Raw genomic sequence first — 142,253 nt, forward strand, 5'->3', positions numbered from 1 at the left:
ACAAATACTCTCTGTATAGTTGTGTTTCAGTTCAGTAAGTGGGTTTACTCTCTCACAGTCATTATATACACTCAGAGCTCCAGTCAAGAGATTGATGGGCTTTGTTATTTCTTCTCCATTAAAACCACTTAATCGTTAGAAATTTAGCCCAACACGATTCATCACGACGTCTGGCTGCAGAGGGCGCTGCTGCTCATTGAAGGTCACAAAGTGTTGCTTTAATTCAGTGTTGTTTGAAAGTGAAGACAAAGTTTAATCCAGCACAGGAATGGATGAGTAACCCAGTTAGTGATGAAAGCCTGTGTAAACACAATGAAGGACAATATCAGGGGTTGGATTTGCTGAAGGTCTTACAGAAAGTTGTGTTACATACAAACACCACCGCATCCTAACAAAAGTGGATGCAAAAAACAACAACAGTAAAGGACGTGGAATTTTGGAATGATTCTCCAGGGTCTGATCCTCTAACCTTTGATGCTCACTTGTCTGAATGATGCTGAAAATACTAATCAATCAAAAAAATATGTTTTCATTTAAGTCACAGGTTTATTAACATTTGTCTGTTTCACTCATTTTGACCAGGTTCCATACTTTATTGCTCCAGACCCCAGAAGTCTCCCTTCCATCCCTGAAAATGTGAGTTTGTCAGATTAAAAAAAATCCTTCGTAAAGCAAAGGGGGTTTTGTGCAAAATACTTTGCCCATTTAAACTGGTGCGTGTGTGTGTGTGTGTTTATCAGAGGAACTTAACAGAGCTGATTGTGGCAGTAGATGTGGGGAACCTGCTCCAGCTCTACGCCAGCATGCTGTTTGAGAGACGCATTCTGATCTTTGCCAGCAAACTCAGCACTGTAAGAATCACATTAGTCATTCTACTATTTTTATCATGTTGTGTTTGCCCCTGTGTTCACTCTCTGGAAACGCACTACTCCTTTCTTGAAACAATACTTGACATAATGTCCAACCGTAACTGTTCACCCTTCAGCACATTACTAACCTCCAGTGAAGACAGAAACAACCCGAGCTTCTGATGAATGCTGAAATATTGCAATAAGAACTAGAATGGCATCTAGAGTACATACCTTCACCAAGGCCCAACAGTCCTCTTAGATCAAATTCAATTCAAGAACTCATAGATCTCAGTCCACTTATAACGAAATAAGTCATCATTTTAGGCCACATGTCATTTTGGAGAGGAAATAGCAGAAATAGTAAGCCTGTCGCCTGCAGTGAAACTGGGAAAGCGTCTTTTAAAGTTATGCTTTAGTATAAGTTTCAAATATTACAAAATATTCCATCTTTTGGCTTATCAGCTCCATACCATCATAAATATAAAGACTTTGAACAGATTGAGCAAGAAACTGTGTCTATTCTAAAAAAAGAACCATGCGGACTTGGAGGAAGTGGCCTCTTTTGTGGAGGAAGAGAAGTTTGATAGTGGTCGACTTCATAGTTGCAGTTTGTTACATCTGAATGATACTCAAACGGGTTTCATAGTTTCTATTGAAACTGGGAGCCAAAATGAGCGAAACTCCATCAGGTACTGGTTATTTCTTTATTTGGGAATTTATGCCCTTTTTGTCATTAAATTATGAATTTATTATCTGAATAGTGGGACTTAAATCCTGTTCTTCTGAAAATGAAAAATGGCCCTAATACTCATCATAAAAACAAACCATCAAACAGACAAATGGACATAAACTCCGTCATTGTGCTGCCTTGAAATCACAAACCGGCCAGCATGACTGGACCACACGGACATGTTTGTGTGTCCTGTGCGTTGTTGTTGTCTAAACCTGCCTTCCATTTTTTATTTTTGTAGCTGACGTCTTGTGTGCACGCATTCAGCACTATGTTATTCCCCATGTACTGGCAACACATCTTCATACCTATCCTGCCGCCTCACCTACTGGACTACTGCTGGTAAGAATCTGTCCATCCCGTCAGCCTCCTGTGCACTGACTTTGGATTAATACAAGTTTTTCATTTGGTTGCAGTGCTCCTATGCCTTACCTAATAGGGGTCCACACCAGTCTAGCTGAGGTAAACTGATGAAAACTGCTTCAGTCAAATACCAAACCTTTCAAATCTACCAGCAGGTTTGTGATGTAAATGATTATAAGATGTGTCTGTGTGTGTCTGACAGAAGGTGAGGAGTCGAGGGTTGGAAGAAGTTGTCATTCTAAATGTGGACACAAACACTCTAGAGACGCCCTTTGACGACCTTAAAAGGATACCTTCAGATGTGGTAATACATTCTCTTTGTGGAGGATTGTGTGCTTTTTTTGTGATTATTTATGAGTCTCGCTTTTGTTTTGTTTGTATCATAGTGAATTTTGACTGGAAAGTTATTTAGATGCTATATTTAGATAATGGTCTGTAGCACAGAACCAGGCGATGAGTGTTAACCACAGGAACTGAACTTGAAAGTAAAGGTCTATTTTAGACATGCCTTTGCATTTTCTCCATATGTGAAGAACCAAGGTGAGGTAATTAGAACCAGTAAAGACACTGTAGTTATTTTGGATATATTCAAACATTGCAGCAGCTGTAGGTTTGGGTGTTCGGTAATCTGCCCCAAAACATTCGAACAAAAGCCATATAGTAAAATCACCTTGGCACGTACATTTTGGGACGTGTAAATCTGGCTCTGGTGACAATACAAAAGTGACTGAAATGATCCCTTGGCCCCAGGGAAAGCTACTGGGATGGAAGAACTACCGCAGTGACAAAAGACAAAAGACCAAACGTTTCCTCCCTCTTTCAACTTATACACTCCTTCCACATCTTCACTTGATGGAAAGTTGCTGTTTTGATTGTGATTAGTTTACAACAGTAGCACTGTAGGTTCATCCAAGATTAATGTCAGAGCTGTGTCGGTGAAACTGTTTTCAGATGTCTGGGCTGAAGCTGTGTTTGAAGCGTCAGGCCGTGTCTCCAGGCTGCGGAGTCTCTCTGGCCTTCCTGAAAGCTCAGGCTCTGCTGTTCGGAGGCTACAGGGACGCACTGCAGACTCAAAAGGTCAGTCACTCACTCATCGGGTAATTAATTGATGGCAATTTAAAGGAGACATATTCTGCTTCTCTCAGGTTTTCTCTCCTGAAGTCTGTCAAATAGGTTTCTTGTGTACGTGATGGGTCTGGAAAGTTACAGTACTGGCCAATCAGTGTAGACTTGACCTTATCAGGATTCATCCACATTTATCCATTTTCATTTGAAAGCACACCAACTCTGCTAGAGGCACATGTGGTGTCCATACTACTCCGGAGCTTTAGAGCCACTGAAACAGAGATGTTTGGAAACACTGTTGGCCCTGTTTTAGTTTGAAAACTCCAGTGTTGTCTGGATGAAAACGATGATGTAGACACTCAGAACCACTTGGTGATTGGGTCTTGTTGTTGGTCATGACGTTGAATTCGCTTATTCCTCATTCTCAGCTGAATAGGTACATTTACAACTCTGCTTTATCAGGTCAGAGCAGAAGGCCTGTGTTTATCTATTTTGTCTCTTTATCTCTCTCTCTCTGTTCTTCTTTGCAGGAAGGGGAAATATGTTTCAGTGAGAAGATGTTTTTAGATCACAAATCTCCCAGTATGAGGCAGTTTCTACAGAGTGCTGTTCACCTACAGCTCTTCAAACAGGTAAACCCTGCACTGCCCTCTGCTGGACAAATACTGCAGTTAAACAGTGAGGAGGTCGCAGGGCAGAGAACAGAAGTGAAAGGTTGAAGCTGGTTATAATTAATGTTTCAAGCATCCTTTGATTTTAACCTAAACCGTTTGGTTATATTATATCAGACTTGAGATGTCCACGTGGTTAAAGCCAAAGAATTGACTCTAAAATACAGTTTGTTGAAATTATCCTGTCCAGTGAATAATAAATAATATTTGTCTTGTTTTAGTTCATAGATGGCCGACTGGATATTCTCAACAAGGGAAAGGAACCAGATGACCTCTTCGAGGAAGAGATCCTAAAGCGTGAAGCAGCAGCTGGTGTGTGTATCTGAATATTAGTTTGTCTCAAATGTTCTATTACTCACTTATCACTTATCCCGTGTATATCTGTTGATCTGCAGGAACAAGCAAATCGTATCAGCAGTTAGTTGGTAATTTAAAGGTAAGTTATTTTTACCTTTAGTGATACACCTTTGTATTTGGGCATTTTTTTTCCCGACTTGTTCAAAAGTGCAACACTGCTGCGTTTCCATTCTTGACAGAAAGGAGGAGGAGCTCTAATCCTCAACATGAGGTCCAAAGCTCACATGAGGGTGAGTAGAGGTGTTTGTGTTGGGAGGGGTGCAGCAGGTGAATGTTGTGTGCAGCGCCAACACAATTCTACTCATCATCTGTTTTATTCCCTCCCAGGCCAAAGGTCTCACCAAGTCTGGTCTGAAAAACCTGCTGTTGCACAAGGTGGGCTCGTGTTTATGTGGGCATCCGCTTTGTTTGGTACAAACTCTGCCGAAGTTTGCCGTGTCACTTCTTCCCTCCTTCCTGTTTGTGTGTGTGCATTGCAGGACCACAATGAAGACCACACCCTGCAGAGAGGAGGATCAGTGGCACATCGCCGTGGACAATCTGACTGCCTGCAGGATCGCCTGCCGATCACACAGCACTTTGGGAAGGTCAGACCTCTCTCAAAACAACCACACGTCCATTTGCACACAACAGCCTCATTCATTTTGAGATTCTTATTCAATTGGAGATCCCGACCACGTATATTAATGACCCCCTCATGCCTGTTCCACTGTCTCCCACTGCTCGTGTTGCCCTGTTTCTTTTGCTTCATTGTGATCCACCCCAACATTTGTCATGTTGTTTGAGGGGATGTTGCTTTGTGTCTTTGTCGCCTCTTATCAGCCACGTCCCCGTCGGCCCTTGCACAAATTCAGGTCCCCCAGAGACCAGGACAACTTGAAGGACACAGGAGATACATGGGATGGGTGAGCAGGGTTGCCAAGTAACAAATTACACTGACCTAAATACTGTACTTTAATGTAGTTTGAGGCATGTACTTTACTGGAGTGTTTGGATTTTTTGCAGGTTTAGTCCAATTAATTTCAGAGGGACTTATTACGTGTTTTACCTGTATTCATTTATCTCACAGCTGTAGTTACAAACTATTCTTTCAAAGTAAGAGCTTGCACACAAACAAATGGCGAGTTTACAAAATAAGATGTATTTTAACAGATTGAGCCGTCCAGAATTCAAACAAACCAACAAACTGGATATATTGTATTCAGGAAAAAGAAAAGAAGTGCTCATTGCTGAATGTGGTTTTTTTCTACCTTTATTGAATGAGCAAACACATTTATCTCTGCGGCTGAACATTTACTAAAAGCTGGCAAAAGAATAAGTTAATACTGAGAATAAACCAGACAATCAATAGAAGTTCTAAGAAACTCCTATTCGACCCAACAGTAAAACCAGCTCCATATGAAGGTAACTAAGATGTACTAAACTGTCAATGGGTTATTGGATACATTTTCATACATTTTATATTATATTGTATTAAATTATATTTGGATGTACCTAAAGCAAGTGAGTTAAGAGACAGAGAAACAGGGAAACCCAGGTAAAACATGATGATATCCTGTTTATGTGATCATTTGTTCTGCTCTTAGAGCTGTGTCTGAGCCGGTGGTTGAGCCTGACTCTAAGCTCCAGAAGGATGAAGACGAGGGGGAAGATACGCTGCTGTGTGACCCGGAGGAGATGGATCTGCTCGGGGAGATTTTTGACACCCTCAGCTCCCGCAGCTACAATGACCGCGGCGTGCTGTACGGCACCCGGAGCCTGGATCTGTTCGGGCCAGACACTCATGATTATATCACAAAGGTAAGAAGAAACGGAACTCATACACACACACACACATAAATACTATAGTCTAACATGGGCTGTTTCTGTGATTCCAGTTTGGTCGAGTCAACCCCAGCCAGGAGAGCTTGTGTCTTTCCATCAGCGGCAGTGGCAGCCTGCACAGCTGGAATCTGGACACCACAGACGAGCTGTCAGACATGACGGGGGACTCTGATTGGCCGTACCTAGACATTAGGGTACCGGAGGATGAGGAGTCAGAGAGTCTTCTGGCGAGATGTGAAAAAGGGGAAAATAATAGACAGAGGGAGGATGGAGAGAAGCAGGAAGAGGTAAAGGTAGTGATAAATGGGAAGCCAGGAGGAGAAAAAGAAAACACAAATACATTTAATGAAGTGGAGTTGGAGGAGAAGAGAAAGAAAGAAGGTGAGGAAATGAGAGAGAGCCTAGGAGAGGAACCAGCGAAAGACAAGCGAGAGGATGAAGGGTTAACAGAAAAGAGGGAGGATGAGAGAAATCAGAGTGACGAGGTAACTGAAGGACACAGAGAAACAGATGAAATACAAACAGATGTAGCAATAGAAGATAAAAGTGAGAACCAGGTCGACAAAGAAAAAGAGGTAAAAGGATCTTTAAACACACTTATAAAACTGAATCCCCAAGATCGCAACACGGTAGAAGAGCAGCGAGGACAACAGGAGAGAGCCAATCCAGAGAGCACAGCTTCTCCTGGGCCTCAGAGCCTCGCCGCTGACCCTCAACCTCCAGCTGGCCAGGAAAAAAGTTGTGAAGAAGCAGTGAATAAATCAGAGAGAGAGTTAAGACAAATCCCCTCTACGCCGAGAGTGCTGTCTGCTGTAGAACGCTTCCAGTGTCAAGGATCCAGCCAGAGCATTCTGGTGAGGTCCAGCACCAAGGGCTCGGCTGAACCTGGGAGACCGGGCAACGTGCTGTGGAGCAAGGAGAACACACAAACTCAAGATGTCCTGCCACGTCACTCCGGTCCATCAGAGGAGAACGACTGCCCGGAGGTGCATAAAGAGGAAGACTCCCCACTCAACAAAGTGTCTGAACTTAAGAAGAGATTTGAAGCTTAAAGAGGACGATGCTGTTTGTTGTTAGTGGTGACAAGTCATGTGGTTTCCCTGGTTGTTGCTAATGAAGATGTTATTCAGAATTGCCACACTGCGGTTGTTCGCTTCCAACCACCAGAGCCGTTTCAGTCTACATTACTATATATTTTTTCCAGACTCATGAGGTGAAAATTTGAAGAAATTCCCTAAAGGCAGACTTGAGACATCATGTTCATGTTTTGTGAGGCCAGTCACCTTTGACCTTAAGGGTCTTTCAAAAAACATACATTCCAAGAACAGTCGAGCACTTCTTTAGCTAAAACAAAACAAGAGTAAAGAGTTCATTTATTGATGTCAACTTTCAACTGCAGTTACATTATGTGTGGTCGAGTCTATATGAACTACAGCACCGTGTGGCTCAGGTCGACAAACCCCTTCTTCAGGACACAAACTTTTGCCAAGTGATAAATAGTGAGAATATTTTTTTGTTTATTTGAATCTTGTTTACTTGATGGACGGACTGGAAGCATGGCTGAAAACAAGAACTAAATGAATGTGTTAACAGTGACGACACTGATTGGTTTACGGATCAGCTACAGCTACTATGAGGGATCATTTGTCAGATACGCGAGTATGTGAGTATTCTGCAACCACGTGTGTGTGTGTGAGAGAAAGTCTCTATGAGCTAATGCCCAGAGAAACGGAATAATGCTGAGGATAATTACCGCATGTTTGGTTACTTGTACAGAATAAAGTTTACATTTTGAACAATCGAGCCTCCCCCGGCCTTCCATGCTCCAAGATAATGAAGAGAAAGAGCTGCAGCACTGGGTGTGCACATCGTTGGTTTATTTACAGAACACTATGAACATGGATTTTGACATTTTTAATATGAAATTGAGCTTCAAAGAGTTGAGTGCATCACAGTCATTTTCTTTTAATCAATATCCTTAATCTAGAAAAGTTTTATACATATAAATATACACTTACAGTGATCTCGGTACAAATACAAAATATACTTAAGCTCATATCCCTCATGTGGCAGAACACAGGGAATACCTAGTTAAGAAAAGGGAATATTAACTCATGACATATTCCGTCTTCTAATGCAGTGAAACAGGTTCTGGACTGGACAGTCCATTTAGTCTGTGTGTCGTCACCGGGGAGGAAAAAGTGCAGCACAAAGTGTCCTGTGAGGATTCATGGTGCAGAATGCAAACGTAGATAATCTCTGGTGATTAGCAGCAGCGCTTCAATAGAAACCAGCAGGAATTGATCCAGGGGTTTACACAGTGACAGAGGAAAGAAGGCACGCAAGGCCGCGTCCATCATATGAGTCGTTCCTCTTTGGGCAGCGGCAGAGGCAGAGGCAGGCCGGGTTTCTCAGATCCCGCCGCTCCTGTCTGTTTCCTCTCCTCCGCACTGGGCCTGTATGTTCCCTCCATCCTCCGCTTTTTCCTGATGACACACAGCAGCAGCAGCAGCGTCAAGCTGAGCAGGGAGAGCGCGGCGGAGACAAGCGCCGACACCGCAGGGGGCATCAACACCTGCGTCGCCATAGTGATGGAGAGCTGGGGAGGGAAGCGCACACAGGTCAGGATGTCAGAGGGGTCAGTTTTTCGGGAATTTGATCACTTGCAGGTTGTCAGTCTCTGCAATAAGGTTTTCATCTGCATTTGTGCATTAGTTAGCAGCATAACATAACAGCTAGTGGAGGGATTATGATGAAACCTGAGTGAGGGTCAGGGAAGAATCCATAAAATGTTTATTGTTTTTATTGTGAGTTGTCCGTGTGTATGAAAAAGAGGAAAATATCATTTTAATGTCACAACACGAGAATGTATGGCGCGCACACACACACGTCTAATTAACAAACAAATTGTTCTTGATAAATCGATTAATAATTTAGTCTGAGAAAATAGGAAAATAGAAAAACAAAAAGGGGCATGTGACACCATCAAAAGTTTATAGTTTGTTCACAAAGTTATTTTAATAGCCAATCATTAATACAGCTGAATATATATAAATATATATATATATATATATTGAGTAACAATTGCAGATAAAAACCCAATGGCATTTAAAAAAAAATCTTGGGTAAATAGTGATTGTCATCTTTCTACATTTAACAACATAAAAAAATGACTTAAATTGAGAAAATAGGAATAATTGCAACGAACAATTCAAATGCATACTTTATTACGCCCTCAGGTATACAATCACTAAAGACTGGGTGTGGGAGCGGGTCTATAAACTGGTCCTGGGATAGGTACACACCGAAACCACGGACTATCACCTGGTGAAAACCCCTAGAGACAAAAGGACAAAACAATCACCTCACCACAAATGTCCTGAGTCACTGACGAGTAGTTCCTTCTTCCCGTGTGAGGGTAATGCTTTTACCTCCGATAACTCTCACACTACACGTTCATTTCCTCTCTAATCCTGGGACAAACCAAATGCCACCGCACGTCTGTGTCGCCACCACAGCGCGGACGCATACCTGCGCACGGCGGAATGCGGCAGGTCCTGCTGCACCTGTCTGACCGCTACCGCCTCCTCCTCCTCCCCCTCCTCCTCCTCCTCCGCTGCCCTGAGCCGACAGGTGGAGGAGGGACGGAGCTGCTGCCCTGAGCCGACAGGTGGAGGAGGGACGGAGCTGCTGCCGCCTTCCCGACGCTCACACACACTTTACGTCCAGCTGTGATCGTGTACTGCGTGTTGTATTTGTTTATCTTTACCTGCGGGGAAACGTCTGATGAAGTCTCGGTTACCTGTCAGGCGTGGAGTGTCCCACCCACGTGCCCCGCAGCGTCGACCTTTTGATTCAAGGGCAAGATGCTTCCGGTTGACCGATGAACCTCATGCTCCAGCGGGCATGGGGTCGCCCTGTCGCGGCATGGCTGAAACTATTTCCCCCTCACCTGCCCTCCTCCACCTGCCTGTGCGTCGGCAACTGAGCCAAGTCACATGCCCTGCCTGCGCCAATCAGAAACTGGTGAATATCTACGTTGGCCGAGAGAGCTCAACGCACTGCAAATTGAAAAAATAACACATGTAAATACAGAAAATATCTTCATCATTCACAAAGAAGTGATGAACCTGGCTGAAGTGCCATCACCTCTGAAGAGTAGCAGACTTAACGTCACAAAGCATTGAACTGCAGCCACGTTCTTCACCCTGGGAACATTTCTGGTGTCCTTTTCGCTATTTGCAGCGTGTTTCTGTATTTGCAGGTGTTGAGACTTTATTAAGCGCATGTGTCATCAAATTGTGGCTTCCTCTCTCCATCATAATCTTTTTGACGCGAGCGTTTTGTATTTTTTCGCCTTTATTTTTGATTTAATTCAAAGAGAATATGTGGCTTGGAGAATGCGAACCAATTCCACCAATCAGACATCATGGAAGCTTGGGATAAATGATCAGAGAGAAGAGGCCTTGTGCTGAGTTCAGTTTGTCAGCTGAGCTATCTGCTCTGTGGTGGGATTGATTCTAATCAAATTACACATTGCGATTCACAATAGGTACATAGATGACCATGATAGAAATCAAAGAACAATAATAATTTGGCAGCCCGAGTAAATTCAGGCAAATTCCTTCTGTAAAAAGTGTTTCTATAACAGAGGCTTAAAATAAGTTAGAGTCTCATTCCAGAGCTTTGGGGACTTAATGGCAATCGCTCTGTCCCCCCTAGTGTTCAGCCTGGATTCAGGAAGTGACTGCAGACCCTTGCCCAAAGATCGCAAGCTGCGCAGAGGGAAATAGGGAATTAAAAGAATTAGCCTGGGGCCAGGTTCATGAAAAGCCTTAAAAATAATCAATACATTTTAGAATCAATCTAAAGAAAACTGGGAGCCAACAGGTGTGATCTGATCATATCTCTTAGTTCTATTTAAAGTCTAGCTTTAGTTGAATTGTAGAAACTACAGTCTTTTCAGGATTTTCAGATGAAGATCACAGGAAAGCACAAAGTAATACGAGCATGCAGATTATTTCTGCTACTCTTATTTTCGGATCAAATTTTTGGCAGTATTACTGAGATGGGAAAAACTCGATTAGATAACTTATGTAATAGTTAACTTATAGTCTAACAATATGCAGTTTTAACAGTTTTGACATGTTATGAGATGTGATCAATAGATTGCAGTATTTCTTCAGTGATCTGTCGTCGCCCAATCCTGTTCTGAGACGAGTTCGGCAACTCTTAGAGGAAATATTTGATTGTTGGATCAAAATCTGTTCAAATAATGTTAATGGCATATAGATGTATGTGTAGGGCTTTCTAGGCTGTGCCCTCATGGAGCTGTGTGGCACTGTGAGTCTGGGACATAGAGAACGCAGCAGGAGATCTGGGTCAGACAGGTAATCTTTTAATGTATTTAACCAAATGCCGAACATTTACCAAGTCCCCCGAGTGCCTGAACATACCCATTCAAAATATAATAATTCAGTATCCGCATAATTGGAACCTGATTGTTTAATTTTAAAACAATGGGATATAGCTTTTAGTGAATACATTCATCAAAACACATTTTCAAGGCCTAATTTAATTTATTGAGCCATGGAATTATGTGAATTCTGTTTTTTTCATGAAGAATTATATAAACGAATACAAAATATTAAAATCACGGACTATAATCCTTTAAAACTGAGTGCAATAGGAAAAATTGCCAGATTACGACATTCCAAAAAAAGCCTTTAACTTTGACCAGCAATTACACAACACTTTTTCACCCCACTGGAGATCTGTGAGTGTGTGTTTGCATGTGTGTGACTTGTGACTGTGTGTGGGTTCTGAATCAGCAATCTCAGAAGAACTTTGAGTGACTTGAAGTTTCTAATCAAAACAAGCTTTTTTTTTATGTCTCAATTAAAAACTGTCCATGGCTAAAGCAGAACAGCTTTTGCGATTAAGTGTTTATTTCTGAGTATATTTTGCATCAGTTGGTCCTGTTGACCAGTATTGATTCTCTTATGTTTATCTTTTTCTTCACAAAGGTGATAACCTTTATCGGAACTGAACAATTTCTCAACTGCTGCTGGGAAATTGTATAGTTGTGTTTGTGTTGACATGTGTTCAGAGAACATTGGAAGGGGGCTGGTGAGTAGAGGAGGGAGGCGAGAATATAAAAAGGAGGGAGCGGCAGTGCAACAGTCGACATTGTCAGCAGAACAGAATCAGCGAGGAGGATGAGTAGGACTCCATTGTGGCTGCTGGCCTGGCTGGCCTTTGCCTCTGTCACCTCACTGGTTGATGGAGCTCCACTGTGAGTAGATCTGTCTTTGTTACGTCTGCTGGGGAGTTTATGTTTTCATCCCTGTCCATTTGTTTTTCAGCAGGCTAACGCAAATGCATACTGAGTGGATTTCCAATTGTACATGTGCAACGAAAGAACCCATTCACTTTTAGAGTCCAGAACACCCCCCCCCCTATTTTTGTTCTCATAGAGAGATATGACATGTTTTACTTATAGTAACAATAACAATAATAATAATATTATTAATAAATCTTATTTGTAAAGCGTTTTGAAAGAACTCGGATAAAAACATAACATCGTCTTACATTGAGGCAGTTCTGAAGAGGTGAGTTTTGAATAGCGGTTTGAAAGTGGACAGGTCGGTGAAGCCTGATAAATTAGGGGAGTTCCACAGGGAGGGGGCAGCTATTTAGGAGGTTCTGTCCCCCCAAGTTTAATGCTTGGTCCTCTGTGGTATGGAGAGGGTTTCAGAAGTGAACAAATTCAGTTGTTACACTGTCCAGTTTAGAGTTTCATAAGTCAAGGTTATGTTGTTTTTTAAATCATGTCAGTAAGGATGGATTTTGTCCTGAGTTTGCAAAGTGATGTGTTAGAAAGGACAAAGCAAACAAAGTCCAGAGACATGATGAAATGTTTAACTTGTAATTTAGATAAATAAAAGCTTTAGCACAGACTCTGAGACAGTAGGTTGGTGCCTGAAAAGCAAACAACAAAACTAGGACAGCACTCAGTAGCGCGCACACTGCTGCCAAGGTCCAAAAGTTCCTGAACAACATTACATTACATTTCATCACATAGCATTTCAATATTAAGGTAAAACACACACTATGGGGCCTTGACTCTTTTACAAATGCAATCAGTAAACTGCTTTTATCCAAAGCAAATTACAATAAGTGCATTCAACCATGAGGAACAACCCCAGAACAGCAAGAACCGCATAAGTACAATTAGCTTAAAAAAAAAGCCAAACTAGAAAGTGCTACATATAAGTGCAACTAAACTTACTTTTTTTATTATATATGTAAATACCAGAGTTGAGGATTGTTATTAGACATTCTCTTCTTAACCAAGGTGTAGTCCGAAGAGATGGGTTAGCCTGCCTTTGTCCTGATGTCAATGGTGAGCTAGTTCCATCATTTAGGAGCCAGGGCAGCAAACAGTCGTGATTTTGTTGGGTGAAGCTCGCAGTGCGGGAGCAGCAAGCTGATTGTCAGATGCAGAGTGGAGTGGACGAGTCGGGTGTAACGTTTAACCATCTCCGTTACGTGCAGTCAGCACATTCATAGACATCAGCCGAGTGTGAGTTGTCAAAGAAATCAGAGCGGAGACTGTTTTAAAACATTTTATTCACTGAACTGAATCATTTACCTCGTTGGACCTTTAGTGTATGAAGCATCTTAGGAAAATTCCTGCAGCTATTAAAATAGCTGCAGGAATTAAAATATAACTAATTCAAAACTTGGGCAATTCAATGCATTTGCAGGAATTTATATGTATAGATATTTGAATCTACTCATTACATAACATATCATTTTAGTCAATCATACAAAACATGCCAAATTTAAATCCTGCTTTCAGTGACGAGTAATAGGTCATTTCGGCCCGTGAGTAAACCCATTTAAGTTTGCTTATTAACTTAAATATCTAATCGGACATAGTCAAATCCAAATAGTACAACAAGCTGTCAAAGATAGCCGAAGTAACTTTACTATGCCTATTTGTCAGACTAAGAAATGAGTCTGCTTCAATGGTGGACCTTTGTCCTTTTTTTATGTTTTCCAAATGTGTCAAGATTTCATGGGTTCTTTTCTGACCCACACCACATCCCTCCACAGAATGTTGTGGTAATTTGTCCAGTAGTTTAGCATAATCCCGCCTACAAACAAACAATCACACAAACACATACAGATGAAAACACAACCTCCTTTAGGTAAAAAGGGAGAATAGTGTCAGTTCAAATGGACGTGGGCAACTGCCGCACTTCTGGCCTTCGTGTGGCCTGGACAAAATGGATATGAGCCCAAAATAGCCCACTGTTAATATAGCAAAATTGGCCCAAATTGCTGTGCTGTAGATAAAAAGTCATCCGGATGTAGAACTTTAGTGGCCCATATGGTAAATGGTGACTATGGCCCAAACAAATCAAAACAAGTTCGGCTCACCTTTGGTTGACTTGCAGTATTGCTGTGGGTTAATTGTGGCCCAGATTGAGCAAACAGGAGCAGATCGCTCAATTGCCATCATTCCATGCTGTAGATGGGCTAGATTACACTGTGGCATTATGACAGTTTGTTTGTTTACTTTGTCTTTTCCTCCTGCTCTGTAGGAAGGTGATGTCTGCCCCCAACTTGCTGCGCGTAGGAACGGCAGAAAATGTCTTTGTGGAGTGTCAAGACTGCACAGGAGGAGACATCAAGGTCGACATCAACGTGATGAACCATCCAACCAAGAACAAAAGGCTGGCAACCACATCTGTGACGCTTACCAGTGCAGGACACTTCCAGGGACTGGGACAAATCAGGGTATGTGAACCACTGTTGCTGTGACTCTGCATCATTTTCTAACATGAAGTCCGAGAGAAATGCTCATCACACATGTTCGTTCTTCTCCTCGTTCACACACTGATTTCTCTACATGCTGCCATCAGATCCCTGCTGGAGACTTTAGCAAGGACCCCAAAGTGAAGCAGTACGTCTACCTGCAAGCTCAGTTCCCCGACCGCCTGTTGGAGAAAGTCGTCATGGTGTCCTTCCAGTCTGGTTACATCTTCATCCAGACTGACAAGACCCTCTACACCCCAAACAGTAAAGGTCAGTTCAATACGACTTCAGCGCTGACAAACTCACCAATATCTCTGCAAGTAGGCCATCAATTTTTCTTACTTAATGAATGGCTGCACTGTAAGATAAACCTCTGTCTCTCTTCCTGTCAGTTCATTTCAGGATGTTTGCAGTGACGCCCGGCATGGAGCCGGTGGAGAGGGACGAGCAAATTCAAAGCGAAGCTTCAATTTCCATTGAGTTTGTGGTATTGCATTTTAACTTCGCATTTTACAAAAAAAAGTTGAAATTATAATCAACTCAATGGCACATCATTACCTAGATTTCACCATCATCTCGAAACAAATTCTTTGATTTTAAAAATAAAAAAAATACCTTCAGTGGACGTTGTTCCTCAGACTAAACATTTCAAGTTTCAAGGGATCTGTTGTAACAGTCGTCCCATCATTGCACAAGTAAAGAAGCATTGTTGAAATAGCCCAGTGTCCGTCATTGAGCTGATAACACGGAGGGATGTCGTTGAAATCTCTTGGTTGTTTGTATTGTTAGACTTCACTATAAGTGTTCAGTGTTAATGGTTGTACAATGATTTTTTAATTTTAAGACTCCTGAAGGCATCGTTTTACCTCTGGATCCAGTCTCTCTGAAATCAGGGATCCACTCTGGAGATTACCAACTCGCTGAAATTGTCAGGTTAGTATTTTGGGCAGCCGTCAGCTTATTAATCTTTATTTACAACCTGACAGCTGTTGTCTATTGGACTGACAGAAATAACAGAACAGGGACAGACTTCATGATTTATTAGAGAGTCAACCTGAGTACTTTAAATGCAGTTTTTCTCATCTTATTCAAATTTCTGCATCTGTGTGTGTATGTGTGTGTGTGTGTGTGTGTGTGTGTGTGTGTGTGTGTGTGTGTGTGTGTGTGTGTGTGTGTGTGTGTGTGTGTGTGTGCGTGCATCCAGCCCTGGACTTTGGAAAGTTGTCGCTAAGTTCCACAGCAACCCACAGGAGAGCTTTTCTGCAGAGTTCGAGGTCAAAGAATATGGTGAGTCCCTTTTACCTCAAGCATTATTTACTGTAAAACCTAAAAAGCATTCATTAATTTTTACTTCCACAAAAACTTACTTGATATAATACATTTTAATTTTTTAGTGCTGCCCAGTTTTGAGGTGAAACTGACGCCTTCGAGCTCCTTCTTCTATGTCGACAGTCCAGATCTCACCATCAACATCAAAGCTACGTATGTGAAGGTTTTTGTTTTGTGTTTCTACAGAGAAGAGTTGTCATTAGTGGAGTGATTGAATTAGAGGATTTGTTAGAGCTTTTGCTGATTTAGTCTGTTGTCATTGTTCAGTGGTGGATCTAGGAGTTTTCTGAAGCAGGGGCCATAAAGGGCCCACAATTTACATGATTGACCAATTAAATATCAAACATCAATGCATTACTCTTGTCCCAGTAAGCTGCACATTTAAGAATTCCTTGTTTGACTCGATAGCTTTAAGCAAAGCCACTTATCATTGTATATATTTTGAAAAGTGTTTCTTGTTCAAAAACATTGTGTTCTTCAAACAGCTGAGAAAGTGAACATCTTAACATTTTAAATTTGTTGTAAGTATAGTGAATAACTGACCTCGTTTTCATATTTATTATAAAAATTTTTTTTTTAAAAAGACCACTTAAAGGACATGGTCCCTTCAGGGCCCAATCAGATTTCAACTGGGGCAAGTGGTGCCCGCTGGTCCTACCCCTGGATCCGCCATTGTTTTGATTAAGTTTTTTATTTACTTTTTATTTGTGTTTAAGAGTTTATTGATATTTTCCTTATTTTTGTAAACCGTCTTTGAGAGCATTGAAAAGCGCTATAAAAATCTGATTATTATTTTCACATTTTGATGATCCAAATTTTAACCGCTCAGTTTTTCTTCTTTGTGGGTTTAAACCTTTGCTTCTGGCTTTTAGTTATCTGTTTGGTGAAGAGGTGAGTGGCACAGCATACGTGGTATTTGGGGTTCAGTATGATGGTCAGAAGATAAGCTTCCCCAGCTCTCTTCAAAGAATATTGGTGAGCACATACTATAATTCTGTCTGCCAATTTGCCAGTTGCATTGCATTTCATTGTACTGTCACATTCCTATCTGCAGATATTCAATATTCATGATGTTCAGAATGAAGCTAGACTGACCAGTACCTCCAACTGTTTGCTTACTGTTCTACTGGGCCACTATACTTTGTTTAATCGTTTTTATGTTTGATGTCAAATTAGATCGAGAATGGTATTGGGGTGGTCCAACTGAAGAGACAGCACATCACACAGACCTTCCAGGATATCAATAAACTGGTGGGGAGTCCGATATATGTAGCCGTCAGTGTGCTGACAGAGAGCGGTAAGAAAGACAAACTGTGAGTTTAGCATGTCTGATTCAGCAGCTCCAAGGACTTATTCAATGTCATTGAGAAATATCCACGCTATGAGCAAAAATATAAACTTCATTTAGGATATGTGCATCAGAAATGACAATTTTTATATTTCAGTTTAGAATGTGAACAAATGTAATGAGGCTGTGGGTGGGTGGTGTGTTTGTGTTTCTGCCCAGGTGGTGAGATGGTGGAGGCAGAGTTGAGAGGTATCCAGATTGTCACATCACCCTACACCATCCACTTCAAGAAAACGCCCAAATTTTTCAAACCGGGAATGACCTTCGATGTTGCGGTAAAGCCCTGACAGATTTATACAATTATATAAAAGGACAGTGACATTCTATATTTCGATGATGCAACATTAACAAATTATATTCCAGAGGGCAAGCAGTAATTCATACATTTCATTTCATGTGTTTATGTATTTGCTGGAGACAGTGCTCCTTATTCCACAGACAAAATACTGTAAACAAGTTAGCTGTTCAAGCTAATTTGATCTATCAGCTTTCACCAGGCAACCTGAAATAAAATAAAATTACCTATGCTGTATAATTAAGAATATTTATGGATAATATATATGCAATCACAAATATTGTCTGAACTGACTGTACAAAAAACCCTGAAAAAAATACTAATCCAATTTCAATGTTTGGTTTTGCTTAAATTATTCATGTTTTTTTGTAATATATCGCAAGGTGTCTTTGGTTGTCAAGGCGCAGTGAAATAAAATGTATAGTTCTTAATATTTTATTATTATTATTATTATTATTATTATTATTTCTGTTTTTGTTGTTGTCTTGAGTTTGTATTTTAAAGGTTAGATAATTCCTACTCAAATCAACAGGTTAACTATTCTAATTCCACATAGCAAAATTGTTTTGGCCTACACTGTCCCACTCTCATCCAGCCCACATACTGCCTGGAATGATGGCACTTGGGCAGAGTCCGCTCCTGCTTGCCAGATCTGAGTGGTCCTAATTAATTTTGTGCTAACATTCACCATTGTTCTGTTCTGTCTATTATTGCACAGTACATACACTGCATACAAAAGTATGTAATAGAGATTGTTGGCCCTTAATAAGATGTGATTAACTGTATGCTTTGATAATACAGGTGAATATTTCTCATTGTTTGGCTGTTTGTTTCCTTGATGACAGATGGAAGTCACAGATCCAGATGGAACTCCGGCACAAGGTGTTGCAGTGGTGGTGAATCCAGGTCAGGTGCAGGGTATTACCGCAGCAAATGGCTATGCAAAGCTTACAGTCAACACAGAGGCCGGAGTTTCAACACTGACGATAAATGTAAGTGTCTGAAGTTTCTTGATTTTAATTTTTGCTCCTTAGATGAAACAGTTCGTTTGGAAACAGGCGCCTATCACATGACCCTATTCCAGAAGAAAAAACAGACGGCATTATCCTTGGCCTCCAGTGTAGAACACATCATGGATAATCAATTACAAGTGTTATTAAATTCTGCATTGTACAATGATACAACCGGTAACATGTGAAGGAAAACCCGCATGTGCATGGCAAGCGTATGTGGTCATTTAATTGTATATGTGTTATTTTTCAATGGGATTTTTTTCCTGAAACGAGCCAAAGCCCTCACATTGACAGAGATCATTTTAGTATAGCATAGTAGTGTGGATAAAGTTTCAGTAGCTGGAATAGGTTCCTCCACCGCAGAGGTCATATTAGCATATTCACCGATCCCAGTCACGGATGTAGGAAGGAAGATGAAGTGTTACAGTTAAGCCATTTTAAAGTGACACAAGGTCTTTTTTTTTAACAAAGAGTTTTAAAGATGTAATAAACTTCTGGAGAAGGATTTTAAAACCTTCGTCTATTCTTGTCAGTGTCATTCAACAATAGGATGAGATCGGACAGGACGGTGCAGAGCTGAGATCTTTTATGCATATTTATTTTTAACCATGTGTGTCTCAAATTGAAGGCCAACACCAATGATCCTCGTATCTCACCTGAGAGGCAAGCAAAAGCCACCATGACAGCTGCGAAGTACAACACTAAAAGCCAAAACTTCATCCACATAGGTAAGTCTAAATAACTTCAGATGATAGGACAAGGCTTTGATGATGAATTACTGTCTGCGCCATAAACTATTCAGTGTCTCACATTCATTGCAAAATATCATTATTGTAGGTGTGGATACAGCAGAGCTGGAATTAGGAAACAATCTGAAAGTCAACCTCAATCTAAAAAAGCAATCAGCTCAAGACAGTGACATCACATACCTGGTGAGTGATGTTTCTCTCTGCCTCACGCCTCGACCTATGTAAAGTATAAACTCTGGTTTTCAAGTACTTATGTGTGAATCTGTGCCCCTAGATCATGAGCAGGGGTCAGTTGATCCAACATGGCCGTTACAAGACAAGAGGCCAAGTGTTGATTGCCCTGATAGTTCCCATCACCAAAGACATGCTGCCATCATTCCGCATCATAGCCTATTATCATCTAACTGACAATGAGGTGGTGTCAGACTCTGTGTGGGTGGATGTCAAGGACACCTGCATGGGCTCGGTAAGACTCACATCACTGTTTAAAAAGAGTAAAACTTATAACGAGAAGAAAAAAGACAAGCAGAAAGTGAAAAAGTTGGTTCTGTATTTTTGGAATACATTTTTATGTGTTTTTCATCAAGAACAAAACTGCTCGTCTCCCTCATTCATCACCCTTCCCTTCATGTTTAGCTAAAGCTGGAATCTACGAGAGCCGCTCCGTCCTACGAGCCGCGCAGGATGTTTGGTCTGAAGGTCACCGGAGATCCAGGCGCCTTGGTGGGACTGGTAGCAGTGGACAAAGGCGTCTACGTTCTCAATAACAAGCACCGCCTCACCCAGAAAAAGGCAATTTCTTTATTATATCATTATCATTTGAAATATTTCTAAAAGTGGTAAATTAAAAAAAATGTGCCCTTTTTAAGTTTTCAGTATAGGTCGTTTCAGACATGAACTCCGAAGTTTGCCTTTCATACTGAATGAATGACGCAGAAAGAGATTCTCTGCTTAGACATGTTCACACAGCACAGCAATCTCTGAAGCGTTCATGTGAGGGGAGGCGCAGGATGTAATGTATTCATCCGGCTGCAGAGATCTCGTTTTTTTGTTTACGGCACATTGACAGTGGCATCGGACCATATCACCAAAATCTCTCTTCACGTTTTCATCGGGGTCTTCTACGTGTGTGGCACCGATTTTTCATCTTGGGATATTTGTATTTTTCCCTTTTGCATCCTTCACGTGTTAGAAGGGTAATGAAAACTCCCATTTGTTTGCCGGTGAACCTTCATTGGATATCCAGCTCCGAGTCTCTTACTCAGACATTTGCTTTCTCTAATACAGCCGCGCTGGAGAAGGTCAGATTATCTCGTAGTCAGTCCATGTGTGAAAGCATCTTATTTTTGAGGGTAACAATTCCTCCGCCAAGGCCCAATATATGTTAGTCTAGAAATTATAGTATGTATACAAATGAAAAAAGAAAGAAAAGAAAAGAAAATTGGTTCACTGGTTTTGCGTAATCTTGCTGACAAAAATATCCACCATCAAACAAACCAGTGGACCAGTGGTTCTCAAACTTTTTCTCTCAAGCCCCACTTTGGAGGTCAAATATTTTCACTTATAATCACTTTGTTACTAAGATGATAAAGCTCAACCAAAACGAACACATGCATGTGACTGGGGTGTAATGTTTCTAAGAGTCTTCTTAATTTGTTGGGTCTTATAGAGATTTCAGACATAAAATACACACAGGACTCTCCTCATCTCCTACCCCATTGACTGTGAACCCAAGAGCAAGACAGGCTTCATCGTACTTTCTTTTCAACTTGTTTTTTGAACACTGTCTCATGTTTGTCCCTGACCTGCTGCTTCACCTAAATGACCTCTGATCTCATGTGTGCATCTATGAGCGAGTGAGCGGGGCGGGGGGCGGAACCAAGGAGATTATGTAAAAACATAACCTCCTTGGTGGAGGTAATAATGTAGATGTATAGTGATGGATATCCAGTATACTCTAGTTATCCATCATGCTGCTGATGCACTTTATAAATACTTCTTTCTTATGGTGATTCAGAACTTGATTTATTTCCTTAATTCCGCAACTTTGTATCCCTATGTGTAAATGACTTCCACACTGTTCAGGTGTGGGACATTGTAGAGAAATACGACACAGGCTGCACACCCGGCGGAGGGAAGGACGGTCTGAGTGTGTTCTACGATGCTGGCCTGTTGTTCGAGTCCAGCACTGCCTCGGGGACTCCCTACAGACAAGGTGACACCGATTTTCTCAAATTTGTTTTCCTTTCTCACATTAAACTGATTTCATCCAACCGTCAAGATCAAAGCCAAACTATATCCTCCGTCAGTGGCTTCGTTTAACACTTAGACTGTGTTGCATTTCCAGAGAGGAAATGTCCGGTCCTCACCAGGAGGAAACGATCTCCCACTATAATGCACGTCACGACCAGCTTGGGTAAGAACCACAACTCTAAACTATCTAGTCCACACATGACTATTTGAATTTTGAATAAAAGTGAACTGCCGTAAGGTGGATGAGACTGACTTGATTAGTTTATGTATCTCTGTTTCTAATTTGCCTTAATTTAAAATGCTTTATTTCAAACAGCTCCCCTTTCATTTTATACTTCATTCCTTCTCACCTCTGTCTCTCCTCAACCCTCTTTCCAGTGAGTCATTATACCGATGAACTGCAGCGTGAGTGTTGTTTGGATGGCATGAGGGAGACCCCCCTGTCATACACTTGTCAGACGCGCAGTGAGTACATCTCGGACGGTGCATCCTGTGCTGAGGCTTTCCTGCACTGCTGCACAGAGGTGGAGAACCTGCGAGGCGAATTGAAGCAGTATCAGCTCGACTTGGCCCGCAGTAAGAGATGGGTGATGAGGGAAGGGGGGAAGAGGGCTGGGTGGGTCATCCAGGGCCAGACAATAGATTGTACATAAAGATGGACGACACGTCTCCGCTTTCTCCCACTATTTAGAAATTCAAATCCAAAATGTCAACATTTTCGTCGGTGTCTTCTATTTGTGTGACACTGAAATGTCGAGTTTAAGAAATGTCATCAACAGCAGCCTCTAGAGGAGGCCAGATGTATCCCGTATACTGCAGCGAGCCACCAGGTGGCAACCAGCAGGCTTCACTTTTGTGTCCATCTCTATTTAAGATCTATGGGTCAGACTTGTGGTTGTGAGACAATCAAAGTGGTAACCTTCCTTGTTAATGACTCTCTAGGTCAGGAGGACGACAACAGTTACATGGACAGCAATGAAATTGTTTCTCGCACCAATTTCCCTGAGAGTTGGCTGTGGTCAGACATCAAACTGCCTCCTTGCCCACAACAAACACCGAACTGGTGAGGCAACTAAAATAGACATTCAAAAATATTGTACTCCGTTCATGACACCACTAATGATGACAACCTCTCTGAGTCCGTGCACTTTCTTTTTTGATTCAGTGACTCCACATCCTTTGTGAAGAGCGTTCCTTTGCAAGACTCAATCACAACCTGGCAGTTCACTGGCATCAGTCTGTCAAGAACCCACGGTGAGGACTCTGTGAATTTCAGTCGTACCACAATCATCTTAAATCTCTCTCATCCACAATTTTCTTTCTTCTCTGTTTCACCTCATCTTATCCTTCTCATCGTTAAGGAATCTGCATTGGCGAACCATTGGAAGTGATTGTCCGGAAGGACTTCTTCATCGATCTCAGACTGCCCTACTCTGCTGTCCGTGGAGAGCAGCTGGAAGTAAAGGCGATCCTCCACAACTACACCCCTGATGTTATCGATGTAAGTCTGAGCACGATGCTTTGTTGTTTCATGATGGAGTCAATGAGAGAATGATAATTTTTCTCACTGATGTCAAAGAAAGCAAAAGTAGATATTTAGGTGGTTGTTGCTCCTGGCTTTCATAGGTTTTTTTGTGGGATCTTGAAAAGTCTAACAAAGTCTAAAATTGGTTGAATTTTAGGCTGTAAAGGGTCCTAAATGTGGTCAAATGCAACACACAAAGTCTAAAATATGTTTAGGTAGGTCATTTAATTCTAAATCAGTTGCACTTTAAGATTACCATTTTTAATATCTGAGAGAAATGTTTTGGCTTCATGCATAGTTTCTTATATCTCTTTGTGTGTAGTTCTTTCTCTCTGATGTAGATATTAGCAAGCCCTTATAAAACTACAAACAAGACCAACATGGGACTGTTGGCTGATTCTACAAACCCCTTGTTCAGAGCTTGTCACAGTACACTGATACTGCCTGTAGTTTGTGAAATAGTTTGTGTTTCCAGGGTTATTCTTTACTCTGCTATTTCATTCTTTATGATTCCAATATTCCTTTGTTTCTGTCGTAATTGACATAAGTCTTCAATTTCATTCATTATGGTCTAAATCTTACTTTTGAAACCCTGAAGAAACCCTGGATATGTGTAGTAGTGGCTGACATGGCTCCTTCGCATTCTCTAGGTCAAAATGTTCTTTGGGACAAAACATCAATTTCAACCATTAAATTGTTGTTAATTTCTTTTATTTACATCGAAGCGTACCTGAAATTGTCAAATATGAGAGGAATCATCTAGGAAGATCCACATCTTCTTGAAGCAGATCTTTGACCGGCTGCACATATACCTCACTCATTGATGTATCTTTGTGTCTTTCTAAAGGTGCGTGTGGATCTGCTTGAGGAGGAGCATGTGTGCAGCGCGGCTTCTAAACGTGCAAGGTATCGTCAGGAGGTCAGAGTCGGGCAGCAAACCACACGATCTGTCCCCTTCGTCATCATTCCCATGAAGGAAGGACAATTCAGCATTGAGGTCAAAGCAGCTGTTAAGGACTCATCACTCAATGATGGAGTCAAGAAGATGCTGCGGGTGGTGGTAAGAGAAACACACTCTGTAATATACCTCTTTTGCACCACATATAGCAGGTATTAGCATGTTTTTAAAGACAGGTAAACCTGCTACAAAGGGGAATGACACCTTTCCCATTGCCTGAAGAGGAGTTAGCCTTCCCCCCCCCTGGTGCATCATGTTCTGCGTCACAAACCTTAATGGGGTCAGTGGGCTCGTCATCAGGGCCACATCATTAGTGACAGAAATGGCGAGCAGTACTGTAAACAAGTTGTGTGACCAGGCTTGGAATTATTTGTATGATGTGTCATATCTTTTTCTGTCTTGATCTTACCATTTGCTAAATGTTGATCTCCTTGAGGGTCTCCCTCATTGTTTATGTTTACCGGAAGTGGCAGAACCTTAGCAAGTATAACGCTCAGCATGCAGCCGGTTGCCTACACGTACTCGACCTGAGGCCTGTTACTGTGTGGCTGCTTTCAGCCCTTTGCAACCAGTGTAACCTGAGTTTTTGTATGTAGCCATTTTAACTTGTAACATATCCTGCTCTCATTAGGTGTGTCAATATCATTCCCAATAACTCCATCGGGTTCTATAAAAGCATTCAACCCCTGCCATCAAATCTGAAGGTTCTGAGCCATGAAGTTCGCAAATGCCCAGCTTGAATCAGATGGTCTGGGAAGGATTTCCTTTTTGTGTCACCAGCTTGTCCTGTTCTTACCATCTCATCATTAGCTACAATGGCTGCGCTCACTGCAGCCCAGCCACTCGTATACCTACCTCGTTGGCTTTGCTGCCCCTTAATTGGGTTACAGCTTTTGTGTCATAAGAAAATGAAATTCTACAATGCAGTCCTCATTTTTATATTTCATCAAATGCAAAAGTTATTGCTGTTCACACATATAGCTGTCAGGGGCCAAATACTCATGACTAGTGATTTAATAAATGGCAACAAACAGCGATCTCCTGTGGTAAAGTAAGTTTGGTGAAGCAGAAATCTTTTAGGGCTTTACTTTGACTTCAAATGCAAACTGTATCAGCCCTTTCAAAATGCAACATCAACTGAGCAGAAGAACCAGACAAATACGGATTGAATATTTTAACAGACACACACCTCTGTATTTTATTGTTAACCAGTATAATATATTACTTAAAAAGTAGATGTGATTTGTAATGTTTGTTTCTCCTGTTTTTTTTCCAGCCAGAAGGTGTTCTGGTTAAACAGCCACAGATTATAACACTAGACCCCTCTAAGAAAGGTGTCGGTGAGTTTATCACATAAACGGCTGCATATGATAGTCATGTAGTAATACTGTGTTTTCATTATTTCTTGAATTCATCCTGTTTCTCTCTTCAGGAGGTAAAGAAGAGATAATTATCAACAGTGGAATCCCAAGGAAAGATTTGGTTCCGAACACACCTACTAGCACACAGATATCTGTGACAGGTGGGATTATGGTACATTTGGACATTGCGTGTATCGCATGCCCGTAAAATGAATTCATGTTTATTTGCATGTTTCCTCCTGTTGATTAAAAGTACACTGGTTTTTCTGTTGGTGTGTGTGCCTGCAGGGATGGAAGACATTGCTCCACTGGTAGAGAACGCAATCAGTGGGCAGTCGATGGGTAGCCTCATCTACCAGCCATCAGGCTGCGGAGAGCAGAACATGATCCACATGACCCTACCACTCATTGCAACCACTTATTTGGACAAAACCAACCAGTGGGAGGCTGTGGGCTTTGAGAAACGAAATACAGCCCTCCAGCATATCAAGACAGGTAAGATCACTCAGATGTATTTACTCGCACATACCTTATTTTACTATGGCTAAACTTCTATCAATACAAACAAGACACAACATGCTACCCCTGCTCCACATATTCGGGCTACAACACTCAAGCTGCTTTCAGACCTGAACTCAAGAGAATATCACACAATTGGGTACTTCTCCCAAGTTTTTCTTCCACATATGAACAACATAGCAGGAGATTCTCCGTCAGACTCATTCACAGCAACACAGAAATTTGTGTCGCTTTGAGTGTTCGGGGGGGGGGGGGGGGCTGGTTCAGCAGACAGAGGCAAGATGTGACATAAATTCTGCTGCGGAGTTGTTTACAGCATATCAACATTGTCTTTTATCACTAAACTCTCTTTTGACATCTTTGCCAGTTTCTTCTACATGTATGGCACGACTTTTTCATCCTGAAATATCGGTTATCTTTTTCTAATTTTGTATCTTTTGCGTGTTAGTCCCACCCACTCGCCTGCAGTGAATCCTGCCGTGTCAAGATCTTATTTTAAGCAGACCCAAAAAGAGTGCAGACCAGGAACACAGCAGATTGATGGCAGAAAAAGGTTTATTTGGAATGTCCAAAAAAAGGCAGACAGCCAGAAACGATGTCAACTGGTATGCCCTGTAGACGGAAAACATGGTCAGTTAATAGTTTATTTGTGAATGGGTTAGGAACAGAAAGTAGATGCAGAAGGCCGGCTGGAGGACGGTGCGATGGCTTGCTCCTCGCACACAAAGAACAGGCATCAACATAAGAACGTGTATCAGCATCCTTTGTGGGCCACCAGAAGTGTCTCTTCAGGAGAGAGAGAGTGCGGCTAATGCCAGGGTGGCAGGCAAACCTTGAGGTGTGAGCCCACTGCATGACCTGGGAATGGACAGAATCTGGGAAGAAAAGAAGGTTAGGTGGGCCTGTACCTTGATCAGGATGATTCTGTTGTGCACGTCTTATCTCTTCTTCAATCTCCCATGGCACTGCTGCCACAACGCAGGAGGGGAGGTAAGATGGTTTCATAACTTGTATTGGACATCTCACACATATGTTGTCGGGAGAGGGCATCCGGCTTGATGTTAAGCTTACCTGGGCTGTAAGTTAATGAAAAATATAAACGACTGAAAAACAAAGCCCACCGAGCCTCTCTGGAATTTAGCTTTTTAGCTGACTGAATGTATTGTAAGTTCTTGTGATCAGTCCAAACTACGAATGGTTGCTCCGCCCCCTCCAACCAATGTCTCCACTCTTCTAAAGCTAACTTGACCGCTAATAACTACCTGTCCCCAACATCGTAATTCCTCTCAGCAGGTGAGAGTTTTGGGCACAAGGGGAGGGCTTGTGACTGGCTGCGTACAAGAAGACTTTTCCTGGCGGCGCTCGTGTAGGTGATTGTCCAACCTGATAGATAGAGAAATCAGGGAGTTGAGACTCTCAGGTTCATCCCTGGAAGCAAGTTCATCTTTGAGCAGTTCATTTAATCCTTTCAAAAAGACCCCTTTTAAGGCAAGCTCATCCCATTGAGCATCATTTACCAAGGTCCAGAATTCCACAGTGTAGTCTGCTGCGCTCCTTAATCCCTGACGGAGACTCAATAAACGTCTAGATGCAGAGCAATGGCAATCCAGATGGTCAAAATCTCCATTAAAGGGCTCGGGGTTGGTAGCCAGGGAATCTAGATTAGCAGTGGGAGCAGGTGGTATTGAGGCTGGGGGAGCAGGATTAGGTGGAGAAGCATCAGCTGGAGATGAAGCACAAAGAGAGGTAAGTAACGAGAGTTAATTCAGAAACTTGTTTTACCAGAGAGCGGTTATTGTCTGTGAGGGCCTGGAGAAGCTGTTCATGCTGTCCAAGAAGAGCTCCTTGACTGGCTAGAGCATGAAGTAGTTGGCCGGAATCCGGTGTTGTGTCTGCTGGGTCCATGTTGGCCAGATCGTTCTGTTAAGATCTTATTTTAAGCGGACCCAAAAAGAGTGCAGACCAGGAACATCCCAGATTGATGGCAGAAAAAAGGTTTATTTGGAATGTCCAAAAAAGGCTGGCAGTCAGGAAGGCAGATAAACCGGCAGGCAGGCAGGCAGGCAGAACTCTGTGGAAGGAGTCGAACCAGGAAGGTGAGCAGCTGAATCATACAGGTGAACGGACGAATCCGGCAAAGATAGGGGAGATGAGCTGAGGTTTTATGGAGTGGAGGTGGAGTTGATGAGATGAGTCTCAGCTGCGAAGGTATCCCACAAGAGGCCCCTCCCAGCTCCAGGTTGAGCCACCTGTGGAAAGAGCACAGTGGGGGAAGGGAAAACAAGAGGTGGAAAGCCTGGTCTTGACATGCCAAGGATATCTTGCTCACAATGGTTAATTTTCACGGCATCCAGAGTAACTACTCAGAGGATGGCAGGAGAAACATACATTCTCACAAACAAAACTGCCATCAGTTATATTCAGTAAAAGCGTATGTGTGTTTTGTTTGTGTTCAGGCTACGACAACGAGCTTGCCTTCCGTAAACCTGATGGCTCTTTTGCTGTGTGGGCCAAACGCCAAAGTAGCTCCTGGTGAGGCATTATAACATCTAGGAACTCATACATAAACATCTTCGAATATGTGGTATAATGTCTCCAAACGTATATTCTACTATACTATGAGAGACATTAGAAAATGTATAGAACTGAACGATTACTCCCTCTCCCCTCGCTAAGGCTGACAGCGTACGTTACCAAGGTGTTTGCCATGGCCGACAGTCTGGTGGCAGTGCAGAGCAACGTGATCTGTGACGCTGTGAAGTTCCTGATTCTCAAAGCGCAACAACCTGACGGCGTGTTCAGAGAAGTCGGAAAGGTGTCCCACGGAGAGATGATTGTGCGTACACTAATTTCATCAACATCAGTCTTCAACTTAATGGACAAGAAGAGCAACATTTCAAATTATATCACCATATACAAATATGATAAAATGTGGGCATATGCGTGTGTGTAGGGTGATGTGCGTGGCTCCGATTCAGATGCCTCCATGACGGCCTTCATCCTCATCGCCATGCAGGAGTCACGGACTATATGTGCTGCCACTGTTAGTGTGAGTACCGGCTATCTTGTATTTCTTAATTTACTCACTTCTCATTAAGAAACCATTGGCTGAGCCCTGCCTCCCTTATTTACACCTGCCCCTCCTGTCAACCTTCCTGTTCTTGCACGGCACATACAGTTACTATAATGCTTGTGGCAGATTTGCTGCTCAAAAATTACATTACATTACATTTAGTAGATTACATTTAGTAGATTCATTTTCAGGTACTTTCACTGTTAGGGTCAGGGTTACCACTAAATATACGTATCAGCAAATATCTGTACTTTCTACTCCTTTCAATGCATTGTGTAACATGTTGTATTATAGTGATTCCCCTCATCTTCTTCTTTCCTCTCCTGACGCCCAGAGTCTTCCAGGCAGTGTAGAGAAAGCGGTGCAGTACCTGGAGAGGCGTTTGGCCAGCCTCACCAACCCATATGCTGTTGCCATGACATCGTACGCCTTGGCCAACGAAGGGAAACTGAACCGAGAAGTCCTCTTCAAGTTCGCTTCTCCAGGTGCTGCCACACAACAATATTAAATGGATGTGTACAAGCAAATATAAAAGACATCCACAATTAATTAGAGCCCAAACAACATTGATATAATGGGAAGATTTAAGTCAATAATATAACACATACCTCTGCCAAAGCCCAACAGTCCTATTCTGAAACCACATTTCAGTTCACTAGAACCAGATTTTTTTTTGCATCTTCACCAAATTATAATGACTCATGACTATTAGTCCCCTAAAAAGTCTGATTGGTTTCAAAAGTCTGATTGGTTTCAAAAGTCTGATTGGTTTCATCAAGATACATGGATTATTCTCTTAGATATCAACAATTATGTCCAAGTAAAACTTTAAACTTTAAAGTAAAATTAAAAAAAACTTGACCAGTCCCCCGATCCAACTGTGCACCAAAATTCACTATTTTAATATTTTCTTTCTTCTGTCATGCCCCGCCTATCCACACAATTTCATGAAAATCAGTTGAATGGTTTTTCATAATCCTGCAAACCATTAAACAAACATTGTTGTCTGTAAAGTATATATATATTTATAGTTTAATATCAAGTCTTATTTCAGAAATATTTAACATAAATGTACATATTAAAAACTAAAGGTCAAATATTTGTATTTGCCTTAATAATAATTTTTATGTAAATAAGCTTGTATTTGCTCACATTTTCAAATTCCTCTTGTTTTTATTTCATTTTTTAAACAAAATTAGATATTCTCAGTGACTGAAGTCTGTCACAAGTTCTTCTTTGTATTAAAAAGTCGCTTTGTCTGTTTTTCCCCCCCTCAGACCTGTCCCACTGGCCTGTAGTTAAGGGACATATTTACACACTGGAGGCAACAGCTTACGCTCTTCTGGCTCTGGTCAAGGTCAAGGTAAGCATGTGCCACTTACAGTATGTGTGTTTGACCAGCCTGTCGAGATACACACAATAACAGTCACAAGCCATGCCTCCTCATTAAAAGGCTGGAGGGATTATCAGACTAGCGCAGTGCCTGTTCTGAAATAACAATTTGGAATGGGCTGTTTGCCTGTGCTAATGCTGGTTGCAATTTTCTTTAACATTGCTAACCACTGATAATCGATTACTTGTATCGGGCGAGCACCAAGTCTCTGCAAGGAAGAATTGCCATGATAGAAAAAACTAATTTACATGGTGGGCTTCTGAAAACCCAACAAAAACAGATGCTCGTTCACAGATACTTCAACCCTTTCTCCCCCTCTGTTGATAAAGGCCTTTGAAGAAGCCCGACATATTGTGAGATGGTTCAACCAACAGAAGAAGGTGGGCGGAGGATTTGGATCAACTCAGGTAACAAAGCATTCTCTCCATATGCACCTCTAGCTAGTTATCACGCATTTGAATTTCCATACATTCATTCAACCTTTACTTTAGCCCGGGAATATATTTAGGTTGATACTTCATTTACAAAATAGCTGAGTACAGAAAATGTACAAAATTACAGTTCATTTAATGTTATTCAAAGCAAATGAATCAATTAAAACAAATGAATCAACTAAAACAAGAAAAGCTGGAGGTAAAATAAGATTAGATTGACAACTTAAATTGCCCCAAGGATTAAATTGAGATGAACTTTATATCTTACTTGATGTTGTGTAAATGAATCTGGTCCCATGAACAATATCTTTGGTTTTTAAAAGTGTTATTTTCTCCCCCTCGCTCTTTCTCTATCTCCAGGCTACCATCATAGTGTACCAGGCAGTAGCAGAGTACTGGGCCAGTGCTAATGAACCAGCGTACGATCTGAATGTGGATATCTTGTTGCCGGGCAGGGCAAAGCCTGACAAGTTTAGCTTCAACCGGGGAAACAGCCATACCACAAGAACATCTAAAGTGAGTACATACATTCACACACAAACTTGCATGTTGCTTTTCTTTTCGTTTCCTCTGCTGATCCAGTGTGTACTTGTGTGTATTTTATATCCTCAGATCAATGATATAAACCAGGATGTGAAAGTGACTGCCACAGGATCAGGAGAAGCAACAGTGACAGTAAGTAAAATGTCTTTTTTGTTCTTCGCGCTATCATCTGCTGTGTATCTGTTGTTATTGATCCCAGATCCGACCAGATACATTTATTACCCAGTGTCAACAAAGTTTGTACGACAAAAGCCAATTTATGTGATATTTTCTGTGTGACAGATGGTGTCACTGTATTATGCTCTACCTAAAGAGAAGGAGAGCGACTGTCAGAAGTTCAACATGTCAGTGCAGCTCATCCCAGGTAAGTTGCCTGTCTCTTCATTTTTATTTGTTGTGATCATTCGTCATTTTCTCTGTTTGTCTCCTTGTATGCGTCTATTTTGTTTGTGCAACTGCAAACTGTGTTCTTCCAGCGCAGTCCCCATCATTGTGCCAGGAGAGGATTTAATGCTTGTGTGTTATCTTGCTTTTCCAGACAAAAAGGATGCAGATGAGATGATATACAAGCTGAAAATAGAGGTTTTGTAAGTACAGTAATGAAACAATACTGACTGAAGTGTTTTTCATATTAGTTTAACCGTCTTGTTTCATTGAATATTGTACATTTCCTACACAGATATAAGGACAAGGAGCAAGATGCAAGCATGTCAATCTTGGATATTGGTTTGCTGACTGGCTTCACCGTCAACACTAATGATTTGGACTTAGTAAGAGCTTTTACAGATACACACATACCCACCTAGAGCCAATGTGAGAAAGGACATATTTAATGGTTTTGAAAGGTGACTGACACGGTTTGTTTGTGTGTGTAGTTGTCTAAAGGACGTGCCCGCACTATTTCAAAATATGAGATGAACACTGTCCTGTCAGAAAGAGGCTCACTGATCATCTACATGGACAAGGTGAGAGGCAAGCCTTTATGCCCCCTTTCCCCTTTTTCTCTAGATCTTGTTCGGTCTCTACATCACATTTGCTTTAAATTTCTCCGCAGGTTTCTCACACACGACCAGAGGAGATCACATTTAGGATTCACCAGACGATGAAAGTGGGCGTCTTACAGCCAGCCACTGTTTCTGTCTATGAATATTATGACCGTAAGCCTCAAACACACTTAGGATGACACTCAGTAGAGTACTTACCTTCCCCAGGGCCTAGCAGTCGCCATAATTCAATCAAGCTGCACCAAATTGCACACACTCCAAAAAATATCCTAGTAAGTGTTTAAAGTTGATTTTCACTGATGTAAGCCACTTATATTTATTTTCCATTGCAGAAAGACATTGTGTGAAATTCTATCATCCAGAGAGGAAAGCTGGACAGCTACTGAAGCTCTGCAGAAACGATGAGTGCACATGTGCCGAAGGTAAACAGGGTGGTGTCTCTTTGAAGATAAAAGCCATTCATACATGCATCCACTGTCTATACCCCTCATCCTTTGAGGGTCACGGGGGATGCTGGAGCAAATCCTTGCTGACGTTGGGCGAAGGCAGGGTACACCTTGGATAAATCAGGGGTCAACATACAGAGACAACAACCGTTCACACTCACATTCACACCTACAATCTCCTGCTTAAATTTCAACTGTAGGAGGAAGCCACAGTAACTGAAGAAATATTACGCAAACACGGTGAGAACATGCAGAGACACGCTCAACACATGACACTAATGTAGTGCATGTAATTCAATTTGGGTGAAGATTAAATGAGTTGGAAGGAGGTGGTCGTGGAAAGTGGCTCACAGTAAAATCTCCAGAAGCTGATTTCTCCGGTCGATGCATCCATACACCAACACATGTTCTCAATTAATCAAATCATCACTGGTGTATTTACTTTGTGCCTATTGTTTATTTCCAGAGAACTGCAGTATGCAGAAGAAAGGAAAGATCAGCAATGATCTGCGCACAGAAAAATCTTGTGAGACTACTCCTACCAGCAAAATAGATTTCGGTAAGATGCACTAACAATGGTCTGCACTTGAGTTGAGATTTATTTATACCTTAACATATTGTTTGTTTGTGTAAGTGAGTGATTGTTAAATAAAAAATATGTGAGGTAACAATCTGCATCTTGTCTGTCCTCAGTGTACAAAGTGAGACTGGAGAAATTCACAGACGGTTTGTCTACTGACATTTACACAATGAGGGTATTGGAAGTGATCAAAGAAGGTAGGTATTTAGCTCCTCTGTGAACCATCGGAAATTTAAATCACCTTTTATTGAATTTTTTTCTAAGGCCGTTTTCATAGAAAACTTTGCACCAAGGTTCAAAACCAGGATCTTGTCTTTTCTACATTGTTTGCATTGATCTGTTGTTTTGGTTTCTGCCTATACTTAATTTTGATTAGATTGTAGACAGACCTGTTGTCAGTTCGGCAGGTGGAGAAGTGAATGAACCAGTGGATTTCTTTCATTTCGTTGCCACAGTAATACTTCTTTGTCTGTCATCTATTCTTTAATGCCGTCTCAACTTTGACAAAAATTTTGGCCTTTGTTTTTTTCGTTGTTCTGCATGTCTGACGTCACAACCAACACATGAGCTGCTCTCTCATCTTGCTGTCTTACCAAATTAGCGCATTCACTAGGCTGTCATGTTTTCATCACTGCTGATAAGAGCCTCGTAAAACCAGTGTCTACTGCTTAGTCATTTGCCCTGGAAGTGAATATAGATTGAATCCATTCTAATTGCAGATAAAAGCCAGACATTAGTGAATTTTAAGGTTATTTTTGGCCAGTTGAAAAGGGCCTCTTTTTTTCTGCATTGTTGTTTCTGTATGCACATGGAGCAATAATTGCCAATTTAAAGAAAGCATTTGAATTTAACTTTGTGCTGAGGGGCAGATGAAAATATTGATTTCTGTTTGCAAAGTTAAAAAAACTATCCCTAGCAGCAGGCTAACTTAAATTGCATCGCTAGGTGAAAAAAGAGTGGGGGTACAACCCAGCAACAGCATGTAAACCCCCGTTAGACCCCCACAATTAATCACTATTCATTCATGCTACACATCTCCTTTAAGCTTGTTGTGTTTTTTCAAGCAGCAGAGTCTTGTCGATGTTGTTGTTGAAGGAAGGAGACCGCGGACCCAGAACTTGCATGTATACAATGTTTATTGCAAGAAGTTTCACAGGTCAGGACGAGCTCTAGAAACTCGGAGACGTCACAAGTCGAATGATGAAAATCTGACTTACCTCTTGCAAGACGATTCTTATAGGGGAGTTCTTTACCTCAAACCTGGAGATAAAATGATGTCACCCATAGAGTCTCTGACTAAATTTGGGAATGTGTCGTTCCTAAGATTTAAGGACCTGTTGAAGAACACTCCCTTCTCTTAGTATTCCATAAGCGGTTCAAAGAATCGTTCAAAAAAGGGAGGAAATTAACAGAACACATCTGGAAAAAGTTTTTAAAGGTCTGAGCATAAGACTCAAGGCGCCTTAGGATATAAACATGTCATTATGGTTTATAACTATGCTAGAGAGATCCATAGGCTGAATATAAGTTTGAGCATAAGGCGTCATAGATATAAATGTCATTATGTTTTATAACCATGTTCAGAAGATCTCTTAGCTGGATATATGACAAGCTCTCAATTCAATCCTAAAGCATCTTCTCTCATTTATTTCAATCGCAGGAAGTTTCGACGTGGGACCTCAGGGGAAACAGCGCACATTCCTGAGTTATCCACACTGCAGGGAGTCTTTAGATCTGGGCGAAGACAAAACGTACCTCATCATGGGCACATCAAAGGATATTCACAGAGACGAACAACGTCAATTGTAAGTGTCTTTGTGTTTAAACAACTGCAGCTCCCATTTACTGTTTCAGCACTTTTTCGACATCATGTTCCATGATATTTTCACATGTGGTATTTCACTCTGCTCTCCACAGGTATCAGTACGTGCTCGGGGAAAGAACCTGGATTGAGTACTGGCCAACAGACGCCGAGTGTCAAGTCCAGGAGCACAGACCAACGTGTGTGGGCTTAGAGGAGATGGTCCAGCAGTACGAGGTCTTTGGATGTCAGCAGTAGCGTAACACAAGAGAAAACGCATTCTTTTTTTAATCATTCTTATTTGCTGCTGTAACATGTGAAGGATTTAAACCTTAATACCTGCATTGTGTTAATTAAAATGTAATGGTCTTAATCTCATTGTCAGTTTCTTTTTTCAATCAAACTCTGTCATCTGCTGTGATGTAGATTTTAAGACAACTCACACACTATGGATCAATTAATATTTGCAGCAATAATAACAGACAGTTTTACTGTAACTCAAATGCTGTGCTTCTACTGGCTAAATTGGTTAAAAAAAGAAAATCTGGTCAAACAAATACTGTGAATAAAAATGCAATGGGAATGTGATGCAGCATCCTCTCATAAAATTTTAATGAACATTAAATCAGCTGATTCAATTGTTGGACAAGTATTAAGGTGACGTGTTGAAGGTGAGTCTGTGTTTATGGCATCCTAAGCATAGATGGTTCCTCTAATCGCCGCTCAAGTGAGTGCGCTGCTACCCAGAGCCGACAGGTGGAGGAGGGACGGAGCTGCTGCCCTGAGCCGACAGGTGGAGGAGGGACGGAAACCTTCTCGACGCTACCACACACTTTACTTCCTACGGAGCCCCCAGGGGACACGCAAAAAAAAAGAAGCTGGGTGAAAAAAAGGACGGAGTTTTGCGAGATCCCGAGAAACTTTTGCGAGATCCCGAGATAGTTTTGCGAGACCGGTCACGGACCTCCTCCGTGACAACAGCAGCGGGTCCCGCAGCGGGGAGGAGAGAAGAAGAGAAATTCCTGCATTAAAATAATGAATCATGACAGTTTGGATGATTTGAAATGGTAATTTATTATACAATTTAATGGTCATTTATTATACCACCCGTTGCTGCTGTCCTCCGTGACAGCAGCAACGGGTCCCTGACCGCCGCTCCGGTACTTCAAACAAAGTATTGTGGACCAGACCGGTGTTTCGTTGATGAAAGAAGAGGAGCAATGGAGGCCGACTTGGAGAGCGGTGGTCACGGACCCTCTGCTGCTGTCACGGAGGAGCAGCGGCTGTCACGGAGGAGCAGCGTGTCCCAGCAGTTCCGGTACCGGGGGCCCCTGCCTCAGCGCTCGTATAATAAATGACCATTTCAAATCATCCAAACTGTCATGATTCATTATTTTAATGCAAGAATTTCTCTTCTTCTCTCCTCCCCGCTACGGGACCCGCTGCTCCTCCGTGACAGCAGCAGCGGGTCCGTGACCGGTCTCGCATAACTATATCAGGATCTCGCAAAACAATCTCGGGATCTCGCAAAACTCCGTCCTTTTTTTTTCGTGTCCCCTGGGGGGCTCCGTAACTTCTGTTTTATTTGTTTATCTCTTCCTGCAGGGAAACGTCTCGGTTTTGTTCAATCAAGTACTTATTAAGAAGCAATGAAAGATATGAAAAGTCCAGAAAAGCAATGGGCACAGCCCCGGCCCTCTTGCAGCACCGGGGTATTCAAGAGTCGCACCTCACGGACGGCGGTCATAATATTTATAAAAGTAGGTAGAACAGGATTGGTCATAACAAGGGTGGGTCGCGGTGGTTTAAACTTGATTCTTCAATGAGGGTGCGCAGGCGTAGTTCCAGCTTCTTGGCACTGGAGTCAGGAAGTGATGAGGAGTTGATGAGGAGCTGATAGTTGCTGGGCAAATCTTTACATAAACAAGCCTTGACTGAGCTGACGCCTTGTGGGTCGGTGTTGTTGTTCATTGGATGAAAGAATATTGTGTTCCTACTTTATCGGCTGTATGTTCTGTTTGTGTAAACATGCGCATCCTCCAAACGAAACAACGTCTTTCTATCTTCCCGTCAGAACCTGGGGCAGCTGCTTAAACACTGTGTGATGTTGACTAAAGCTAAAGGAGTTATGCTTTAAAACAGAAAAGTTAGGTTTGAGAACAATTGAAAGTACAGTGTATCATATGCCACAGATTTACAGTCTCAACAACAGGCAGCTGCTCTTATCAGACCTTATCAAGACAGGTGTGTTACGTTCTGTCATTTTAGTTTGTGGAATTCTGTCTCTTTCTGTTTTCTGTTTTATTTAGTAGTCTCGCTTTCTTGTGTGTTTTTTCAGCTTCTCGTGTGTTCACTTCCTGTCTTGGTGATTGTGTTCCCCAGCCCTCATGTGTTGCACCTGTGTCTAGTTGCCCCTGCCTTCCCTGTGTCTCTATATAAGTCTCTGCGTTCCCCTTTGTCGGTTCATACTCCTGGTCAGTTATGGGTTTTTTGTGTCTTGCTGTCTCGTCCAGCTTTCCCGTACTTGTTCTGTGTACCCTGTGCGCCTTGCCATTCAGCTTCTGCTCCTCTGTAGTAGTTATTGTCTCCAGTGTCACCCTGTAGTGTTTATGTTTTGTTTTTGTCTTGTTTAACGACTCTTTTTATATTAAATACCATTTTTGTTAAAACCTCTGCATCCTGGGTCCATCTCCCTCCACAAACCCTAACAGTGTGAGATTGTACAGCGACGTGACACACACACATTTTAACCAAATCAAGATTAACACCAAGCAGCAACGGTTATTACACTTCATTGTGTGAAGGCCATATATCTGGCCCAAACTGCTCCTGCCCCCACCCTCCTGCATTTGTTTAGGATTCAGTTCTATTGACATCTTCACAGACACACACACACAGACAAACATAGATTTAAAATCCTAACAGTCGCCCAGTCGCGGCATGGCTAAAACTATTTCCCCCCCACCTGCCCTGCTCCACCTACCTGTGCGCTCGCAAATGAACCAAGTCACATGTCCTGCCTGCACCAATCAGAAACTGGTGAATATCTACGTTGGCCGAGAGAGCTCAACGCACTGCAAATATTAAAAATAACACGTGCAAATACGGAAAAAAACCGTTATAATTCACAAAGAAGTGATGAACCTGGCTGAAGAGCCATCACCTCTGAAGAGTAGCAGACTTAACGTCACAAAGCATTGAACTGCAGCCACGTTCTTCACCCTGGAAACATTTCTGGTGTCCTTTTCGCTATTTGCAGCGTGTTTCTGTATTCGCAGGTGTTGAGACTTTATTAAGCACATGTGTCATCAAATTATGGCTTCCTCTCTCCCTCATATTCTTTTTGACATGAGTTTTTTGTGTTTTCTCGTCTTTATTTTTGATTTAATTCACCAATCAGTCATCATGGAAGCTTGGGTTAAATGATCAGAGAGAAGAGGCCTTGTGCTGAGTTCAGTTTGTCAGCTGAGTTGTCTGCTCTGTGGTGTGATTAATACTAATCAAATAACACATTACCTGAGAAATGGTTCAAATTCATAAGAGGTACATAGATGACCATGATAATAATGATAGAAATAAAAGGACAATAATAATTTGGCAGCCCAAGTAAATTCAGGCATATTCCTCTCTTAAAAGCAGAGGGAAATAGGGAACTAAAAGATTCAGCACAGGGCCAGGTTCAAGAAAAGCCTTAAAAAATAATCCATACATTTTAGAATTAATCTAAAAAAAAACTGGGAGCCAACAGGTGTGATCTGATCATATCGCTTAGTTCTATTTAAAAGTATGGCTGCTGAGCTTTAGTTGAATTGTAGAAACTACAGTCTATTCAGGGTTTTCAGATGAAGATCAGAGGAAAGCACAAGGTAATAAAATGTATGATTGTTTCTGCTACTAATGTTTTGGTCACCCAGCCAATGTTCGTGGGTCTGGTGGACCCACTGCATTTTTCGGTCTTTCAATCGATACAGCTACAACAAATATATGTAAAAATACTTAACAGATTTCAACTTTATCCCTATAACAAGCAAAATAAACACCATATATGGTTAATATTTTTCATTTACCCCTGTTAAATGTCATGTCATGTCAGTCTACACACGAGCCCCAATGAACAGATACAGTATCTAGAAATGATTTTTGAAGAAAGAAAATCTTTGGAAGACAATGAAGAGGAAGAGTTTAGAGAATATGAAGATCATGTTTCTGTCAATTCAGTGTCTGACAGTGAGTTTGGGTTAGAAGAGGATGATATTGACCATCAGCCAGCTATGTAAAAAGTTAATCTGCAGCTAGTCTCAAATCCAGGCCAGGCCATCAGCAGCCAACATATCGATGAAAAAAATGATGAAAATTTAATGGTCTTTTTGCACTTTAGCCACCCTGCATGGCGACCAATGTAATAAGGTGCAATCAGGGCCGACACGGATAGCAGTGACTCATGTGCAGGACATCAAGCCTTCTTGCGAACTTTTCATTATGAAAATCATTCTGGATTGGAGGGAATTCCACTCCACTAATTTGGAGGGACAGCATGTTTTCGTAGAAAGCTAGAATGAGATGGACCAAACCCATTTATTTGCATACTTTGGGGATATTATCTGTGCTGGAGTTCTCAAATCTAAAGGGGAATCAACTGAATCCTTGTGGGATGCAGTAACTGGCAGAGAACTTTTACGTAAATGTGCATGAATGTGGGAGCAGAGGTGATTGAAATATACAATTTAACACTTTATGTATTCCTGGGTCCAGTGGACCCGAACATCACATATGTAATATAAATGTGTAGGGGGGTGTAAAGTGTAAAGTCACTGAATATATGTTCCTTTATATGTTCATTCATTCATTCATTCATCGTCATCCGCTTATCCGGGGTCGGGTTGCGGGGGGAGCAGCTCAAGCAGGGGGCCCCAGACTTCCCTTTCCCGGGCCACATTGACCAGCTCTGACGGGGGGATCCCGAGGCGTTCCCAGGCCAGTGTTGAGATATAATCTCTCCACCTAGTCCTGGGTCTTCCCCGAGGTCTCCTCCCAACTGGACGTGCCTGAAAAACCTCCCAAGGGAGGCGCCCAGTGGGCATCCTTACCAGATGCCCGAACCACCTCAGCTGACTCCTTTCTAAGTAAAGGAGCAGCGGCTCTAATCCGAGTTCCTCACGGATGACTGAGCTATCACCCTATCCCTAAGGGAGACGCCAGCCACCCTTCTGAGAAAACTCATCTCGGCCGCTTGTACCCGCAATCTCGTCCTTTCGGTCATCACCCAGCCCTCATGACCATAGGTGAGGATAGGAACGAAGATCGACCGGTAGATCGAGAGCTTTGCCTTGCGGCTCAGCTCTCTTTTCGTTACAACGGTGCGGTAAAGCGAACGCAATGCCGCCCCGCTGCTCCGATTCTCCGGCCAATCTCATGCTCCATAGTACCCTCACTCGCGAACAAGACCCCGAGGTACTTGAACTCCTTCACTTGGGCTAAGGACTCATTTCCTACCCGGAGTAAGCAATCCATCGGTTTCCTGCTAAGAGTCATGACCTCAGATTTAGCGGTGCTGATCCTCATCCCAGCCGCTTCACACTCGGCCGCCAGCCGATCCAGTGAGTGCTGAAGGTCACAAGCCGATGATCCAATGAGGACCACATCATCCGCAAAAAGCAGTGACGAGATCCTCAGACCACCGAACTGCAACCCCTCCCCACCACGACTACGCCTCGATATCCTGTCCATGTATATCACAAACAGGATTGGTGATAAGGCGCAGCCCTGGCGGAGACCAGCACCCACTGAGAACGAAACTGACTGGCTGCCGAGGACCCGAACACAGCTCTCGTTTGGGAGTACAGAGATTGGATGGCCCTGAGGAGAGACCCCCTTACCCCATACTCCCGCAGCACCTCCCACAGTTTCTCCCGGGGTAACCCGGTCATACGCCTTCTCCAGATCCACAAAACACAAGTGGACCGGATGGGCATACTCCCAGGCCCCCTCCAGGATACTTGCGAGAGTGAAGAGTCGGTCCGTAGTTCCACGTCCGGGGCGAAAACCGCATTGTTCCTCTTCAATCTGAGGTTCGACAATCGGCCGAACCCTCCTTTCCAGCACCTTGGAGTAGACTTTACCAGGGAGGCTGAGAAGTGTGATACCCCGGTAATTGGTACACACTCTCTGGTCCCCCTTTTTGAACAGGGGAACCACCACCCCGGTTTGCCACTCCTTTGGCACTGTACCCGACTCCCACGCGATGTTGAATAGGCGTGTCAACCATGACAGCCCCTCAACACCCAGAGCCTTTAGCATTTCTGGCTGGATCTCATCAATCCCTGGGGCTTTGCCACTGCGGAGATGTTTGACTACCTCAGTGACCTCCACCAGGGAAATTGACGACGAAACACCATCAACCTCGAGCTCTGCCTCCAACATAGAGGGCGTGTTATTCGGATTCAGGAGTTCCTCAAAGTGTTCCTTCCAACGTCCGACGACCTCCTCAGTTGAGGTCAACAGAGTCCCATCCTTACTGTACACAGCTTGGATGGTTCCCCGTTTCCCCCTCCTGTGGTGCCGGATAGTCTTCCAGAAACACTTTGGTGCCGACCTTTATATGTTCATCACAGAAAATGAGCCAAGGCCAATGAGTCTCAGGTTGAAAAAAATATTAATCGCATCATTTTTCTTTTAGCAAACATTGAAAACGGGTCCCACAGACCCGAACACCATACAGGGTTAAAACTGAGTGCAATAGAAAAAATTCCCAGATTACGACGTTCCAAAAAAAGCCTTAAACTTTAACCAGCAATTACACAACACTGTTTGCACCCCACTGGATATTTGTGAGTGTGTATTTGCTTGTGTGTGATTTGTGACTGTGTCTGTGTTCTGAGTCAGCAATCTCCGGAGAACTATAAGTGACTTGAAGTTTCTAATAAAAACATTTCATTTAAAAAATTTTCCATGGCTAAAGCAAAATAGCTTCTGCAATTAAATATTTATTTGTGAGTATGTTTTGTTTTGTCAGTTCTGTTGACTTGTAATGATTTATATATTTTACTACTAGATGTTTATCTTTTTCTTCACAAAGGTGATAACCTTTATCGGAACTGAACAATTCCTCAACTGCTGCTGGCAAATTGTGTAGTTGTGTTTGTGTTGACATGTGTTCAGAGAACATTGGGAAGGGGCCTGGTGAGGAGGAGCGAGGCGAGAATATAAAAAGGAGGGAGCGGCAGTGCAACAGTCGACATTGTCAGCAGAACAGAATCAGCGAGGAGGATGAGTAGGACTCCATTGTGGCTGCTGGCCTGGCTGGCCTTTGCCTCTGTCACCTCACTGGTTTATGGAGCTCCACTGTGAGTAGATCTGTCTTTGTTACGTCTGCCGCGGAGTTTATGTTTTCATCCCTGTCCATTTGTTTGTCAGCAGGCTAACGCAAATGCATACTGAGTGGATTTCCAATTGTACATGGGCAACGAAATAACCCATTCACTTTTAGAGGGGACCCATGAAGACACAGGGGCAAATCAAGAGCCCCCCCCTATTTGTTTTTACATAGAGAGATTTGTACTTATAATAATAATAATAATAATACATCTTATTTGTATAGATTTTGTGAAAGAACTCGGATAAATACAAAACATCATTATACATTGAAGGCAGTTCTGAAGAGGTGAGTTTTGAATAGCGGTTTGAAAGTGGACAGGTCGGTGAAGCCTGATAAATTAGGGGAGTTCCCCAGGGAGGGGGCAGCTATTTAGGAGGTTCTGTCCCCCCAAGTCTAATGATTGGCCCTCTGTGGTATGGAGAGGGTTTCAGAAGTGAACAAATTCAGTTCTTACGCTATCCAGTTTAGAGTTTCAGAAGTCGGGGTTATGTTGTTTTTTAAATCATGTCAGTAAGGATGGATTTTGTCCTGAGTTTGTACAGTGATGTGTTAGAAAGGACAAAGCAAACAAAGTCCAGAGACATGATGAAATGTTTAACTTGTTATTTAGATAAATAAAAGCTTTAGCACAGACTTTGAGACAGTAGGTTGGTGCCTGAAAAGCAAACAACAAAACTAGGACAGCACTCAGTAGCGCGCACACTGCTGCCAAGGTCCAAAAGTTCATTAACAACATTACATTACATACATCACATAGCATTTCAATATTAAGGTAAAACACACGCTATGGGGCCTCGACTCTTTAACAAATGCAATCAGTAAACGCTTTTATCCAAAGCAAATTACAATAAGTGCATTCAACCATGAGGAACAAACCCAGAAAAGCAAGAACCGCATAAGTACAATTAGCTTAAAAAATAAGCAAAACTAGAAAGTGCTACATATAAGTGCAGCTAAACTTACTTTTATTATATATATATATATATGTAAATACCAGAGTTGAGGATTATTATTAGTCATTCTCTTCTTAACCAAGGTGTAGTCGGAAGAGATGGGTTAGCCTCCCTAGTTCCAGCTAGTTCCACCATTTAGAAGCCAGGACAACAAACAGTCATGTTTGTTGGGTGAAGCTCGCAGTGCAGGAGCAGCAAGCTGATGCAGAGTGAGGTGGACGGGCCGGGGTGTAAGGTTTAACCATGTCCAGGATGTAAACTGAGCCCGATCCGTTACGGGCAGTCAGAACATTCATATACATCAGCAGGGACTGTTTTAAAACATTTCATTCACTTAGCTTAATCATTTACCTCATCGGATCTATAGTCTATGAAGCATCGTAGGATAATTCTTGCAGCTATTTTAATATTTATATAATCATTATGAATCAAACTATAACTAATTCAAAACTTGGGCATATCAATGGATTTGCACAAATTTAAATGTATAGATATTTTAATCTACTTATTAAATAACATATATTTACTCGATCATACAAGACATGCCAAATTTAAATCCTGCTTTCAGTGTCAAGTAGGGATGAGTATTGATAAGATTTTAAAGATTCTGATTCCTTATCGATTCCTGCTTATCGATTCCTGCTTATCGATTCCTTATCGATTCTTTTTGGGCAAGGTGGGAAAAAAAGAGCACTCACGGGTTTATTTACATTAATTTTCATTTATATAATTTTCTATAATGATGCACACCATATACAGTATGTATACATAAACATTTACATTTTTTAAATAACCAAAAACATTCACGTATTCTTCTTGAACTAAAGATAAATCCTCTCTTCAGTAATTTTATTTTTCCCTGCCATGGTGAAAGGATTGGCCAGAGGTGCACAAGACCTGCTAGCTGCAGCTTCTGACCAAGATCGACTACCAGCCTCTGAACCTGCCTGACTCTGAAAGTCATCATCTGCTAAATTAAATGGATGGGAATGGAGATTATTTACATAGTGAAAGCTGGTTTATACAACGAAACAAATGGCACCAACACAATAGACAGGGTCTGGAGCAGGGACGTGTGGCGCCGAGCGACGCCGCAGTAGCCGCCGAGCTACTCCGGGTTGCCGCCGCAGTAGCCGCCGAGCTATCACGTCGCTACTGCCCATCACTGATAATGGGAGACCAATGCCGGAGCTCGATCGACTACGCACAATAAAGGCAAATTGCTTCACACAAGTTTGAGGAGCTTACCTTGGATAGAAAGAGATGCAGCGCTATCGTTAGCTGCGCTGCTGCAAGCATCAAACACATGACACACCTCCTGTAACTTTATTCCATGCGTGTTCAAATGCTTCATCATATTGGTGGTATTTCCTCCCTTCGACGAAATAGCCCTTTTGCACGCGTTGCAAGTGGCGTTGCTGTCATTTTGTCGTGTGAAATACAACCAGACTTTAGATCGCTTCTGCCTGGTTGACATGTTTGCTGCCGTCTGAATGAAAAAGTTCGCGCATGCGCAACGGCACAGGGAACCATTAGCAGAATCGTTAAAGAATTTCGCTAACGATTCCAAGGAATTGGTTCACTGGGAACCGGTTCTAAACAAGAACCGGTTCTCGATTCCCATCCCTAGTGTCAAGTGATAGGTCATTTTGGCCCGTGAGTAAATACATTTAAGTTTGCTTATTAACTTGAATATCTAATCGGACATAGTCAAATCCAAATAGTACAGCAAGCTGTCAAAGAAAGCCGAAGTAGCTTTACTATGCCTATTTGTCAGACTAAGAAAGGAGTCTGCTTCAATGGTGGACCTTTGTCCTCTTTTTATGTTTTCCAAATGTTTCAAGATTTCATGGGTTCTTTTCTGACCCACACCACATCCCTCCACAAAATGTTGTGGTAATTTTTCCAGAAGTTTAGCATAATCCTGCCTACAAACAAACAGTCACACAAACACATACAGATGAAAACACAATCTCCTATATGTACAAAAAGAGAATAGTGTCAGTTAAAATTGACGTGGGCCACTGCTGCACTTCTGGCCTTCGTGTGGCCTTGACAAAATGGATTATGAGCCTAAAATAGCCCACTGGTAAAATAGCAAAAGTGTCAGTGCTCTAGTTAAAATGTAATCCGGATGTAGACCTTTAGTGGCCCATATGGTAAATGGTGACTATGGCCCAAACACCACAAAACAAGTTCGGCTCACCTTTGCTTAATTGTGGCCCAGATTGAGCAAACAGGAGCAGATCGCTCAATTGCCATCATTCCATGCTGTAGATGGGCTAGATTACACTCTGGCATTATGACAGGGTTTTTTTTTGTCTTTGTCTTTTCCTCCTGCTCTGTAGGAAGGTGATGTCTGCCCCCAACTTGCTGCGCGTAGGAACGGCAGAAAATGTCTTTGTGGAGTGTCAAGACTGTACAGGAGGAGACATCAGTGTCGACATCAACGTGATGAACCATCCAACCAAGAGCAAAAGGCTGGCAACCACATCTGTGATGCTTACCAGTGCAGGACACTTCCAGGGACTGGGACAAATCAGGGTATGTGAACCACTGTTGCTGTGACTCTGCGTCATTTTCTAACATGAAGTCCGAGAGAAATGCTCATCGCACATGTTCGTTCTTCTCCTCGTTCACACACTGATTGCTCTACATGCTGCCATCAGATCCCTGCTAGAGACTTTAGCAAGGACCCCAAAGTGAAGCAGTACGTCTACCTGCAAGCTCAGTTCCCCGACCGCCTGTTGGAGAAAGTCGTCTTGGTGTCCTTCCAGTCTGGCTACATCTTTATCCAGACAGACAAGACCCTCTACACCCCAAACAGTAAAGGTCAGTTCAATACGACTTCAGTGCTGACAAACTCACCAATATCTCTGCAAGTAGGCCATCATTTTTTCTTACTTAATGAATGACTGCACTGTAAGATAAACCTCTGTCTCTCTTCCTGTCAGTTCATTTCAGGATGTTTGCAGTGACGCCCGGCATGGAGCCGGTGGAGAGGGACGAGCAAATTCAAAGCGAAGCTTCAATTTCCATAGAGTTTGTGGTATTGCATTTTAACTTCGCATTTTACAAAAAAAAGCTGAATTATAATTAACTCAATGGCACATCATTACCTAGATTTCACCATGATCTCCAACGCATTCTTAGATGTAATTTTTTTTTAAAAATACCTTCAGTGGACCTTGTTCCTCAGAGTAAAAATGTCAAATTTCCAGGGATCTGTTGTAACAGTCGTCCCATCACTCATTGCACAAGTAAAGAAGCATTGCTTATAGCCATGTGTCCGTCATTGAGCTGATAACACAGAGGGATGTTGTTGAAAACTCTTGGTTGATTGTATTGTTAGACTTCACTATAAGTGGCAGGGTTCAGTGTTAATGGTTGTCCAACGATTTTTATTTTTAGACTCCTGAAGGCATCGTTTTACCTCTGGATCCAGTCTCTCTGAAATCAGGGATCCACTCTGGAGATTTCCAACTTGCTGAAATTGTCAGGTTAGTTTTTAATTAAATTAAATTAAACTATTTTGGTCAGCCATCCGCTTATTAATCTTCAACTTGACGCCTTTAGGCTATTGGACTGACAGAAATAACAGAACAGGGACAGACTTCATGATTTATTAGAGAGTCAACCTTAGTACTTTAAATGCAGTTTTTCTCATCTTCAGATATTTTATTCTAATTTTTGCATGTTTGTGTGTGTGTGTGTGTGTGTGTGTGTGCATGCAGTCCTGGACTTTGGAAAGTTGTCGCTAAGTTCCACAGCAACCCACAGGAGAGCTTTTCTGCAGAGTTCGAGGTCAAAGAATATGGTGAGTCCCTTTTACCTCAAGGGTTATTTACTGTAAAACCTAAAAAGCATTCATTAATTTTTACTTCCACATAAACTTACTTGATATAATACATTTTTCATTTTTTAGTGCTGCCCAGTTTTGAGGTGAAACTGACGCCTTCGAGCTCCTTCTTCTATGTCGACAGTCCAGATCTCACCATCAACATCAAAGCTACGTATGTGAAGGTTTTTGTTTTGTGGTTCTACAGAGAAGAGTTGTCATTAGTGGATTGATTGAATTAGAGGATGTGTTAGAGCTTTTGCTGATTTAGTCTGTTGTCATTGTTCAGTGGTGGATCTAGGAGTTTTCTGAAGCAGGGGCTATAAAGGGCCCACAATTTACATGAGGGACCAATTAAATATCCAACATCAATGCATAACTCTTGATCCAGTAAGGTGCAAATTTAAGCATTCCTTGTTTGGCTCAATAGCTTTAAGCAAAGCCACTTATCATTGAATATATCTTGAAAAGTGTTTCTTGTTCAAACACATTGTGTTCTTCAACAAAGCTTAGAAAATAAAAAGTCTTAACAATTTCAAATGTTTGTAAGTATTGTGAGTAACTGACCTTGTTTTCATTAATATGATACCTTTTTTTTATTTCTTAAAAGAAGGACCATTTACAAGGACATGGTCACTTCAGGGCCCAATCACATTTCAACTCGGGCCAGGGATGCCCGCTGGTCCTACCCCTTGATACGCCATTGTTTTGATTTAGTTTTTATTTTCGTACTCTACTTCATTATTATCATTTTCTTTTTATTTTTTATTCAAGAGTTTATTGATATTTTCCTTATTTTTGTAAAGCGTCTTTGAGAGCATTACAAAGCGCTATAAAAATCTGATGTACTATTATTATTATTGTCACATTTTTATAATCCCAATTTAACTGTCCAGTTTTTCTTCTTTGTGGGGTTAAACCTTTGCTTCTGGCTTTTAGTTATCTGTTTGGTGAAGAGGTGAGTGGCACAGCATACGGGGTATTTGGGGTTCAGCATAATGGTCAGAAGATAAGCTTCCCCAGCTCTCTTCAGAGAATATTGGTGAGCACATACTATAATTCTGTCTGCCAATTTGCCAGTTGCATTGCATTTCATTGCATTGTCACATTCCTATCTGCAGATATTAAATATTCATAATGTTCAAAATGAAGCTAGACTGACCAGTACCTCCAACTTTATGCTTACTGTTCTACTGTGCCACTATACTGTGTTTTATTGTTTTTTATGTGTTATGTCACATTAGATCCAGAATGGTAATGGGGTGGTCCAACTGAAGAGACAGCACATCACACAGACCATCCCGAATATCAATAAACTGGTGGGGAGTCCGATATTTGTAGCCGTCAGTGTGCTGACAGAGAGCGGTAAGAAAGACAAACTGTGAGTTTGTGCCATTTCAGCATATCTGATGCAGCAGCTCCAAGGACTTATTGAATGTCATTGAGATTATCGTATATTCTATGTAGCCGAGAGGTAGATGTTGTTGTAGAAGTTGTTGATGATGAAGGAAGGACTCCGAGGACTTAGTACTTCCAGTATAACAGAATTTATTACACAGAAGTTTCACAGGTCAGGACGGGCATCTAGAAACCCGTAGAAATCACGCAGCCAAATGGTGAAAATCTGAAGTGCGGGGGTCTTACACACAGTTATATAGGGACATTGGTTCCGCCCTTGACTTCAGGTAAATGACGTCCCCTATGGGATGTTTGACTAAATAAGGGCATGTTTTTGTGTCCGAACATGAAGACACATTGGTCAAAAACATTCCATCTGGATCCATCCACCAGCTGGTCGGAGACAACACCCGAAGTCAAAGGTCATCCTCAACATTTAGCGAACAAACCAAGCAAACATCTGGAGGACTCTCTGAGAATGTCTGAGAGTCCAAAAGGCAGGCATCATAAATATAAGCCTATCATTATGTTTTAAGCACATACCAACATGTTTTACTCTAACGAATACACGACAAGATATATCCACACTATGAGCAAAAACATAAACTTCATTTTGGATATATGCATCAGAAAAGCCCATTTTCATATATCAGTTTAGAATGTGAACAAATGTAATGAGGCTGTGGGTGGGTGTGCGTTTGTGTTTCTGCACAGGTGGTGAGATGGTGGAGGCAGAGTTGAGAGGTATCCAGATTGTCACATCACCCTACACCATCCACTTCAAGAAAACACCCAAATTTTTCAAACCGGGAATGACCTTCGATGTTGCGGTAAAGCCCTGACAGATTTATACAATTATATAAAATGACAGTGTCATTCTATATTTCGATGATGCAACATTAAGAAATTATACTCCACCGGGCAAGCAGTAATTCATACATTTCATATCATTTGTTTATTTATTTGCTGTAGACAGTGCTCCTTAATCCACTGACAAAATACTTTAAAAAAGTTAGCTGTATTTGTACATTGTTTTCTACCAGTTTTTACCAGGAAACCTGAAATAAAATAAAATAACCTATGTTATATAATTAAAAATATCAATGGATGATATATATGCAATCACAAATATTGTCTGAACTGACTGTCCAAAGAAAAACATGAACAAAACACTTATCCAATTTCAATGTTTGGTTTTGCTTAAATTATTCATATTTTTAATTGTAATATATCGCAAGGTCTGTTTGGGTGTCTGTCAAGGCGATGTGAAATAAAATGTAAAGTTATTAATATTGTGTTATTATTGTTATTTCTGTTGTTGTTGTGGTCAACTTGAGTTTGTATTTTAAAGGTTAGATAATTCCTACTCAAATCAACAGGTTAACTATTCTAATCCCACATAGCAAAATTATTTTGGCCTACACTGTCCCACTGTCATCCAGCCCACATACTGCGTGGAATGATGGCACTCGGGCAGTCCGCTCCTGTTTGCCAGATCTGAGTGGCCCTAATTAGTTTTGTGCTAACATTCACCATTGTTCTGTTCTGTCTATTATTGCATAGTACATACACTGCATATAACAGTATGTACTAGAGATTGTTTGCCCTTAATAATATGTGATTAACTGTATGCTTTGATAATACAGGTGAATATTTCTCATTGTTTGGCTGTCTGTTTCCTTGATGACAGATTGAAGTCACAAATCCAGATGGAACTCCGGCACAAGATGTTGAAGTGGTGGTGAATCCAGGTCAGGTGCAGGGTATAACCGCAGCAAATGGCTATGCAAAGCTTACAGTCAACACAGTGGCCAGAGATCAAAGACTGACGATAAATGTAAGTGTCTGAAGTTTCATGGTTTTAATTTTTGCTCTTTATATGACACAGTTCGTTTGAAAACAGGTACCTATCACATGAACCTATTTCTGAAGAAAAACAAGACGGCATTAGCCTTGGTATCCAATGTAGAACACATCATGGATAATCAATTACAAGTGTTGTTAAATTCTGCATTGTAAAAATGATATAACCGGTAAAAAGTTAAGGAAACAATCAATTCCTACAGCAATTCCTGTGTACACCGGCATATGCATGACATAATTTGACATGTTATTATAGATGGGATTTTTTTCCTGAAACGAGCCAAAGCACTCATATTGACAGAGATCATTTTAGTATAACATAGTAGTATGGGTAAAGCCTAAGTAGCTGGAAAGGCTCCTCCACCGCTGAGGTCATATTAGCATATTCACCGATCCCAGTCACGGACGTAGGAAGGAAGATGAAGTGTTACATTTAAGCCATTTTAAGGTAATACAAGGATTATTTTTTTAACAATGAGTTTTAAAGATGTAATAAACTCCTGGGATAGGACTTTAAAACCCTCATCAATTCTCGTCATGTCATTCAACAATAGGATGAGAACGGACAGGACGGTGCAGAGCTGAGATCTTTTATGCGTATTTCTTTATAACCATGTGTGTCTCTAATTGAAGGCCACGACCAAAGATGATCGTATCTCACCTGAGAGGCAAGCAAAAGCCACCATGACAGCTGATAAATACAACACTAAAAGCCAAAACTACATCCACATAGGTAAGTCTAAATAACTTCAGGTAGGACAAGGCTGTGATGATAAAGTACTGTTTGCGCCATGAACTGTTCAGTGTCTCGCACTCATTGCAAAATATCATTATTGTAGGGGTGGATGCAGCAGAGCTGGAATTAGGAAACAATCTGAAAGTCAGCCTTTATCTAAAAAAGCAATCAACTCAAGACAGTGACATCACATACCTGGTGAGTGATGTTTCTCTCTGCCTCACGCCTCGACCTATGTAAAGTATAAACTCCTGTTTTAAGTACTTATGTGTGAATCTGTGCCTCTAGATTCTGAGCAGGGGTCAGTTGATCCAATATGGCCGTTACAAGACAAGAGGTGAAATGTTGATTGCCCTGAGAGTTCGCATCACCAAATACATGCTGCCATCATTCCGCATCATAGCCTATTATCATCTAACTGACAATGAGGTGGTGTCAGACTCTGTGTGGGTGGATGTCAAGGACACCTGCATGGGCTCGGTAAGACTCACATCACTGCTTTTACAGAGTTAAACTATTTACAAGAAGAAACAAGACAAGCAGAAAGTGAAAAAGCTGGTTCTGCATTTTTGGAATACATTTTTATGTGTTTTTCATCAAGAACGAAACTGCTCGTCTCCCTCATTCATGGCCCTTCTCTTCATGTTTAGCTGAAGCTGGAATCTACAAGAGCCGCTCCGTCCTACGAGCCGCGCAGGATGTTTGGTCTGAAGGTCACCGGAGATCCAGGCGCCTTGGTGGGACTGGTAGCAGTGGACAAAGGTGTCTACGTTCTCAATAACAAGCACCGCCTCACCCAGAAAAAGGCAATTTCTTTATTATATCATTATCAATTGAAATATTTCTAAATTTAAAAAAAAGTGGCCTAAGTTTGCAATATAGGTCGTTTCAGACACGAACTCCGAAGTTTGCCTTTCATACTGAATGAATGACACAGGAGGAGATTCTTCAGTTAGACGTGTTCACACAGCACAGACATGTCTGAAGCGTTCATGTGAGGGGAGGCGCAGAATGTAACGTATTCATCCGGCTGCAGAGATCTTGTGTTTATGTTTACGGCACATTAACAGTGGCATCGGCCACCAAAAGCTCTCTTCACGTTTTCATCGGGGTCTTCTACGTGTGTGACACAGATTTTTCATCTTGGGATATTTGTTTTTTTCCCTTTTGTGTTAGAAGGGTAAAGAAAATGCCCATTCGTTTGCCGGTGAACTTTCAGAGGATATCCAGCTCCGAGTCTCTTACTTAGACATTTGCCTTCTCACGTACAGCCGCGCTGGAGAAGGTCAGATTATCTTGTGGTCAGTCCATGTGTGAAAGCATCTTATTTTTGAGGGTCACAATTCCTCCGCCAAGGCCCAATATATGATAGTCTAATAAATAGTACAAATACAAATGAAAAGAAATAGTGCTTATTTATTTGTCATTAAAAGAAAACCAAAAAAATTACAGGATGTGCCTTAATCCATATTTGCACCATAGAATAATGATCAGGACCGTTCCTCCAACAAGTTTGGGGGACGTTGGTTCAGTGGTTTTGTTAAATCTTGCTGACAAAAATATCCAACAAACAAACCAGTAGACACAGGTGAAAACATAACCTCCTTGGTGGCGGTATTAATGTACATGTATAGTGATGAATATCCAGTATACTGTAGTTATCTGTCATGCTGCTGATGCATGTTGTGTCTTTCAAGCAGCAGAGTGTTGGACCCAGTACTTACATGAGTACAATGTTTATTACACGGAAGTATAACAGATCAGGACGAGCTCTAGAAACTCAGAGAAATCCCACAAGCCAAATAGTCAAATCTGCCTTGCGCTGCAAGACAAGGATTCTAATAGGGGAGCTGTAGACCCTAAAACTAGAGATAAAATGACGTTACAGGGCCTCTGACTAGATAAGGGCAAGACTCGTCCGAGACTCCCTACATTGGCATGGTGTGACTATGACGTTTATTTCGGTCATAATCCCATTCAACACACTCTAACATTTTTTGGGACGGTAGACATGCCAGATACACAAATTAACGTGTAGAAGCACTACAAAAGTGGATTTTTCATAATATGTCCCTTTAATGTTCTTATTATCCACAAGTTGTATTTGATTGAGTTTTCTGAGGATCTCTTGGTCCTGTTCTTTCTGGTCATGTTTCTTTTTCCTATACAGCACCACTTGAGGGGCTATTTGATCTGTATAAATACCCTTTTCAAGACCAACCACCTCTGCCAGTTTGCTCCTCACTGTTAGGGGCAACCCCTTCTGTATTTTGGCTAGCAAAATTGACTGCTCCATTTGATTCAAATCCAGGTCATTTCCTGTGACATTTCACACTTGATGAGCTCTCGACACATAGGCCCTCAGGTTTTCTTCCTGACCCAGTGGTTCAATAAAAATGCTGTAAGGATATCAATTTGTCGGATATGTCTCTTTCAGCGCTATGCACACTCTATCTCTATTTGCACAAACAGTTCTGAATCATTCACAGCAGTTCCAACATATTGATTAAGTCTAGCTTTCTGTAGAATCTCTCCCATAGCATGAACTCCAAGGAGATTAGCTGAGATGAGTCTCTTAATATCTCCCATGGCAAGTTGTTCTCCCATCATAATCTCTTCCAACTTCGAAATCCAAGAATGTGCTCCATCTTGAAGAGTAGGTAACTTCTCAATTATGCTTGACATAGCTGTGGTCTGTCAAAGCTTATACTCCAAATTCTTCCCTAGGTCGACCACAGAAAACATTTTCTTGAGTGTCAACTATTTTCTTGAGTGTCAACTATTTTCTTGGGTGCAAATTATTTTTCATGCACTATAGTTGGGAGCATTATTTCTGCAGCTCTACCCTCTGTGTCTGCAACTCCTCTACCTGGTTCTTCAGGGTTATTTGTCTTGTATTTTCTACGTCCCTATCTTTCTTATCGTTTGCAGCTTTGATCAATTTCTGTCCCTCATTTTCAAACAACTGAAGAATGCAAAGATCCACTTACCTCTTTTCTTTGCGTTGTTCCCCCATCTTTCCCTTCTTTTGCTCTGCTTTGTATGTAGACACAAGTATTTGCATTATTATAATTACATCTGGGTTCATAGTCCCCTTTACCGGTCATGGTTGGTCAATTTCAGGCCAGCGTTGATGCAATTTTTCTGATATTTTTGCAATGTTTGCGATGTCTTTAACTAAAGGATTGTTCTTCTGAACTACATCAACAGGAGTAAGTACTTTCGGACTTTTAGTGCCCTTTTTCCCATAGTAGCAGCTTCCTTTTTTTCCCTTATTGTAAATTAAAAAGTTATTGCTAAGATTTAAAGCTACTTAAAGCTATTTAGATTACTCCTCCCACCTTTTTATTCAATTAATTAATCAACAATTCAATCAATCCATCAATTACGTAGTAAAACCATTAATTCACCACAGCCAATAAAAAGGAAATTGATTTGCAAACTGCAAAGGAATCAAAAGCTCATTAATGTAATAACAACAACACAAAGGCAGTGGACTAGTGGCAGAAACTTGGACTATGGGCAGAAAAGGTCTCTGATTCGTCTCTGGTTCGACTCCACAGAGAAAAAACAAAAAGACGAACCTGGATTTATCTGTCCAAAAATCCAAGAGGATTCTCCTTACCCTGTCTAGTGCCCCTGAGCAAGAAACCTTACTCCCCAAAAATCTGCTCCCCGTTCGCTGTACATGGCTGCACACTGCTGTGTGTGTCCTTCAACAGATGGGTTAAAAGTATTGCTGTCAATAGATTAAAATATTTAATCGCGATTAATCGCATTTATGTCATAGTTAACTCAAAATTAATCGCGATTAATCGCAAATTTGTATCTATTCTAAATGTCCCTTCATTTTTTTTTCCCCATCATTTTTTTTTTATTTTAATGCTCTATCAACATGGGCAAGTGGATTGGCTTGCTTTATGCAAATGTTTTATTTTATTGAAAAACAACATTGCCAAACAGGGCGCTACAAAATAAAATTATAAAGTGCCTATTTCAGGTAAACAAGGACTCAGCCTATAGTGCACTTAAACCATGGCTTTTCAAGTTTGCTTTGAACATAGCAGTCAGGCCTCTCAAACAGACAAGCAACAAAATAACAAACAAACAAAATACACAGGCAAGTGTCGGCCTACTTTGAAATAAATTAAACACAGAACTGTGTAGGGCTATTTGAGTCCTCCCCATATTTGTGGGAAATGTATGAAAAAAGAAGTACCCTGTTTTTAAATAAACAAAAACATATAGCTGCAGCCTAGTAGCTTAAAAATATATATTTTAGTTGGCGAAATGTTAAAACAAAAAGCGAGAGCAGGTCAGACTGGAGGCGAACACAGATACTGCAGCTCGGTAGAAACCAACTGCAGCTTCTGCACTTATCGAGAAGCTGCGGCGCTGATCTCTGATCAGCTCAGACCAGAGAAACTCTGTGTTTTCACTGTTTCCATAGTTAAGAAGCAGTCAGTCACTGAGAGGCTGCTGCACGTGAACGAGCTCTGATCTCACTGTGTCTCTGAGCGAGTGCGCGAGGCGGGGGGGGCGGAGCCTCGGGACCGGTGCGCTATCTGGGAGGACACACACACACAGACACACACAGACACACAGACACACAGACTCACTCGCCCGCTCCTGATACTTCATGACGGCCTGATACGATGATGTTAAAAAAATTATTGTGACTTAGTCAACCACCAACATTTTCGTCTCGTCTCGTCAACGAAAGTTAAAAATAGATTAAGTCATAGTTTTTATTTTCAAAGATCCGTTTTCGTTATGTCTTCGTCTCGTCTTCGTCATGGAAAAAGGGTCGAAACGGTTAACGAATATATTTCGTCATCGTTTTCGTCAACGAAATTAACACTGGTTTTCAAGGCCCATACTAACAGCTCCTCCCTGAGGGCTAATCTATCCAAATTCAGTGCCTCATGGATCATTTCCTTCCTTCACACACAGGGCCTCTGACTAGATAAGGGCATGTTCCCTAAGACGCCTGTTAAAGTACATTCCTTCTTAACCCATCCATTAGCAGGTCAGAGATCATTCCAAAAAGGGAGAGAACTTAAGGCGCCAATTGTAAACATGTCATTATGTTTTATACCCATGTTAAAAGATCTCTTAGCTGAATATACGACATGCACTATAGGAATACGTCTTTCTTATGTTGATTCAGAACTCGATTTATTTCCTTAAATCCGCAACTTTGTATTCCTATGTGTAAATGACTTCCACACTGTTCAGGTGTGGGACATTGTAGAGAAATACGACACAGGCTGCACACCCGGCGGAGGGGAGGACGGTATGAGTGTGTTCTATGATGCCGGCCTGTTGTTCGAGTCCAGCACTGGCTCCGGGACTCCCTACAGACAAGGTGACACGGATTTTCTCAAATTTGTTTTTCTTTCTCACATTAAACTGATTTCATCCAACTGTCAAGAACACAGCCAAACTATATCCTCCGTCAGTGGCTTCGTTTAACACTTAGACTGTGTTGAATTTCCAGAGAGGAAATGTCCGGTCCTCACCAGGAGAAAACGATCTCCCACTATAATGCACGTCACGACCAGCTTAGGTAAGAACCACAACTCTAAACTATCTAGTCCACACATGACTATTTGAATTTTGAATTAAAGTGAACTGCCGTAAGGTGGATAAGACTGACTTGACTAGTTTATGTATCTCTGTTTCTAATTTGCCTTAATTTTTTTTGCCTTAATTCCAAACAGCTCCCCTTTCATTTTATACTTTATTCCTTCTCACCTCTGTCTCTCCTCAACCCTCTTTCCAGTGAGTCATTATACCGATGAACTGCAGCGTGAGTGTTGTTTGGATGGCATGAGGGAGACCCCCCTGTCATACACTTGTCAGACGCGCAGTGAGTACATCTCGGACGGTGCATCCTGTGCTGAGGCTTTCCTGCACTGCTGCACAGAGGTGGAGAACCTGCGAGGCGAATTGAAGCAGGATCAGCTCGACTTGGCCCGCAGTAAGAGATGGGTGATGAGGGATGGGGGGAATAGGGCTGGGTGGGTCATCCAGGGCCAGACAATAGATTGTACATAAAGGTGGAAGACAATTCTCTGCTTTCTCCCACTATTTAGAAATTCAAATTCAAAATGTACAAATCTTCATTGGTGTCTTCTAGGGATGTCACGAGGACCGATACTTACGATACCTTTCGATACTAAAATAACAAAACACAGACGATGCCCATTTTTTTTAAGCACCATAAGAACCGTGAGCGCTGATGCCAGCTGTTAGCATCGGTGCTGCGCCCTCTTCTGGAGCTGCGGCGCTGATCTCTGAGCAGCTGAGACCAGAGAAACTCTGTGTTTTTCCTGTTTCCACTGATAAGAAGCAGCCGGTCAGTCAGTGAGCGACTGCTTCACGTGAACGAGCTGTGATCTCACTGTGTGCTCCGCTACCCTTCCCGCCCCTCTCACTCCCTCAGAGACACAGTCTCTATCTCGGAGCGCGCATGCACACACACACACGCTCACATCGCTCGCTCCTGGTATTTCATGACGGCCTGATACGATGATGTTTTAAAAAATGAACGTGAACGTGACTTTCACTCACGCATCCAGCCACCAGTGGTTGACCGAGACAGGCCTCACTTTTGTGTCCATCTCTATTTAAGATCTATGGGTCAGACTTGTGGTTGTGAGACAATCAAAGTGGTAACCTTCCTTGTTAATGACTCTTCAGGTGAGGAGGACGACAACAGTTACATGGACAGCAATGAAATTGTTTCTCGCACCAAGTTCCCTGAGAGTTGGCTGTGGTCAGACATCAAACTGCCTCCTTGCCCACAACAAACATCGGACTGGTGAGGCAACTAAAATAGACTTCATTCATGACACCACCAACGTTGAAAACCTCTCTGAGTCCGTGCACTTTTTTTGTTTGATTCAGTGACTCCACATCCTTCGTGAAGAGCGTTCCTTTGCAAGACTCAATCACAACCTGGCAGTTCACTGGCATCAGTCTGTCAAGAACCCGCGGTGAGGACTCTGCGAATTTCAGTCATACCACGATCATCTTAAATCTCTCTCATCCCCCATTTTCTTTCTTCTCTGTTTCACCTCACCTTATCCTTGTCATCGTTAAGGAATCTGCATTGGCGAACCATTGGAAGTGATTGTCCGGAAGGACTTCTTCATCGATCTCAGACTGCCCTACTCTGCTGTCCGTGGAGAGCAGCTGGAAGTAAAGGCGATCCTCCACAACTACAGCCCTGATGTTATCACAGTAGGTCTGAGTGCGATGCTATGTTGTTTTACGATGCAGTTAAGGAGAGGATGATCATTTTTCTCACTGATGTCAAAAAAGGAAAAGTAGATATTTAGGTGGTTGTTGCTCCTGGCTTTCATAGGTTTTTTTGTGGGATCTTAAAAAGTCTAACAAAGTCTAAAATTGGTTGAATTTTAGGCTGTAAAGGGTCCTAAATGTGGTCAAATGCAACATACAAAGTCTAAAATATGTTTAGGTAGGTCATTTAATTCTAAATCAGTTGCACTTTAAGATTATCATTTTTAATATCTGAGAGAAATGTTTTGGCTTCATGCATAGTTTCTAATATCTCTATCTGTGTAGTTCTTTCTCTTTGCTGTAGATATTAGCACGCTCTAATGAAACTACAAACAAGACCAACATGGGACTGTTGGCTGAGTCTACCAACACCTTGTTCAGAGTTTGTCACAGTACACTGATACTGCCTGTAGTTTCTGAGATAGTTTGTGTTTCCAGGGTTATTCTCTTCTCTGCAATTTCACTTTATATTCAATTATGGTGAAGTATAAATAATTCTATGACTCCAATATTCCTTTTATCTGTCATAATTGACATTCTTAAAGTCTTAAATTTCATTAATTGCGGTCAAAAAAGTCTTAAATCTTACGGATGAAACCCTGAAGAAACCCTGGATTTGTGTAGTAGTGGCTGACATGGCTCATTCTCATTCTCAAGGTCAAAATGTTCTTTTGGACCATATTTCAACCATTCAATTGTTGTTAATTTATTTTATATACATCAAAGTGTACCGGAAATTGTCAAATATGAGAGGAATCATCAAAGAAGAATCGACATCTTCTTGAGGCAGATCTTTGACCGACTGCACATATACTTCACTCATTGATGTATCTTTGTGTCTTTCTCAAGGTGCGTGTGGATCTGCTTGAGGAGGAGCATGTGTGCAGCGCGGCTTCTAAACGTGCAAGGTATCGTCAGGAGGTCAGAGTCGGGCAGCAAACCACACGATCTGTCCCCTTCGTCATCATTCCCATGAAGGAAGGACAATTCAGCATTGAGGTCAAAGCAGCTGTTAAAGATTCATCACTCAATGATGGAGTCAAGAAGATGCTGCGGGTGGTGGTAAGAGAAACACACTCTGTAATATACCTCTTTTGCACCACATATAGCAGGTATTAGCATGTTTTTAAAGACAGGTAAACCTGCTACAAAGGGGAATGACACCTTTCCCATTGCCAGAAGAGGAGTTTGCCACATTTCCCCTCTGGTGCAACATGTTCTACGTCACAAACCTTAATGGGGTCAGTGGGCTCGTCATCAGGGCCACGTCATGAGTAACATAAATGGCGAGGAGTACTGTAGACCAGTGGTTCTCAACCTTTTTTCAGTGACGTACCCCCTTTGAAGAAAAAATTCTGCCGAGTACCCCCTGACCAGCGCAAAGCATTTTTGGTTGAAAGAAAGATGTAATGTGATTTATTAATCCTTGTAACTAGACACATTCAAATTTAAAACTCCATCAATTTCCATAACATTGCTCATTTGTAGTGGTCTCTCTTGAACTATTTGGAAATAAAAAGATGTAAAATAACTAAAGACTTTTATTATTATCTCAATATAAATAACGATTTGTGCACATCAAAAATAATTATCAACTTAAAGTGACCTCTTTTGGGATCATAATAAAGATATGTTCTCAAACTGAACTCATGAACTTAATTATAGCTAAACACTTCTTCCCAAAAAATGTATCATTAACTTAGTTTTAAATAAAAGATTATATATTTTTTTATATTTATCATCTTAAAATATCTTCTTTAAGGATCGAAAAGATTACTGACAGGTAGCTTGTTTCCGCTTGCTTCTTGGAGGCTTTTTGCATCGTGTCTTGAGATGACCTGAATTCAGAAAGTTTCCTCTTAAAAAACTCAGGTGGCTTAGCAACATGACTTTCATGTTTTGTCTGGAGATACCGCTGAAGATGTGGTGGCTTAATGCCACTGTTTGCTAATCTCTCCCCACAGAAAAAAACAAAAAGTGTAAATAACCCAATCTATGTTAATGTTAATATTGGTGAAGTGTCTTTCTGTTATTTTATTGTGAAATATTTGTTCGCTTTAAGTTCATACAATTTCATTTCCGCTTTTGTATTACAGGCTTTTATTTTGAAAGGGTACCGGTAGAGACGCGGGCTTCTTGTTATGAATCATTAACTTCACAACGGAAAACTTTTACGTATTAGCGCCCCTTCGAAAAGGCACAAGCTCTCACGGTGTTGTTTAGGGAAGGCTCTCTGCTCTGGTTTCGCCTTCTTTGGCGCTTGTCCCTCCGTGTTTCAGCAGTATTGCTGCTGCACTTCAACTCGACTCCATTGTTGAAGTTTTCAAGGCAGGTGATGACAGGCGATGACAGGTGGCGTGTGCCAGGTTGGGTCAAACCATCGGTATGGGGGCGATTCTGTTTTTTTAGGATAATTAAATTGAAAAGCCTACTGAATATAAAATTTAGTTCATAAACTTACACTTATATTAAATTGAATATTTGTTAAGTAACAATTTTTCAAGGGTTTTTGAATGGATGCTAATTTTAAATATAAAAAAAATTAATCCCAAGTACCCCCTGGAGTAACTTCAAGTACCCCCAGGGGTACGCGTACCCCCATTTGAGAATCACTGCTGTAGACAAGCTGTATGACCAGGCTTGGAATTATTTGTATGATGTGTCGTGTATTTATAAGCAAGTTTAACGCTCACCAGGCAGCCGGTTGCCTACACCAACTCGACCTGAGGTCTGTTACTGTGTGATGTGGAATGTATGTGTGGCTGCTTTCAGCCCTTTGCAACCAGTGATACCTGATTTTTTTATGTAGCCATTTCAATTTCTAACATATCCTGCTCTCATTAGGTGTGTCAATATTATTCCCAATAACTCCATCAGGCTCTATAAAGGCATTCACCCCCTGCCATCAAATCTGAAGGTTCTGAGCCACAAAGTTCTTAAAGGCCCAGCAGAAATCAGATGGTCTGGGAAGGATTTCCTTTTTGTGTCACCAGCTTGTCCCGTTCTTACCATCTCATCGTTAGCTACAATGATTGCGCTTACTAAAGCCCAGCCACTCGTATACCTACCTCGTTGGCTTTGCCTCTGGCACGCAATGAATCCTGGGATAGGTTTGGTTGGAGAAGGATTCACCCATTGGATCCCAAATGTAGCCCCTTAATTGGGACACAGCTTTTGTGTCATTAGAAACTACAATTCTTCAATGTAGTCCTCATTGTCATATTTCATCAAATGCAAAAGTTATGCTGTTCACACATATAGCTGTCAGTGTCTCCTATGGTAAAGTAAGTTTGGCGAAGCAGAAATCTTTTAGGGCTTTACTTTGACTTCAAATGCAAACTGTATCAGCCCTTTCAAAATGCAACATCAACTGAGAAGAAGAATCAGACCAATAAGGATTGAATATTAAATTTTTTAGAAACACACTGTGTTTTATTGTTAACCAGCATAATATATACTTAAAAAGTAGTTGTGATTTGTAATGTGTTTTTCTGCTGTTTGTTTTTTCAGCCAGAAGGTGTTCTGGATAAAAAGCCACAGATTATAACACTAGACCCCTCTAAGAAAGGTGTCGGTGAGTTTACCACATAAACAGTTGCATTCGATATTAATGTAATAATATTGTGTTTTCATTATTTCTTGAATTCATCCTGTTTCTCTCTTCAGGAGGTAAACAAGTGATAACTATCAATAGTGGAATTCCAAGGAAAGATTTGGTTCCGAACACACCTACTAGCACACAGATTTCTGTGACAGGTGGGATAATGGTACATTTGGACATGGCCTGTATCGCATGCCCGTAAAAAGAATTCATGTTTATTTGCACGTTTCCTTCTGTTGATTTAAAGTGTTTGGTTTTTCTGTTCGTGTGTGTGCCTGCAGGGATGGAAAACCTTGGTCCAATGGTAGAGAACGCAATTAGTGGGCAGTCGATGGGTAGTCTCATCTTCCAGCCTTCAGGCTGCGGAGAGCAGAACATGTACCGAATGACCCTACCACTCATTGCAACCACTTATTTGGACAAAACCAACCAGTGGGAGGCTGTGGGCTTTGAGAAACGAAACACAGCCCTCCAGCATATCAAGACAGGTAAGATCACTCAGATGTATTTACTCGCACTTAACTAATTTTACTGTGGCTGAAGTGGTATCAATACAAACAAGACACAACATGCTACCCCTGCTCCTCATATCCGGGCTGCAACGCTCAAGATGTTTTCAGATCTGAACTCACGAGAATATCACACAATTGGTCCGTACTTTCTCCCAAGTTTTTCTTCCACATATAAACAACTCTTGCCTCTAGCAGATATAGGCAAGATGTGACATAAATTTTGCTGCAGAGATCGAGGGTTGTTTATAGCATATCAACACCAGCATAGTCTTTTATCAATAAATTCTCTATTGACATCTTTGCCAGATTCTTCTACATGTATGGCACGGCTTTTTCATCCTGAAATATCGGCACTCTTGCCATTACATTACATGTCATTTACTTGACGCTTTTGTCCAAAGCAACTTACATTTTTAGAAAACACATTTTAGGGATTCAGTAACTTGCCAGGGACACTTAGGCATGCAGATGGGAAAGAGTGGGATTCAAACCGGCAACCTTCTTGTTGCAGAACACCCGCTCTATCCCCTAGGCCAGTGGTTCTCAACCTTTTTTCAGTGACGTACCCCCTTTGAAGAAAAAATTCTGCCGAGTACCCCCTGACCAGCGCAAAGCATTTTTGGTTGAAAGAAAGATGTAATGTGATTTATTAATCCTTGTAACTAGACACATTCAAATTTAAAACTCCATCAATTTCCATAACATTGCTCATTTGTAGTGGTCTCTCTTGAACTATTTGGAAATAAAAAGATGTAAAATAACTAAAGACTTTTATTATTATCTCAATATAAATAACGATTTGTGCACATCAAAAATAATTATCAACTTAAAGTGACCTCTTTTGGGATCATAATAAAGATATGTTCTCAAACTGAACTCATGAACTTAATTATAGCTAAACACTTCTTCCCAAAAAATGTATCATTAACTTAGTTTTAAATAAAAGATTATATATTTTTTTATATTTATCATCTTAAAATATCTTCTTTAAGGATCGAAAAGATTACTGACAGGTAGCTTGTTTCCGCTTGCTTCTTGGAGGCTTTTTGCATCGTGTCTTGAGATGACCTGAATTCAGAAAGTTTCCTCTTAAAAAACTCAGGTGGCTTAGCAACATGACTTTCATGTTTTGTCTGGAGATACCGCTGAAGATGTGGTGGCTTAATGCCACTGTTTGCTAATCTCTCCCCACAGAAAAAAACAAAAAGTGTAAATAACCCAATCTATGTTAATGTTAATATTGGTGAAGTGTCTTTCTGTTATTTTATTGTGAAATATTTGTTCGCTTTAAGTTCATACAATTTCATTTCCGCTTTTGTATTACAGGCTTTTATTTTGAAAGGGTACCGGTAGAGACGCGGACTTCTTGTTATGAATCATTAACTTCACAACGGAAAACTTTTACGTATTAGCGCCCCTTCGAAAAGGCACAAGCTCTCACGGTGTTGTTTAGGGAAGGCTCTCTGCTCTGGTTTCGCCTTCTTTGGCGCTTGTCCCTCCGTGTTTCAGCAGTATTGCTGCTGCACTTCAACTCGACTCCATTGTTGAAGTTTTCAAGGCAGGTGATGACAGGCGATGACAGGTGGCGTGTGCCAGGTTGGGTCAAACCATCGGTATGGGGGCGATTCTGTTTTTTTAGGATAATTAAATTGAAAAGCCTACTGAATATAAAATTTAGTTCATAAACTTACACTTATATTAAATTGAATATTTGTTAAGTAACAATTTTTCAAGGGTTTTTGAATGGATGCTAATTTTAAATATAAAAAAAATTAATCCCAAGTACCCCCTGGAGTAACTTCAAGTACCCCCAGGGGTACGCGTACCCCCATTTGAGAATCACTGCCCTAGGCCATCAACTCACCCCCTCGCTTGCAGAGAATCCTGCCAAGAATCTCTTGCTCACAACGGCTCATTTTAACTTTACCCAGAGTTACTACTCAGAGGCTGGCAGGAGAAACTTTGGAGCCTCTCACTCTGACATTTGCATTTTCACACACAACCCCCCCCCCCCCCCCCAACTAAGGTTTTCACCCGTTTTTTACAAACAAAACTGCCATCAGATATATTCAGTAAAAGCATTGTGATTTGTTTCTGACAGGCTACAACAACGAGCTTGCCTTCCGTAAACCTGATGGCTCTTTTGCTGTGCACGTCGATCACCAAAGTAGCTCTTGGTGAGGCATCATAACATCTATGAACTCATATGTAAACATTCTCTAATATGTAATGTAATGTCTCCTAACGTATATTCTACTATACTATGAGAGGGTGTATATCATTAGCAAATTTATAGAACTAAACAATTACCCCTCTCCCCTCCCTAAGGCTGACAGCATACGTTACCAAGGTGTTCGCCATGGCCAGCCGTCTGGTGGCAGTGCAGAGCTACGTGATCTGTGATGCTGTGAAGTTCCTGATTCTCAACACGCAGCGACCCGACGGCGTGTTAATAGAAGTCGGAAGGGTGTACAGCGGAGGGATGTTGGTGCGTACACAAATTTTCATCAACATTACAACTTATATCACCATATACAAATATAATTTAATTTGGGAATATGCGTGTGTGTAGGGTGATGTGCTTGGCTCCGATTCAGATGCCTCCATGACGGCCTTCATCCTCATCGCCATGCAGGAGTCACGGACTATATGTGCTGCCACTGTTAGTGTGAGTACCGGCCATCTAGTATTTCTTCAATTACTTACTTCTCACTATGAAACCATTGGCTGAGCCCTGCCCCCCTTATTTACACCTGCCCCTCCTGTCAACCTTTCTGTTCTTGCACGGCACATACAGTTACTATAATAATTGTGGCAGATTTGCTGCTCAAAAATTACATTTACTTTGATACTGTATTGAAGTTTATTATTAAGTAGATTCATTTTCAGGTACTTTCACTTTTAGGGTCAGGGTTACCACAAAATATACGTATCAGCAAATACCTGTACTTTCTACTCCTTTCAATGCATTGTGTAACATGTTGTATTATAGTGATTCCCCTCATCCTCTTCTTTCCTCTCCTGACGCCCAGAGTCTTCCAGGCAGTGTAGACAAAGCGGTGCAGTTCCTGGAGGGGCGTTTGGCCAGCATCACCAACCCATATGCTGTTGCCATGACATCGTACGCCTTGGCCAACGAAGGGAAACTGAACCGAGAAGTCCTCTTCAAGTTCGCTTCTCCAGGTGCTGCCACACAACAATATTATATGGATGTGTACAAGCAAATATAAAACACATCCACAATTAATTAGAGCCCGAACAACATTGATATTATGGGAAGATTAAAGTCAATAATATAACACATACCTCTGCCAAAGCCCAACAGTCCCATTCTGAAACCACATTTAAGTTCATTAGATCCAGATTTTTATTTGCATCTTCACCAAATTATAATGACTCATGACTATTAGTCCCCTAAAAAGTCTGATTGGTCTCATCAAGATCCATGGATTATTCTCTGAGATATCAACAAATATGTCCAAGTCAAAAGCACCAAATCACGTTAAAGTAAAGAAAAAAAAATCATCAGTCCCCCGATCCAACTCTGCACAGTTTCCATTATTTTAATACTTTCTTTCTTTTGTCATGCCCCGCCTATCCACACATTTTTATGAAAATCAGTCTAATAGTTTTTGCATTATCCTGCAAACAATTAAACAAACATTGTTGTCTGTAAAGTATATATATTTCATTGTTGAATATCAAGTGTTATTTCAGAAATATTTAACAAAAATGTACATATTAAAAACTAAATTAAAAATATCTGTATTTGCCTTAATAATCCATTATAAATTGGATTTTAATCTAAATAATCTTGTGTTTGCTCACATTTTCCAATTCCTCCTGTTTTTATTTCATTTTTTAAGCAAAAGTAGATATTCTTAGTCACTGAAGTCTGTCACAAGTTCTTCTTTGTAATAAAAAGTTGCTTTGTCTGTTTTTCCCCCTCAGACCGATCCCACTGGCCTGTAGTTAAGGGACATATTTACACACTGGAGGCCACAGCTTACGCTCTTCTGGCTCTGGTCAAGGTCGGGGTAAGCGTGTCCCACTTACAATATGTGTGTTTGACCAGCATGTCGAGCTACACACAATAACAGTCACAAGCCATGCCTTCTCATTAAAAGGATTGAGGGTTTATTAGATTAGTGCAGTGCCTATTCTGAAATTACAATTTGGATTGGGCTGTTTGCTTGGCATGTGCTAATGCTGGTTGCAATTTTCTTGTACAGTAAAACATTGCTTACCATTGATAGTCGATTACTTGTATCAGGCGAGTGCCAAGTCTCTGCAAGAAAAAACAAATTTACATGGTGGGCTTCTGAAAACCCAACCAAAACTATGCTCGTTCACAGAGACTTCAACCCTTTTCTCCCCCTCTGTTGATAAAGGCCTTCGAAGAAGCCCGACCTATTGTGAGATGGTTCAACAAACAAAAGAAGGTGGGCGGAGGATTTGGATCAACTCAGGTACCAAAGCATTCTCTCCATATGCACCTCTAGCTAGTTATCACGCATTTGAATTGACATTCATTCATTCAACCTTTACTGTAACCCGGGAATACGTTTAAGTTGATACCACATTTACAAAATAGCTGAGTACAGAAAATGTACAAAATTACAGTTCATTTAATGTTATTCTTTTCTTTTTCTTTTTTTTCTTTTTGAACAATGTTTTTTATTAATTTCCAATAAGAACCTACAAAACACATTGACTGAAACCACACAAGTTGCACAGTGAAATGCAGGTGAACTGCACTGCATACACATACATACAAAAAAATATATAATAATAATAAATAAAGATAAAAACGCACACAAACATCAATACCTACGTAAAATAATAACAGTAATAAATAAAATAAAATAAAAATGTCACACTCGATATCCCTACAGATAGATATAATCTACCGTTGCCTGAGAAAGTCCATTAAGGGTGCCCACACCTCTTCAAATTCCTGTGCCTTACCCCTGATTAAATAGGTTAGCTTTTCTAATGTAACATACATTGCCATCTCTCTAATCCAAAATTGTGTAGACGACACTTCAGTCTCTCTCCAAGATAAAGCAACCATCCTCCTGGCCTACAGGAGGCCAAAGTTGATCAGAGTCTTACACCTAGAGTTGACAGAAAAGCAATCTGGGTATATCCCTAAAATGCAAAGTTTTGCTACGCAGGGTATCTGAATACCTGTGATTTTACTTAGAGTTTGAACAACCATCTTCCAAAAAGCTACCAGTTTAGGACATTCCCATATACAATGGATCAAAGTACCTTTCTCAGTCGAACATTTCACACAAGTATCTGGAGTGCCAGGGGACCATTTATTAAGGGGTTATGTATGTCCTCATAATTTAGAAGTTTCATGCAGGTATTAATGGTTTGTGTTTGAACTTTTATACAAGCTGTCGCCCACTCAGCTTCTTCAATATCTTCCTTAATATCTAAACTCCATGCCCTCATTTTGTCATGACTAGATTCCTCATCATGTGAGACAAGTACTGTATATAAGTATATATATATGACTGTTTATATTGTTTTGTTTTGTTTTGTTATGTTTGTTTTTGTGATGTGTATTCTGTGTAAGCACCTGAGAGCCACTTTACCAAGTCAAATTCCCTGTTTGTGAAAACTTACTTGGCCAATAAACCTGATTCAGATTCTGATATAATATAGAGATTTAGCGTTTCCCATTCATGTGTTTAACACAATATCCTCAAGGCAGGACAGCGGCGGTTCTTGTGTGTTCTGATGACACTTTGATGAAATGAAGTGCTTCAATTGTAAAAAAAGTGTTTTTTTTGGAATTTAATATTTCAAACAGAGGTCGTTAAATGTTAGTAAAGTGCCCTGAACATATAAGTCTCCAATTTTTTGCACCCCCTGTCGGCCCAAGCCTGAAAACCACCATCTGCCTGGCCAGGAGTGAACTGCGCATTACTCCAAATAGGTGAAAATTGAGAGATGGGAGGTGTATCACCAACATGTCCATGAGCTTTGAACCGTATATCAATAGAGTTTTTAAGGAAGGGATTTGTAGTTTTTTTCTTTAAAGTTTTAAAATCTGCTGAATATAAAAATAGGCTTAGTGTTAGCTTAGATATTGATGCTTGCTCAATATGAACCCATGCTGGAGGGGAATGTGTGACAAAATAAAACATAACACTGCGCAGCTGAGCGGCCCAGTAATACCACTGTAAACTGGGCATCTGTAATCCACCCCTATCATATGGCAAATACAGTAATCTGAGTCTTATTCTAGGTCTTCGGTTGTTCCAGATGAACCTACAGAATGCATTATTAATTTCTTTAAAAAGGATTTTGGCAGTGGCATTGGAAGTGATTGAAACAAATATAAGAATTTCGGCAAGATAGTCATCTTAATTATGTTGATCCGGCCAATCAATGATATTGGTATTGTTGTCCATTTTTCAAGTGAATCTTGTACCTCTCTCATCAACGGGTCATAGTTTGCTTGAACAACTATTCATTTGGGGGGTAATCTTAATTCCAAGATAGGTAAAGCCTTCCCTTGCATTAGAAAAAGGTGTTGTTATAACTGGATTAGTTATTTCATCCTTATTCAGGAAAAGTATAGAAGATTTTGCATTATTGATGCTGTATCCAGAGAACTGACCGAATCTATTAATTAGATGTAATAATGTCTGGACCCTTTGATAAGTTTGACAGAAAGAGAATCACATCATCTGCATATAACAATATCCTATGTTCATGATCACCGATTGTTATTCCTGATAAATTGGCTTCAGCTCTAATGGACAAGGCTTAAGGCTCAATGGCCAAAATGAACAATAGTGGGAGAGAGGACACCCCTGACGAGTTGACCTCTCTAGCATTAACAGGTTTGATAAATTGTTATTCGTCATTACTCGTGCTGTAGGGTTGGTATATGATAATTCTATCCATTTCAAAAACTTTCCCCCAAGTCCATATCTTGGTAACAAATTGAACAAATAATGCCACTCAATTCTATCAAACGCTTGTCTAGCATCTAGAGATAACAGCGCTGTATCCCTGGTATTATTTTTAGAGTGGATTATGTTGAGAACCCTTCTTATGTTATGAAATCCCTGATGAGTCTGTACGAACCCATTCTGATCACTGTGCCCCAAAAAAGGGATATGTGGATCTAGCCTTTTAGCCAGAACTTTACACAATGTTTTGATGTCTACTCCCATAAGGGTAATAGGTCTGTATGAGGAACAATCAGTCGGTATTTTCCCAGGTTTCAAAATAAGGATTATTGTAGTGAGTCTTAAAGTTGGTGGTAATATACCATTATTAAATGACTCGTTAAACATATCCAAAAGTGGGGTCAACAACTGCTTCTGGAAGATTGTTTTTTGTGGGGATCACTTTTTGTAGAGCGGTCTACCGACGGGTTCAAAGTAAAATTGAAATCCCCACCAATAATGTTCAGGCCATACAATGAAGACAGGGTTAAGAAGAAATTATCAAAAAATCCAAATAACCCTAACCTCATTAGGACCATATATGCTGACCAAATTCAATAAGAGAGACATGATCCTACCCTGGGCGATTACAAACCTCCCTTGGGGGTCCTGGATTGTATTAGTAAGTTGAAAAGGAATCGTTTTGTGGGTAAGAATTAGTACCCCCCTAGCGCAGTTGTTATATGCGGCATGTATAACTTGACCAGGCCACCTACGTTGTACTTGTTTAATTTCAATAACTGTTATATGAATTTCCTGAAGAAAAATGATTTTAGAATATAGGTTTTTAATTCTGTTCATTACCTGTTTCAGTTTAGTTAGCTTATTGAGTCCCCTGACGTTCCAGCTTGTAAACCTTAAATCAGACAGTTTTGAACTTTCCATGTTGTTAAAACTAGTGCAGTGAGATACATGACCGTGTTGAGTGTGACAAAAAATAAAAGAATAGAATAAATGAAAACAATAACAACTGAACAAGACATATAAAAACACTTAACCTTTGAAATCCCGCCCCCCCTCCCCTTACTTAAACTAAACGATGTAAGGGCAAGAACCATTCCACACTAATGAGGAGTGGTTTAACTGTAGGCACTTCCCTCAGACAGCTCACATACTCCCCCCCCCCCCAGCTCTGCATCCCAAACATTCAAACACTTACTGTCCTGAATGATAAATATGAAGCATAATTTTATAAACGCCTCTTGGTTTGACTGCCTCAGCAGTCTGAGTCAAATAAACGAGCACATCAGCCTATAGTAGGTGCATAAAATAAAGTGTCCACCAAATATGGTAGTAGTAGCTCTGCAAATAATTAAAATAAATTAGAAAGTACAAAATGTATATAAAAATAACTTACCGGAACCTGTAGTAAGCTACAGTGCACTTATATAGTCCAAATCAGACCTTTTGTAGTTACCTATAATCCTTGGCGTTTAGAAGTTTAGGAGTTTGGGGAAAAGTTCTCAGCTTCTTCTGGTGTGGAGAAATGGATGATTTTTCCATTATGTAGAGCCCTCATCTTGCAAGGGCGTAGGGTGAATCCCCGAAAAGTTCCAGCTTCAATGAACTTTTTTCTCGCTGCATTAAATGGGCTCCGTGCTTTCATGGTTTCTGCTGATACGTCTTGAGCAAAGAAGATTTTGTGACCATCGTGAACGAGCGAGCGTTGTTTGGATGTGTTGAAGACAAACTCACGGTCTTGAAATCGTAGGAAACGAATGATTACAGCTCTATTCTGATCCAGTCTTGTTTTTTTCCAGCGCGCGGTGCGCTCTCTCCAAGGTGAGCGATTTGGCGCCGTCGAGTCCCAACCAGACCGGCAGCATGTGCTGGATGTAATCGATCATAGGCTGGAACTTTTCGGGGTTTTCGGGGAGGCCTACCAGCCTTAAGTTATTCCTCCGGGCACGATTTTCCAGATCTTCAGTCCTTGACTCCAAATAGGCGATGCATTTAACAGCGTCAGTCATCTCCGTTTTCAGACTCTGCAGGCCGTCTATGCGCCCTTCGGCCTCCGCGAGCTGCTTAGCATTGGTGGTGATATCTTGTTGGAGGTCTGCAAAGCTGTTCTGCACAGCATCGACATAACTATTCATCACAGCTATGAGTCTCTCCACGCTATCGAGTTTTGCCTTGAAGCCATCAAAGGTATTTATCTTGCTGTTAATCGAGGTGACAGTGGTGCGGAGTGACTGTAGCTCTTTTAGCACCTCAGCTGGATCACTCCGTGGGCTGCTCGGCTAGTCAGCAACATCGGATGCTGGAGTAGTTTTGAGTTTCTGAGAGCCACGGGATCTGGAGTTGCTCTCACAGTCTTTAAGCGTCGATTGTTTAGACATATTTTAGAAATACTTAGAAGCGTTAATAACTATGACTTTGCAAACTTTTAGCAGAGCTGTGAGGAGATCCCACTCTAAGCTGCCATCTTGGTTCGCGGCTCCACCTTTAATGTTATTCAAAGCAAATGAATCAATTAAAACAAATGAATCAACTAAAACAAGAAAAGCTGGAGGTAAAATAAGATTAGATTAACCACTAAAATTGCCCCGAGGATTAAATTGAGTTGAACTTTAGATCTTACTTTATGTTGTGTAAATGAATCTGGTCCTATGAACAATATCTTTGGTTTTTAAAAGTGTTATTTTCTCCCCCTCGCTCTTTCTGTATCTCCAGGCTACCATCATAGTGTACCAGGCTGTAGCAGAGTACTGGGCCAATGCTAAAGAACCAGAGTACGATCTGAATGTGGATATCTTGTTGCCGGGCAGGGCAAAGCCTGAAAAGTTTAACTTCAACTGGGAAAACAGCTATACCACAAGAACATCTAAAGTGAGTACACACTCTCACACACAAACTTGCATCTTGCTTTTCTTTTGGTTTCCTCTGCTGATCCAGTGTGTACTTGTGTGTATTTTATATCCTCAGATCAATGATATAAACCAGGACGTGAAAGTGACTGCCACAGGATCAGGAGAAGCAACAGTGACAGTAAGTAAAAAAAAAAAGGTTGTTCTTCGCACTATCATCGGCTGTGTATCTGTTGTTATTGATCCCCGATCCGGCCAGATACATTTATTACCCAGTGTCAACAAAGTTTGTATGACAAAAGCAAATTTATCTTCTGTGTGACAGATGGTGTCACTGTATTATGCTCTACCTAAAGAGAAGGAGAGCGATTGTCAGAAGTTCAACATGTCAGTGCAGCTCATCGAAGGTATTTTGCCCGTGTCTTCATTTTAATTTGATCATTTGTCATTTTTTGTCTCCTTGTATGCGTCTATTTTGTTTGTGTAACTGCAAACTGTGTTTTTCCTGCTGAGTCGCCATCATTCTGCCAAGAGAGGATTTAATGCTTGTGTGTTATCTTGCTTTTCCAGACAAAATGGATGCAGATGAGATGATATTCAAACTGAAAATAGAGGTTTTGTAAGTACAATAATGAAACAATACTGACTGAAGTGTTTTTCATATTAGTTTAACCGTCCCGTTTCATTGAACATTGTACATTTCCTACACAGATATAAGGACAAGGAGCAAGATGCAAGCATGTCAATCTTGGATATTGGTTTGCTGACTGGCTTCACCGTCAACACTAATGATTTGGACTTAGTAAGAGCTTTTACAGATACACACATACCCACCTACAGCCAATGTGAGAAAGGACATGTTTAATGGTTTTGAAAGCTGACACGGTTTGTTTGTGTGTGTGTGTGTGTAGTTGTCTAAAGGACGTGCCCGCACTATTTCAAAATATGAGATGAACACTGTCCTGTCAGAAAGAGGCTCACTGATCATCTACCTGGACAAGGTGAGAGGCAAGCCTTTCTTCTCCCTTTCCCCTTTTTCTCTAGATCTTGTTCGGTCTCTACATCACATTTGCTTTAAATTTCTCCACAGGTTTCTCACACACGACCAGAGGAGATCACATTTAGGGTTACCCAGAAGATGAAAGTGGGCGTCTTACAGCCAGCCACTGTTTCTGTCTATGAATATTATGACCGTAAGCCTCAAACACACTTAGGTTGACACTCAGTAGAGTACTTACCTTCCCCAAGGCCTAACAGTCGCCATAATTCAATCAAGCTGCACCAAATTGCACACACTCCAAAAACTGTCCTATCAAGTGTTTAATGTTGATCTTCACTGATGTAAGCCACTTATATTTATTTTCCATTGCAGAGAGACATTGTGTGAAATTCTATCACCCAGAGAGGAAAGCTGGACAGCTACTGAAGCTCTGCAGAAACGATGAGTGCACATGTGCCGAAGGTAAACAGGGTGGTGTCTCTTTGAAGACAAAAGCCTTTCATACATCCATCCACTATCTGTACCCCTCATCCTTTGAGGGTCACGGCGGGATGCTGCAGCCAATCCCTGCTGACGTTGGGCGAAGGCAGGGTACACCTTGGAAAAATCAGGGGCCAACATATAGAGACAACAACCGTTCACACTCACATTCACACCTACAATCTCCTGCTTAACTTTCGACTGTTGCAGGAAGCCACAGTAACTGAAGAAATCTCACCCAAACACGGGGAGAACATGCAGAGACATGCTCAACACATGACACTAATGTAGTGCTTTCATCATCCTCCATTATCTGTTACCTGCAGCCTTTTAGTATCTCACCTCATTAAATTCGGGTGAGGATTAAATGAGTTGGAAGGAGGTGGTCGTGGAAAGTGGCTCACAGTAAAATCTCCAGAAGCTGATTTCTCTGGTCGATGCATCCATACACCAACACATGTTCTCAATTAATCAAGTCATCACTGGTGTATTTACTTTGTGCCTATTGTTTATTTCCAGAGAACTGCAGTATGCAGAAGAAAGGAAAGATCAGCAATGATCTGCGCACAGAAAAATCTTGTGAGACTACTCCTACCAGCAAAATAGATTTCGGTAAGATGCACTAACAATGGTCTGCACTTGAGTTGAGATTTATTTATACCTTAACATATTGTTTGTTTGTGTAAGTGAGTGATTGTTAAATAAAAAATATGTGAGGTAACAATCTGCATCTTGTCTGTCCTCAGTGTACAAAGTGAGACTGGAGAAATTCACAGACGGTTTGTCTACTGACATTTACACAATGAGGGTATTGGAAGTGATCAAAGAAGGTAGGTATTTAGCTCCTCTGTGAACCATCGGAAATTTAAATCACCTTGTGTTTTATTGAATTTATTTCTAAGGCCGTTTTCACAGGTTTGCACCAAGGTTCAAAACCAGGATATTGTCTTTTCTAGATTGTTTGCATTGATCTGTTGTTTTGGTTTCTGATTTTCTTGTAACGTCCTGTCACCATCACTTATGTGGGCTGTCTGCCTATACTTAATTTTTATTACTTTGTAGACAGACCTGTTGTCAATTCAGCAGGTGCAGAAGTGAATGAACCAGTTGATTTCATTAATTTCGTTGCCACAGGAATATCCTTATGGTATTACTAGCAGCATTACAAACTTCAGGCACGATATTATTGGTACTAAAGACTGCAAGCATTCCTGCAAGCAGCTTGCACTTATTTGTCTGTCCTCTATTCTTTAATGCCGTATTAACTTTGACAAAAATGTGGTCCATTGGTTCAGACCTTGGTCCGATGCCTGCTAAATAAAAAGGGTAGGTGTGAAGAGGTGTAGGTGGCATAGCTACAGCTGCTGTACTGAGTGAACTTGACATCTCAACCAACACCTGAGGTGCTCTCTCATCTTGCTGTCTTACCAAATTAGCGCGTTCACCCTGCTGTCATGTTTTCAACACTGCTGATAAGAGCCTCGTAAAACCAGTGTCTACTGCTCAGTCATTTGCCCTGGAAGTGAATACAGATTGAATCCATTCCCATTGCAGACAAAAGCCAGACATTAGTGAATTTTAAGGTTCTTTTTGACCAGTTGAAAAGGGCTCTTTTTTCTGCATTGGTGTTTCTGTAGGAACACAGAGCAATAATTGCCCATTTAAAGAAAGCATATCTATTTAGATTTGTGCAGAAGGGCACATGAAAAGATTGATTTCCATTTGTAAGTAGAAAACTACCCCTAGCAGCAGCCTTACTTGCATCGCCAGACGAAAAAACTGTGGGGGTACTGCCCAGGACCCGCATGTAGACCGCTAAAATGTCTCACTATTCATTTATGTTACACATCTCCTTGAGCTCTCCATTCAATCCTACTGCATCTTCTCTCATTTATTTAAATCGCAGGAAGTTTCGATGTAGGTCCCCAGGGGAAAGAGCGCTCATTCCTGAGTCATCCACACTGCAGGGAGTCTTTAAATCTGGGCAAGGACAAAACGTACCTCATCATGGGCACGTCAAAAGATATTCACAGAGACGATCAACATCAATTGTAAGTTTCTTTGTGTTTAAAAAACTGCAGCTCCCACGTTATATACTGTTTCTGCACTTTTTCGACATCATGTTGATATTCTCACATGGTATTCCACTCTGCTCTCCACAGATATCAGTACGTGCTCGGGGAAAGAACCTGGATCGAGTACTGGCCCACAAACGCAGAGTGTCAAGTCGAGGAGCATAGACCAACATGTTTGGGCTTAGAGGAGATGGTCCAGCAGTACGAGGTCTTTGGATGTCAGCAGTAGCGTAACACAAGAGAAAACGCATTCTTTTTTAAATCATTCTTATTTGCTGCTGTGAGATGTGAAGGATTTAAACCTTAATACCTGCATTGTGTTGATTAAAATGTAAGGATCTTAATCTCATTGTCAGTGTCTTTTTCAACCAAACTCTGTAATCTGCTGTGATGTGGAATTCAAGACAACTCACACACTATGGATCAATTAATACTTGCAGCAGTAATAACAGACAGTTTTACTGTGACTGAAATGCTGTGCTTCTACTGGCTAAATTGGTTCACAAGAAAGTCTGGTCAAACAAATACTGTGAATAAAAACGCAATGGGAATGTGATGCAGCAGCCTCTCATAACATTTAAATGAACATTAAATAAGTTGATTCAATCATTGGACAATTATTAAGGTGAGGGGGCGCCCAAACCCCCCCCCCCCCCCCCAAAGCCAACCCCGCCTCCCCTTGAAGCTCAAGTTAAATTTTGTTGTTTAGTTATTTATTTTCTTAAGATAGCTCCAGACCACAACACGAGTCATTTAAGGTTACCTTTCCTATAAAACAGGTCTATAGCTTGCTCTTTATTAAACAAACTAAATGGCCTTATGTTATTTACCTTATTTATACGACGGCATGTCATTTCCGTCTCTACATGGTTGCGCGTTCAGATTTTTCCTCTGCCCTCTGTATCGCACAGTGCTGAGTTCCATCCCGATGCGCAAACACATACACGTGTGCGCACACACAGGTGAGCATACTCCACGCAGCGGACAAAGAGCATCCGCCGCCCGCCCCCATGAGCTTTTGAATTGTAGAAACTACAGTCGTTTCCTGATTTTCAGATGAAGATCAGAGGCAAGCACAAGGTAATAAAGCATGTATGTTTTTTTCTGCTATTTCTGGATCAAATTTTTGCCAATATTACTGACATGGTAAAAACCTGATTAAATAACTTATGATATAGGTAACTTATAGTCTAACAATATGCAGTTTTAACAGATTTGACATGTTGTGAGATAAGTTCAATAGATTGCAGTATTTATTCAGTGATCTGTTGTTCCCCAATCCTCGAGTTGAGTTCGGCAACTCTTAGAGGAAATATTTGTTTGTTTGATCAAAAGCTGTTAAATAATGTTAATGGTATGAAGATTTATGTGTAGGGCTTTCTAGGCTGTGCCCCTTTACTTCATCAAGCCGTGTGGCACTATGAGTTGGACAGGAACTGTTTTTAGACAGGAAATCTAGTAAATTAGTTAGACATTTTCAGGAGTTTGGCACATAAAGAACGCAGCAGGAGATCTGGGTCAGACAGGTAATCTTTTAATGTATTTAACCAGATGACGAACATTTACCAAGTCCCCCGAGTGCCTGAACATAACCACTCAAAGATAATAATTCAGTATCCGCATAATTGGAACCTGATTGTACAATTTTAAAACAGTGGGATATTGCTTTTAGTGAATCCATTCATCAAAATACATTTTCATGGCCTAATTGAATTCATTGTGCCATGGAATTATGTGAAATCTGTTTTCTTTTAATAAAGAATTATATAAACAATACAAAATATTACTATAATCCTTTAAAACTGAGTGCAATAGGAAAAATTCCCAGATTAACTTTAACCAGCAATTACACACTACTCTTTTACACCCCACTGGAGGTTTGTGAATGTTAATTTGCGTGTGTATGATTTGTGACTGTGTGTGTGTTCTGAATTAGCAATCTCACAAGAACTATAAGTGACTGGATGTTTCTAATCAAAGAATCTGTCCATGGCTAAAGCGGAATAGATTCTGCAATTGAGTGTTTATTTGTGAGTATGTTTTGCATCAGTCGGTTCTGTTGACCAGTATTGATTATCTTATGTTTATCAAATTGTGTAGTTATAACTCTGGGAAGGGGCTGGTGAGTCGGTGTGGTGGTGAACTAAGTAGAGGAGGGAGGCGAGAATATAAAAAGGAGGGAGTGGCAGTGCAACAGTCGACATTGTCAGCAGAACAGAATCAGCGAGGAGGATGAGTAGGACTCCCCTGTGGCTGTTGGCCTGGCTGGCCTTTACCTCTGTCACCTCACTGGTTGATGGAGCTCCACTGTGAGTAGATCTGTCTTAGTTATGTCTGCCTGGCAGTTTATGTTTTCATCCCTGTCCATTGGTTTTTCAGTAGAAAAATGCAAATGCATACTGAGTGGATTTCCACAAAACTTTGTGGAACATTTGTCCATGGGCAACGAAAGAACCCATTAACTTTTAGAGGGGATCCATGCAGACACGGGCAAACCCAGAACCCCCTTCCCCCTATTTGTTTTTACATAGAGAGATTTTTACTTGTAGTAATAATAATAATATTAATAAATCTTATTTGTATAGCGTTTTGAAAGAACTCGGATAAAAACATAACATCATTATTATACATTGAAGGCAGTTCTGAAGAGGTGAGTTTTGAATAGCGGTTTGAAAGTGGACAGGTCGGTGAAGCCTGATAAATTAGGGGAGTTCCACAGGGAGGGGGCAGCTATTTAGGAGGTTCTCTCCCCCCAAGTCTAATGCTTGGCCCTCTGTGGTATGGAGAGGGTTTCAGAAGTGAATGAATTCAGTTCTTACCCTGTCCAGTTTAGAGTTTCATAAGTCAAGGTTATGTTGTTTTTTAAATCATGTCAGTAAGGCTGGATTTTTACCTGAGTTTGCACAGTGATGTGTTAGAAAGGACAAAGATAACAAAGTCCAGAGACATGATGAAATGTGATGAAATGTTTAACTTGTAATTTAGATAAATAAAAGCTTTAGTTTGTGCCTGAAAAGCAAACAATAAAAACTAGGACAGCACTCAGTAGCGCGCACACTGCTGCCAAGGTCCAAAGGTTCCTGAACAACATTACATTGCATTTCATCACATTTCAATTTTAAGGTAAATTACAGTATGTGCATTCAAATATGAGGAACAAACCCAGAACAGCAAGAACCATGTAAGTACAATTAGCTTAAAAAGGTTGCTACATATAAGTGCAACTAAACTTACTTTTTTTTTAATTATATATATGTAAACACCAGAGTTGAGGATTATTATAAGACATTATCTTCTTAACCAAGGTGTAGTCGGAAGAGATGGGTTAGCCTGCCTTTAGCCTGCCTAGTTCCAGCTAGCTCCACCATTTAGGAGCCAGGACAGCAAACAGTGATTTTGACTGTTTGCCAACAAAATCAGCAAGCTGATTGGCACTGATAGACATCAGCAGAGTGTTAGTTGTCAAAGAAATCAGAGCAGAAACGGTTTTAAAACATTTGTATTCACTTAGCTGAATCATTAACCTCATTAGACCTATACTCTATGAAGCATCTTAGGATATGTCCTGCAGCTGTTTAAATATTTATATAATCATTATGAATTAAAATAGAACTTATTCTAAACTTGGGTATATCAATGCATTTTCAGGAATTTATATGTATAAATATTTTAATCTACTCATTACAACATGCCAAATTTAAATCCTGCTTTCAGTGACAAGTGATAGCTCATCTTGGCCATTGAGTGAACACATTTAAGTTGGCTTATTAACTTCAATATCTAATCGAACATAGTCAAATCCAAATAGTACAGCAAGCTGTCAAAGAAAGCCAAAGTAGCTTTAATATGCCTATTTGTCAGATTAAGAAAGGAATCTGCTTCAATGCTGGACCTTTTGTCCTCTTTTTTTGTTTTCGAAATGTGTCAAGATTTCATGGGTTCTTTTCTGACCCAGACCACATCCCTCCACAAAATGTTGTGGTAATTTGTCCAGTAGTTTAGCATTATCCTACCTACAAACAAACAATCACACAAACACATACACATACAGATGAAATCACAACCTCCTATAGGTAAAAAAAGAGAATAGTGTCAGTTCATGTGAGCACTTCTGGCCTTCGTGTGGCCTGGACAAAAGAGATATGAGCCTAAAATAGCCCACTTGTAAAAGAGCAAAAGTGGCCCAAATATAACAAAACAAATGGGTTCCTTTTTTGGAAACATGCTCTAGATAAAATGTAATCTGGATGTAGACCTATAGTGGCCCACATGGTAAATGCTGACTAACAACACAAAAAACTAGTTCAGGTCACCTTTGGTTAACTTGAAGTATTGCTGTGGCTCAATTGTGGCCCAGATCGAGCAAACAAGAGCAGATCGCTCAATTGCCATTATTCCTTGCTGTAGGTTGGCTAGATTAATCTGTAGCAGTATGACAGTGGTTTTTATTATCGTTTTCTTTTCCTCCTGCTCTGTAGGAAGGTGATGTCTGCCCCCAACTTGCTTCGTGTAGGAACGGCAGAAAATGTCTTTGTGGAGTGTCAAGACTGCACAGGAGGAGACATCAGGGTCGACATCAACGTGATGAACCATCCAACCAAGAACAACAGGCTGGCAACCACATCTGTGACGCTTACCAGTGCAGGACACTTCCAGGCACTTGGACAAATAAGGGTATGTGAACCACTGTTGCTGTGACTTGGCGTCATTTTCTAACATGAACTCCTCCTCGCAGAAATGCTCCTCGCACATGTTCGTCCTGCTCCTCGTCCACACAGTCATTTATATGCTGCCATCAGATCCCTGCTGGAGACTTTAGCAAGGACCCCAAAGTGAAGCAGTACGTCTACCTGCAAGCTCAGTTCCCCGACCGCCTGTTGGAGAAAGTCGTCTTGGTGTCCTTCCAGTCTGGCTACATCTTCATCCAGACTGACAAGACCCTCTACACCCCAAACAGTAAAGGTCAGTTCAATACGACTTCAGCGCTGACAAACTCACCCATATCTCTGCAAGTAGGCCATACTTTTTTCTTTTTTATGAATGACTGCACTGTAAGATAAACCTCTGTCTCTCTTCCTGTCAGTTCATTTCAGGATGTTTGCAGTGACGCCCGGCATGGAGCCGGTGGAGAGGGACGAGCAAATTCAAAGCGAAGTTTCAATTTCCATTGAGTTTGTGGTATTGCATTTTAACTTTGCATTTAACAAAGAAGAGTTGAATTATAATCAGCTCAATGGCACATCATTTCCTAGCTTTCACCATCATTTCCAACGAATTCTTAGATTTAAAAAATGTATAGAACAGTTTCAGTGGACCTTGTTCCCCAGAGTAAAAAATGTCACGTTTCAAGGGATCTGGTGTAAGAGCCGTCCCATCACTCATTGCACAAGTAAAGAAGCATTGCTAATAGCCATGTGTCCGTCATTGAGCTGATAACACGGAGGGATGTCGTTAAAAACTCTTGTTTGTTTGTATTGTTAGACTTCACTATAAGTGGCAGGGTTCAGTGTTAATGGTTGTCCAATGATTTTTATTTTTAGACCCCTGAAGGCATCATTTTACCTCTGGATCCAGTCTCTCTGAAATCAGGGATCCACGCTGGAGATTTCCAACTCGCTGAAATTGTCAGGTTAATATTTTATTAAATTAAATTATCTATTTTGTGCAGCTGTCAGCTTATTCATTTTATTTACAACCTGACGGCTGTAGTCTATTGGACTGACAGAAATAACAGAACAGGAACAGACTTCATGATTTATTAGAGAGTCAACCTGTGTACTTTAAATGCAGTTTTTCTCATCTTCGGACATTTTAATTCAAATTTTTGCATGTGTGTTTGTGTGTGTGGGTGTGTGCATGTGTGTGTGTGTGTGTATGTGTGTGTGTGTGTGTGTGTGTGTGCATGCATTTGTTTGTGTGCATGCATGCAGCCCTGGACTTTGGAAAGTTGTGGCTAAGTTCCACAGCAACCCACAGGAGAGCTTTTCTGCAGAGTTCGAGGTCAAAGAATATGGTGAGTCCCTTTGAACTCGAGCGTTATATACTGTGAAACCTAAAAAACATTCATTAATTTTTACTTCCACAAAAAACTTACTTGGTATAACAAATGTTTCATTTTTAAGTGCTGCCCAGTTTTGAGGTGAAACTGACGCCTTCGAGCTCCTTCTTCTATGTCGACAGTCCGGATCTCACAATCAACATCAAAGCTACGTATGTGAAGGTTTTTGTTTTGTGGTTCTACAGAGAAGAGTTGTCATTAGTGGATTGATTGAATTAGAAGATGTGTTGGAGCCTTTGCTGATTTAGTCTGTTGTCATTGTTTAGTGGTGGATCTAGGATTTTTCTAAAGCAGTGGCCATCATTTACAAGAGGCACCAATTAAATATCCAACATCAATGCATAACTCTTGATCCAGTAAGGGGCACATTTAAGCTTTCCTTGATTTGGCTCGATAGCTTTAAGCTAAGCCACTTATCATTGAATACACTTTTAAAAGTGTGTCTTGTTCAACCACATTGTGTTCTTCAAAAAAGCTTAGAAAATAAAAAGTCTTAACAATTTAAATTTTTGTAAGTATTGTGAGTAACTGACCTTGTTTTCATTATTATAACTTTTTTTATTTCTTAAAAAAAAGAGCGCTTACAGGACATGGTCACTTCAGGGCCCAATTAGATTTCAACTTGGGCCAGTGGTGCCCGCTGGTCCTACCCCTGGATTCGCCATTGTTTTGATTTCGTTTTTTATTTTCTTTTAGTAAACTTCATTATCATTTTCTTTTCATTTGTATTAAAGAGTTTACTGATTGTTTCCTTATTTTTGTAAAGCGTCTTTGAGAGCATTGAAAAGTTCTATAAAAATCTGATGTATTATTATTATTATTATTGTCACATTTTGATGATCCCAATTTTAACTGTCCAGTTTTCTTCTTTGTGGGTTTAAACCTTTGCTTCTGGCTTTTAGTTATCTGTTTGGTAAAGAGGTGAGGGGCACAGCATACGTGGTATTTGGGGTTCAGCATGATGGTCAGAAGATAAGCTTCCCCAGCTCTCTTCAGAGAATATTGGTGAGCACATACTATAATTCTGTCAGCCAATTTGCCAGTTGCATTGCATTTCATTGCATTGTCACATTCCTATCTGCAGATCTTAAATATTCCTGATGTTCAGAATGAAGCTAAACTGACTAGTACCTCCAACTGTTTGCTTACTGTTCTACTGTGCCACTATACTGTGTTTAATTGTTTCCTATGTATTATGTCACATTAGATCCAGAATGGTAATGGGGTGGTCCAACTGAAGAGACAGCACATCACACAGACCATCCAGGATATCAATAAACTGGTGGGGAGTCCGATATTTGTAGCCGTCAGTGTGCTGACAGAGAGCGGTAAGAAAGACAAAATGTGAGATTGTGCCATTTCAGCATATCTGATTCAGCAGCTCCAAGGACTTATTCAATGTCATTGAGAAATATCAAGGCTATGAGTTAAAATATAAACTTCATTTAGGATTTTTGCATCAGAAATTACCATTTTCATATATCAGTTTAAAATGTTAACAAATGTAATGAGGCTGTGTGTGGGTATGCGTTTGTGTTTCTGCACAGGTGGTGAGATGGTGGAGGCAGAGTTGAGAGGTCTCCAGATTGTCACATCACCCTACACCATCCACTTCAAGAAAACGCCCACATTTTTCAAACCGGGAATGACCTTCGATGTTACGGTAAAGCCCTGACAGATTTTTACAATTATATAAAATAACAGTGACGTTCTATATTTCAATGATGCAACATGAATGAATTATATTCCAGAGGGCAAGCAGTAATTCATACATTTCAAATCATGTGTTTATTTATTTGCTGGAGACAGTGCTCCTTATTCCAAAGACAAAATACTGTAAACAAGTTAGCTGTTCAAGCTAATTTGATCTATCAGCTTTCACCAGGCAACCTGAAATAAAATAAAATTACCTATGCTATATAATTAAAAATATCTATGGATAATATATATGCAATCAAAAACATTTTCTGAACTGAATGTCCAAAAAAACATGAACAAAACACTAATCCAATTTCAATGTTTGGTTTTGCTTAAATTATTCATCTTTTTAATTGTAATATATGTAATACAAGGTGTCTTTGGGTGTCTGTCAAGGCGTAGTGAAATAAAATGTATCGTTAATAATATTGTATAATTATTATTATTTCTGTTGTTGTTGAGTCTTGAGTTTGTATTTTAAAGGTTAGATAATTCCTACTCAAATCAACAGGTTAATTATTCTAATTCCACATAGCAAAATTGTTTTGGCCTACACTGTCCCACTCTCATCCAGCCCACATACTGCCTGGAATGATGGCACTTGGGCAGAGTCCGCTCCTGATTGCCAGATCTGAGTGGTTCTAATTAATTTTGTGCTAACATTCACCATTGTTCTGTTCTGTCTATTATTGCACAGTACATACACTGCATACAAAATGATGTAATAGAGATCGTTTGCCCTTAATATGTGATTAACTGTATGCTTTGATAAAACAGGTGAATATTTCTCATTGTTTGTTTCCTTGATGACAGATTGAAGTCACAGATCCAGATGGAACTCCAGCACAAGGTGTTGCAGTGGTGGTGAATCCAGGTCAGGTGCAGGGTATAACCGCAGCAAATGGCTATGCAAAGCTTACAGTCAACACAGTGGCCGGAGTTTCAACACTGACGATCAATGTAAGTGTTAGAAGTTTCTTGATTTTAATTTTTCCTCCTTACATGAAACAGTTCGTTTGGAAACAGGCGCCTATCACATGACCCTATTCCAGAAGAAAAAACAGACGGCATAAGCCTTGGCCTCCAGTGTAGAACACATCATGGATAATCAATTACAAGTGTTGTTAAATTCTGCATTGTACAATGATACAACCGGTAACATGTGAAGGGAAAAATCGATTCCTAGAGCAATTCATGTGTACACCGGCATGTGCATGACATCATTTTACATGTGTTATTATAAATGGGATTTTTTCCTGAAACGAGCCAAAGCACTCACATTGACAGAGATCATTTTAGTATAACATAGTAGTATGGATAAAGCCTCAGTAGCTGGAAAAGGCAACTCCGCCGCAGAGGTCATATTAGCATATTCACAGATGGCAGTCACAGATGTAGGAAGGAAGATGAAGTGTTACATTTAAGCCATTTTAAGGTGATACAAGGATTATTTTTTAAGAAAAGAGTTCTAAAGGTGTAATAAACTTCTGGAGGAGGACTTTAAAACCCTCATCAATTCTCGTCATGTCATTCAACAATAGGATGAGATCGGGCGGGACTGTGCAGAGCTGAGATCTTTTATATGTATTTCTTTATAAACATATGTGTCTCTAATTGAAGGCCAAGACCAAAGATCCTCGTATCTCACCTGAGAGACAAGCAGAAGCCACCATGACAGCTGACAAATACAACACTAAAAGCCCAAACTACATCCACATAGGTAAGTCTAAATAACTTCAGATGATAGGACAAGGCTGTGATGATAAAGTACTGTATGCGCCATAAACTATTCAGTGTCTCGCATTCATTGCAAAATATCATTATTGTAGGTGTGGATACAGAAGGACTGGAATTAGGAAATAATCTGAAAGTCAACCTCAATCTAAAAAAGCAGTCAAATCAAGACAGTGACATCACATACCTGGTGAGAGATGTTTTTCTCTGCCTCGTGGCTCGACCTACGTTGAGTATAAACTCCGGTTTTAGGTACTTATGTGTGAATCTGTGCCCCTAGATTCTGAGCAGGGGTCAGTTGATCCAACATGGCCGTTACCATACAAGAGGCCAAGTGTTGATTGCCCTGATAGTTCCCATCACCAAAGACATGCTGCCATCATTCCGCATCATAGCCTATTATCATCTAACTGACAATGAGGTGGTGTCAGACTCTGTGTGGGTGGATGTCAAGGACACCTGCATGGGCTCGGTAAGACTCACATCACTGTTTAAAAAGAGTAAAACTAATAACAAGAAGAAAAAAGACAAGCAGAAAGTGAAAAAGTTGGTTCTATATTTTTTCGCCCATCCCTTCATATTTAGCTGAAGCTGGAATCTACGAGAGCCGCTCCGTCCTACGGGCCTAACAGGATGTTTGAACTGAAGGTCACCGGAGATCCAGAGGCCTTGGTGGGACTGGTAGCAGTGGACAAAGGCGTCTACGTTCTCAATAACAAGCACCGCCTCACCCAGAAAAAGGCAATTTCTTTATTCTATCATTATCAATTGTAATATTTCCAAAAGTGGTTAATTAAAAAAAAGTGCCCTAAGTTTTCAATATAGGTCGTTTCAGACATGAACTCCGAAGTTTGCCTTTCTGAATGAATGATGCAGGAGGAGATTCTCTGCTTAGACGTGTTCACAACAGCACAGAAATCTCTGAAGCGTTCATGTGAGGGGAGGCGCAGGATGTAACGTGTTCGTCTGGCTGCAGAGATCTTGTGGTTTTTGTTTACAGCACATTCACAGTGGCATCGGCCCATATCACCAAAAGCTCTCTTCACACTTTCATCAGGGTCTCCTACGTGGTTGGCATCACTTTTTCATCCTGGGATATTAGTTTTTTTCACTTTTGCATCCGTTACGTGTTAGAAGGGTAATGAACACGCCCATTCTATGCCGGTGAACCTTCAGAGGATCTCCAGCTCCGAGAAGGTCAGATTATCTCGTGGTCAGTCCATGTGTGAAAGCATCTTATTTTGGAAGGTCACAATTCCTCCGATTCCTCTTCCTTCCTTCCTCCAAGGCCCAATATATGATAGTCAAAAAATTATAGTATAGATACAAATGAAATAAGATAATGCTTATTTATTTATCATTAAAAGAATAGCTAAAACATTACCGGATGTGCCTTTATCCATATTTGGACATAAGACTAAAAATCAGGACCGTTTCTCCACCAAGCTTGGGGGAAATTGGTTCAGTGGTTTTGTTTAATCTTGCTGACAAAAATATCCACCAACAGACAAACCAGTAGACACAGGTGAAAACACAACCTCCATGGTGGAGGTAATAATGTACATATATATTTAAGTGATGAATATCCAGTATACTCTAGTTATCTGTCATGCTGCTGATGCACTTTATAAATACGTCTTTCTTATTGTGATTCAGAACTTGATTTATTTCCTTTGTATCCCTTTGTATCCCTATGTGTAAATGACTTCCACACTGTTCAGGTGTGGGACATTGTCGAGAAATACGACACAGGCTGCACACCCGGCGGAGGGAAGGACGGTATGAGTGTGTTCTACGATGCCGGCCTGTTGTTCGAGTCCAGCACTGCCTCAGGGACTCCCTACAGACAAGGTGACACAGATTTTCTCTCATTTGTTTTACTTTCTAACATTAAATTGATTTCATCCAACCATCAAGACCAAAGTCAAACTATATCCTCTGTCAGTGGCTCTGTTTAACACTTAGCCTGTGTTGCATTTCCAGAGAGGAAATGTCCGGTCCTCACCAGGAGGAAACCATCTCCCACTATAATGCATGTCACCAGCTTGGGTAAGAACCACAACTCTAAACTATCTAGTCTACACATGACTATTTGAATTTTGAATAAAAGTGAACTGCTGTAAGGTGGATAAGATTGACTTGACTAGTTTATGTATCTCTGTTTCTAATTTGCATTAATTTAAAATGCTTTATTCCAAACAGCTCCCCTTTCATTTTGTACTTCATTCCTTCTCACCTCTGTCTCTCCTCAACCCTCTTTCCAGTGAGTCATTATACCGATGAACTGCAGCGTGAGTGTTGCTTGGATGGCATGAGGGACACCCCCCTGTCATACACTTGTCAGACGCGCAGTGAGTACATCTCGGACGGTGCATCCTGTGCTGAGGCTTTCCTGCACTGCTGCACAGAGGTGGAGAACCTGCAAGGCAAATTGAAGCAGGATCAGCTCGTCTTGGCCCGCAGTAAGAGATGGGTGATGAGGGAAGGGGGGAAGAGGGCTGGGTTGGTCATCCAGGGCCAGCCACCAGGTGGCAAAATGAGACAGCCTTCACTTTTGTGTCCATCTCTATTTAGGATCTATGTGTCAGACTGGTGGTTGTGAGACAATCAAAATGGTAACCTTCCTTGTTAATGACTCTCTAGGTCAGGAGGACGACAACAGTTACATGGACAGCGATGACATTGTTTCTCGCACCAAGTTCCCTGAGAGTTGGCTGTGGTCAGACATCAAACTGCCTCCTTGCCCGCAACAAACACCGAACTGGTGAGCCAACTAAAAGAGACATTCAAAAATACTATACTTCGTTCATTACACCACCAATGTTGAAAACCTCTCTTAATCTGTGCACTTTTTTTGTTTGATTCAGTGACTCCACATCCTTTGTGAAGAGCGTTCCTTTGCAAGACTCAATCACAACCTGGCAGTTCACTGGCATCAGTCTGTCAAGAACCCGCGGTGAGGACTCTGTGAATTTTAGTCATACCACGATCATCTTAAATCTCTCTCATCCCCCATTTTCTTCAGCTTTGTTTCAATACTTCTTATCCTTCTCATCGTTAAGGAATCTGCATTGGCGAACCATTGGAAGTGATTGTCCGGAAGGACTTCTTCATCGATCTCAGACTGCCCTACTCTGCTGTCCGTGGAGAGCAGCTGGAAGTAAAGGCGATCCTCCACAACTACAGCCCTGATGTTATCACAGTAAGTCTGAGCGTGATGCATTGTTGTTTCACGATGGAGTCAATGAGAGGATGATAATTTTTCTCACTGATGTCTAAGAAAGCAAAAGTAGATATTTAAGTGGTTGTTGCTCCTGGCTTTCATAAGTTTTTTTATGGGATCTTAATAAGTCTAACAAAGTCTAAAATTGGTGGAATTTTAGGCTGTTAAGGGTCTTAAATGTGGTATGATGCAACATACTAAGTCTTAAATATGTTTAGGTTGGTCATTTAATTCAAAATCAGCTGCACTTTAAGATTACCATTATTCTGAGAGAAATGTTTTGGCTTCATGCATAGTTTCTAATATCTCTGTATGTGTAGTTCTTTCTCTTTGATAAAACTACAAACAAGAACAACATGGGACGGATAGTTGAGTCTACCAACACTTTGTTCAGAGTTTGTTTCGGTACACTGATACTGCCTGTAGTTTGTGAGATAGTTTGTGTTTCCAGGGTTATTCTCTACTCTGCTACTTCACTTTATATTCAATTATGACTCCAATATTCCTTTGTATCCGTCGTAATTGACATAAGTCTTAAATTTCAATCATTATGGTCTAAAAATTCTTAAATCTTACTTGTGAAAACCTGAAGAAACCCTGGATATGTAGTGGCTGACATGCCTCCTTCTTATTCTCAAGGTCAAAACAACAATTTCAACCATAAAATTGTTGTTAATTTATTTTTTATGTAAATCAAAGTATACCTGAAATTTTCAAATATCAGAGGAATTTTTGAAGAAGAATCCTGTAATGGAAAAATTAACTAAGTATGTGTGAAACCTATGTTGTAGTTGGAAAGTAAGTTTTTGTAGCTCTTTCTAAAGGCTTTTATGACCTTTCTACATACATATACAAACTGTTCCAATAGTTTATTACCTGAACTGTTTTAATGGTCTGAACTGTGTATGACCTGAAAACTGTTAGACCCTTTAGACCAGGGGTGGGCAATTCATTTTCCCAAGGGGCCACATGAGAAACATGGACTGTTGTGGAGGGCCGTACCAGTAAGCTGAGCTTAATTCTACTCATATTAATTTGATAAGCTTCTACAGGTAAGAGTAAATGTTATGGTAAGGCAATGAAAAAGTTAGGCAGGCAAAGTAATAACAACAACAATATATCACACTTTAATCAATATTTACAAGAACAGTTTTAGCAGTATTTCAAAGATCAGCTTAAAATTAACTTTATACAAAGTTTTATTACTATTTGTATATAGTTTAATCACCCCATTTACTGTTTTTTCTGTTTTTTTTTCTTGTTCAGTGAGAGAAATCTAGTCTGTTTTGGGCTTGAACAAGTGCACTGAAGTCAGGTTGAATATCTGAGGGGGATATGCAAAGGACAGCTGACAGGTGATCATCAGAGAGAAGATCTGTATCTGGATTTGATAAACTTCATCACAGAAAATGTTTGTTCACATATGTAAGTAGATCCAAAGAGAACCAACATCTTCCGAGCATGCCTCTTCATGTATGGAAAGTTCTCCTCTTTGAGAGAAGAATAAAACTCCAGCAGTGATACTGACTTAAAGTGCTCTGCCAGTAGTGTATCAGACTGCAGGTCAATGAGTTCGAGCTGAACATCACTGGTGCATTATCCACACTGCACGTGAAGGGAGAAGAAATCATGTGCATTTCACTTTCAACTGTTTTGAAGTCTTGAAATCTTCTTGAAAACTCACCATGCAGTTCCCCTAACATGTATGAGTACCTGCGGATGTGATAAACTGATGGTGTGGATTCTTTCAGGGTTGGCATGTGGTTTAGAATGTTATCCTCCAACTGGCTTGAAAGAAACTGCAACTTTCTAATGAAAGCCTTCACCAGGCTGTACATTTCATATGCAACTGCCCTTGCCTTGCAGTTTGGTATTTAGCTCAGTCATTAATGCAGTGACATCCACAGCAAATGCAAGATCTGCCATCCAGTCTGCATCTGAGAACTCTTGGATGTCCTTGCCTTTCATTTCACAGAACTCTTGAATCTCTGCTCTCAGGTCCCATACTGTTTTAAGCACTTTGCCCAGACTGAGCCATCTGACAGCTGTGAGGTAGCCTATGTCATCATGTTCAGTCTCATGCTCCTTCAAAAGTGGAACAAACTGTCTGTGATTCAATGCTCTTGCCCTGATAAAGTTAACTAATTTAGTTACAACATCAGTAACATGATTTATTTTTTGCACTGACTTACACAACACCTCCTGATTTATAGTACAATGCAAAAATAGCTATTTAATTTCTGGGTTAATTTCCCTCACTTTATCTTGCATCTGCTTCAAAAGTCAAAATGTTTTCCCTGTCAGATTTGGACAGCCATCGGTTATAACACCTGACAGTTTGTCCCATTTGAGTCCGAGCTTGTCCAAGCATGCAGTTACCTCCGTGAACAAATCACTCCCAGTTGTCATCCCTTTTATTGACCGTGTTGCTGCCAGCTCCGCCTTAATCGCAAAGTCTTTCCTCATCCCACATCCAAAGATGAGTAACTGGGCTGTGTCGCGGACATCACAGCTCTCATCTAGAGCCAAGGAGAAAATGTCAAAATCAACCCCTTTCTTTTGCAGCTGAAGCTCAAGATTTCCCGCGATGTCCTCGATCCTACGGTTCGTCTGGAGAGGGACATATTCTCAAATGCCTCTTTCTTCATGTGCATATTAGTGCAGCAGACTCCACCGAACACTCCTTGATAAAATCCCCATCAGAGAATGGCTTATACCTTTTTGCGATTTTGTGGGATATCACAAAGCTGGTCTTGACAGCTCCATCCCTGGATGTGGAAAGTTTGGCAAAAAAAAACTTGTTGCTTCTGCAGCTTAGCTAGCAAAGCTTCCGATGGCCGTGCACGTTTTTCATCGGTCAAGTTTCTATAAGTCTCTCCGTGCTTTGTCTCGTAATGGCGATTCAAATTTTAATCCTTTATAACAGCATCCTTTGGGGGTCTAAAGTTTAGACCCCCAAAGAAACTGAATGTATGTGTGCATATCTCCAAAGGAAACACATGTAAATCAGTTTTCTGTGTTTAGATAGCTCTCTCCCTGCGCCTACAGAACCAGTCTGGATTGGCTGAGAGAGATAGCCTTAGTCCTCCTATATAAGATCATTGAGTTTGACTGTCCTGCCTCTTGACTCTGAGATCCTTGTTGTTTCCCTGTGTTGATGCTTTCTGCAGAAAGCCCCTTATTAAATACTCGTAGATAACTTTGGTGTTTCCAGCCTCTTGTATTTGCAGATTTCCACCATAATCCACATCTTCTTGAGGCAGATCTTTGACCGACTGCCCATATACATCACTCATTGTTGTATCTTTGTGTCTATCCCAAGGTGCGTGTGGATTTGCTTGAGGAGGAGCATATGTGCAGTGCGGCTTCTAAACACGCAAGGTATCGTCAGGAGGTCAGAGTCGGGCAGCAAACAACACGATCTGTCCCCTTCGTCATCATTCCCATGAAGGAAGGACAATTCAGAATTTGGGTCAAAGCAGCTGTTAAGGACTCATCACTCAATGATGGAGTCATGAAGATGCTGCGGGTGGTGGTAAGAGAAACACACTCTGTAATTTACCTCTTTTGTACCACATTTCGCAGGTGTAAGCAGGTATTTAAAGGCAGGTAAACCTGCTACAAAGGTGAATGACACCTTTCCCAATGCCAGAAGTGGAGTTTGCCTTTTTTTTTTCCTGGTGCATCATGTTCTACGTCACAAACCTTAATGGGTTCAGTGGGCGTGTCATCAGGGCCACATCATTAGTGAGTATTGTAGACAAGCTGCGTGACCAGGCTAGGAATTATTTGTATAATGTGTGGTAGATTTTTCTGTCTTGATCTTACCATTTGCTAAATGTTGATCTCCTTGAGGGTCTCAATCTTTGTTTATTACCGGAAGTCGCAGAACTTTAGCAAGTATAATGCTCACCATGCAGCCGGTTGCCTACACCAACTCGACCTGAGGCCTGATACTGTGTGATGTGGATATATGTGTAGCTGCTTTCAGCCCTTTGCAACCAGTTTAACCTGAGTTTTTGTATGTAGCCATTTTAATTTGTAACATATTCTGCTCTCATTAGGTGTGTCAATATCATTCCCGATAACTCCATCGGGCTCTATAAAGGCCTTCACCCCCTGCCATCAAATATGATGTTCTGAGCCACGAAGTTCGCAAAGGCCCAGCATGAATAAGATGGTCTGGGAAGGATTTCCTTTTTGTGTCACCAGCTTGTCTCGTTCTTACCATCTCATCGTTAGCTACTAGGGCTGTGCTCACTGCAGCCCTGCCACTCGTATACCTAGCTCGTTGGCTTTGCCTCTGGCACACAATGAATCCTGGGATAGGTTTGGCTGGAGAAGGATTCAACCATTAGATCCCAAATGCAGCCCAATTGGGACACAGCTTTTGTGTCATTAGAAACTACAATTCTACAATGCAGTCCTCATTTTCTTATTTCATAAAATGCAAAAGTTACTGCTGTTCACACATATAGCTGTCAGTGGCCAAATACTGATGATGACTAGTGATTTACTGAATGGGGAACAAACAGCGATCTCCTGTGGTAAAGTAACTTTGGCGAAGCAGAAATCTTTTAGGACTTTACTTTGACTTCAAATGCAAACTGTATCAGCCCTTTCAAAATGCTAAATCAACTGAGAAGAAGAATCAGACCAATAAAGATTGAATATTAACTTTTTTAGAAACACGCTCTGTGTTTTATTGTTAACCAGCATAATAAATACTTAAAAAGTAGTTGTGATTTTTAATGTGTGTTTCTGCTGGGGTTTTTTTCTAGCCAGAAGATGTTCTGGTTAAACAGAAACAGATTATGACACTAGATCCCTCTAAGAAAGGTGTCGGTGAGTTTACCACATAAACAGCTGCATTTGATAGTAATGTAATAATATTGTGTTTTTATTATTCCTTGAATTCATCCTGTTTCTCTCTTCAGGAGGTAAAGAAGAGATAATTATCAACAGTGGAATCCCGAGGAAAGATTTGGTTCCAAACACACCCACTAGCACACAGATTTCTGTGACAGGTGGGATTATGGTACATTTGGACATGACGCGTATCGCATGCCCGTAAAATGAATTCATGTTTATTTGCACGTTTCCTCCTGTTGATTAAAAGTGCTTTGGTTTTTCTGTTGGTGTTTGTGCCTGCAGGGATGGAAAACATTGCTTCACTGGTAGAGAACGCAATTAGTGGGCAGTCGATGGGTAGCCTTATCTACCAGCCTTCAGGCTCCGGAGAGCAGAACATGATCCACATGACCTTACCACTCATTGCAACCACTTATTTGGACAAAACCAACCAGTGGGAGGCTGTGGGCTTTCAGAAACGAAATGCAGCCCTCCAGCATATCACGACAGGTAAGATAACTCAGATGTATTTACTCGGGCATACCTAATTTCACTGTGGCTGAAGTGGTATCAAAACAAAACGAGACACGGACTTCCGGTTGGTGAGTAGAATGGAGTAGTCGTGTTTTTTCAGGCTCCCGCCACACAGTTTCCATTTTGACCATAAGTCAATATAAATGATCTCAACTTAGTGACAACTAAACACCAAACAGCACCCAAACAAGTTTTTTGCCCAACAACATGTCGTCCAGACCAAGCAAGCCGTCGAAAAAGTCAGAACAAGTAGCCCAAGCGCACACTACTATGGACAATGCTACGTTAGCAAACATGCTACCGGAGCTAAGAGCAGACCTGCTAACCAAACTGGACTCACTAGCTGAACGATTTTAAAACAAGCTGGCGGCAAATGTTAGATGGGATACAATCCACGGTAACCAACCATGAACAGCGAATCTCTGATTTGGAATCTGGGCTGAACCAGCTGCAGTTCTTGGAAGCAAAGGTAGCCTCTATTGCTGAAAATAATGCAAAGCTGAAAGCCAAGCTAACTGACCTGGAGGGGAGAAGCAGACGGTGCAACGTACGTCTCATAGGTGTGCCTGAAGCAGTCCAGGGTTCATGGCCAACGTCTTTCTTCTCTAGTTTTCTGATGGAAGTGCTGGGGAAAGATGTGCTTCCTTCGCCCCCAGAGCTCGATAGAGCTCATCGCGCACTCAAACCCAAACCAGCAGCGGGGGAAAAACCTAGAGCCGTGATCATCTGTTTTCACAAGTTTCAGACGTTGTCATTCGCCCTGCCCATAAAAAAAGAGGCTAACTTAAATATGACGGCAAGCCAGTCTATATATATATATGAGGATTACTGCCCTGAAGTGCTGGACCAGCGTTCAGAGTATAAAGAGTTCATGTGCCAGCCCTACGTTCTCAAACTCAAGCCGTCATTGTTGTACCCAGCGAGGCTTTTTATCAAGGCTGAAGATGGGAGCAGACGGCATCTCACGTCAGTGAAAGAAGCACAGCAACTTTTGGATGCATTACCAGAAGCGTTAGAAGACTGATGCAAGTTAAAGCATTTGAGTTGTCAATAGCCTATCCTAAGCACATGTCATTGAATGGAGCAGGTATGCAATTGCGTGTTAACAGAACAAATATGGCTGTTGGTGTGTTAGTGTTAAAAGATGCCAAAATTATTTGTAGTTGCATAGAAAATAAGTGTGGCTCACTGTTTTAATTTCACCCCTTCTGGGTGGAACTGCTACATTGTACTGCTATAGCCTATGTTGTTATCATACCTTTTGAGCCCTTAGGTGCGTGGCACAGTATGAGTTGTCTGACTGAAATGTGGCGACGCCGGCAAGCTAGTTCTGGCAAGCAACTCGAGCTGCGCTGCGCCAATCATGTTACATACATCATGTGACATACATCATGTGACATACCTCAATCTCCACAACCATCTATAATACACACCCACCTATTTAACCATAGAGACTTTTTCCATCAACCCCTCTTGCTCGCACTGCTGCTGCAGTATTGCTACCTGTTGCTTCAGCGTCTCAGCAGTTGACCAAGTGACCGTTGTTCCTCCGTGGGTCGTTGTCTCTCAATCCGAGTGCTTCCTCCTCCGAAGAAGAAGTTAAATTCAGGCTCGGTCCTTCGAGTTTCACTACGTGTGAATCGGACCACAGCGTCTGCGCCATGACTCCCGCAGGCCCCAAGTGCGCACCACATCCTGGAGGAGCTGCGCACGTGAAGCATTTAATTCATCGGGTCTGAGCCACGGGTAAGTTTCAACTACTTCTTGACTAAAGGCGGCTCCGCGAGGCCGAACAAATGCTGGTGGCAGCGTCGCTGACGGTTTCTTCCCGGGGCCTCCCTGCTCCACCAACAACTCCCTCACCTCGGGATGTTGTCCCACGGAGGCAGAGGAAGCACGCCAGGATCCGCGGGGGCTTTCAACCTGTCTCCTCTGCTGAACAAAGTCTGCACTGAACGTTATGAATGAAACAATTCAGTCTCGAATCACACGCCCTCTTCCCTGCACGTGATGTAAACAACACTGGCGCGCCGGCTCTTCGTTTAGTACTTCCTGGTACTTCACTTCAGCAGGATTATGGGAGCTGTAGTCCCATCTCCAGCCATGGGAATTGAATTCTAACAGGTAATCTGTTTTGTTATTCTGGAAACATTCAATTATATGAATATAATATATATATGTGGGTAGAGTGGTCGTCCTCCAACTAAGGTTGGTGGTTCAATCCTCAGTCTTCCCATCTGCATGCCAAAGTGTTGAAGATGTTGAACGCACTGATTGTAAATTACTTACATATATGACTTTCTTATATGACTTCTGGCATGCAATGGTGTCGCAACGGACGAGCCATGTGCTATATTTGCTATATCACTATCAGGTAGACATCTAGAAAATGAGTTTTTATCAGTGGCATATATTCAGTTATTGAAAAATCGAATGTTATTAAAATTATGGTCTGATAGAACTGGATTGCGCGGAAGTACTGTTAAATGTTCAATTCCAACACCGTACGATAATACCAGGTCAAGTGTGTGGTTACAACAATGAGTAGGTTCGTGTACACACTGACTGAAACCAATTGAGTCTGGTATCGAAATAAATGCTACGCTAAGGCTATCTTTATTATTGTCAACATAAATGGTCATGATGGTCTTTGATTGGACTAGGTTTGATTAAAAACTCAGGGAATTCCATTGAAAATTCGGTATAAGCGCCTAGAGCACCGTAAACTACAGCAAATATGATTGGCTGTTGGTGTTTCCTGGATTGGCGTGGAAGACTAAGAACAAGACATTCAAATGAGTTATAGCTGAGTTTAGGTTTGGATTAATTGATAGACCGGAGATAAAAATAGCAGCAACTCCACCTCCTTGCCGAATTCTCTGGGAACGTGGGAATTTATATTCATTTAGATTTACATATTCAACAGGATGCAGCCACGTCTCAGTGAGGGACAATAAATCTGTGTTGTAATCGGAGACGAAAATAGCCTAAGTTGACAGTGATCTAATGTTTAAAAGACCACATTTAAAAGTCTTAGTTTCCTGTGTAGCTTCAGAGGTTGTGTTAATTTGTATGAGATTTTTGTGTGGAGTTCTCGCTCTGTTATTGTTTAATTTCAATAATTAAATCGGATGGTGGACAGACACAATCTCTATGGGGATGTGTGACTGATCCTGAGGGAGCGCAGAGAAGTGTTTAGCACTGCAGCTCTGCTTCCTGGTCCCAACTCTGGGTTGTCATGTTATCCCCTCTCTGCCCTCTTTGGTATCCCACACAACAACATCTTAACGGCTGAGGCAATACATTCTATGGCCTTTTGCACTCTGTTGGCTAGGCGCTGTCACTGTAGTCACTGTAAATTGTAAAATTTGGAAAAACGTGAACATTAAACAGTATCTCTTTTATGGTCGATGCTCAATAAACATACTAGTAAAAGAAAAAAAAAAACGAGACACAACATGCTACATCTCTAGTTTAGCAGACAGAGGCAAGATGTGACATATAAATTCTGCTGCAGACATCAAGGGTTGTTTGCAGCATATCGACACAAGAATTGTCTCTTATAACTAAATTCTCTGTTGACATCATTGTCAGTTTCTTCTACATACATGGCACAGCTTTTCCATCCTGAAATATCAGTACTCTCTTTCTCATTTTGTGTCTCTTGCGTGTAAGAAGCGTCATCAACCCACCCACATGCTTGCAGTGAATCCTGCCGATGATTTCTTGCTCACAATGGCTCATTTTAACTTTATCCAGAGCCTTTATTCAGAGGCTGGTAGGAGAAACTGTGGAGCCTCTCACTCTGACATTTGCATTCTCACATACAGCCCCCCCCCCCCCCCCCCCCCCGAGAACGTCAAGGGATTATCATGAATTAAGTTCATGTCTGAAAGCAGCTTTACTAAATACAACACATAGACACATACACAACTAAGGTTTTCACCCGTTTTTTACAAACAAAACTGCCATCAGATATATTCAGTAAAAGCATTGTGTGTTTTGTTTGTGTCCAGGCTACAACAACGAGCTTGCTTTCCGTAAACCTGATGGCTCTTTTGCTGTGTTCGTCAATCACCAAAGTAGCTCTTGGTGAGGCATCATAACATCTATGATCTCATACGTAAACATCCTCTAATATGTAATGTAATGTCTGCAAATATATATTCTACTATACTATGAGAGGGTGTAATTTCATTGGCAAATTTATAGAACTAAACAATTCCCCCTCTCCCCTCTCTAAGGCTGACAGCGTACGTTACCAAGGTGTTCGCCATGGCCAACAGTCTGGTGGCAGTGCAGAGCTACGTGATCTGTGACGCTGTGAAGTTCCTGATTCTCAACGCGCAGCAACCTGACGGCGTGTTCAGAGAAGTCGGAAGGGTGATCCATGGAGAGATGTTGGTGCGTACACAAATTTTCATCAACATTACAAATTATATCCCCATATACAAATATAATTAAATTTGGGCATATGCGTGTGTGTAGGGTGATGTGCTTGGCTCCGATTCAGATGCCTCCATGACGGCCTTCATCCTCATCGCCATGCAGGAGTCACGGACTATATGTGCTGCCACTGTTAGTGTGAGTACCGGCTATCTTGTATTTTCTTAATTTTCTCACTTCTCATTATGAAACCATTGGCTGAGCCCTTATTTACTACTGCCACTCTTGTCAACCGTCTCTTACTCTTGAACAGCACATACAGTTACAATAATACTTGCAGCAGATTTGCTGCTCAAAAAAGTACATTTACTTTGATACTGTAGTGAAGTTTATTATTAAGTAGATTCATTTTCAGGTACTTTTCACTTTTAGAGTCAGGGTTACCACATAATATACGTATCAGCAATACCTGTACTTTCTACTCCTTTCAATGCAGTGTGTAACATGTTGTATTATAGTGATTCCCCTCATCCTCTTTTTTTTCCTCTCCTTATGCCCAGAATCTTCCAGGCAGTGTAGACAAAGCGGTGCAGTACCTGGAGAGGCGTTTGGCCAGCCTAACCAACCCATATGCTGTTGCCATGACATCGTACGCCTTGGCCAACGAAGAAAAACTGAACCGAGAAGTCCTCTTCAAGTTCGCTTCTCCAGGTGCTGCCACACAACAATATTATATGTATGTGTACAAGCAAATATAAAACACATCCACAATTAATTAGAGCCCCAACAACATTGATATTATGGGAAGATTTAAGCCAATAATATAACACACACGTCTGCCAAATCCCAACAGTCCCATTCTGACTGCATTTAAGTTCATTAGATCCAGATTTGTATTTGCATCTTCACCAAATTATAATGACTGAAGACTATTAGTCCCCTAAAAAGTCTGATTGGTTTCATCAAGATCCATGGATTATTTCCTGAAATATCAACAAATATGTCCAAGTCAAAAAAAAAACCTCAATCCCCCGATCCAACTCTGTATGGAGGACCATACATGACTTAAGTATAAATAAATAAATAAATAAATGTATAAATAAATACAGAAATAAATAAATAAATAAATGAAATAAATGAAATAAATGAAATAAATGAAAATAAATAAATTAATACAGAATTAATAAATAAATACGTTAATAACAACAGAAATGTCTAAATAAATGTCTTAAATATATTTGCACATTTATTTATTTATTCCCTGATTTATTTTTCGATTTCAGTGTGCTTATGCTAATGAGAAAGGCGGGCCTAACCGCAGTCTCATGCAGGATTGGTCACAGGAGTGTAATGATCTGTGTGTAATCTCTGAGCAGACGTGACCAGAGAAACTCTGTGTTTCCACTGTTTCCACTGTTCTAAGTCACTGAGCGGCTGCTTCACGGTACCGAGCTCAAGTCTCACGCCGGGTTCACACCAGACGCGGAAGCGACGCCGATGCGAGGCGTGAGCGCTAATCCCTAGCGCGCCAGCGCTTGCCTGTTCACACCGGGCACGGTGGCGACGCCGAAGCGCCGCTGTTATCAGCCTGCAGTAAAAACGGCATTTAATAATTTTTTCAAGCTTTTTTTTTTTTCATGTCCCCTGGGGGGCTCCGTAATGCCCCGCCCCTTATTTCATTTTTAGGCAAAAGTAGATATTCTTAGTCACTGAAGTTTGTCACAAGTTCTTCTTTGTATTAAAAAGTTGCTTTGTCTGTTTTCCCCCCCTCAGACCGGTCCCACTGGCCTGTAGTTAAGGGACATATTTACACACTGGAGGCCACAGCTTATGCTCTTTTGGCTCTGGTCAAGGTCGGGGTAAGCATGTCCCACTTACAGTATGTGTGTTTGACCAGCCTGTCGAGATACACACAATAACAGTCACAAGCCATGCCTCCTCATTAAAAGGCTGGAGGGATTATTAGACTAGTGCAGTGCCTGTTCTGAAATAACTATTTGAATGGGCTGTTGGCCTGTGCTAATGCTGGTTGCAATTTTCTTATACAGTAAAAAACATTTTTTACCATTGATAATCGATTACTTGTATCAGGCGAGCGCCAAGTCTCTGCAAGGAAGAGTTGCCACGATAAAAAAACTATTTACATGGTGGGCTACTGAAACCCCAACCGAAACTGATGCTCGTTCACAGATACTTCAACCCTTTCTCCCCCTCTGTTGATTAAGGCCTTCGAAGAAGCCCGACCTATTGTGAGATGGTTCAACCAACAGCAGAAGGTGGGCGGAGGATTTGGATCAACTCAGGTAACAAAGCATTCTCTCCATATGCACCTCTAGCTAGTTATCACGCATTTGAATTGTCATTCATTCATTCAACCTTTACTTTAGCCCGGGTACGTTTAGGTTGATACCTCATTTACAAAATAGCTGAGTACAAAAAATTTACAAAATTACAGTTCATGAAACGTTATTCAAAGCAAATGAATCATTTAAAACAAATGAATCATCTAAACCAAGAAAAGCTTGAAGTAAAATAAGATTAGATTGACAACTTAAATTGCCCCAAGGATTAAATTGAGTTGAACTTAAGATCTTTCTTTATGTTGTGTAAATGAATCTGGTCCTATGAACAATATCTTTGGTTTTTAAAAGTGTTATTTTCTCCCCCTTGCTCTTTCTCTATCTCCAGGCTACCATCATAGTGTACCAGGCAGTAGCAGAGTACTGGGCCAGTGCTAATGAACCAGTATACGATCTGAATGTGGATATCTTGTTGCCGGGCAGGGCAAAGCCTGAAAAGTTTAACTTCAACCGGGGAAACAGCTCTACCACAAGAACATTTAAAGTGAGTACATACTCACACACACAAACTTGCATGTTGCTTATCTTTTTGTTTCTTCTGCTGATCCAGTGTGTTCTTGTGTGTATTTTATATCCTCAGATCAATGATATAAACCAGGATGTGAAAGTGACTGCCACAGGATCAGGAGAAGCAACAGTGACAGTAAGTAAAATGCTTGTCTTTTGTTCTTCGCTCTATCATCTGCTGTGTATCTGTTATTTATTGATCCCAGATCCGACCAGATACATTTTTAACCTAGTGTCAACAAAGTTTGTATGACAAAAGCCAATTTATGTGATATTTTCTGTGTGACAGATGGTGTCGCTGTATTATGCTCTACCTAAAGAGAAGGATAGCGACTGTCAGAATTTCAACATGTCAGTGCAGCTCATCCAAGGTAATTAGCCTGTCTCTTCATTTTTATTTGTTGTGATCATTTGTCATTTTCTCTGTTTGTCTCCTTGTATGCGTCTATTTTGTTTGTGTAACTGCAAGCTGTGTTTTTCCTGCTGAGTCGCCATCATTCTGCCAAGAGAGGATTTAATGCTTGTGTGTTATCTTGCTTTTCCAGACAAAATGGATGCAGATGAGATGATATACAAGCTGAAAATAGAGGTTTTGTAAGTACAGTAATGAAACAATACTGACTGAAGTGTTTTTCATATTAGTTTAACCGTCTTGTTTCATTGAACATTGTACATTTCCTACACAGATATAAGGACAAGGAGCAAGATGCAAGCATGTCAATCTTGGATATTGGTTTGCTGACTGGCTTCACCGTCAACACTAATGACTTGGACTTAGTAAGAGCTTTTACAGATACACACATACCCACCTATAGCCAATGTGAGAAAGGACATATTTAATGGTTTTGAAAGGTGTCTGACAAGGTTTGTTTGTGTGTGTAGTTGTCTAAAGGACGTGCCCGCACTATTTCAAAATATGAGATGAACACTGTCCTGTCAGAAAGAGGCTCACTGATCATCTACCTGGACAAGGTGAGACACAAGCCTTTCTTCTCACTTTCCCCTTTTTCTCTAGACCTTGTTCGGTCTCTACCTCACATGTGCTATAATTTCTCCGCAGGTTTCTCACACACGACAAGAGGAGATCACATTTAGGATTCACCAGACGATGAAAGTGGGCGTCTTACAGCCAGCCACTGTTTCTGTCTATGAATATTATGACCGTAAGCCTCAAACACACTTAGGATGACACTCAGTAGAGTACTTACCTTCCCCAAGGCCTAACAGTCGCAATAATTCAATCAAGCTGCACCAAATTGCACACACTCCAAAAACTGTCCTATCAAGTGTTTAATGTTGATCTTCACTGATGTAAGCCACTTCATATTTATTTTCCATTGCAGAAAGACATTGTGTGAAATTCTATCATCCAGAGAGGAAAGCTGGACAGCTACTGAAGCTCTGCAGAAACGATGAGTGCACATGTGCCGAAGGTAAACAGGGTGGTGTCTCTTTGAAGACAAAAGCCATCCATACATCCATCCACTGTCTATACCCCTCATCCTTTGAGGGTCACGGGGGGGAAGCTGGAGCAAATCCTTGCTGACATTGGGCGGAGGCAGGGTACACCTTGGAAAAATCAGGGGCCAACATACAGAGACAACAACCGTTCACACTCATATTCACACCTACAATCTCCTGCTTAACTTTCAACTGTTGCAGGAAGCTACAGCAACTGAAGAAATCTCACCCAAACACGGGGAGAACATGCAGAGACATGCTCAACACATGACACTAATGTAGTGCTTTCATCATCCTCCATTGTCTGTTACCTGCAGCTTTTTAGTATCTCACCTCATTAAATTTAGGTGAAGATTAAATGAGTTGGAAGGAGGTGGTCGTGGAAAGTGGCTCACAGTAAATCTCCAGAAGCTGATGTCTCCGGTCGATGCATCCATACACCAACACATGTTCTCAATTAATCAAGTCATCACTGGTGTATGTACTTTGTGCTTATTGTTTATTTCCAGAGAACTGCAGTATGCAGAAGAAGGGAAAGATCAGCAATGATCTGCGCACAGAAAAATCTTGTGTGACTACTCCTACCAGCAAAATAGATTTCGGTAAGATTGTCTACACTTGAGTTGAGATTTGTTTAAGACTCAACATATTGTGGGTTTGTGTAAGTGATTGATTGTTAAATAATCAAATATGTGAGGTAACAATCTTCATCTTGTCTGTTCTCAGTGTATAAAGTGAGACTGGAGAACTTCACAGACGGTTTGTCTACTGACATTTACACAATGAGGGTATTGAAGGTGATCAAAGAAGGTAGGTATTTAGCTCCTCTGTGAACCATCAGAAACTTTAATCACCTTGTTTTTTATTCAATATATTTCTAAGGCCAATTCACAGAAGGTTGGCACCAAGGTGCAAAACCAGGATATTGTCTTTTCTACATTGTTTGCATTGATCTGTTGTTTTGGTTTCTGATTTTTTTGTAACGTCCTGTCACCATCACCTATGTGGGCTGTCTGCCTATACTTCATTTTGATTAGTTTGTAGACAGACCTGTTGTCAGTTTGGCAGGTGGAGAAGTGAATGAACCAGTTGATTTCATTATTTTCGTTGCCACAGGTATATCCTTATGGTATTACTAGCAGCATTACAAACTTCAGGCACGATATTATTGGTACTAGAGACTGCAAGCATTCCTGCAATCAGCTTGCACTTCTTTGTCTGTCCTCTTTTCTTTAATGTCGTCTCAACTTTGACAAAAACTTTTGCCTTCGTGTTTTTTCCGTGGTCTGCATGTCTGACCTCACAACCAACACATGAGGTGCTCTCTCATCTTGCTGTCTTACCAAATTAGCGCGTTCACCCTGCTGTCATGTTTTCAACACTGCTGAGAAGAGCCTTGTAAAACCAGTGTCTACTGCTTAGTCATTTGCCCTGGAAGTGAATACAGATTGAATCCATTCCCATTGCAGACAAAAGCCAGATATTAGTGAATTTTAAGGTTCTTTTTGACCAGTTGAAAAGGGCTCTTTTTTTCTGCATTGGTGTTTCTGTAGGAACACAGAGCAATAATTGCCCATTTAAAGAAAGCATATTTATTTAGATTTGTGCAGAAGGGCACATGAAAAGATTGATTTCTGTTTGCAAGTAGAAAACTACCCCTAGCAGCAGGCCAACTTAGCTTGCATCGCCAGACGAAAAAACAGTGGGGGTACAGCCCAGGACCCGCATGTAGACCGCCAAAATGCCTCACTATTCATTGATTTTCTACATCTCCTTCTCTCATTTATTTCAATAGCACAAAGTTTCGACGTGGGACCTGAGGGGGAAAAGCGCACATTCCTGAGTTATCCACACTGCAGGCAGTCTTTAAATCTGGGTGAAGACAAAACGTACCTCATCATGGGCACGTCACAAGATATTCACAGAGACGATCAACATCAATTGTAAGTTTCTTTGTGTTTAAACAACTGCAGCTCCCATCTGCTGTTTCAGCACATTTTTCGACATCATGTTCCATGATATTCTCACATGGTATTTCACTCTGCTCTCCACAGGTATCAGTACGTGCTCGGGGAAAGAACCTGGATCGAGTACTGGCCAACAGACGCCGAGTGTCAAGTCCAGGAGCACAGACCAACGTGTTTGGGCTTAGAGGAGATGGTCCAGATGTATAAGCTCTATGGATGTCCGCAGTAGCGTAACACAAGAGAAAACGCTTTCTTTTTTAAATCATTTTTATTTGCTGCTGTGAGATGTGAAGGATTTAAACCTTAATACCTGCATTGTGTTGATTAAAATGTAATGGTCTTAATCTCATTGTCAGTGTCTTTTTCAATCAAACTCTGCTCCTGCTTTGATGTGGAATTTAAGACAACTCACACACTATGGATCAATTAATATTTGCAGCAGTAATAACAGACAGTTTTACTGTAACTGAAATGCTGTACTTCTACTGGCTAAATTGGTAAACAAGAAAATATGGTCAAACAAATACTGTGAATAAAAAAGCAATGGGAATGTGATGCAGCAGCCTCTCACAAAATTTAAATTAACATTAATTTGGTGATTCAATTGTTGGACAAGTATTAAGGTGACCAAGGTGAGTCTGTGTTGATGGCATCCCAAGCATATGTGGTTCCTCTAATCAAAACGTTTTCTGTCCTTACTAACTTACACCATTTAAGGCCTATTTAATTCCCTGGTGAGGAAATAAAACCTCAGACTGAGTGATCAATTTAATGATATCAAAGTATTTATTTAATGGTCAAGAAACAATTTACAGAGAATAGATTTGAACACAAACAGAGTTACTAAGCAAACACTTGGCCAAGCGGGACAGAATCCTCAACACCACTGCAGGTATCAAGGATCTGACAAAGGGCAAAATGAGATGTGCCAGCTTTTATGCACAGCTCAAGGGTTCACGTCTATGGAGGACCATACATGACTTAAGTATAAATAAATGTATAAATGTGGGGGGCGGAGTCGACCAATCCTGCATGAGACTGCGGTTGGTCCGCCTTTCTCATTAAAATAAGGACACGAAATCGAAAAAATAAATAAATCAGGGAATAAATAAATGTGCAGATATATTTAAGACATTTATTTAGACATTTCTGTTGTTATTAACTGATGTATTAATTTATTTCTGTATTAATTAATTCATTTCCTTTTTTATTTATTTCTGTATTTATTATTACATTTTTATTTATTCATACTTAAGTCATGTATGGTCCTCCATACACGTCATCCTTCGATATCATGCAGGCAGGACGTGTCCAGTGGTCAGACTTTGTCAGAGTAGGGGCAAAATGCCCCCCTCCCTCCTGAGTGTATAGATACAGAGCAGACAATCCAATAGTCACATGGACGTTTAGGCTCAAACTAACTAACATTTCCTGATATCAGGCAGAAGCAAGCATTAAGTATAATTTATGTAATGTTTTTTCAGGTAAATCCAACTGAACTTTGAGCCTAGCTGTCAGGACAGGAGGATCTGTTACATTTCAGACGAGGACAGTTAGATTATTCAATAATTTCCATGACACTTGGCAGAGGGGGATTACACAACGATGTTAACTCTATTTGTCTATTAGTTTATGGAGATATTAATACAAATGTGCATATATATGAATATTATCCTAATATATATAGCATTATATACAGTATTTCTTTACATTACACATACACTACAAACTTGCATGGTGAATTTTCACAATAAGACGCATACAAGTGGCATAATAAAAGCAGGATTTGAAGGACATGTGTCATATTATTCCACACAAGCTATCATTACTATAAGCTAACATTTACTATTATTAGTTATTTTTCTTATTATTATTCATTTACTAGTTATTAGTCTAACTGCCTCATGTCTAGCAGTCTGATTTGAGGTTCTGGAGGGATCATAGTGCAGCTAGGGTCGAGGCATGTGGTGCTACATATTGGTTAGTTTCCACGTTTCTCTCTTGATGTGATGCCCTATGCCACAGGAAAAGTCCAGAGTGATGATGAAATGCTGCATTGATCGTGTGTTGGATTTTAATCAAGATAATCAATAGGTAACTCATTGCATTTAAAGTCCATGCGAAAGCGGAGGATCCTCATCTAAGACAATTTTGGGATTTGTTTGTGTTTTTGCTATTTGAGCTAAAATAACAATAATATGAATAAAATGATAAACACTACGAATAACAATATTAATTATAATTATAATTTATAGGAATAATATGAATAATGATATAAAGTTCTCCTGAAGGAGGATATATAGTTGAAACTTGAAAAATAGCTTATTTTTCAATTCCAGTCTTTTAACAGAGTCTGAGGATAATGGAAATATTTTCTGGTTGTGGAAATAAGGTCCTCTGTGACTATCATTCAAATACTTGATAAGACGCGCATGGTTCTGGACAAAAACATACTTTGACCTGTTGTTTAACAAACGAACTGTAGGAGGCAGCAGCACGCAACGACGGAGCGGGTGTGCTCGCGGAAACAAAGACGGCGAAGAAAAGAAGGAGTCAGTGACGTCTTTCCGCCGTCAGTGGAGCTGCCGCGGGTAATGTAGGTGATGTCAAAGAGAGAGAAGAAGAACTAAAGTTTAACTAACGCACCCGAAGACAGACAACGCATCAGCGTGCGAAACTACCCGGGAACGCAGCAATCCGTTCGCGCAGCAGCTTAGCCGTCTAGTTTCCAGCTCCGCCATGGCCAAGGTGCAAGTGCTTAACGTTGCTGTGCTGGACAACCCGAGCCCGTTTGGAAACCCGTTCCAGTTTGAAATAACGTTCGAGTGCATGGAGGATTTGCCAGAAGGTGGGCTATGTGTTCAGTCTGCGTATAATACCAATTTACTGAGAATGAGTGATGCTAGCTGTTGAATACCCGATAGCATTCTGCTAACTTGGGAACGTATGTGCTTTTCCCGCGTGAAGAACTGAGCGGCCTGTCATTTAGATCGGTGATGACGGCATGATTAGCTGTCCTCTTTGCTCGTTTTTTGCGTTTCTTTTGACGAGTTGTTAAAATTTTGGCGCTGGCGGGTTTGTGCTCAGCGGCCCGCCCACTGCTCGCAGAGATTGGCTCAGTGACGTACTTCCGAGTTCTTTCCGTTAAGCTGATAGGTCGAGCGCGTAAAGTTTCTGTAGCAACAAACAAGCTGAACGAGTTGCCGCGAACCGCCGAATGACAACAGGGAAGCAGCCAGTAGAACCAGAGACAAATTGAAGAAGAAGTGTCATCAGCCTGGAGCTACTACACCGATAATTACTAATAAGTGACTTTATTTATATAGTTTTAAAATACACGTTTAAAAAGTGGCCTAAAAAAGAGAGAGAAAGCTGTGGAGCCCTGCCTCCCTCTGTCTCTAGTTGCCTCGGGTACAGAGAGCAACAGCTGCTTAGAAGCACAATGGATGAGAGGGTCTGATGTGGGAAGCGGTGCCATTCAGTGTTTTTAAAAGCTAAAAATAGAAAATCCACAAGGGTAACCAGTGCAATTCTGCCAGAATGGGTGTGATGGGGTCATATTTTCGACTTCTTGAGAGAACACTTGCTCCTGTGTTTTTCCTTGTTGGGCGACAAGCTAAATGTTTCAGTTTATTGCTAGTTTAGATCAGTGTAAATCACAGTGCCAAGAGCTGCACTAGTTACACTTGTCAGTGTGATCTATAAGAGCAGGTGTGAATTTGTTTGTTATATTCTGTTATGGTATTTTGACTAGAATTGGACCTTTTTATTACCAATATTTTGAGATGATTACATTAAATATGAAAAACCTTCAGATACAATTTCCCCTTACATATACGATAACAAAACCTGGACTCTGCATATAGGCGGTTACAGAGTACCGAGTCATTACAAGTGCATTAAAAAATATAACAACTAATGTAATGTATTTTAACAGCTAAATGCTGCCAGCCCTGTGTGGAAGTGGTTATTGCTATGGTTGTTCTATGGCCTGGCTCAGGTTAAACCACCTGAAAAACAAATGCATACAGAGAATGAATGCCATGGAACTTATTGTCTAGTTTGACATTTCAGATACTGGAATTGTCATCAGAAATCTCTCTGCTCAATACGACAATCAAATTCCCAATAAGTAGTCTGAGAGAACAAATTAAGAAATAGAATACCCACGTCTCCTGTGTGTGATATTCCCTACAAATTGAGCTATTCCTTCTCACTGTTGTCCTTTATGGCTGTCAGACCTGGAGTGGAAAATCATCTATGTTGGTTCAGCTGAGAGCGAAGAATATGACCAGGTCCTAGACTCTGTTCTTGTTGGCCCGGTACCGGCTGGCAGACACATGTTTGTCTTTCAGGTGAGTAAGCTGTGGTGTTTGTAAATGCACTAATAGTTGGGTAACTTTAGAACTTGATCTAATAGTTTGTTTCTCTTTGTCTTCCATGTTGGTCCCCTCAGGCTGACGCCCCAAACACAGGGCTGATTCCAGAGAGTGACGCTGTAGGAGTGACAGTGGCCCTCATAACCTGCACCTACCGTGGACAGGAGTTCATTCGAATTGGTTACTATGTCAACAATGAATACACAGACCCTGAACTAAGAGAAAACCCACCCCTCAAACCAGACTATACTCAGGTAACACACGCACAGATTTCAGTTGCTGTCTATAACGTGAGTGCTTCTGAAATCTCAATCTCGAAATGTGGGATCTCTGTGCACGATTATTAGTTATTTTAAATTTGTCTGCAACACTGTGTTTTTATTGGTGCTACTGCTGCCTCCTCTGGCTAATTTTCCCTTGAAGTGCCTGAGCTGCCGAAAGTATAAACAGTATGTGGGCCATTCTTGTGAAATAGGTCCATCGAGCTGTACAGTGATCTCTGCTTCCCTCTGGTGTTCTCAATTAGGTATTGCAGGCAACTGCACTATTAAAAACAACTATAACAATTTATCTTTCTATTTTTTATTTTCTCTTTATTCTAAAAGAAGTAGCAGGGCAGGTCATATTTAGGTTCATCATTATAGCACTGTTTTGAATATATATATTAATCCATGATAATGATGGCTCCTGGTAACATTAGTTTTTCATTTAATCTTTCCTTTCTTGTCCTAATAACATGATGATTTCATTTAACAGCAATCCACTGATGCCTGTATTTAGATTTTCCTCCTCCAGAAAGTCAGAATCAAATTCATGTATAGACTACACCATCCTAAGTTAGATTTTTAGATTCACATTTGGTTTTATCCAATGGCCGAACCTTACTCTGTTGAATTAGGGTACTGCATTAGCCCTGGACCCATAAGTCAATGAATGAATTGATTGGTTATTTTTCAAATATGTATAACGTCTTTTATACGTTAATGGTTTTAAGAACAATTGCAAGATATTCCCTAGTTGTAGATTCTCAGACATGTGATTAGAAATTTTACCTTAAGGATTTGTAGTGTCACATTGGGCCTCATGATATTTAACTGACTAATCAATTCACCATTAAAACAATAAACAGATAATTGAATTTGAAAACAATTACTTACTACCTTACACTGCTTAACTGTGAGCGTAAATCTTAGAGATGAAACCAAAGTGTCTTTATCGCCCCCTGGTAGCTGGCTGAGACTGACTCGCAATTGGTCTATCGCATGTATCACGTTAATTCTGCGGATCAATATCCCAGATCGCCACTACGCAGCCTCTGGCACAAGATGGCAGCATTTGAAACCAGGATATTTAATTAGGTGTAAAGATGTAATGTGTGAGGATGGTAAAAAAAATCCTCAACAAGTAGGGTCTGAAAGGCCCGATGAAAATGTTGAGTTGTGTAAGATCTATTGTTAAACTAATTTCGATACCTAACCCGAAGCTTTCATCCTTTCAGCTCCAGAGGAATATTTTAGCCTCCAATCCTCGTGTCACCCGCTTCCATATCAACTGGGAGGGCTTGGCGGACAAGATGGAGGACAACGAGAACGTGGACCCATCCCCCAACATCGGCGGCATGCTCCCTCCTTCCTGTATATCAGGAAAGATGCCCCCTCTTGGACTAATGCCAGACAACTCCATGGACTGCATGTAAATATCATCAGTTCGATATAACGGACATGAAGCTCTTATTTTCTGTAACTCACCAACAGCGCAAACGCACATATTTGGACAAGGAGGCCATTGATGTATCTACGTGACGTGTGGACATTATAAGGAAGAACAGACATGTCAGTGGGAACCCTTTTTTATATCACTTACACATTTGCATCTTGGATATTTAACAACAGTTTTCCTTCATAACAAGCAATGCCATATCATTATTTTTTTTTACCATATCTGTCTTGCATCGTGTAATATCTGAGCCAGAGACATTTTGAGTCATCAGGGTGTGGTGATTTTATAACAGGAATGTTGTGTCCTCACAGCCGCAGTGATGTGCAAGTCATACTCCTTCACGGATGTTGACCTGTTTGGTCCCCTTTTACCCATGTTATGTGCAGCCCTGTATACTGTATGTCAGAATAGGTGTAGCTCTGTCTGCTTATAGAAAACAATGCTTTGTTCTGTATGTTTGTGTCATCTCATGTAAATCAATAGGGTCTGGAGAAAACCAATCTTAGTTTTGTAATATGGGCCATTTTCAGGGGTGTGTTGCAATGAGCAGCTTTACTTGCAGTTAGCCCGACAGCTGGTGCAGAGTGCAACCTTTTACTTAAAACTGCTGCTTTGAAAAGCAACTCTTAACATGATACATAAGGGGTCTGTCTGCAGAAAACATGTAGGTAAAGGAGATACAGATACCACATTGCAGTAAAATTGCTTTGAAAATTAAGGCTCACTGTAAATAATGTTTACCAAGTGCTTATTTCGTCTTCAAGATAAGAAGACTTTTTTTTTTGTACTTACCATATAATCTGCCTCAGTATTTGTTATAACAGTGATGGTATTAATAAAAATTGTTTTTTGTGGACCTTGTGCACCTTTTATCTTAATCACCATAGCTTACACTGCTGCTTTCCTTCTTCACTAGTGAAGACGGAATCTCAGCAGCAGCAGAGAGACTCTGTGCTAGTGTGTGTGAGCGTGCATCATCCCATTCTAACCCCCTCCCCTCTGCCACCTTTCTTTTTTCCAGTTTCATTCATAAAATGCAGCAGCAGCATCACTTCACCATTTTCACTCTAGCCTCAAGTTGCTAGGCAACTGCAGAACCATAGGGAGGGAGGGCTGTCTGCTCTCACCTATTTTATCTCCTCTTAGTTGAAGGGACCAACTCCTCCATCCATCCCTCTGTTATCTCTGTATGCTTCTCCCATGTGTGCACTGTTTAATCATACTCTGTGACTGGTTAGACACAACGGCCAGGTAAAAGCACTGCAGTCTGGGGATTGTAAAAAAATGTATTGGGTGACAGAATCCATTAACTCCTGGTTGACTGGAAAGATTGTGGAGACCATTATGGACAAAAAAGGGACTTGTACGTTAGCTTCGGATCAAGTCAAAGACCGGATTTCTGACCAGGCCCATCACCAAAGTCTGCCTACTACTGGAGGCAGCGGATCACTGACTGACGCAAACTGACTTTTGACCCCTTGACTTTGTTCCTGAACACTTGACTTTGATTAATCACTCTTTCCTTGGACAACGTATATCGGATTACAAATAATGAAAGAAAATATATTTACATACTATGTTGATTGTTATGTCAAATTTGTAATTATTATTTGAAACATAATAATAAGGGGCCGGAATAGTAGGGGCCAAAATGCATATTTGGTCTGTTTGTTTATTGTTTATTTTGAAAGGTTAGTCACACTGTTTTGGATCATGTCACTTCCGTTTGATTGACACATGGGTGTGGCTTAATCTATATACCTGGGCAGTCAGATCAGCGGAGGGGGGGGGGGGGGGGAGAAAGGGGGTAAGTGGCGCACCTGATTATATTTTCTGTTTACCGTCGTTGTCGTCGTCGTCTTCATCGTCAAACAACCATGTTTTCATTCATCAATTGTCATTCGGTCTGCAGCAATAAAATGCTCAAACTATATTCATCACCGGACTTGGATTCATTGTACGACGCGTAACAGCCTGGAGCCCACTTAAGCCTCTTAGCGGCCTTTTATAGGAAAACGGACGCTATACCTTCCCTCTCATAACTGCCTGGGGTTGTGCTCAAGCTTCTAACATGAGGATATGCGCTTTGTCTTTGTTTATTAACACTCTAATTCAAACACGTTTTCATTCTGGGCTGCTGGTTTTTTTTACATTTTGCAGACCGTGTGTGACGATTAAAACAAACAATTGACCCAACACAGTCATCACTAGAGCTTTTGAGAATAAACTGAGATTACCAAATATGAGTAATTTGGACGTTTTTTTATGTTAGAAAACAGGTGGTAGTATTATCTGACCATTTCATTTAAAAGATTGAATCCTTATCGGAATTGATATTATGCCTGTGAAATTGTGCATTTTGAGCATGATGACATGGGCCCTTTGGCGTCTGATGCCCTCAACCCTGTAGGTGATGCAAGAGTTGGGAGAGGATGATGCTGCAGGATAAGGATTGTGACTTGAAAAGGATGTTGTCACATACACACACACAAAGTATTAATATAAAATAAGAGAATCCTTTATGAGTCACATAATGAGAATATTTGCAAATGATGTGGATATGGATATATCTTCATCCTGACTCATGACATATGATGATCAATATGCTGATGCTAGATATATATATAGACTAAGGAGGCACTAAGATAAGATTTAATGCACCCTTTTGTACATTGTTTCATTTCAGTTTATGTTAAACGGACATTGACATCACATTTCCCTGAATAAAAACACAAGCCTGCACTTTACCTCTTTAGGGGCATTTTGTATTTGTCAGTAAAAAAATTATGATGCATCAGTATGTGATCCTCTTGCAATAAATCAACTATCACTGTATCATGATATTATCGTTATAACGGACTATTTATTGAGCATCATATCGACTTGCCCTGTGAATCCCAGCCCTACACTGTATACAGGTGTATATAAATATGACTGTGTACGTTTATTTTCTTCATCCATCAAGGATCGTAAATAGCGACTCGTCTTTTATTATTTCCATTGAGTGAATCATTTCACACCGCATCACATCCCTCCGCGCGCGCGTCTATCTGCGATCTGTTTAGAAAACCTGCCACCCAGCCAGACCGCGCCGCGCGTGCGTGCGTTCACAATCTGACCAACATTTCTAAAAATAGCTCGCGGCTGACGTCACTCAGCCAAACGTGTATCAGTCGCTCGGCGGCGGTGATGAGGAGGGGGGGGGGGGACTTTTTTCTTCTTCTTCTTTTTGGGTTAGGGAGGGGGCGCGCATTCCTGTCAGCCAATCACAATCCTTGCCTCCACTGAGGTTCCCACGGTTCGACCGCTTTGAGCCAATACAGAACAGGGACCACGAGAAAGTGGGCGCGCACGTCGTCAGGAGGAAAATAGTCGGTGACGCTCCCCTCGCTCGGTTTTAATAGGGCGGTTGGACCCTGCCGGTTTTTTTCTTTTGCAAACAGCCAATCAGAGTGCACTCTGCCACAGAAGCAGCGAATCAGAGGCCTGGCTTCCCGCTGTCAATCAACCCCCTCCCACCGTAGATGTCAGAGTGGGCGGGACGTGCGCTCGGCTGTAGTTCCGTCATCCCGCCTGTCTGCGAGGCTTCAGGGGCCGATGTTGATCTGGACCAACTCCCGCTGCTGCCGGACCCCGCCGAAGCTTCCTCTTTTATAAGGCTGACGAAAATCGGCAGCTTCTCGGTTGAGAACATCGCGCCCCCGCCCAACGGTGGTTTTTTGGGGGGGCTGGGGGAGAGGTGGGGAGCCGGGGGGTGGGGGGGCTTCGCTCGGCGGGGGCTACAAGGAGGTACAGGAGGAGACTGGATCTTCCGCGTCCAGGCCAACTGCGACGGAGCTCGGCCTGACGGTCCGGCGAAGCCCCAGCACCGGGGGGACCGCAGCGACAGCTCCCCGTGGCTGTTACGCTCGACATCGTTGGCGGTTGCTGGTGACACCGTGGAGGGAGCCGGCCAAGCCCGCAGCGCGTTCGCGTCTCCGCCGTGGTACCGCATCTGCAGCTGTCAGGCTACCACCGACAAGGAGCTCGGAGTTAGCGGCTCGGTACAGCTGGATCTAAGAAAACGCATTTCGGACCTTTGATCGAGATAAGACCGACTTGAGGAGGCGGCGAGGCGGCCGGAAAGCCACGGATCGCCAGTTGTCCAGTTGTCATCATGGGCAACGCGCCCACGGCCAGGAAGGGCAACGAGATGGAAAGCGGTGGGTACCTCCGCCAGCACACATGGCTGCCGGGCAGTACCTGCTCTGCTCCGGCCCCATGACACGAGCAGAGACGGTGTGATCCGACAGGCTGTGGTAGCTTCACACAACAACACACACACACCGTCCGTCACAGGCCCATTCCTGCTCGGCACTCCATGAAGATCCCGCTTGTGCCAGCTCCCAAGAACGTACATCATATATATTTAAATCCACACTCACACATGAATGAATGAATGAATATGTGAGTATGGTTCAGCTGTGGATCTATTTGATCTGATTCATGTGGATGCTGAGGCAGGATGGAGCAGGATGTAGTGGTGTGTCCTCTGTTCAGATTCACTGTATGAGCTGTGGACACAGAAATGCTGTTGTAAATTACCCTGATCTTGTTTGGTGGAGCCATGTATGTCTGCAGGTCGGTCTGAGCTGGTCTCAGTGCGCCTGCTGTGGTCCAGTGGGAGGGTCACAGTTATGGTATGAGAGCATGTCAATGTAAAGGAGTGACCTGCGTTCGTTTCCTTATTGGAGTGAGGCTTATTACTATATATATATATATATTACTTACTGTAAGGTCAGCCTGGGTTGTAGCTGGCTGGCCCGAATACCCATTCACACAGATACATGTTTGAAATATCTTGAAAGACAGCATTAGATGTGGTTTAAGTGCGTAATCCAGTGTCATAGTGTTTGTACATTTTCCTCAGCCATATCTTTTTTTCAGGGACATGAAGCCTTGCCATGTTTGGAGAAAATGATAGGAACCAAGAGCACATACACGGCCAAGGCCCAACTGTCCCCCTATGACACCTCATTTATACTCACTTGATCCAGATTTTTATTTGGATCTGCACAACATTTCACAGACATATATATAGCAATCCTCTTAACATTTCAGGTTTTAAAACTTGAAGATGCACAAACATATACTTTGTGAACTCAACAAAGAAAATAGAGTTTCTTGTTAAGAAAGTACAAATTCCTTTATCATCTTTTTAAGCAAAAAAAGTTAACTTCCCATTATGCATCCTTCCACCAAGTTGTGTGGTAACCGCTCCAGTACCTTGAGTGTAATCTTGCTGACAAACCAACCAGTGTAACGCGGGTTAAAACATAACTTCCTTGCCTGATGTAAACATTTAAAGTCAAGCTTAAATGTTAACAAACACTTTATACCTGTGACCGGTGCATTTGCTTCCTTTAATTTGGTTTCCCTTCGCCATGAAATGATAATCCTCCAATTTTAGTCTTTTAATTGCACAAGGTTTGAGGACAAATAATAGACAGATTGCAGAAGACAATGTTTTAAGAAGAGCAGGATCGTGTTTGACACGATCCTGCTCTTCTTCACTAGATTTCACTAGTGTGTGATCATCTAATTGTACGAATTGTTGTTTTCTTTACCCTAGAATCGCGCTTTATATTTAAATAATCTAGTTACATCAGGAGCGGGTCCTCTCTACAGAGACCAACATGTTTTTTAACAGTAATTCCAAGCTGGACAAACTAAACACCTTTTGAGTTGAATAACAACTGAAGACTGCCACAGTTTATCTTCCAGGGTGAGGGTGAGGTGAGGGCTATTCAGCTGCAGCATGTAACTTCACCCATAGTGGTCACTATAGTCTACACACTGCCGCTTCAAATGAGCACAAGAAAGCTTAATGTAGAGCAATATTTACAGAACAGGACAGTTCTGGTGGCTGAAGGTGAATAATCTGCGTGTTTGGCACCTTCTTGCATTTCATCCTTGGCCCCTTACACCTTTGGTATTCACATCCGTGCTGAGAGATCCGATAACAAGTGGCCAGCTCTAAGTACGTCTGTTCACACCTGGCAATAAAATTCATCCTGATTGGGTCTCCTGTGACTTGTGATCAGATCTCACTTCCTTCCCCATGCAATTTAACACAAATTACATTTTTGTTAGTTAAGACCTAACGATGTTGTTATGAGCCAGTCTGAGTTTCCAGGTAAAACAAAGAAGTACGTTCGATTCGTAGTGAAACTGTACTCAGGGGACGTCAGCTGAGTAGGAGGTCCTTCCTATGTGGCCCAGGACGGATTTGTGTTCACACTGCTAAAGGAATGTGGACGCAAGTGGCCCAGTGCACCTCCGAATGTGATGTGATCTGATCTGAGTTCATGCACACCTTTACTTAGAGCTGTCCGCTTGTGATAGGATCACAAAAAACACATGTTAAAACCAGGTGTCTTGCTCTAATGTTTTGCACTTTCTTTCTGTGTTGTATTTATTGAATCTGGAAAGGATCAAAAAAGAAGAACATGCATTTGAAACATGTATTCTTAAAACGTGTAGACAGCCTTATCTGGACTGTATAAGTACAAATGATTTCAGAAGTTATATATTTTGTATTTGCCGTATCACTCTTTTCACACATCACTAAAGCTTCTGGTTTTGTCCTCCACAGTCAAGGAGTTCCTTGCTAAAGCCAAAGAGGACTTCCTCAAGAAGTGGGAGAGTCCTGCACAGGTTAGTGTTATGATATGACATTTCATCAACGTTACATATATTTGACTCTATTAAAATGACCTTTTTTGATATGTATTGAAAAAAAAGCTGTAGTCTTTCTGTTCTCCTATGTGTCACCAAAGTTATATAGTTTATATGTGGGATGCTCTCCTTATTATTATTTGCATTATATTAATAATAATGCAATAATGCATATTATTCACTCATCATCAGTGGAATTTCACTTGCATTTATATTTATTTAAAATTAAAATTCCTCTCACCTGATACCTGAGAGGAATGTCGCACATCTCTTTGGAACATTTTAAATAATTTGGATGATGACATAATGCAAGTGGTTTGTAAAATATGTGGAATGATGGTTTCTATTTTTATTTTGCCTGTAATTATTTTATCCATCATTTCAGATCAACGATACAGTTAATGTAAATACATTTAGAAATTGATCCTTGATGATAATCAGCCGTGTCATCCAGTTATTAAAAAATAGATGGAGGTTTTTTGTGCTTCCACACATAAACAAACTAAAGATTTTAGACTATTAAAAGGACAGATGATGTGTATCAGTATCCTTCACATTATACAGTATATACTACTTTCTCCTTCTCTCTATCTTTCTTTTACAAAACTATTAAACTATACTTGAATCTAATTGACTTATTAAAGCATTTTTCAGATAAATAAATATACTTTTTCTTTGAACTTTGAGTAGATCTCAGTGATCAGCATTTTACAGTAAGATTTGCACACACCAAAATATGCACAAAATAAACAAACACCCAAAGAAAAGAGAAATTATAGTAATGAGTCAAGTCTATTTATATAGCTCATTTAAAACATCCACATTTGACCAAAGTGCTGAACAGGCTTAAAATATGAAAATATAAAAATATGTATAAAAACAGAGAATTAATAGAAAGTACAACAAGCAATAAAATGTTAAAGCTCCTATATATTTGAGAATTTAAATGACTTCCCACACCACAAACCCCACCATCCTATTTTCACAAAAACCAACTAACGCTTTTTGTTTCGTGCGTTCAGAACACTGCTGGCCTGGAGCAGTTTGAGAGGTTGAAAACCCTGGGCACGGGCTCGTTTGGCCGCGTTATGCTGGTGAAACACAAAGAAACGGGACAGCATTATGCCATGAAGATCCTAAACAAGCAGAAGGTCAGTCTGGGTTGGGGGGTCGTGAGGGTCATGGTGGAGTGCTTATAAATGTGTCTGAAGAGCACTCTCAGTTACTGTTTGCACAGGCCGCTCATAGAAAAAATGATCATGTCATTGATGTGGAAATTCTTACAAAGCCTGAGACATGTATGGAAATCGAGAGAAGGCCTGGACCTCATTGTGCTAGAGGTACAAAAAGACAACGAATTTCAGGTGCATTTCTTAGTTTTTCTCTATGAACCTTTTTACACCTGCTTATGAAAATATGCTTATCACATGCCAAGCATAGTCATTTTAGCTAATTTGGAATAAAACTCTACCTGATCCCTTTAATATTTAGAGATTAGATAAATATTACTAATTGGATAATCCAGTGAATGTATTACCAAAAATATTTTTGATGACATTTGTGACGAAAAGTTATGTAAATCTAAATCTTGCCATAAAGCTGCTGCATAAAGCTACATGTCATTGTGAGCATGAGGTGTTTATGTGTACTTATATTTGCTTGGGTCTTCATCTTCTTTTGGAATCCTATTTTAGAAAACGGTATTGCCACATCAGTTCTTTACATTTATGTTCATACAGAAGCTCTGCACCTCCTGTAGTGGAACAGGATGAGAGCAGCTGATGTCATTGAGCATTTTTGAGACCACCTGCTCAGACTGTGTAGTTTATCTCTTATCTCTCCTTTTACAGCCCCTCTGTAGCCTAATTACACTGACAACACTTGTTTGTCAGATTTCAAAAAGTGGAAAAATAAGTTTGTAAAGCTTCACTTATTTCCTGAGTTTCTGCCTGTGTTAGCAATGTTTTTGTCCAAGGTGAAACGTTTGAAGCAGTAGTGCCAGTTAAAAACTATATCATTTGAATTTTAATGATTTGCCGGCCATGCAATATATATAATGCTATACACTGAAAGTCAATTATTGAGGCTGCTGTGATCTTAAGGAGGAAAACTAAGCTTTCAGCTCTAAGTTTCTATTGGAATATAACAGAGACAAATTGTATTAGCTAGTGTTAACAGGCCCCTTAAATTCTGGACCAGTTCTAAAACTGTTGAAGATGCATATATAATGTTGATTCCCGACTGAATCTGAATCCACATAAACTCAGCTGGACATTAGTGGTAGTAACAAGATATCAGAAGACATCTACGCTTCGAAACATCATTACTTTCTCTCTTTTTTGCAAGATACATATGGTCACTCTCTCTCTTCCTCTCTCTTTCTCCCTCTCTCTTCCTCAGGTGGTGAAGCTCAAACAGATAGAGCATACTCTGAATGAGAAAAGGATTCTTCAGGCTGTCAGCTTTCCTTTTCTGGTGCGGTTAGACCACTCATTCAAGGTATGCTAAATTTTCATTGAAAATAATTAATATAGTAAATGGCACACCAAGTTGTCTCTAAAGGAGTGAGCAGTGTATCATGAGTGTGCAGAAGCAGAGAACCAGTGCCACGTTCAACTGCTGACTCATGATTCAGCCCATGAACTGGCCATCATGATATTATGTCATCGTCTGTGTTGTTGTGAGTTGCCCCAAGTAAGAGATACACAATTTGACAAGGGCTGGACAATAAAACAATATGAATAATTATTGCATAATTTTCATCATTAAAAATATATTGCACATCAGTGTTAATTTTGGCAGCTATTTTTGATTTAATCTTAGTCTTAGTCTTTTGACGAAAATGCATTTTAGTTTTAGTCACGTTTAGTCATTTTTATCCTTCTTAGTTTTAGTTTAGTTTTAGTCGACCAAAATAAATTACATTTTAGTCTAGTTTTAGTCGACGAAAACTAATTACATTTTAGTCTAGTTTTAGTCACATTTAATAGCCACATTAAACTCCTTTTCTATAAAAACATATAGCTGGAGCCTAATAGCTCAAAAAAATATATTTAGTTTTAAATGTGAAAACAAAAAGTGAGAGCAGGTCAGACTGGAGGCGGACAAAGAAACTGCAGCTCGGTAGAAACCAACTGCAGCTTCTGCTCTGATCAAGAAGCTGAGGCGCTGATCTCTGATCAGCAGAGACCAGAGAAACTCTGTGTTTTCACTGTTTCCATAGTTAAGAAGCAGTGAGTCACTGAGAGGCTTCCTTCACGTGTACTAGCTCTGATCTTGTGTCTCTGAGCGAGTGCGCGTGGCGGGGGGCGGAGCCTCGGGACCGGTGCGCTATCTGGGAGGACACACACACACACACACACACACACAGACTCACTCGCCCGCTCCTGATTCTTCATGACGGCCTGATACGATGATGTTAAAAAAATGATTGTGACTTAGTCAACCACCAACATTTTTTTTTTTCTCGTATCGTCTCGTCAACGAAAGTTAAAAATAGATTTAGTCATAGTTTTTATTTTCAAAGATCCGTTTTCGTTACGTCTTCGTCTCGTCTTCGTCATGGAAAAAGGGTCGTTAACGAATATATTTCAACATCGTTTTCGTCAACGAAATTAACACTGTTGCACATTCATTATATATCGATATAATGCCTATACGTTGTCTAAACACAATGAGGAGATTTGAGACTTTGAAAATGTTTTGCTGTTTGTTATTCTTTGCTCATAAAGAAGAGTTTAAAACCTTAACCTTTTACCCAGGAGCAAATATCAACTTGAAACAAATGATAATGTAATATTTATCATGATAATTAAACCATAACACACACACAGGAAAATTAACAGGAAAAAGAATAACAATGCCAAGATTCGTGTCATTTATGTATTCATACACTTCAGTATATAGCGTAATAAATGTACTCTGAGGATGAGGGTGGGAGAATCCTGGTTAGTTTTAGAACCTGATAGGTTTTTTTATTCTTTTATTCTGAAAATTCCCACAGAAGGTAGTCGAGCAGTGAGGATGATTTTGTCCTCTCATGTCTTGAAAAATCCAATACTGTCAGGAACATGGAGAATTTCATCACACCCAAGTCTGTTTCAGGTCGGGAGTGGTCCAGTTTAATACACTGCCAGCACTGAGGCCACAGATAAAGAACAACAAACAACAGATGTGAAAAACGTAGCAAATCAAACCTGTTCCGAAAACTTGAATCAAGGACAAGAGTCTTGATTTTGGTGTGTAAACATGATTGACACAACGTGAGGTACTTATTTTTAAAAGTGCAACAAAAATACAGACATGGTGTGGATAGACCTTAACTCCAATCATCATTGACAATTAAACCTATTAAGAGTAATAAGTGATAAACAAATACAGAGTGAACTGAGCTTAGCTGCAGCACACAGGCGCAGTGAACTAAAGAAAAACAACATTTGTCTTCTTTGGCTTCTTACTCTCATCTTCCTTCTTTGACAGTGGCTGCTTGTGCTTGAACAGACTTACTCTGCTGATGGCCATGCTCCAATGAAGTCCTTATTTGGGTTAAGCTGTTGAGATGCACCATGGACACCTCAAATAAACCTATTAACAGAATATTCCCGTCTACGTGTGGCGTCCAGCACACAGATAGCACAGTCAACAACACACGTCACATGAACTGAGCGCGACAAGTGCGTTAAGAATTAAATCCTCCTTGATGATGCAAAGCTCGGGTTATTGAGCTCCACTTAAAGAAAATATGATTTTTGGAAATTGAACATGCCCTTGGATGGTGCATGGCCTTAATTCAAGCTTTTAAATGGTAATAACTGTAGTAAAGCAGGAGATTCATTTCCACTTACCAAAATGACCAGTTTCTATGTCGTCCGCTTGCTCATCCCTTGTGTGTGTATCTGATTAAATGCATGTGTGTACGTGAGTGAGTGAGCGAGTGTCACTAACAGGTCCTCTGTCTTCCCCCAGGACAACACCAACCTCTACATGGTGATGGAATATGTGCCGGGTGGAGAGATGTTCTCCCATCTACGGAGAATTGGCAGATTTAGGTTAGTGCCTGTACGCAGCGAGTTTTACTGCACCAAAGCATTTTATAGTCACATACAGAAGGAAACATGGTGACCTGTGTACTCTCACGTCAACTGTGTTCTCCTCTACTCTACTCTCTTTTTTTATTCTAACTTTTTCTCTCAATTCAGAGTTGGAATTGGACTTTGTTTTATTTATCACTGTTCTGTACTACACACTCTGCTAAACCACCCTCTGTCTATCTTCCTATGATTTTGTGTGTGTGTCTACACGTACAGTGAACCTCATGCTCGGTTCTACGCTGCTCAGATCGTCCTGACCTTTGAATATCTGCACGCTTTGGACCTGATCTACAGAGACCTGAAACCTGAGAACCTGCTCATAGACCAACAGGGCTACATCCAGGTAAAAAGGTTTATTTCGCTATTTCTATATAAATCCCTGTCGGTAGCAACATGCATACATGTATTAAGGAACTCACAAGGCCTGAACGAACAATTTTATTTCAGTAAGAGTTCGCAGGTTGATGCTAAACAGTGGCAGCCACTTTTCTGACATACCTGTGGCTTTTGAGATTTCAGGCTTGCTCCATACCCCCCTGATATGTCAGTCTACAGCCATTCACCCCCCCCACCTGAATTCTCCACTATTCAATTATCTGCTCATGGTTTCATTCAACCAAACCTTGAGAGAACTTTGACGCTTCATTTGACAGTTGGACGGAGCTTTTAACTTCAGTGCTGCTGCAGTTGAATTTCATGTTTAGTAGTCCTGCCATCACTCTCCACTAAGTCTTTATTTAAGTGTCTTAAAAATCAATAGCCACATCTGCATGCATCTATGGCTGTGTTGTGAATTCACAATCACCTGTGTTTGCTGAATGGTTTGCGGAGTGGGGCTGCCGTCCTGTAGCACAGGTTCTGTTTCCATCTAGTGGTCAACAGTGTAACGACAACTAGTGGAAAGATGCATTCTTGCCACTGTCTGTCTGTCTGTCTGTCTGTCCTTCCTTCACATGGTTAAACTCGGCCAGGCGTCCTGAGAGTATCATTTCTCATATGTTCTTTCTCTTCCTCATTCCCTCCTCCTTGTGGATGCTTTCCTCTCCCAGGTGACAGATTTTGGCTTTGCCAAACGTGTAAAGGGCCGGACCTGGACACTGTGTGGCACCCCAGAATATCTGGCCCCAGAGATTATTCTCAGCAAAGTGAGTTACCACTGTTCCCCTTTAAACTTGGAGTGGGAGTCAATCATCTTTCCTTTCACATTCACTCATTAAGCACTTGAACAAAATGTGACAATTAATTTAAGCAAATTTGAAAGCAAACTGAATAGCTGAATAAATACTGGGATTACTGGGTTGTGCAAATTATTTATTTAATTCGACTTGTTGATTTCACAAAGTATCACTACTCTAATACTGCCTATGATTGGGCATATTAGATTAGATTAGATTCAACTTTATTGTCATTGCACAGTACAAGTACTTAAACAACGAAATGCAGTTTAGCGTACAAAAAAAGGAGTTAAAGTGCAGAGTATTGTGCATATATGAAATGTAAATAAATAAGATATGTACAGTAGCAAATATATATTGAATAATACAGTATTGACTGGTATTGTATGATATAAAAACTATGAGCAGTAATAAAGGAAATAGTACAGTATTAACAGGTATTGTATGATATAATAACTTTAAGCAAGATAAATATATACAAATATATTAATATGAATATACTATAGGCAGGATAATACAGTATCATATCATATCATAGCAAAGCAGCTGAACCTTTCGATGGGATGCAGGTTGGGCTGGATAAATAATATACAGTAAAATAGTAGCTAGACGTGAATCAGGATCAATAAAACTAAAAGATGTTTTAGGAAAATCTTGAAAACGTTTCTCTAACTGTCTTCTCTCCACCAGGGGTATAACAAGGCAGTGGACTGGTGGGCGCTGGGCGTGCTCGTTTATGAGATGGCAGCAGGATACCCCCCCTTCTTTGCTGACCAGCCCATTCAGATCTATGAAAAAATCGTATCAGGGAAGGTGAGTTTGAACACAGTAATGTTGGCCATGCTGCCTTCTCTCCTCTTGTACTCTGCTGATTGCTCTGATGCTATTCTGTCCTGTAACACAAACAAGTATTTTAACAAAATAACACCTTTAAGTCAGTATCAGTTGTATTTTGTTTATCTCAGTCTAGTTTGGCTTCAGTTTGATTTTTATGACAACTGAGGGATCCTCAGGTTCTCTTTCATGTTTGGAAGGGGAGGGTGAGGTGAGGGGTATTTAGCTGCAATATGCAGCTTAACCACTAGATATCACTAGATCCTACACACTGAACAGTTAATTGATTTTTTCTTTTTACAGCACTTTCTTTAAATCATCGTGGTTTGTAAGAATTTATAAAACACAGGAAAATCTGTTCCTTTGTGACTGAGGTTTCTACCTGTCTAATACTCACTGGTGTCACAAAGTGAAAAACATTACAGAGTGTATAAAGCAGGTGTTAGAATATTATTGTGTTTTATCAATTAGGAATTTTTTTTACTAGTATATTTGAAAAGTCACATGATCATCTCACATCTCTAATCTGACACTGTGTCCCTCCTCTCGCTTTCTGTCTCAGGTTCGTTTCCCATCTCACTTCAGTTCAGACCTGAAGGACCTTCTGAGGAATCTACTACAGGTGAAACTTAGATATATAACCTGCCGTCAGACATGCGCTGAACTCCAGAAATCCTCAGGAGTTTCTCCACAGGGGCTGTTTGTTTGAACACAAATATCTGTTGTTGGAGTTTCTGCAGATTTTTTCCATCTGGTCCCTGGTTATAAAGTCCGCAGAAACTCTGGAGGAGCCGATTATAGAACACAGCAGGAGGTCTGAGTAGTTCATGTGTGAAAGAAAACCTCTGGAGAAAGTCCAGACCCAACTCTCTGGAGTTCCTCCTGAATCTATATATATATATACCTCCACCAAGGCCTAATAGTGCCCTTAAATTTAATCAAGCATCAAACCAAACTGTCTTTCACTCCCCTTAATATGCCCAATAATTGTTTATATCAAGATCAATGAATCATTTCCTGGGAATATGGTAAAGCTCTATCTCGCAATCTTAAAAAAGTGACCAGAAAAATCCTGGATCTCCCAAGTACATTTTGTCTGCACCCATGTCAAAATGTACTTGGTTCAAATTGTCTTGTGTCCCATTCTTTCATGGAAATCTTGGCAGTAGTTTTAGTCTAATCTGCTAGAAACCCCACAAAACAAATGGACAGTGACAAAAACATAACCTTGGTGAAGGTAGCAAAGACCTCAGCCAATTTGATGATGAATTTTCTGTTTTCAGAATTAAATCTAATGTAAAAGTGAGGAAAACGTTCTGGTGTTGTCTTTCAGGTTGATCTCACAAAACGTTACGGGAACCTCAAGAACGGGGTCAACGACATCAAGGGACACAAGTGGTTTGCGACCACCGACTGGATTGCCATCTTCCAGAAAAAGGTACCATTATACTTTGCATTTTCTCAGTGTGGATGAGAGCTCGCCTCAGTTATCTTTCCTTTTTAAAGCGGCTGTTTTTGACCTTGTTCAGGTGGAAGCTCCCTTCGTCCCCAAGTTCAAAGGACCAGGTGACACCAGCAACTTCGACGACTACGAGGAGGAGGAGATCCGCGTCTCCTTCACTGAGAAATGTGCCAAGGAGTTTGCTGAGTTCTAGAGTTAAAAGAGCGACAGAGGAAGAGAGAAAGGAAGTAGGGAGAGTCACAGGTAGGCTGGTCAAGTGGGAGACCTGGGGAGAGAGCCCTGTCTCCTGTCCAATCACAAGCACCAGCTACAAAAAAGAGGGGAAAATGGGATAGAGAATGGGAAAAAGAACCAGGAGACTGATAACCAGCAGTGTTGCCTTTTCTGTTGCTGTTTTTGTTGTACTTTATTTATTATTCTGTCTTATTTATGAATCCCTTTATAATGAACGTGTGCTTCAGATTCATGGGTGTCGGGACCCTCACTTAATTAGAGTTGCCTCCACACAAGGCCCCCCCCCCCCCCCCCCCCTCTTTTATCATTTCCTTCATCGTTTGTTCACTTCTGCACCAGAACATAGAGACATCAGTCTGTTCCAACCTCCAGTCTCTAAGTCATGACATAAAGCCAATCAAGTCTTGTACAAGCCGAAGTCTCAGTCTGCACAAAGGTTTCTTCAATTTAAAACCGACTTCTCACCCGCACTTTGCGTTCATAGCGGGACGAGCATGCTAATAAGTCAATTTAAAGGCGTCTCACACACGTATGCACTTTCAGCTTAAATGACTATATGTTTGGAAGTTTAGGTTTAATTTTCCTGTAAGATGTAATCATGGCGCCTCTCAAATCATAGACAACATACTTTTACTGTATGTCTGTGGTATGATGAGCCAATAAAGAAGCAATCAGCAATGGGTCATCAGCTCAAAGTCATTGTAGATGACACCTAAGGGGGAAAAAGTATTGAATTTCAGTGTAACCCCATATTTATTTCTTGTCATTGTTAGCATAGCCCGGCCTTGTGCACATGTACAGCACTCAACTTTTAAATGTTATTAGATTCTAGTGGCTCTAATGATGTCATGTCACGCTAACAAACGAGGGAATAACGAGAAGGGAACATCATGGAAAATATCTCAGTTTTATCTGTGTTTCTGAGGAACACTGTTACATAATGGTATCTCAGGTTTGAACATATCACTCAATAGACATCCTATCAAGGCAAGTCGTCAGGATCAGAAGGTTAAGAAGGCGTGCTTCCGTCGTTCGTTCTCCCCCTTCCAGAAGAATTGCTTTTGCTAACGTTAATGACTCTGTTTGGTCTTGAAGGCAATTGCTGTCTCTGCTCAGAGCTACTAGTCAAGTTGATTGTGCATGTGGAATCAACAATTTGACCCTTTGTCATTTCTAAATGAACGAGACCATGTGAGGCAGACTACCTCAAACTGCTTCTGGTCAACACAACTCTTTGACCAGTCATTGGTGGCGCTGTGGATAGTGTGCTTTGGCTCTATGGTCTTCTATAGAAACTTGTGTTTATTTTCATCTCCCCCAGCTGCCACCCCTCCTCCTTTCGGACTACACTCAATGTGACAGTCTTAACCCCTTTTCCACTGGTCAATAAGTCCACTCACACCTGCTAACATCTGGCTTTTGCCTGCAATGAGGAAACAATCTGCAGTTAATCCCGGATCAAACAACTCTCCGCTCCGGTCAGCAGTGTTGGAAACGTGACACCCAGGTGAACGCGCTAATTTGGCAAGATAGCGATGCGAGAGTGCCTCTGTGTGTTTGGGACGTTAAATATGTGAGAAAATTGAAAGGCAATCTCCTCTACTGGCAATGGGAAAAGAGATAATTGTGTTTTTTGTTAATTTACCCACGTTTCAAAAAACCTGTGTATACCCACTAATTTTGTTGTAAAGACGTATTATATGTTACAGCAACTCTGTGTTGAAAACATGCGTAGGTTTTGCTTTGTTTCATTTTTTCATGTGGTGATGAAGTAAAGAGGACTTGGTAATCCGTTGAACTAGGTTAGGAGAAGGCAGAGCAGCTGCAGCATATCCTAGCTAATGTGCTGAGAATTAACTAAAAATGTTCCTAGTGCACAGTGTGGAACCGGCTATTTAAGTACACGACACATAGCACTTCAGGTGTACAGCATCTCCTTAACTCCTGAACTATGACAGCAGAGGACTTAAGCAGAGCCCCAAAAAGTTGTAATTGTTGGATTCATTCATTCAGAATTTCATCTATGAGAAAGCTGTACTTTAATGTGTGACCATCATCAACACAATTGACAATAATTGATCATTTGGTTCATACAGGCCTTGTTTTACTCACTTTTTATTCACTTTTGTCTTTCCTGTCCAAACTGGTTCAGATATTGGGGGGATATTACAAGCATTTTCTCAAAGTTACACATTTGTAATGTGTAGCTATATGTATGTATCATTTGTCATTTTAATGATTTTCAATTTGCAGCTTGAGCCGAACGATCCATTCCAGATTAAATTTAGGTTTATGTAGCTCAGTTTCCATGGCTGAATTAACCTGATATTTGGGGGATGGGCCCAACTCAAAATACCAATTCTCCCATTATCTGTACATTTTGTACAGTTGTGAAATTTTTGAATATTCTATGGCCCCAGGTTCACTGATTGATTTGAACTGAAACTAATTGGGAATATGTACCATGTAAACACATATCAGCTGAATTAATAAGGGTCTTAAAAGGCCACTCCATTGAGGTCTTACTTCACTTCCATAAAATATTACGTTCGCAGCCTGTAGGCTGACACTTCTTTTTGATGTAGTGGTTAGCAATGCCGCCTTATAGCGAGGCAGTTCCTGGTTTGAATCCCAGGTTTGGCCAGGGATTTTGAGACATAGTAATGGAACGAAGCCTGCAAATCAAATAATGAAGCAAGATCCACCTTAAGACCCCTCATAATGTCAGCTGATGCCCAAGTCTGGCATATTCCCCCAACAGTTCATCAAATTCAACACCATGAGAGCAGTGAACCTGGGGCAACGGAACAAGTCAACGCGACTTGTGACCAATTGGGTCCATTACACTCCCGACGCTGTCCACCACTGTTTCACCACTTTTCATATTCCACCAAGTACAGAGGTGAAGCTGCTGCAAAAAGTATCAACCTGAAGTCAACACCATATCAGCATACACCCCTTCATTTTGTCAGCAGCTCACTTATAGGGTGTTATGGTCTGATTTACAAACCGCTCTTTGATTATTATTATTATTGTTTTTATTATTATTATTATTATTATTGTCATGACATTGTAAACCACTTGTCGAGACGTCACAATTGCTGTATTTCCTCCATGTCCAGTTCAATGTTGACTCTTTCATCATCATGGACAAAACGTTTGAAGTTATAAAACAATATTATTCTCTGTGCCGTCTGTGTTTTTTGCAGTGATACTGACTTCCTCCCTCTCGATGCAGGCACAATGCTGGTTCATACTGTCGCACTTTTTAGGGAAATAAGACCCCCCTCCCAATGTAAACCATGTTATTTCCCCCACCCCTGCCACACACATACATGCACACACGCAGACACACGCAGACACACACTGCAAATGGAAGCGTTTAAAGTCACGGGATCAGTGGCGTAAAAAAAAAACATGAAGTGTAATATTTTGCAACATTAGTATCATTCCAATAAAGTTTTACTGGTGAAATTCTACTGAACTTGTGTGTGTTTCCTGGATGTTTTGGTTTATTTGGCAGCATCAGCAGCCACACAGTCGCAGGAAAGTGAACATTATTTGATGACACCACTTTAATCAAATGTTCTGGATGGTCCAGTGTTTGTTTCCCAGAGGACAGAGGCGCCCGATGCGCAGTGGAAACAGTCATCCACACATCTGTTGGCTCTTATTTCGCCATAAGGCTTAAGAAAACCACCTCACTCGCTGTCTGATTTGTGTGTTTTTCTACATATTATAAACTGCTGCCTGATCAGATCTAGGCTGCGAACAAAGAACACGTCTCCGATGCGCTCAACGCGAACCTATTCCACCTTAAATGCCATTTGCGTCTGCGTCGTAGAACCATAGGCGCCATCTTCGGTCTACCTTAAGCGCACAATGTGGCCAACCAACGCGGGCGTACCAGCCAGGCTTCCGTCCTCATTCTCCTGCCGGGGAACGCACTCCGGCTCCAGCGTCACTTCACAGACAACCGAGGGGGAAGGAGAAGGAGACGCACCCGGGCCAAACCCCCATCCCGCACCCGCCGCAGGAGAAGATGTCCGAGCCCAATAAGTACCGAGAGTGGATCCTGGAAACAATCGACTCCCTCCGCTCCAGGAAAGCGCGTCCGGACCTGGAGAGGATCTGTCGAATGGTCCGGAGACGGCACGGGTCAGACCCGGACCGAACCCGGACAGAGCTGGAAAAACTGATCCAAGAGCAGACGGTGCTCAAAGTTAGCTACAAGGGCTCCATATCGTACCGGAACGCGGCCAAGGTGCAGAGGAAAAGCCGAAAGAAGAGTGAGTTTATCACGGCGGCTGTTGGCGGCGGCGGCGGCGCGGAGGCAGCAGCGAGGGAGCGGACCAAACACGACCATCTGAACAACAACGGCGACAGTGCGCACAGCTTCACCGACCAGGAGGAGGGAGAGGAGCCGGAGCCCAGCCCAGATCCCCACACCCAGACATCAGGCACGAAGCTCAAGCCTGCCTCCAGCCGAAGTAGCGGAAACGGTTGCCTCAACTGTGGCGCAACAACGGGCTGCGCTGTCGGGAGCGGCTGCAAAGAAGAGAAAGCAAGTGCACCGAGAGACAAGGGATTAGAACATCAGGCAGCGGGGGGCTGCCCGGAGCCCGGGGTCGGCCACGGAACGAGCGCGCACGGCGACGGCAGCAGGGCGACGCCGAGCAGGAGCGATGCTGTCTGCGGAGGAATGGAGCCGGGTCCGTCCGGAGCTGAGAGCCAGAACAAAACTTACAACGGGAGCGTCGGCAGCCTCCCGCAACAACAACAGAGGCAGCCCTCGCCCCTCAAGCCCAAACTTCGAGTCGGAGGAGGGGGCACCAGGTCGGCGGGGACCCACGCCAACTCCGCCGACCTGGGCGACAGGCTAGTGGCTTCTGTTCGACGCCTGTCCGAGAGGAGCCACCGAGGGGGCTCCGCCGCGGCCGCCTCTTCCACCGCCGCGACCAGAGGCCACATGAAGCCGCTCGGACTCAAGGAGATCCTGGGCTACCTGAGCAGCCAAGAGCAGCTGTCGGAGGAGAAGCTGACCCGAGGCAAAGTCAAGGTGGTCATGGAGCGAGAGGTGGCGAGAGGCAGGCTGCGCAGGACCCGCTGCGGGAACATCACTCTTCCCCTGAGGGGGATGGTGATGGTGGAGGAGCCGGCGTCGAAGAAGAATGCGTCTGCGGACAGACTTGGGAAGAGCGCACTGCAGGATAAGCAAACAACGACGAAGAAGGTGAGCTATGCTAACTTAACATGTCCAACACGTCCCACTTGTACAGAACTGAAGTGCGTGGGTTTGATGGTAGAACAATGATCCTGCAGCAGGACGCGCTCAGCCGCCCCCCATATTGTTTTTTCAGGTTAAACCTCGAAGCAAAAGTGTACAATCGTGCCTTTGTGTGAGTGCATATCTGCGGCCGTGTGTGTGTTAGTGTGTGTGGATCGGCTTCTTGCACAAAAGGTGCGGGTTATTACATCTATATGTGCAGACGGCTCCGAAGCGGCATCCCCCGGCTCCCCGGGGATAAGCGCGCACGCCATTAAAAGAGCGTCTCTGCGTTAGAGCGGGCACGGCCAGCCTGTGGTTCCGCATCTGTGCCTGTGTCCGTGATTCCTCTGCAGGAACTTCAGCCGAGCACAGCGGGATCGCCTGGGCCTGCCGCGCACTACAGTAGTAGGCGGCGACTGTCTTAAACTTGAGACGCGCCGCTGCCGCTCTCTTGCCGCGCAGCCGCGCCTCATGCTCCTACTGTTTGTGTGATTTTTGAGTTGGGACTTTGTCCTTGTAGTCATTGTTGTTGTTGTCGTCTGTCTTTAACTTGAGACGCGCCCCTGACCCCTCTCCTGCGCGCAGACCGACCGATCGCGCGTCACGTGTGTTCACGCAGATCTCAGTTTGCGTGGCTTTTGAGGCGCAGTTACAACCCTGTATTAATTGTTGTTGCTGTTATTGTTGTTGTTTTCGCCTCTCGCTAACGCCGCGTCTCCCCGTGCCCGCGCCCCATCAAATCCTTTGTATCGTTCCTGACAGCACGCTCTCCACCCTCTCTGTGGGCGCACGCTTGAGTTGCCGCTTATAGCGGTATTTCTGTTTCTGTCCAAGTGGGAGGCGATCCACACCTTCCGCCCCGAGACGGAAGCGCAAACCGTCTCTTGCATCCGCAGACCTCAAATCTGTGCTAGAGCCCATCCCGAGCAACAACTTGGATACAACTCAGGCGCTGCGCACTCACCCTCAAGCCCCCAACCCCTTTTCTGATGGAAGTTTATATGTGTTGTTGCAGCCGTCGCCCTCGTCTCCTGTACAGGAGCACGAGCCAATGGAAGCAAGCAGCGAAGAAGTGGAACGGGGAGAGAACGAGGAAGAGGAGGAGGAGGAGGATGCTGATGATCCCCGGAGTTCTGATGAGGAGGGAGGACCAACGCCTGTAGCCATGACAACCGAACCAGGGCTCACGGAGAAGCCCGCAGAAGATGCTGAGATCCAGGCAGTGTCAAAGGAGGGGAGCCCCCATCAGCAGCAACAGCACAATGACAAAGGTGTGTGTAAAGCAAGTTGTAGGTTAATTAAACACAGTCTTATGCCATTAAACTCTATTGTTTATACATTGTGAATACAAATAATACTATCCTGACTCGTGCTAATGCTTTACAGTTTTTTTTCGATTGCTTAAGCACGATTTTCAAAACAGGGCCCGGTGTTTCAAACACAAAACACAATCAGCACAACCCCACACCCAATCAGCAGAACACCTCAGATGCTTTGCTAAACGAAACACTCTTGTAAAAACTATACACTAATTTATCAAAACCAAATTTTTTTGCCATATGAAACACACACACTTCATATGACTTAATTTTGTTTGAGCCAGATACACACTGCTGTTGCTAACCTAAAACACTTTAAGCAATTCCAGTTTTCAGTGATTAGAGTTCTATAAGTGAAGTACTCTGAGAAAGTGCAAATATACAATAAATTAACCAAACACTACACAAGACCAATGCTGCAGTCCCATGAAAATTGAATATATTTCTCTCCATATCCCCAAATCAGTCAACATGTCAACATGGAGAATCACAACACAACATGTCCCAGTTTTCATGCTACTACAGGAGTGTGCATAACACTGTAAGCTCGACAAATATCAGACAAGCAGAACATTCTGTATCCAGTACAGTTTCAATGAGGGGTACCTGAGCCGGGGGCCGGAGATCCTAAACCCTCCATCACCATGCCGAGAATAACTCTTTGATTGGGTTTAGAGACGGAGAGTATGGTGGAAGGTATGGTAATGTAAACTGTGGATGGTGTTGAAACCAGTTCTGGACCAGAGCAGAGCGGTGGAATGACCCATTGTCCCAGATGACAATGGATTGCATCTGGTGCCTGTGGTTTACTACTGTGACAATGTTGTGCAATCGGTCCAAACATTTTAGAATGTGAGGTGTATTGTAAGGACCCATATTGGCGTGACGGAGGATGACCCCATTCTGTGTAGTGGCAGCACAAAAGCTGATGTTACCCCCACGTTGTCCTGGGATATTGATTATAGCCCCGTGGCCAATGATATTTCTGCCTCTCCTTCTTGCTTTTGTCAGGTTGAACCCTGCTTTATCTATGTATATGAATTCATGAATTCATGCGATTTCCTCATCCATCTGTAAAACTCTCAGAAATACAGTGAAAGACAAGATTGTGTAGTTCAGCATAGGTCTGGAATACAGTACATTTACATTATGAAAGTTGTGTGTGCAGTATGCAACATCTCACACAACATCATCACTAATGCTGCAGCCGCAGCCTTCTCCTCCTCCTTGGATTCCCCCTCTCACCCTCACTCTTATTCTTTTTTGAGCACCAGCTCCATTTTGGTTGAAAACAGGTGAACTCAGCTGCTGCATTTTTTAAGTGCTTAAACCTGATTGGTGTGTCTACAATTAAGCAACCATGTGTTTGAACACCTGATGCTGTGTTTAACCAATTGGCCCATAGGGGTGTGGTCATTTGACAGTCAGTGCTTAGGAATTGCAAGGAAGTGACATCATGATATCCTTCTGTGTCTAATGTATACAAGTGTGTTCAGTGTTTTGCAGATCACTGTGTGTATTGTTTTGCAAAAAGTGTGAAGCTGACATTGAGCTTATAGTGGTGCAGATCTGAGCCCATGTTCTGCTCATTGAGTGTAAGGTTGGATAATTGTGTAAAACTTTTGAATTTAGTGTTTATGCAATCGAAAAAAACTGTAACTAAAAGTCTTTGTGGCTGTTCAGATTCTCTGTCCCTTTCAGAATTTAACGTATTTAAGTTTTTATTTAAACTTCTAGAGTGTAGTTGTTGTTCTTGGTGGTTTACAATTGTTCTTTCCCCTCCTCTCCTGTGCGTTTAGCTGCTCTCTCCGGGGTGGATTCCCTCGTCAGGACACCGTCCCCACCTGTTCAGGGAGTTGTCGAGGTGTTGCAGTGTAGCAGTGAACGCTTGGAGGAGAGAGCTGACCTCCTGGATCAGCCACATATGGCAGCACAAGTAAGTGGAGGCCTGTGCATCTGTCCTGATGGTTTTGATTCACTATGCATTAATCAATTGAATAATCAAAATTACTACCCTCACACATTGAATGCTAAGAAATGATATGATGGCTTTATATGACTGTAATAATGCAAAATCGCTTTCTCTGAACACATAATTACTAAGTTACAACACATCATTATTATTGTGTTTAATAAGCATACAAATAAATAGATGGAAACTAGAGGTCATACCTCCATCAAGGCCCAGCAGTCCTATAATGAAACCACATTTTAATTCACTAGATCTGGATTTTCTATTACCTTCTGGGAAATAAATTCCATTTTTTTGTGCGCTTATCACACAATGTACAAAAAAGTGCAAAAAGATTCCGCGCATACAGCCTCTTCCCACCAAGAAATGTAGTAATTTGCTCAGCAGGTTTTGAGTACAAACATACAGCAAAAAAACTGGACAAAAACATTACCTCCTTGGATGAGGTAAATATTCAGCAACCTGGTAATTTTATGTCCAATAACATAAAGACTGCCTGATGATGTCGAGGTACATGCTCAAAAAACACATCTTATTTTGGTTTTGTTATCAAAAATGTTATGTTAAATGGACATTAGTTGTCTGTAAGACAAGGGTCTGTGCACCAAGTTTTTACAGAAATATGTTTGGTAGTTTTTGCGTGATCCTGCTGACTAACCAACCCACAAACAAACGGACTGACGATTTGTGTGGTCCACACACTGACGCCTTTTACATCTCGGGTACAGGCAGCCTGAACCACAGCTGATGGGGATAAACTGAAGATGAATGAGCAGTGAGCAGCTCAACAGACATAGACAGTGTGGTTTATCCAAAATTCTCCCACTGCTCCCACTGTGGGGCTGCGCTGGGGAGCTGGGGCTCTCGCAGCCAGGCTCACCGGGGGTGAGGGGGGCGGGGCACTCAAAACAGGTCAATCTGAGGAGGGCTGTTTTAGACAGGGTAAAAAGGTGCTGTTTTAAATGATCCTTGTGGTAATATATGTTACAGACATTTCATTAAGACCCCAAGGAACCATATCAACTGTGGTAAAATGGGCATTATATGTCCCCTTTAAGCCTTGAGCAGGTACATGCAACTCCATCATAGCTCCACCCAAGTTCAACCTGAGCAGACAACTGCTAGTAAATTCACTGAACTTTTTCAATTTAGTCCAACATCACTTGAATGCACAGGGCTGTCAGTGGTCCAGTTGAATTGTGGGTTATATGCAGCAGGTTTTGGCAAGCAAAGGATATCAAATAAATTTAAAAAAAAAGGCAATTACTGTTGCATTGGTTTTAATCTGTAATTCTTAATAAGGGTAATATGAGCACAGTGCTAAGGTAAATGCTAAAAAACACTAAAAACAGACAGGCTGCTTTGGACAGACTTTAAGTCTCCACTGGGTACGACTCCTCATCATTGTCAAACTCTTGCTCCCCTTCCTACCTCACACCATCATCATTGACACTGCCACAGCAGATGGTTGAAATGACTTGGTGCAGTTTTGTCACAAAGCCAAATTCCCTCATCCTTCTCTTTAGGTGGAGGCCGCGTCCTGCTGTTGTTTCAAAATGATTTGACCTCTTTCACCAGTAGTTTTTAGCTCTGACTTATTCCAGAGAATAGATATCGTCTTTGTGCCATCGTCTCATTTTTTTATCTTCATCTTTGTTTGACCGCCCTCTCTTCTCTCCAGACACAGAGCCAGCCGCAGCATGACGGGATCAACCACACCTCCTCAGGCTTCAACAGTGAGTTTGGTTTTACTTATCATTGCAAAATGTGTGAGTCTTTGTGAGCGTTTGTGTTCGGTGGTTTGCAGCGATAACAGGGAATCCCATTGAGCTTCATTTTTGACCCCCTCAGACATGAAGTGTATAACAGAGGTCGGTGTGTCGTCCTGCCTGCTCACACCCACCGCCTCCCCGAGAGACTCCGGCCTGTCTGAGGAGCTAGGGATGATTGGAGGCGTTGGCAGTGGAGGGTGAGTACAGCAGATTTACACGAGACAGTCATAGGGCTGAGGAGCATCGCATCCGACCTTGCTTGGTTTTTTGGGGTCTGTTACTAATTCCATTTTCTCTCTTTTATATTAATTGTAAACAAGTCTAACATTTTGAGCCCAATGAGTCTGAAAACCTCTGCAATGCTGTGAAGAGGATGATCTGTACTGGATAAAGAATCAGAAATTCAAATGTTTTCACTGTGTTTTGGTCAATGGATCATGGTTAATCAACATGTAGAATGTTCGCTAAGTAAAAGTCAATACAAGGTGAACATTTGTATGCCTCAGTGTTGGCAACAGCCAAAGGTCGAGGTAAATGTGATGTTACAAAAGATCTCAGGAACATTTTGAGGGAATGTTTCGTAATAACATTAGGTTGGACTAAAAGATGGTAAGATTAGATTTTGATGGTTGAATGCCAAAGGTTCAAGGACACGTTGACCACACGTTCTGAACGTGATATATCTGGAACACCCACTGGGAGTTTCATTACATCTGGCAAAAACATACCCTTTTACTTAAAGCTCAATGTCATTGTGACCTCACCAAACCCTTTTTGACTTCTGAGCACATTATCTTAAGGGTTCAGTGTGTAGAATTCAGTGACATCTAGTGGTGAAGTTGCATGTTGCAGCTGAATACCCCTCACCTCACCCTCCACTTCCAAACATGAGAGAGAACCTGTGGTAGCCTTCAGTTGGCGTAAAAACGGGCCGGCGTCCGTGGAGAGGACCCTCTCCCGATGTACAATAAAACGATTTAATATACAAGGACTATTCTTGAGTAAATAAAACAAACATTTGTACAATTAATATGAAACACACTGATGAAAACATCACTAGGATTATTTTTTATGAAAATGAATATGAAAATTCACCTTAGACTTACACACTGAATCTTCAAGAAACACCCAGTGAGATTTCTTTGAATTTTGGCACAAGTGTTCACACTCACGAATGAACTGATTAGATATCAGGGGTCAAAGGCCAAACATCACAGTGACCTCATCTGAGTATTGACATTTGTTTTTGATGTAAAATAAAGCTGTACTTGTTGGCGGATGCATATGGAGACATTAGTTTTTCACATGAAACAGTTTGTTTGAATTCTTTATCATATCACACCTGCAGTAACATTGAATCCAACCTTGCAACAGCCCACTCACTTCAGTCCTGCTAGGTTTACTATTCACTAAGCGTCTAAAGCTATGACATCCTTTGATTCAAATAAGCATAACAGATGCATGGTACATTTCTTAAAGATGCTCAATCTGAGTTGTACTACAGACATGTTCACTTCTTCTCAGTCAGATTGACAGTTTCTAACTTCAGTCAATGTCCTGCTGTATTTTTATTTATTTTATGGAAACTATGAGTCCTCGACTATTCAACTAAAGAAACGGGTACTTGTTTGTGACTCATTCTCATTGTGTCATTTTAGCTTCAGTGATCAGAGGAAAGATCTGCCGTGCATGTACTGTTTGGCCCTGTTAGGTTAATCTCCATCTCTTTATCTAATAAATCATCATTGGGCATTTCATGTTTTTAGTCACAGGTATCACTTTTCCTGATTATATTATCACCCTATCAACATTCATCTGAATCTAATGTCTCTATTACTCCTGTTTACACTATCAACGACGCGTTCAAGGTTCAGTTTAATAAAATATGAGAACATAGAAATCCCAATGCTCTCATTCTAATCATCGTACAGCAATTAATAAACAAAAGATAATGAATACACATGAAATAAAACCATGAATAAAAACAATATTGAACGAGAACGACATCAGTAGAGTACATACCTCCTTCAGGGCCCAACAGTCCCCTTATAAAACCACATTTAAATTCACTACATCCAGATTTTTTATTTGGAGCTGAACCAAATTGCACACGGTCATAGATATCAGTCCCCTCAACGTACCAGATTTTTTACTCAAGACCCATGAATTCTTCTCAGAGAAATCAATGACAATGTTTAGAAATATCCTATCTCACAATGTTAAACAAAGTAAAAGAAAATCCTGCACCAAAATGTAATGGGTTCTTCCCTAACACTGTATATACTGCTTTCACCCACCAAGTGTCCTGGTAATCTGTCCAGTACTTTTTCTCCAATGCTACTAAGTAACTTAGGTGGAGGTAACTATAAACTACATGCCTCCATCAAACTCTGTCAGCTCTGAAAAACCTTGCTTTCTCCTGCACGTTTGTAATGGTCCGATGGGCCGTCTGTCCTCTTACTCATATCTGTAGGTTCATGAAGTGTGAGGGGGCCAGTGGGAGCCCGATGGACTGGACGGTGTCTGATGTGGTCAACTATTTCACTGCAGCAGGTTTCCCTGAGCAGGCGGCTGCTTTCATGACCCAGGTGAGTCTGAGATTCTCTTTAGCAACCACCAGAGGGCACCACAGACAAGTTGAATATCTACGAGTTGAGCCTTAACCCGTGTCTCCGCATCTGCATTGCTCTGCTCTCTTCTTCAGGAAATCGATGGCAAGTCTCTGCTCCTCATGCAGCGAAACGATGTCTTGACTGGCCTGTCAATCAGGCTCGGCCCTGCCCTCAAGATCTATGAGCGGCATGTGAAGGTTCTGCAGAAAACACACTTTGAGGACGACGACTGCTAACGACGTCTGTGTCAACATATTAAGTCAAGTTATAGAAAAATGCATGCACGATATACAGTATAGACTTTGCTTTTCATCTCAACAAACATAAACACCTCTGTTTGTCATTCCCATCGTCCCCGACGACTGCTCGACACCATCAAAAAGGATTTTCTACTAAACTGTGAGCGCAAACATCGGCCGGAGATAGCAGACTTTGAAGATGCAGGAGGTTCAAGACAGACATGCAATTTCTTTTTTTATCTACAACGATCAAGCACTTTGCATTTTCTTGATAAAACCCTGCAAGACGTTTTTCCATAAACTGTTCTTTCATGTTAACCTTAATGCACATTTTGAATGAGGTTCTCTTCTTCGGCATTGACTTTCTTTTTTTTTTTGCCGGAATGCAAGAGTTTCTTGCCGTGGGCGCGTGGAAGTTGATACACACATGGACGCAGCATGTTGGAGTGAACAGCGACATTATAAGTTGACCAGAGTGGAAGGATGAGATTCTGTTTTGTTGCCGCTGACCCATCGTTGTTTTCAATGTCAAGATCAAATCTGGTGCAATAAGCAATAATCTGATGATTTCCCTACACCTCTGACAGGGTGCAGCACCAAGTCAGCTCATGATCAGCAGGTGGTGGATTTGCATGATAAAAGTCTCATTCATATGCTCATAATGTTTTAAACAGAGTCGGCAATGATCTCTGATCTATGAATGACCAAATCAGTGTCTGCTTTCACAAAGATAGACTCTGACTGTGGCTTAAAAGTCAGACGCCTGAATTTATCTCCTGCACAAATAGTGACCAAGTAAAACTAATTTGCTATGAGTGGTGGGTAGATTTTTTTTAAAACTAAAACATGACTGACTGGACAACACTGGACATTCACCCCAACAGAATGCATTTGCCTTCTGGAAGGACATAATGTTTTTAAAGAACTCAAACTAAGTACGTACTTACCTCCACCAAGGCCCAACAATCCCCTCATGAAATCACACTTATATTAACCAAATTCCGATTTTTATTTTGATCTGCACCAAATATCAGTCCTCTACACATCCTGAAAACACATCCTATGATCCTGATCTGCACTAAAATGTAATAGGTTCTTCCTCAGGTCGTGCCTTGTCCCTCCAAAAAATGTAATGGAAATGGGTACAGTAATTTGTGTGTAATAAACACACAAAAAGCATAACCTCGTGGACATATTCCAAGATTCAGCAGAGAAGAACCTTTGTTAGTATTAAATGTCAGTGCGGTGGCGAGCTGAGATGAGGTGCTGTGTCTTTAGGACGCTGTACCTGTGCAAGCTCATCACATAAGGATCAGGACTGGGATTCACCAGTTCTTTAACCCACCCATCATGAAGTTTGTTTTTTTAAATCTTTTGTTTCAAAGTTTATATTGACTGCTGAACTAGTTCACTGAATCAGGTTGCCCAATTAAAGCAGATCTTAACTGGTTAAGTTTATTACTAATGTGTTAATAGACAGCCTAAGTGCCTGTGGCAGAACATTTAAACAGTTTAAAACAGGCTGTTACTGGACGATTATACAAAAAACAAAATAGAGTTTTGGAGGTGCAAAACATGAAGCATTCAGAACTATGGGTTTATGTTGTTTATATTTACATTACAGAAAAATGTGCATTAAAAAGTAAGAAGTATTCAGTTTAGAATGAGGGGGAGATAATAGTGATAAGAAAAATCTATGTCAAGACAGACGCCCTATCTCATTAAGTTAAAGAAAGATCTGTCCCTTTCTACAGATGTGTGCCAAAATCTAATGGAGATTTCCGTGGCCCATGTCCCATCCTTACACCAAATTCAGTGGAAATCAGTTTTGTATATAAAATCTTGTTGACAAACACACAAACTTAAAGGAGCGAAAACATAACCTCCTGGGTGGAGCTAATCTCCACATTTAACCCAGATCAGACTAATTTAACAACAAAACAAAGAATAATCTAACACCAGTTTGAAAATGTATTTTTAAATGTTGATCAAACATACCAGCCAAGTGAACTGAACAATCAAACCTCAACTGTGTAGTGGGGTGGATATGTAAATATACCGAAACATACTCCAGTCAAGACATTAAACATTTTGAATCCTTGGAATAACTTTAAGGGAAATATGCTGCAGCGAATTCAATCAAGTAATCTCATACCAACAGAATTCGTTTTTCTGTTGTTTACTGGTCCTCCCTCCCAGCCCTGTAACAACATACATTCCATGTCTTTTTATTTCAGTGACTGTTTCTGTTTTCAGCACATTTCTTTTTAAACCGCCTCTACCTCTCTCCCCTCATTGCTCCCTTTAACTCCACTTTTTCGTTTTCCAAGAACACATATTCAGGTGATGTGAAGGAGAGGATGGCTGGGTTTGAGTCACACACAGGGGATGATATACAGTCGCCTCTGTTGCTTGTCTCCTGATATTTGTTGAAGGACGATTTTCAGTAA

General features: G+C 41.3%; 7 protein-coding genes across 9 annotated transcripts in view; all 7 read left to right on the top strand.

Moving 5' to 3' along the window:
* The window catches only part of dennd1c (DENN domain containing 1C), an 11,567-nt gene extending 3,907 nt beyond the window's left edge, over positions 1–7,660 (top strand). For 2 of the 3 annotated variants that reach the window (XM_062388574.1, XM_062388576.1), the window contains 15 exons: positions 583–636; positions 741–851; positions 1,823–1,923; positions 1,998–2,043; positions 2,147–2,248; positions 2,896–3,021; positions 3,540–3,641; positions 3,902–3,992; positions 4,076–4,116; positions 4,217–4,267; positions 4,365–4,412; positions 4,517–4,624; positions 4,860–4,942; positions 5,624–5,837; positions 5,915–7,660. In XM_062388574.1, the coding sequence (XP_062244558.1) occupies positions 583–636; positions 741–851; positions 1,823–1,923; positions 1,998–2,043; positions 2,147–2,248; positions 2,896–3,021; positions 3,540–3,641; positions 3,902–3,992; positions 4,076–4,116; positions 4,217–4,267; positions 4,365–4,412; positions 4,517–4,624; positions 4,860–4,942; positions 5,624–5,837; positions 5,915–6,913 (2,277 nt within the window). In that variant the 3' untranslated portion in view covers positions 6,914–7,660. The remainder of the gene's footprint in view (positions 1–582; positions 637–740; positions 852–1,822; positions 1,924–1,997; positions 2,044–2,146; positions 2,249–2,895; positions 3,022–3,539; positions 3,642–3,901; positions 3,993–4,075; positions 4,117–4,216; positions 4,268–4,364; positions 4,413–4,516; positions 4,625–4,859; positions 4,943–5,623; positions 5,838–5,914) is intronic. The other variant, XM_062388575.1, reaches the window with a different exon arrangement.
* A 4,368-nt stretch (positions 7,661–12,028) lies between these two features.
* LOC133953598 (complement C3-like) lies at positions 12,029–35,684 on the top strand. Its single transcript, XM_062387583.1, has 43 exons — positions 12,029–12,156; positions 14,474–14,669; positions 14,795–14,957; positions 15,080–15,174; positions 15,532–15,620; positions 15,892–15,974; positions 16,082–16,169; positions 16,889–16,991; positions 17,193–17,313; positions 17,524–17,639; positions 18,505–18,651; positions 19,301–19,400; positions 19,510–19,604; positions 19,696–19,887; positions 20,058–20,213; positions 21,507–21,636; positions 21,769–21,837; positions 22,053–22,250; positions 22,617–22,737; positions 22,840–22,928; positions 23,036–23,175; positions 24,047–24,259; positions 25,434–25,497; positions 25,590–25,679; positions 25,807–26,013; positions 28,494–28,569; positions 28,714–28,873; positions 28,991–29,086; positions 29,445–29,595; positions 30,388–30,473; positions 30,833–30,910; positions 31,298–31,453; positions 31,550–31,612; positions 31,763–31,844; positions 32,019–32,067; positions 32,160–32,250; positions 32,356–32,445; positions 32,535–32,637; positions 32,817–32,906; positions 33,397–33,489; positions 33,624–33,707; positions 35,171–35,315; positions 35,428–35,684. Exons 1-43 carry the CDS (start codon positions 12,080–12,082, stop codon positions 35,567–35,569), a joined length of 4,977 nt encoding a protein of 1,658 aa, XP_062243567.1. The 5' UTR covers positions 12,029–12,079; the 3' UTR covers positions 35,570–35,684.
* Positions 35,685–42,509: 6,825 nt separating this feature from the next.
* On the top strand, positions 42,510–76,575 carry LOC133953599 (complement C3-like). The gene is made up of 43 exons (XM_062387584.1): positions 42,510–42,654; positions 45,988–46,183; positions 46,309–46,471; positions 46,594–46,688; positions 47,051–47,139; positions 47,374–47,456; positions 47,565–47,652; positions 48,417–48,519; positions 48,722–48,842; positions 49,590–49,705; positions 50,566–50,712; positions 51,372–51,471; positions 51,578–51,672; positions 51,763–51,954; positions 52,125–52,280; positions 56,713–56,842; positions 56,975–57,043; positions 57,260–57,457; positions 58,180–58,300; positions 58,387–58,475; positions 58,583–58,722; positions 59,632–59,844; positions 62,293–62,356; positions 62,449–62,538; positions 62,665–62,871; positions 64,997–65,072; positions 65,224–65,383; positions 65,468–65,563; positions 65,928–66,078; positions 66,847–66,932; positions 67,287–67,364; positions 72,543–72,698; positions 72,795–72,857; positions 73,002–73,083; positions 73,247–73,295; positions 73,388–73,478; positions 73,588–73,677; positions 73,767–73,869; positions 74,049–74,138; positions 74,676–74,768; positions 74,903–74,986; positions 76,063–76,207; positions 76,319–76,575. Exons 1-43 carry the CDS (start codon positions 42,578–42,580, stop codon positions 76,458–76,460), a joined length of 4,977 nt encoding a protein of 1,658 aa, XP_062243568.1. The 5' UTR covers positions 42,510–42,577; the 3' UTR covers positions 76,461–76,575.
* A 1,848-nt stretch (positions 76,576–78,423) lies between these two features.
* On the top strand, positions 78,424–105,354 carry LOC133953600 (complement C3-like). The gene is made up of 43 exons (XM_062387585.1): positions 78,424–78,540; positions 80,710–80,905; positions 81,031–81,193; positions 81,315–81,409; positions 81,772–81,860; positions 82,162–82,244; positions 82,354–82,441; positions 83,192–83,294; positions 83,497–83,617; positions 83,837–83,952; positions 84,801–84,947; positions 85,608–85,707; positions 85,817–85,911; positions 86,002–86,193; positions 86,307–86,462; positions 87,443–87,572; positions 87,705–87,770; positions 87,986–88,183; positions 88,365–88,485; positions 88,589–88,677; positions 88,784–88,923; positions 92,267–92,479; positions 93,726–93,789; positions 93,882–93,971; positions 94,099–94,305; positions 98,346–98,421; positions 98,574–98,733; positions 98,818–98,913; positions 99,276–99,426; positions 100,489–100,574; positions 100,941–101,018; positions 101,404–101,559; positions 101,656–101,718; positions 101,872–101,953; positions 102,128–102,176; positions 102,269–102,359; positions 102,465–102,554; positions 102,643–102,745; positions 102,926–103,015; positions 103,553–103,645; positions 103,770–103,853; positions 104,839–104,986; positions 105,098–105,354. The coding sequence occupies exons 1-43, from the start codon at positions 78,464–78,466 to the stop codon at positions 105,237–105,239; spliced, it is 4,977 nt and encodes a 1,658-aa protein (XP_062243569.1). The 5' UTR covers positions 78,424–78,463; the 3' UTR covers positions 105,240–105,354.
* Positions 105,355–107,552: 2,198 nt separating this feature from the next.
* asf1bb (anti-silencing function 1Bb histone chaperone) lies at positions 107,553–111,964 on the top strand. Its single transcript, XM_062388871.1, has 4 exons — positions 107,553–107,858; positions 109,250–109,365; positions 109,467–109,643; positions 110,888–111,964. The coding sequence occupies exons 1-4, from the start codon at positions 107,750–107,752 to the stop codon at positions 111,083–111,085; spliced, it is 600 nt and encodes a 199-aa protein (XP_062244855.1). The 5' UTR covers positions 107,553–107,749; the 3' UTR covers positions 111,086–111,964.
* Positions 111,965–114,892: 2,928 nt separating this feature from the next.
* On the top strand, positions 114,893–130,099 carry LOC133953933 (cAMP-dependent protein kinase catalytic subunit alpha). The gene is made up of 11 exons (XM_062388113.1): positions 114,893–115,310; positions 117,743–117,804; positions 118,848–118,976; positions 120,226–120,324; positions 122,791–122,873; positions 123,132–123,258; positions 123,965–124,060; positions 124,781–124,903; positions 125,487–125,546; positions 126,258–126,362; positions 126,454–130,099. The coding sequence occupies exons 1-11, from the start codon at positions 115,265–115,267 to the stop codon at positions 126,577–126,579; spliced, it is 1,056 nt and encodes a 351-aa protein (XP_062244097.1). The 5' UTR covers positions 114,893–115,264; the 3' UTR covers positions 126,580–130,099.
* A 425-nt stretch (positions 130,100–130,524) lies between these two features.
* Positions 130,525–142,238, top strand: samd1b (sterile alpha motif domain containing 1b). Its single transcript, XM_062386980.1, has 7 exons — positions 130,525–131,853; positions 132,905–133,160; positions 135,008–135,144; positions 136,862–136,916; positions 137,032–137,149; positions 139,426–139,540; positions 139,657–142,238. The coding sequence occupies exons 1-7, from the start codon at positions 130,663–130,665 to the stop codon at positions 139,798–139,800; spliced, it is 2,016 nt and encodes a 671-aa protein (XP_062242964.1). The 5' UTR covers positions 130,525–130,662; the 3' UTR covers positions 139,801–142,238.
* The last annotated feature ends 15 nt before the right edge of the window (positions 142,239–142,253 follow it).

The sequence above is a fragment of the Platichthys flesus genome, chromosome 5, assembly GCF_949316205.1.
Source record: "Platichthys flesus chromosome 5, fPlaFle2.1, whole genome shotgun sequence".
Classification (NCBI taxonomy): Eukaryota; Metazoa; Chordata; class Actinopteri; order Pleuronectiformes; family Pleuronectidae; genus Platichthys; species Platichthys flesus.

Excerpts from the sequence above, each read along its gene's own strand:
- LOC133953598 (XM_062387583.1), top strand. The coding sequence starts at position 12,080 with ATGAGTAGGACTCCATTGTGGCTGCTGGCCTGGCTGGCCTTTGCCTCT. Across the intron at positions 12,157-14,473 it reads CTGGTTGATGGAGCTCCACT|GAAGGTGATGTCTGCCCCCA; the intron begins GTGAGTAGATCT and ends CCTGCTCTGTAG. Across the intron at positions 32,251-32,355 it reads ACACTAATGATTTGGACTTA|TTGTCTAAAGGACGTGCCCG; the intron begins GTAAGAGCTTTT and ends TTGTGTGTGTAG.
- LOC133953600 (XM_062387585.1), top strand. The coding sequence starts at position 78,464 with ATGAGTAGGACTCCCCTGTGGCTGTTGGCCTGGCTGGCCTTTACCTCT. Across the intron at positions 81,194-81,314 it reads CTACACCCCAAACAGTAAAG|TTCATTTCAGGATGTTTGCA; the intron begins GTCAGTTCAATA and ends TCTTCCTGTCAG. Across the intron at positions 99,427-100,488 it reads CTTCAAGTTCGCTTCTCCAG|ACCGGTCCCACTGGCCTGTA; the intron begins GTGCTGCCACAC and ends TCCCCCCCTCAG.
- asf1bb (XM_062388871.1), top strand. The coding sequence starts at position 107,750 with ATGGCCAAGGTGCAAGTGCTTAACGTTGCTGTGCTGGACAACCCGAGC. Across the intron at positions 109,366-109,466 it reads GACACATGTTTGTCTTTCAG|GCTGACGCCCCAAACACAGG; the intron begins GTGAGTAAGCTG and ends TGGTCCCCTCAG. Across the intron at positions 109,644-110,887 it reads TCAAACCAGACTATACTCAG|CTCCAGAGGAATATTTTAGC; the intron begins GTAACACACGCA and ends TCATCCTTTCAG.
- LOC133953599 (XM_062387584.1), top strand. The coding sequence starts at position 42,578 with ATGAGTAGGACTCCATTGTGGCTGCTGGCCTGGCTGGCCTTTGCCTCT. Across the intron at positions 56,843-56,974 it reads CGGGACTCCCTACAGACAAG|AGAGGAAATGTCCGGTCCTC; the intron begins GTGACACGGATT and ends TTGAATTTCCAG. Across the intron at positions 73,678-73,766 it reads TGATCATCTACCTGGACAAG|GTTTCTCACACACGACCAGA; the intron begins GTGAGAGGCAAG and ends ATTTCTCCACAG.
- LOC133953933 (XM_062388113.1), top strand. The coding sequence starts at position 115,265 with ATGGGCAACGCGCCCACGGCCAGGAAGGGCAACGAGATGGAAAGCG. Across the intron at positions 122,874-123,131 it reads CGGAGAATTGGCAGATTTAG|TGAACCTCATGCTCGGTTCT; the intron begins GTTAGTGCCTGT and ends CTACACGTACAG. Across the intron at positions 124,904-125,486 it reads AAAAAATCGTATCAGGGAAG|GTTCGTTTCCCATCTCACTT; the intron begins GTGAGTTTGAAC and ends TTTCTGTCTCAG.
- samd1b (XM_062386980.1), top strand. The coding sequence starts at position 130,663 with ATGTCCGAGCCCAATAAGTACCGAGAGTGGATCCTGGAAACAATCGAC. Across the intron at positions 135,145-136,861 it reads AGCCACATATGGCAGCACAA|ACACAGAGCCAGCCGCAGCA; the intron begins GTAAGTGGAGGC and ends TCTTCTCTCCAG. Across the intron at positions 139,541-139,656 it reads CGGCTGCTTTCATGACCCAG|GAAATCGATGGCAAGTCTCT; the intron begins GTGAGTCTGAGA and ends TCTCTTCTTCAG.